This window comes from Podarcis vaucheri (assembly GCF_965113315.1).
Source record: "Podarcis vaucheri genome assembly, chromosome: 2".
Classification (NCBI taxonomy): Eukaryota; Metazoa; Chordata; class Lepidosauria; order Squamata; family Lacertidae; genus Podarcis; species Podarcis vaucheri.
Genome location: NC_138760.1, coordinates 31,720,555 through 31,864,733, shown reverse-complemented (window position 1 = coordinate 31,864,733; position 144,179 = coordinate 31,720,555).

Here is a 144,179-nt window from a genome sequence, read left to right as displayed (position 1 = left end):
CTAGAGTTTTGTATGTTCCAGAGCTGAGCTGCAACTTAATCAGCGTGTCCACTTTGGACAAGAAAGGTTTCCAGGTCACATTTGGAAATGGAGAATGTAAAGTGACTAGAAATGGCAAAGTGTTTGCTCAAGCAAAGCTAATAAATGGTGTATATGAGCTTGATCTTTCAGAGAACCAGTCTGCAAAAGTGGCACATTCCAGCCAGAAGGATGAAGCAGATCTGGACCTATGGCACAGAAGGCTAGGACACAGGGACGCCAGCGTCATTCTGGATCTACAGAAAAGAAACCTTGTAAGAGGTTTGCAGGTAAAGCAGAGCAACAAAGCTCCAGCAAAGTGCATAAGCTGTATTACTGAGAAGGCTATAAAACCTTCATTTCCACGTTGTGCAGAACAAAGAAGCGACAAAGTGCTTGACATCGTGCACACTGACATATGTGGACCCATGAATGTTCCCTCACTGGGAAAGAATAGATATATTTTAATATTTCTGGATGATTTTTCAAGATTTTGTGTTGTATATTTCCTCAAAGAGAAGAGTGAAACAGTGGAGAAGCTCCAGGAATACATTGCCATGGTCAAGAACAAATTCCAGAGAGCTCCAGCTGTGTTAATGAGCGACAATGGAGGTGAGTACTGCTCAAATGAAATGCAGGCTCTCCTGGCCAGAGAAGGAATTGCACATGTAAGCACAATTCCTTACACACCACAGCAGAATGCCATAGCTGAGAGAAAGTTTAGGTCCATTATGGACATGACAAGGTGCATGCTAAAGGATGCACGTTTGCCACAAAAGCTGTGGGCCGAAGGAGTGTATACGTCGGTCTATTTGCAGAATAGACTGCCAACTAAAGGAGCAGAGCGCACACCATTTGAACTTTGGCATGGGAAAGCTCCCAATCTGTCACACATACGTGTGTTTGGAAGTCCGTGTTACTTCCACGTGCCCAAGGAACACAGACACAAGCTTGACTCCAGGGCAAAAGCAGGTATCCTTGTGGGATATGCTTCTGGAGGCAAAGGATACAGAATTATGGACTTACAAACTGGTAAGACAAATGCATACCATGCGGTTTATTTTGATGAATATGGAAAAGTAGACACTAAGAACACTGTTGTGGATTCTTCAGATGAGTCAGAAAGGACTCAAGAGTTTGTATATTTCCCTTTTGAGACCCCACAAAGTAATTATCTGCCTTCGAGTGTTACAGCGGCCCCTACAGGCGACGCACCAGAAGACGCACAGGACCAGAACCCTGGCGGCACCAGAGACGAAGATGAGGACTCAGATGGGGACATGCCTGCATTGGAGGAGGATGAGGAAGCTGATGCGGTCGCAGAACCAGAGGTCAGGATCTCATCCAGAACCAACAAAGGTGTCCCACCAGTACGGTTGTCCTACTTTGCAGGGTCGGTGTTTCCACAGGAACCTTCCACTTGGGAAGAGATACAGGAGATGCCAGCTGCAGAAGCCAGTCTCTGGAGGAAGGCCGCGTAGGAGGAGATGGATGCACTGCATCAGAACAAGACCTGGACACTCACTGAGCTGCCTCCGGTAAGTAGGCCATTGGCAGTAAATGGGTTTTCAAGGTTAAGAAGGGGTCAGAAGGAGAAGTGCAGCGCTACAAAGCTAGACTTGTAGCACAGGGATTTTCACAGCATTTTGGTGAAGACTATGATGAAGTTTTTGCACCAACTGTGAGGTACAGCAGTGTAAGAATGCTTTTAAGCATTGCAGCCTCCAAGAAAATGAGGGTGAAACACATAGACATTGCTACCGCTTTTCTACATGGGCAGATTTCAGAGGAAATTTACATGAAGCAGCCCAAAGGTTTTGTAAAACCACATGAGGCACATCTAGTGTGCAAACTGCAGAAAGGACTTTATGGACTTAAACAGGCTGCCAGAGCCTGGAACCAGAAGTTGCATAAAATGCTGACGCAACTTGGGTACAAGCAAGGTGACGCTGACAAGTGCTTGTACAGTAAGTCAAATAATGGACAATTCTCATATATCTTAGCATTTGTTGACGACCTGATTATTGCCACAGCAAGTGAGAAAGACTATACACAGATAGTAAAACACCTTAGCAAAGAGGTGGAGGTCAAGGAGCTAGGAGATGTCCAGTACTACCTCGGGATCCAGGTGGAAAGAGAAGAGGACGGTTCATTTCTTCTTAGCCAAAGACAGAAGATCCACGAGCTAATTGAGCACATGCAGATGCAAGACGCACATCCAGTTGCTATACCGATGGCTACTGACTTCCTGAAGAATCAGCAGGATTCGAAGCAGTTGCCAGACAACAATGACTACAGGTCGGCGATTGGTAAACTTTTGTATTTAGTTACCACATGTAGACCTGACTTAGCTAATGCTGTGGGGATTCTTAGCAGAAAAGTGAATTCTCCCACTGAGCATGATTGGGCAGGTGTAAAGAGGGTGGTGCAATATTTGAAGGGTACCATGAATTGTAAATTAAGGTTACCAGCCGTCAGAGACCCTAAGTTGGTTGGGTATACTGATGCGGATTGGGCCGGGGATAATGCTGACTATAAATCAACAAGTGGTCATGTTTTTATGTTTGGGAATGGACCTGTTGCATGGGGCAGTTATAAACAGAGCTGTGTAGCATTATCTTCCACAGAATCAGAATACGTTGCAGCAACAGAAGCCTGCAGAGAGATCACCTGGCTTGATCAACTCATAAAGGACTTTGGGTTGGTGAGAAAAGGGCCTGTCAGCTTGCTAGAGGACAATCAAAGTTGCCTGAAGCTGACGCAGAGTGAGAAGTTCCTGGCCAGAACAAAACACATTGGGGTTAAATACCACTACATACGCCAGATGATCCAGGATGGACTTGTGGAACTATCCTACTGCAGCACCCAAGAGATGACTGCTGACATCCTGACGAAACCCCTACCAAGAGAGAGTTTCCAGAATCTACGTGTCAAGCTGGGACTCTGGGTGGTTGAATAAAGTTGTTTATGTTTTGTATATGTTGTATTGCCTGAGAAGGGGTATGTGGGATGTAAACACAGGAGCAGTCAATGACAACATTCCTAGAGTGTACATGTTACAACATGGGGAGGGATGTCTGTCCAGCAAGCAGGTAAACTTCCTGGGGACGGACTTCCTCCGCATGTGACCAGAGGTGGGTGTGGCCTCACCTGTGCATGTAATGACAAAAGCACAGGGCAGGCAGCCATCTCTCTCTCTCTGCCATCACCTTTCGAAGAAGCAGGATGCCCTCTTGGCTCTCAGCCAAGAGAGGAGAGGGCTATCTTCCTATAAGATAGATTCTAAGTGTATTTTACCTTTTTAAGCCTGTCTGCCGTCTGGGATCATATTGTGAACAGATCGTGAGTAAACTCTTTTATACTTTTATAAAGACTGTGTTTGTTTTTTTTTAAAAATTTTATTGTGTTTTCACATTTTATATAGACAGACAAATACAAAAAGAGAGAGAAAAAAAGGAGAAGAAAACAGAAAACATGCAAAGTTTCAAAAAGACTTATTTTCCTAACCCTGGTCTCAGACTTCCCCCCACCCCCTCCCTTGCATCCCTATTCCCAAAGTTGTGTCCGCAAATTGGCATTTCTCTTCTTAACCATCTCAATAATAGTCCTTTTATAAAGAAAAACAATTATTCTAAGTTGGACCCCAGTTCCCTTCCATCGATTTCCCATTTTGTCTTAAATATAAGTCATAATGACTAAATCCCATTGTCTTGAGTGTTGTTATAATTACGTCCTTCCCTCCCTCCCATCCCCGATTTGCGTCCCTTCCCAATAAATGTCCAATATGTCAGTTCTTAGCCTGGGTTCCTCACGTCCGAGGCTCTCAAGTCTCTCACAGTCCCTCTCCGCCGGTCTTGTTGGTAATCCTTTATGTCGGTCATCAAATTTCGAAAGAGATCTATCACAATCCGCCCATAGTCTCTTCCCATAGATATGTTTAAATACAACTGCTGAAGAGTTTCCACCAAACATGGATCTTTCAAATCATGGTCAAAGTCAGAGTCAGTGTGGAGGCCCCAATTATATTTCTTTATTTTAAATTCTTGCATTCCATAGGTTTTCAGGGCCTCCACTTTCGTCTTCTGAGTCTTTCGTAGATTTGTAGTAGATTTAATCCAGTAGTCTCCTTGCTTGTATTCCGCAGATGTCAGATTCTGGTTAGTATTTTCCGATTTTACTTTCTCTTTCTCTTGTTTTGTCTTTTCCTCTTCTTTAGTTATCATTTCAAGTTCAGCTGTGGATTCTTTCTCATTCAAGTCCTCATTACAATCAGCAGAACTGTTTGTTTCAGGGATCAAGGTCATCAATTGTTTACTCATTTCCGAAGTATGTTCTTGTAAAGTTCCCACCAGATAGAACATCCTTTCGATTTCCACCAGTATCTTTCCATCCACAGCCATTGTAATTCCACAGAATTCCCCCTAGAGGGAATCTAGTTACTTAGTGTCCTTTTCTCCAACAATCCTCTATCTTATTTTTATTACTTTGTTTCCAACAATTTAAGTTCAATTGTAATCCAGAGGGATCTTAGGTAACAATTTTTTCCCCCACTATAGACTGTATATTTGACAGCTTTGACAGCTGTCAAACTCTGTGCTTTTTACACAAGCTTCAAAACAGGACGCTCCCGGGCCCGGGAGGGAGGGTAGTTTACAGCAAAAACAAAAACCTCCAAAACTCCACTCTCCTGCACAAGATTACTTTTTTGCCCAATCTTGGAAGTTTCTGTCCTTTTAAACTCACCCTTTACAGGGTAGACTCTCCAGCTTAGCTCTTACGTCGTTGCTTTAGATCGTCTGCAGGGGGGGGGTGCGGACTTCCTTTTTGCACACCCCCCGGTCGTCTCAAATTCAATAGGAAAATTCTTAAAGTCCAGTTCCAATTTACTCACGGGTTATTCTTTTCAGCCGAATTTCAAGGAAGGAAGTCAGCGCTCTCCAGTCATGGCTCGCGGCTTCACTCAGCAGAGGTAGCGATGGACTCTCAGCGCCACGCCGCCCCCCGTATCCTCTCCGCAGCCTTTAAAAAGGCTCTTCGTGGATCAGGGGGGGCGCTTTAGGCGCCCACCGAGTCTTCAGTCCGCAGGCATCCGCGCCTGCGGTTTTAAGGGTCCCCGTGTCGCCGGCACGGCAAAGACCCGTCCTCCGCCAAGCCGATTCCCTCCGGAGCTCAGAGGGAATCCGCCATTTTCGGATCGCGCCAACCCCGGAAGTCTATAAACTCTGCTGATATTTTGGGAACTTGTTAGCACAAGTTGGATAAGGATATAATTAGTCAATATATCCTCTCCTGCACCCCAGAACATTCCCACAACAGAGGGACATAGTTCAGAAGGCAGAAGTTGGGAAATAATGGGTGGGGAACAGCTAGGAGAAGAAACACTGGAAGGGAGGGAGTTAACAGTTTCACTGTCTCTGGAAAGCACTCGTCTGTTCTCCCCAAGGTCAAGAAGAGCTGAGAAAGTGGCAGAACAGAATGCACAGAGGGTAGAAGCTCAGGTTACAAGACGTAGAAGTAACGTGGATTAATAGGGTTGTAAGGGGGTGGAATTCTTATTTGGGAGCATTGCCCTTCCTAGGAGATGGGTTCTTTGTTCTCTTGCTGTGATCATCAAAGTTTCTGGTAAGAAGACACCTTTTCCTTTGTTCTGCTTATCTGCTGCCACGGGGGGGGGGGGAGGAAGCCAATTCCCCAAAGTCTGACAAGTGGTAGCTGTGCCAATTCTTCTGACCCTGCTAATTAGTCTGGGCATCATTGGGGTGGTACCGTGTAAACATGTGGATTGTGTGCAACAAGGAGTCCAATTATTCTGCACTAAGTTGCCCCAAGTTATTACATCCCAAAGTGACCCTCAACTAATGCACTGAATTTGAGTGTGTTGCTCCCTGCAAAAAAAAAAAAAAGGAGTTCAGTATGAACCAGAATATATAAATATGAACAGTGGTTCTTTGATGCTGTTTTCTTGTCCCCTGTGAGGGGAAGGAAAGCCGCCCAGGTCTGTGTTTTGCATGCCATTGTAGATCTGGGATTTGGTGTGGGAGGTGGGAACCTGACTCTTTATGAGGGGGAGTTATGGCATTAGGAAAGTGCATAGCCTCCAACACTTCAACTGCAAAATCCGGGACACCAACTTCTCAGATACCATCTTCCCATGAGAGAACGGCAGCCATTTTGGATGCTGTGCTCTCCTGCGCTTTTGTGAAGCACTTTTTTGAGCACGGTACCCCAAACCACACATTTTGGGGTGCTGTGTTGGGGGGAAATCATGGTGCAAAACATAGGAGCTAACTCCTAGGGGCCATGGGGGCTTTGGCCCACACAATGAAATATTGTGAGTAGTTTGCATCATTTCTGCAAGGATGAATATATATATTCTAGAAATAGAGGAGCTGGAACTCACCACAAATGGCTCCCTTGTTCCCTTACAATGTCAATGGCGTCCCACCTGAGAGGTGCCAGAACTGACTTCTAGTGAGTTACAGCTAAAAAAAGCCCCCCCTATATTTCACTGTGATTATGTTACTGTTTTATTATTCTTGCTTTGTTCTTTTATTGCTTTGCTGTTTTCCTTGCTTGATTTTTAAATTATTCTCTGCTTCGAGAATTCAAAAAGCAAATCATACATTTTCTAAAAGAATAAAGAAATGCTTAACTGTTAAAACCACATGCAGATAGAAGCGCACATGCATTTTTTCACCCATCGAAAGATCTTGTGAAGTCTTGATGGATGCTATAGCTGCAGAGAAAGAGAAGTGTGTTTGTGTATGGGGCGGGGGGGGGAGCATAGAAAGTTTCACGCTAGTAAATTATCAGGAAGCCTGACACTCTGCAGAGAAGAGATTTCCATATACAGTGGTACCTCGGGTTAAGAACTTAATTCGTTCTGGAGGTCCATTCTTTTTTCTTTACTTTTTAAATCAATTTTTAAAATTGATTTTCCACATTTATCACAAAATGACATAACAAAGAAACACAAAACACACATCCAAGAAAAATACATCACAATACAATAAAATTAAACACAAAAAGAAATTATTTCTTCTAATACCTAATTGTCATAACATTGATAACTGACTTCCTCGAATCCTCTCTAACTGAATTTCATTATATCACATTTATAACAGTTCTCCAAGTTCATATTTCTAATAATATTAACTCTTTTCACTGGAGGTCCGTTCTTAACCTGAAACTGTTCTTAAACTGAGGCAACACTTTAGCTAATGGGGCCTCCCACTGCCGCCACGCGATTTCTGTTCTCATCCTGAAGCAAAGTTCTTAACCCGAGGTACTATTTCTGGGTTAGCGGAGTCTGTAACCTGAAGCATCTGTAACCCGAGGTACCACTGTATATAGATTTAAAGCATCTCCAAAGAGAAGTTGACATAAGCTGCAGGGAATGTTCCTCAGCCTCTAAGGTCTATCTCCAAATGACGTGCCTACAAAACACGATTTTCAAAGAACCTTTCCAACAGGCCAGAGAAGGTCTAGAGGCCCTCAGATCATTCAAGAAGTCCCCAGGGTAGCTCAGTCAGTAGAGCATGAGACTTTTAATCTCAAGGTCATGAGTTTGAGCCCCACATTGGGCAAAATATTCCTGCCCTGCAGGGAGTTGGAATAGATGATCCTCGTGGTCCCTTTCAACTCTACAATTCTATTATTCGATTACACAATTTCTATAAGGCATGTGTGATACGATTCCACACTAAATTGTGTTGGGAAGAGTGGCAAAAACCGAACTCTTAGCACAATGATGACCTCTAGTGGACGTAGAGAGCTAGCTGTATCACAAGGGCAGCCGGAAGGGCAGTTGCAAGAAGGCCTCCTCCTCGCTCCTCCCCTTGTGGGTTTGGAGAAACCATAAGAGCAGTACTTGTGACTTTAGCTAGCAAAGAGAGGGCACTCTGTTCCCAGCGGCACTTGACGTGCTGCAGGCACCACCAGCGGACGGTCCCCCATCTCAGAGTGATTGATTTTGGCACGAGAGTGGAAGGATGTCTATTTGTAACTTGCCGTTAGAGACAGTGCCAAGCAGCTATCAAGTTTAGCAGCAAGCAGAAGTCTAAAGCATGCATGGCGGCACAGCTGTAACTGCAGTTAACTCTTAACATTCCCTGCTGGTGGTGAAGAAATCAACCGGTAAAGGGACAAAGCATCTCAACCACGTCGTTCGAAGAATTGTACAGTGGTACCTCTGTTTATGTACTTAATTTGTTCCAGAGGGCTGTTCTTAACCTGAAGCACCACTTTAGCTAATGGGGCCTCCTGCTTCTGCCGTGCTGCCGGGGCACGATTTCTGTTCTCATCCTGAAGCAAAGGTCTTAACTCGAGGTACTATTTCTGGGTTAGCGGAGTCTGTAACCTGAAGCGTATGTAACCTGAAGTGTATGTAACCCGAGGTACCACTGTACATCCCTCCCTCACCCCTGACTCTTAGAGCTCACAGTTCTCTTGTCCCACTTTTTCTTTTGCCTGGTCCATAATTTCTAGGCACACATCGGAGAGGTTTTTCTTTCATCCCACCGCTTTCCCTGGAAAAAACCCACTACAGTGGTACCTCGGGTTACATACGCTTCAGGTTACATACACTTCAGGTTACAGACTCCACTAACTCAGAAATATTACCTCGGGTTAAGAACTTTGCTTCAGGATGAGAACAGAAATCGTGCTCCGGCGGCACGGCAGCAGCAGGAGGCGCCATTAGCTAAAGTTTTGCTTCAGGTTAAGAACAGTTTCAGGTTAAGTACGGACCTCCAGAATGAATTAAGTATGTAACCAGAGGTACCACTGTATTCGCTGCTGAATCAGAACAAACGGGTTTTCTCAGGGGAATTGGTGGGATAAAAGAAAAACCACTCAGACCTGTGCCTACAATTCACGGGGACAAACAGAAGTGCGGATGGGCTCTTGAGTTGCAATCCAGCACAAGCAAATCTGGAATGAAGCCTCATTGAACTCAGTAGAGGATTCTGACACATAGGATCAGGCTGTTTCTTGGAAACACCATTGCTGTATAACCCAGGTGACAGCACTATGAAAAAGCAGCTGGCCAACATGTACATTTCTGATGGCTTTTGGACTTGTTGGGGCACATTCTGCCTGCAGCACGGGGGATCCATTAGGAGGGTCCGCCCTTGGAGACTGGTGGATTCTGATGGGTTCCTGAATGCTCCGGGGGATTTTCATGGAGATAGAGATGGCGATCTCGTCAAGGGTCTTGCCTCGCTGTGGAATGGCAATGTGCAAAGGGCTGTAGTGTGGTGTAGTGGTTAAGAGTGGTAGTCTCATAATCTGGGGAACCGGGTTCGCGTCTCCGCTCCTCCACATGCAGCTGCTGGGTGACCTTGGGCTAGTCACACTTCTCTGAAGTCTCTCAGCCCCACTCACCTCACAGAATGTTTGTTGTGGGGGAGGAAGGGAAAGGAGATTGTTAGCCGCTTTGAGACTCCTTAGGGTAGTGATAAAGCGGGATATCAAATCCAAACTCCTCCTCCTCCTCCTCCCCCTCCCCCTCCTCCTCCCCCTCCTCCTCCTCCTCCTCCTCCTCCTCCTCCTCCTCCTCTTCCTCTTCTTCTTCTTCTTCTTCTTCTTCTTCTTCTTCTTCTTCTTCTTCTTCTTCCTTAGACACAATTGCCCCTGAGTATCCTCTCTAATGCTATTTAACAGCTCTAGGAAGACTTCAGGATTTGGAGCCGATGACATAAAATACACTGATGACACCCAACTCTATTTCTCTATGAGGTGGGGCCATGCAGGCATAAACTGAGCTTGAAATAGGTCTGTGAAATAGGTCAGTTGCCTGCTCTGGATAGGGTTACGCTGTCTCTTAGACTATGGGTGCTCCTGGATCCAGCCCTAGTGGATTGAGTAGCTAGGAGTGCCTTCTGCCAGATGAGGCCGGTGCGATAGCTATGGTTCTTTCTGGGTCGGAATATCTTAGCTACAGTAGTCCAGGCATTGGTAACCTCCAGACTGGATTACTGCAATGCACTTGATGTGGGGCTTCACTTTAGACTGGTCTGGAAGCTGCAGCTAGTGCAAAATGTTGTTCCAAGGCTGCTGAAGGAGGGTGAAATATGAAGAGGGCATAACCCATTGTTTTCCAAATTTGGGTCTCCAGCTGCTTTCGGACTACAATTCCCATCATCCCTGACCACTGGTCTGGCTAGCTAGGGATGATGGGATTTGTAGTCCAAAAACAGCTGGAGACCCAACTTTGGGAAACACTGGCATAACCCTTGTGTTGAAAGAGCTGACCTGGCTACTGATATGCTACTGGGTCAAGGTTAAAGTCTTGCAATTACCACATAAATCCCTGGGCAACTTTGGGCTGGGCTACCTCTGGGAACACCTTGACTTAGTATACCATTTCTGGAAACTTTGATTCTCAGGACAGACAAGCTCTTAGTAGTGCTGCACACTCCGAAGTTTTGTCTTACATACACTAAAACAAACCCTTTAGCGTGGTGCTGCCTGCGCCTTGGAATGCGTTCCCAATGAACACCAGTCCGTTATCTACAGTACTAGGGTGGTATTAGACTAAATTTTATTCAGAGTTGATGCACTGAAATCATAGAATCATAGAATCATAGAATCCTAGAGTTGGAAGAGACCACAAGGGCCATCGAGTCCAACCCCCTGCCAAGCAGGAAACACCATCAGAGCACTCCTGACATATGGTTGTCAAGCCTCTGCTTAAAGACCTCCAAAGTAGGAGACTCCACCACACTCCTTGGCAGCAAATTCCACTGTCGAACAGCTCTTACTGTCAGGAAGTTCTTCCTAATGTTTAGGTGGAATCTTCTTTCTTGTAGTTTGGATCCATTGCTCCGTGTCCGCTTCTCCGGAGCAGCAGAAAACAACCTTTCTCCCTCCTCTATATGACATCCTTTTATATATTTGAACATGGCTATCATATCACCCCTTAACCTCCTCTTCTCCAGGCTAAACATGCCCAGCTCCCTTAGCCGTTCCTCATAAGGCATCGTTTCCAGGCCTTTGACCATTTTGGTTGCCCTCCTCTGGACACGTTCCAGTTTGTCAGTGTCCTTCTTGAATTGTGGTGCCCAGAACTGGACACAGTACTCCAGGTGTGGTCTGACCAGAGCAGAATACAGTGGCACTATTACTTCCCTTGATCTAGATGCTATACTCCTATTGATGCAGCCCAGAATTGCATTGGCTTTTTTAGCTGCCGCATCACACTGTTGGCTCATGTCAAGTTTGTGGTCAACCAAGACTCCTAGATCCTTTTCACATGTACTGCTCTCAAGCCAGGTGTCCCCCATCTTGTATTTGTGCCTCTCATTTTTTTTGCCCAAGTGCAATACTTTACATTTCTCCCTGTTAAAATTCATCTTGTTTGTTTTTGCCCAGTTCTCTAATCTGTCAAGGTCGTTTTGAAGTGTGATCCTGTCCTCTGGGGTGTTAGCCACCCCTCCCAGTTTGGTGTCATCTGCAAATTTGATCAGGATGCCCTTGAGTCCATCATCCAAGTCGTTGATAAAGATGTTGAATAAGACCGGGCCCAAGACAGAACCCTGTGGCACCCCACTAGTCACTCTTCTCCAGGATGAAGAGGAACCATTGATGAGCACCCTTTGGGTTCGGTCAGTCAGCCAGTTACAAATCCACTGAGTGGTAGCAGAGTCAAGACCGCATTTTACCAGCTTCTTTACAAGAATATCATGGGGCACCTTGTCAAATGCCTTGCTGAAATCAAGGTAGGCTACATCCACTGCGTTCCCTTCATCTACCAGGCTTGTAATTCTGTCATAAAACGAGATCAGGTTAGTCTGACATGACCTATTTTTCAGAAATCCATGCTGACTATTGGTGATCACAGCATTCCTTTCTAGGTGCTCACAGACTGTTTGCTTAATGATCTGCTCCAGAATCTTCCCTGGTATTGATGTCAGACTGACTGGGCGGTAATTATTTGGGTCCTCTCTTTCCCCCTTTTTGAAAATAGGGACAACATTTGCCCTCCTCCAGTCTGCCGGGACTTCGCCTGTTCTCCAGGAATTCTCAAAGATGACTGCCAGTGGTTCTGAGATCACATCTGCCAGTTCTTTTAATACTCTTGAATGCAGTTCATCTGGCCCTGGAGACTTGAATACATCTAAACTAGCCAAATATTCTTGTACTATCTCCTTAGTTATTCTGGGCTGTGTTTCCTTTGCTGAATCATTTGCTCCAAATTCTTCAGGTCGGGCATTGTTTTCTTTATCGGAGAAGACTGAGGCAAAGAAGGCATTGAGGAGTTCAGCCCTTTCTGTGTCCCCTGTTTGCATTTCACCATCTTCTCCTCTGAGTGACCCCACTGTTTCTTTGTTCTTCCTTTTGCTACGAACATACCCATAAAAGCCTTTTTTGTTGCTTTTAACCTCTCTAGCAAGCCTGAGTTCATTCTGTGCTTTAGCTTTTCTGACTTTGTGTCTACACGTGCTGGCTATTTGTTTGAATTCCTCTTTGGTGGTTTCCCCCCTTTTCCATTTTTTGTACACATCCTTTTTTAATCTTAATTCAGTTAAAAGTTCTTTAGATAGCCACCCTGGCTTCTTTAGGCACCTTCCATGTTTCCGTCTCATTGGTATTGCCTGACGTTGTGCTTTTACTATCTCCCTCTTAACAAACTCCCAGCCATCATGAACTCCCTTTCCTTTTAGTATTGTTGTCCATGGGATCTCACCCAGCACTTCCCTAAGTTTTATGAAGTCGGCTTTCTTAAAGTCAAGAAATTGAGTCCTAGTATGCTTGGCTGCTCCTTTCCTCTGTATAGTAAACTTCAGAAGAGCATGATCACTCGCGCCTAATGATCCTTCCACTTCTACCCCACTAACCAGGTCATCAACATTGGTTAGGACCAGATCTAAAATGGCTGTTCCTCTTGTTGCTTCTCCCACTTTCTGGACAATGAAGTTGTCTGCAAGGCCAGTGAGGAATCTGTCTAAATTAGGGCAGTTAATTTCAATGGGTCTACTCTGAGTAAAACTTAGTTTAATACCACATTTAGCAATTAGATGCCTGCTTAAAACTTGTCCGTTTACCAGGCTTTCCCTGATAAGTGATTCAGCTATGTTGATCCATTAATCTCATCTACTGATTTTTGAAGGATTCTTGCTTTATGAATGTAATTTTATTATTGATTTTATGCTGTTCACTGCTATGATGTTATTTCTTAATGTTGACAGCATAGATTTTTTTGTTTTGTGAATAAATAAACACAGAAAAAAATAGTCCCGTTGTTCTGTTAATCTTCGTGGAAGCTGCACATTCATGCCAGGATAACCATAGTTGTACTAAATAAAAAAAATTGTCCATTAGCACCTTAAAGACCAACTAAGTTTGTTCTGGGTACAAGCTTTCATGTGCACAGAGCTCAATAGGAAGAACTGCAGGTTTTACCTTCCATGAAATGAATGGAATAGCAGAGTGCAACCAAGTGACTTGTCCCAACACTTCCTTCCCCTGTTGGGTCAGCTTAATGTAGTGTTCATAGGAGACTTTGAAAAGTGGTCTGAATGGTAGGTGTTAAAAGTAACCCTCCATGGATTATCTTTTTTTTTTCTTTTTTGCAGACTAATGTGTTTTTCTTCCACTGGGCATAATTTAATAAGCGTGAATGCAGAAGGAATCCAATTTCATACAGGGGAGATGATTGCTATAAGCGTGCAGGCAAACATGCCCGCCCCTTCGCCAGCATTCACTTCCCCTGCTGCCATTTAATAAAAGACAGGGAAGACAACCAAAGTGCGGGATGAAGCAAGGAAATCAAATTAGCAGAGACTTCAAAAATACACAAGGAAGGGGGGGGGGAAAGCCCACCGAGGATCTGGGAAACGCCACAAATAACAGCAGCTCAAAAATACAGTAGTTGATCTGCTAAATGGCGAGGGAGAAAGGGAATTCAATTACCGAGCCAAATTCCCCAAGAGCAATTGACTCCCTGGGTGGATGGAAGCTGCAGCTGGTGTGTCTTGAAGAAGCTGACGTGAACTCACTCGTGTAGGAAGGCAGTCAAGGAGGTGCGCTTGCTGCTAATCACATTTGAGGTTGTTCCAGTTTGGCATAATATAATATAGGCCTTTCCTTTGCAAACAGAGTGGCTGGCTTTTCTCCTCCCTTGGGGAGCACGAAGGGCATCTTCAAACAGGGGGCTTCCCTGCACACACACACAAAGTCCAATGGCTTATAAATGAATTGTTGTTTGAAGGGGATTGTGTTGCTTTTATTGTGTGTTTAATCAAATCAATTAGACCCAAGTCCGTCCAAGATTTCTTCTTCTTTTAAATAGTTTGTATTCAAGATTTTCTTGGATTACAAAATTGGATTGTGTTGTCTCTATTTTCCTGCCGTGGAATCTTTTGTACAGATTAGTTGCATTTGATGTGAGACATTAATACTGTATATGGTTTAAGGTTGGGGGGAAGAGAGTTGGGGAGAGACAGTGGGGGGAGAAGGTGGGTGGGGTGGTAAACTTACTTTCTTTTTTTTAATTAGAGTATGTGTGAGGTTTTTGTGTCAGCTTCATTTGAGTAGGTTCTCTTTATTCAAGTTTAGAAATCCTGGACGGACTGACCTGGGGTGGAATCTAGACACACACACACACACACACACACACACACACACACACACACTGTGAAAATGCTTTTTTAAAAACAGTCTTGAAAAATATATTGAATTTGCCATAAGCTCAGCATCGCCATCTAGTGTCACATTTGTATAATGCACTTAAAACACACTTAAAATGTTGTATTTGCAGCTGTATACCTGAGACCCAGGGTGGCGCTGTGGGTTAAACCACAGAGCCTAGGACTTGCCGATCAGAAGGTCGGTGGTTTGAATTCCCGAAATGGGGTGAGCTCCCATTGCTCCTGCCAACCTAGCAGTTCGAAAGCATGTCAAAGTGCAAGTTGATAAATAGGTACGGGAAGGTAAATGGCGTTTCCGTGCACTGCTCTGGTTCACCAGAAGCGGCTTAGTCATGCTGGCCACATGACCTGGAAGCTGTACGCCGGCTCCCTCGGCCAATAAAGTGAGATGAGCGCCGCAACCCCAGAGTTAGTCACGACTGGACCTAATGGTCAGGGGTCCCTTTATCCTTTACCTTTACCTGAGACCCAAGTGCCAGCATCACTTGGGTAGGTCCAGGGTTTGTAAACTTACATAAATAAGATGGGGGTGGGGGTGGGAAAGCAGGAGTGGATGATAGAGGGAAGGAGAAACATTGATTCCACCCCTGCCCTTGTCATGCCTCCAGCATCAGAACCCTCAGCACACCTTTAGGCTATTTCACAGGCAATCCATACCTGATTCGTATTACTTTGTTCTTCTTCATTAGGGTTCTTTAGATTTTCCAAGCCCATATGTATGTATGAGAGGGTAGGTCATGGTGTGAGGCCTATATCTGCTTTCTAGATGGTGTGTACAGTTCCTCTATGAGTACAAACGGCAAGCACATAGCTTCATTTGTGTCAATCAGAGCCCTGGTTTTTCAGGGCTTCCAATGGAGCACTGCAAGCTTTCCTATTTTCCAGGGACAGTCTCAGATTTACAGAAGCCGTCCTGGTTTCTGATTGGATCCTGGATGTCCTGCTTTTCCTTAGGGTGTCCCTATTTCCATTGGAGAAACAATGGAGGGTATGGATGTCCCTATCTTCACTGGAGTAATGTTGGAGGGTATGGATTGATGCGATCCCCTGAGCCAAGGAGATAAGTAGAACCTTTAGAATATAAGTAACTATACAGTAGTACCTCAGGTTAAGAACTTAATTCGTCCTGGAGGTCTGTTCTTAACCTGAAACTGTTCTTAACCTGAAGCAAAACTTTAGCTAATGGGGCCTCCTGCTGCCGCCACGCCGCCAGAGCACGATTTCTGTTCTCATCTTGAAGCAAAGTTCTTAATCCGAGATAATATTTCTGGGTTAGCGGAGTCTGTAACCTGAAGCGTCCGTAACCTGAAGTGTATGTAACCCGAGGTACCACTGTACAACCTTTATTATGGAATAGGACGTCCTGTTTTCATTGGAGAAATGTTGGGTGTTATGCACAAGGTGTACATGCAAACAGTTTGCTCAAACACAAGGCACTGTGCACATAAGCTAGTGAAAACAGGTTGGGCATGCTCTGAACCTGTTTCCCTCCCTACATAAGTTCACTCTACACACTTGGCACAATTGTAGGGGGCTTTTAGCACACCAGAATCTCCTCATTCCAAAACCAGATTTGAAGCCAGTAGCCAGAATTCTATGCATTCTATGCATTCTATTCCACAAGAGTTAGCTCCATGGTTGGTTGAGTTCCAAGCAAGAGTGCAACCCAAGGTGATTCAGACGAACCTGCCTTATACCAAGGTCAGATTATTTGCCCATCATTGCATTTTAAAAATTCTGCAAGTTGCCCTGAGATCTGTGGATTATTGGTGGGCTAAAAACACTCTGAAATAAGTAAGAGTAACAATTTAAAAAATCTGGAGCGCCACGAGTTCTCCACTCCTTATCTACACCCGGTTTCAAAATGGCTCTCTTTCTCATTCTTTCCCAGATGAACAGCATTCTCAAGAACCAGAAGCAGCACGAGTCAGAGGCTCGAAGGCACATTTCAGCATCGTGTATGACTTTTCTTCCAGTGGCCTATGAACCTGGCTTCCTTAACCCATGTCCCTTCACTTCCCTATTCCTGTGTGAATATTCTGAGTCTGGTAGTGCTTTATCTGTGCGCCATCACGTATGCGTTTAAGGGACTGAGCCCAGGTTCCCCCACTCGATGCGGCGTACAACAGAGCCTCCAATCCTTTCGTCCGAGAAGAAGCATTAGAAGGAATTAGATTGAGATGAGTTTTGCCTGTCTCCCAGCCCTTCCTCGCTTATAGGGAATGATTGACAAGGGCTATCATTCTCTGGGAGGGTGACAGGCAGCTGTAATATCCTCCGCTTTCACCTCCTCTGGCTGGAATAGCCTGGCTCTCAGCCACTTCGAAATGAGAAAATAAATGTATTTACAACTCTATACCACATTCCTTAAAGCCAGGACCAACTGCATAACACTTAACCCACAAGCTTATAGAATCAAGTGTGTGCAGTAAAAACACTCAAGAGTTTATCCTTATTGCAATAAAGGGCAGGGAGGAGGGATGTTTGAAGAACTCAGCAGCAAACACCCAGGCTGATAGCCACAATGAAGGACTTTGCTTTCCGTCTACAATGCGGCAGAGTGACCGTAGGGCATCCTAGGGCTCCCACCACCCTGGCCAGGTCAATTTCCTCTATTTTCCCAAAGCTCCTTCCTCATCCCTAGTGCTCCCAGCCTACTGCTGGTTACATTTGCCATCTCAACACCCACATTTCCCTCTCTTTCCAAATCTCATCTACATTTACTGCTGCCCCCCACCATTTCCCCCACTCCTGCTGTATATGGAAAAGCAACTCCCTCTCTCAGAAACCACCCCCTCTCTCCACGACCTTTTCCTCTCTTGCTCCCTCCATGCACTTGACCTCTCCAAAACACCACTCCCCCCACTTGGCACTATGGCTACGTTCTCTTATGGACATTTCTCCTTCCTTTCCTTTACCCTTCCCCTGAAAATCACTGGTGTTGGTCTTCATTTCCAGTGCTGCCATTTCATACCCTCCAACATTTTTCTGATAGGGATGTCCTATTCTATCATCAGCATCATCAGGATCATTTTACTATTTATACCCTAACCATCTGACTGGGTTGCCCAGCCACTCTGGGCAGCTTAAGGTAAAAGGTAAAGGGACCCCTGACCATTAGGTCCAGTCGTGACCGACTCTGGGGTTGTGGCGCTCATCTCGCTTTATTGGCCGAGGGAGCCAGCATACAGCTTCCAGGTCATGTGGCCAGCATGACTAAGCCGCTTCTGGTGAACCAGAGCAGCGCACAGAAATGCCATTTACCTTCCCGCCGGAGCGGTACCTATTTACCTACTTGCACTTTGACGTGCTTTCGAACTGCTAGGTTGGCAGGAGCTGGGACCGAGCAATGGGAACTCACCCCGTCGCAGGAATTTGAACTGCCGACCTTCTGATTGGCAAGTCCTAGGCTCTGTGGTTTAACCCTCAGGGCCACCCACGTCCCCCGGGCAGCTTACAACATATATAAAAACATAATAAAACGTTAATTGTTATTTTTTTAAAACTTCCCTTTACGGGACTGCCTTCAGATGTCTCCTAAAGGTTGTATGGTTCCTTATCTCCTTGGCTCGGTGGGGGCGGGGGGGTCGCATAACTCTATACCTCCAACTTTATTTAATGGAAATAGGGATGTCCTAAGGAAAAGCGGGTTTGCCATTTCCAGCCCCAAGCCACCTCTTCCTCCTTCCCACTCCTTCTCAGCCTTTGCAATTCATTCTGAACACCTCTGGTTCTCTTCACCTGCCTGTGTTGGTGTTTTGTACTTTCAACATTGAACTTAATGGTTGGCTCACCTTCTGTTCCTCTGGCAACATCTCCACTGTGCACCTTGGTGATTTTAACTTTCATGTTGGTAATCTCACTGACCCAGCTGCGTATCACATGCTCTTCCTAACCTTCTCCTTTGATCTCAGTTTTTGGACCATCTCCCCTTTGGACAAGTGCTCTTGATCTCACTCTCGCTAAGAACTGCTCTGCCTCTGACCCTTTGCTAGGAAACTCCCTCTCTGTGACCATCACTTTTATCTCAGCACGTAAACTCTGCCTCCTCGCCAACATCCACCAGTGACATGAATGGGGGACATCATAGGGACATAGGAAAGTGCCCTGGACCAAGGTAGACCACTTGTCCATCTAGCTCTGTATTGTTTAGAAGTCATTTCCCGCTCTACCTGGAGATACCAGGAATTGAACAGGAACTCTTTAGTAAAACAGTACGTGTGCTCTACCAGTGAGATATGGCTCTTCCATGCCCTGCATTAGTAATGACCTTGCCTCTTCTGTGTGCATCAGTCTACCAGCACCACTGCCACCTTTATGTAAGTTTGCTGGGCCTTGCTAGGATGTAGGTGAAACATTCAACATCCCAAGAACCTTCATTTCCTCCCCCCCCTTTTCCTTTTCAAAAGCAAGTTTCTGTTCTTTAGAGCAGCAGAGAAAGTCTTGAAGCACTTCCAGGCAATGCTTAATACAGTGGTACCTCGGGTTACATACGCTTCAGGTTACAGACTCCGCTAACCCAGAAATAGTACCTCAGGTTAAGAACTTTGCTTCAGGATGAGAACAGAAATTGTGCAGCAGTGGCACAGCGGCAGCAGGAGGCTCCATTAGCTAAAGTGGTGCTTCAGGTTAAGAACAGTTTCAGGTTAAGAACAGACCTCCAGAACGAATTAAGTTCTTAACCCGAGGTACCACTGTAGTGAAATCTCAAATGAAGGTGGTGCAGCAAGTAGGAGGGCTAATCCTGGTTTCCGGGGTCAACAGCAGAACTTCATAGCCCTCCATGGTGCCTCTTTCCCCTGCCCATAAGTGGCAGAAGCAAAATAAGTTATGTGGAACAAGCAAATCTATCCCAATTTTCTGAATTTTCCCAGTTTGTACAGGTTGCAGAATCCAGCTTTTCTTGGCACAGAATGGAGTTTACCTTGGCACTGCATGGTGCTTTTTTTCTTAAGGAAGGCACAGCACTCACAGACCCGACCCTTAATAGAGCTGCTTGGCTATGCTAGGCTGGGATTTCTGGACCACAGAAAAGACCCTTGTGGGGGAAGAGACTGCCAGCTGGAAGACTTGGTCTGCTGCTGTTGGATTCATCCCCAACGCAGCTCTGGCTGCCTTTTAAGCACATTAACTGTACAGAATCTGTTTCGCCTTTTGAGATTAGTTAAAACGTGCAGCCTTGTTGTGACAGAGTCCCCTTTTGTCTAGTCCAAGCTGTCTTGATTTCCCAGCGCACAGCTCTGTCCACCTGGACTCAGTTCTTCATAGCAGATTCACCATGCTCAGAATCTTCCTACAACTAAACCTACTTACCTGGCCCAGTTATTAGGCATGTGGGGTATGTGTGTGTGGATAGATAGATAGATAGATAGATAGATGATAGATAGATAGATAGATAGAGGAATATGTTTTGCTTGCTGTCAGTTAAACTCCTGTATTATGTCATGTTTGAATAAGTTCAGATTGCTTTGATCAGAGCTCAGATAGGGGGCATGGGGTGTGTTTGTGATTCTTTCCCCCTTCTGCTCTTTATAAATAATTTGGCAACATAAATAATGTCCTCGCTGATTATCTGTGGAGTCCTCCTCCCCCTTCGTCTGCCAAAGCAGCAAATTCCCCAGTGTTTTCCTTTAAAGAACCCAGGAAGGCAGCTACAAAGGATGACAGCTGGCACGGGACCCATCCTACCTGTTTGCTGAGAGTGAACATATATCTCAGAAGATCAGCAACAGAATACAGGGTGTTTATCTGTCGTCATGTCTTGTTCCAATCCCTGGCTCAGCTGAATGCATTGGAGTGGTGTTGAAATCGATCCAATAGCCGCACCATCTGCTCTTGTGATTGTAAACATGTGTGTACAAAGCGGCTGTCACTTAAGCTAATTCTGGGAAGTGATGGCAGATCTTTTGGATGCCCCCTTCACGTTGTTTTCCCCCCTATAACCCAGGGGAAGCAAAAGACCCCCTAACCTCTCCTAGAATTTGGCAACCCTCACAGACAATGACAAATTGGTTGCTTGCTTGAGTTTTGATTCCGCTTTGTCCCCAGAAGGCTTCAGATGGGTTATGGCACTAAACATCAGAAGAAAGCTAAGTTTTTGAATTATTGTTTTTTTAATGTACAGTCGTACCTTGGATCTCAAACGCCTTGGCTCCCAAACAAATTGGCTCCCAAATGATCGAAACCCAGAAGTGAGTGTTCCAGTTTTTGGAACGATTTTCAGGAGCCAAGCATCCGGTGCGGCTTCCGTGGCTTCTGGTTGGCTGCAGAAGCTTCCTGCAGCCAATCAGAAGCTGTGCTTTGGTTTCTGAATATTTTGGAAGTCGAACGGACTTCCAAAATGGATTCCATTCGACTTCCAATGTACGGCTGTATTTATTATTTATCTTCAACATAAAATGAAGTTATTCCAGCAACGGTCTCTTCTCCTCAAGGGAGCTGGAAGTCCTGTCTCTACATTAGAGTCAGATGGTATTGGGGAGAAGATATCACTTCCGTATGTTCCAGGCTCCCTTCATTCCTCCTCATCTCCTTCCTCATCTCCCTCAAGAGTATGGCAACCTGGGGTGGAACCTCAAGACTTGAGGAGGTGGGCTAATGAAAGGCATCTTGCTTAAGAACCTTCCCTTCCCCATACCTGGAGCTAGCACTGTAGTTTGCCAGTTTCATGTGTCAGGATTGCACCAAGCCCATCGAGTATTACACAACACATGCTTTTGCCCACTTCTCCATTAAGAAGGGGAAACTGACCCCTGGGACAACCAAGAAAGGGAGTGGAGAAGAGGAGAACCCAGCACGACAACCTGAGACCATGGAGAAGGAGTAAGCCTCTGTTCTTCACTGAAAATTAGTTGGATATTGTGACAGCAGCATATCCATCAGTTTCAGCCTTTTCCCTGCTGGGTGCTCTTTGGATGTTGTTGGACTCCAACTCCCATCATCCTCAGCTAGCATGGCCCATGGCCAGGTATGGTGGCAGTTGTAGTCCTGGAGGGCACCAGCATGTTCTCTTTGTTCCCTTCTAAAAGTTATAAAAATGTGTTTGGAATTACTGGCCATAGATAGACAGATGCCTTCATTCCCAGGGGCTTTGTGCACAGCCTACATTGACAGCAAAGAATTTGCCCAGATGCAATAAGAAAATAGAGGGAGGGAAAGCAACAATTGAGAAATTCTCTTTCTAAACCCTCCACAATGGGAAATTACGTTTTTGAGCAAAGCCTGCAGAACTGGTGTTTTCCCCAAGGATGAAAGAGACATGATGGCAAAGAAGCATGATTAGATTCCCTGGAACAGTCAAAGAAACTTTCCTCTCGCAGTCCTAGAGACAGGAGGAAACAACTAATCATCTCCATTATTCCTTCGATCAAGGGAAGGCAGCAACACACAGGGAGCAGCTAATCTGTTTCATCCATCTGATAAACTTCACTCTGGCAGATGACACCATAAGTTCATATTCTTTTAGAGCAGGTTTCCTGTGTGAGGTTTCCTTGCCTCAGGAAAAGGACCCTGTCAGTGGTGCAGTCAGGTAATTTCAGTCTCTGGATTTAATGGTCTCACGGTGATCCCTAGTGTGGTGCAGTGGTTAAGAGCGGTAGTCTCGTGATCTGGCGAACCAGGTTCGCGTCTCCGCTCCTCCACATGCAGCTGCTGGGTGACCTTGGGCTAGTCACACTTCTCTGAAGTCTCTCAGCCCCACTCACATCACAGAGTGTTTGTTGTAGGGGAGGAAGGGAAAGGAGAATGTTAGCCGCTTTGAGACTCCTTAGGGTATGGATATCAAATCCAAGCTCCTCCTCCTCCTCCTCCTCCTCCTCCTCCTCCTCTTCTTCTTCTTCCCCAATCTCTTTTGATCAGGGGTCACCAACATGGTGCCATTGTGCCCACGAGTACCTCCTATTGCACCCACAAAAGAACCCAGGAAATATCCCCTCAAAAATCCACAATACACAAGAGACAGTATGCTTTGCTTACTCAGTTCCTGGTTCAGTCTTTCCTACATTCAAGCCATCCTGCTAGGCCCCTGTGGCAACCATTTTGTGCTATGCTGTGCTCCACAGCAGCCATTTTGTCATACACCATGCCCTCACGGTGGCTATTTTGTCATAGGCCCACTGCACTTTCTCAAATGTGCTCACTTGCCCAGAGAGCTTGGCAAGTCTTGCTCTGATGGTAATGCACATTACCTTACTTGTTCCAGAATGTGATGAGGCAGCACTGTTGTGCATGGGGAGCCTCCTACTGATTCTGTTGAGCCTTGGGCATCTGCCCTGAAGTCCTGCCCTACTTATGAAAAGACCCATGCCTGCGAGTTTTAGGTTGCATCCATAAGCCATTTCCCTGAAATTTCCCCAACTGTTAATTTCTGCATAGCTTTCACATGGTCTAAGAACCACTTTGGGAAAACTAATGGAATATAGTGCATGTTTAATGCTCATTTCCATGTTATTTGGTTCCAGAAAAAAAAATCCCCTAAGCTTGGAAAACCGTGGGAGTAACATGATGAAATTTCCTGCTGTTTTCATTGGGAAATTGTGGGTGAACAGAAGCATTCATGTGCAGAAAGAGTTTGTCCAGCTGTGTCATACCATGCCCAGTGTATAAATGAAACTGAGCATGACGCACAGGTATATCGGACAAAAAGCCACAGTTCCATTAGAAAACAGGACAGAAGCACTAGCATGATAAGCAGAAGAATGAATGCAATGTTCGCCATGTCTGAATGCACCCTTAGGTCCACATTGCTATGTGGCCCTTTGCACAGGAAATGTCTTCAACAGGAGGCCTAGGTGGTGGCATATGATGTGGTTCTGCAGGGCCGTCTTTACCTGGGGGTGCGGGGCACCCGGGCGCCGAATTCTGGGAGGTGCCAGGCACCCGTCGCTGAAGCCGCCTAAGCTCTTAACTATCTACTTCAGGGATGTCCAACCAGTCGACCAGGATCGATAGGTCGATCACTGGGTGGTTGTGGTCGATCGTGGTCGATCGCTGGGTCATTTCCGTTCTCTTTTGCAGAAGAGTTGCAGACTCCCTAGTGGTGTCTTTCATTTCTGCATGATCGCAAAAACGAAATACCCCCCATGTTAGCAGTTTTCACTGTTCCCCTCCTTAAAAGCTCAACAACTTAGACTTGCTGTGATGTTAACATATGAGAGTGCTGGAGGTGAAATAGTTAAATAGGTTACCCAATCAGAATCCAGGGGGGTGGAGTCAGAGGGACTATAAAACCAGCTCTGGGAGGGGCGAAGAGGGGAGTTCATTGGGAGTTGGGCGATTGGTTGGAGTGGGAGTGCATTGGGATAGAGTCTGTGGGTAGCATGAGTTAGTGTAGCGAAATAAGCTGAGTCAGGAACAGTTAGGAGCTAGGAAGACAAGTAAATATCTGAGAGGTGGTTTTAGTGAGTGAGAGCAGGTAGTGGAAGTTATAGGTCTGGATAGGCACCCCAGGATTGTAATTGACCGATACCATTTATGAAACCACATGCTTGTTAAACTGCAATAAACAGAGGTTTATGTTCCAATTTAACCCTGACTGGACTCAGTATTGTACCAGGTAGGGCCTGGGTGGTGGCAGCGAGAAATAAAGTGGTGGTACAGGGATCAATAGATGGTGAAACGTCCGGGGACCCTGTGTGATCGCCACACTTGTTCCCCCCCATAAAAGCTCAACAACTTTTACCTCCCCCCCAAAAAAAAATTGGGGGTGCTGGGTGGATCTTTGCACCCTGATGGTGCATATGCTGAAGATGGCCCTGTGGCCCTGTGCCCTGGCTTCTGAAGAATGCCTTGTCTCAAAACATTGCTTTTTGGCTGGAGTACAGAATCAGATGTGGCGAATGCTCCTGTGCGGAAGCTCCCTTAGGCTCAGAAATGACATTAATTAAAACCATTAATTATCTAGTTGAGCAGCATCCAAAGAACACAGAAGAACCCACCAATGGGCTGATGGAATGAAACCTCCGTCCTCTTTAGGCATTCCTTTCTCCACATGATTAATGTGAAGGAGAAAGCAGGAACGAATGTGCTCACTCTTTTCTCTTTCCATCACCCTCCGTGAATTGGAGGGCAACTCTCCGTAGCAGGGAGCCTCGTCTACTCACGCAGGCTCCCTGGGTATTCCGAAACTCTGGAAAATCAGGGGGCTGGAATAGCAGTCCAGAGGCGACTCAGCAGAAGAACAACAAAGGTCGAAGGCAGGAGATACACAGGGTGGGCGAGAGGAGGCGAAGGAATCCTGGTTTAATAGAAAGGCCCTGTTTTATATAGCTTGTGACTCTTTAAGAGTGAGCAAAAACCTCAGAAACAGCAAGTGCCCATTTCTTTAACTGGCCTGGAGCTCCATTGTTTCCAATCTCCTTCGTTAACTATGGTCTAGTTACAGCTAGACCGGCACACAGCTTCACACCCCAGTGCTATTTCATTCCTTCCTTCGCAAAGCTCTCTAAGCACTATTTCCCCTCCTTTCGCTGTATTTTGATGATCCACAAATGTGCTTGCACTGGGAGCAACGGTGTAGAAAATATGATGATTCCTGCATCTGTGTGGATTGGGGGCATCAGAGTAGAAAGTATTTCTTTGTTTCAATCTCTTCTCTGCCCTACACACCAGCAGGAAAGAGAAATCCCTACCACACTCCTTTTTTATTATTGTAGTGGGGATTGATCGTGATATTAAGGTGGTGAAGAGAATCAAGCTTTCCTAAGCTGTCCTTATTCTGGCCGGTGCGAAAATTCACAATTAATGGAGGATCTGATACATTTCATACATTTCCTTGTGAGAGTCAACTTTAATTAGAGACTTGTCAAGGTGTGGGGTGGGCAGACTGCACTGGGTGGGGTGAGGTGGTGCTGAAATGGCAGGTGATATTTCATTGGCTTAATTTACTTGCTCTAGCTCAGTCAGTTTAACAGTGGAAAGGAGTCCCATCTTCCATTAGCATCGCCACCACTGCATCAAATCAAAGTGGCTGCAGATTCTTGTGTTACACACATCACCATGTGAAATATATTTCATTGAATTTGTTCCTTCTGCAGCGGATCTGGATATTCTTTTTCTTTTTTAAAAAATGTCAGAGCTTGAGACATATTCCAAATTGTTACCGTTCTTCCGTTTTAATTGTCTGTTAAATTGGGAAGCAAGGTATGAGCAGGTCTGTGTGTAATCTCTCTCTCTCTCTCTCTCTCTCTCTCTCTCTCTCTCTCTCTCTCTCTCACACACACACACACACACACACACACACCTGCCCAAACAACCATGAACTATATAACACACTGGGATGAAGCAAATTTTATGAAATAAATAATAAATAAATTTGTGTAAATTCTGACTGCAGTAACCGCCCACTGCCTCCGGCACCCCCCCACTGCCCAGCTGGCTGTTGCTGCCCTGCCCCTGATGGTCACTGGTTTCAACTAGCGTATCCATGGCAGCCTGGGGGGGGGCGAGGCAAAAGGGAGTGGACCGGGAGTGAGCAGTCTTCACTCTGGTCCACCCCAACAGATAAAAGAGGGCCGGCGCTGATGCCAGCAGTGCAATCAGCCCCAGAGTATCACCCACTCAGCCCTCCTTGTACAGTGGTACCTCGGGTTAAGAACTTAATTTGTTCTGGAGGTCTGTTCTTAACCTGAAACTGTTCTTAACCTGAAGCACCACTTTAGCTAATGGGGCCTCCTGCTGCCGCCGCGCTGCTGCTGCATGATTTCTATTCTCATCCTGGAGCAAAGTTCTTAACCCGAGGTACTATTTCTGGGTTAGCGGAGTCTGTAACCTGAAACATCTGTAACTCGTGGTACCACTGTAATTGTATCTTTTCTTTTAAGCTAACCGTTTATTCCTAGGTCCATGGGTGTTCCTATGGTCAGACGATGGCTCCTGTTTTTCAGAGCCGGGAACGAATTTCCTTTGCTCTGCAGGTTTTGCCTTCCCTGTAGCAATTGTCACAACTTTGGTGGTTTTAGGCCTCGGGCAGAATCCTTTAGTCCAATACTCAGTGAGGGGGTGAAGTGGCGACTCACCCCTTCTGCGGCAGCGATATCAGGGTTACCTGTTAAAGGAGTCTTGTGGGGAGTCTCTGAACAAGAGCACACAGTGATGGGTCATAGAACTCACCTCAGCTACCTGAATAAGGGGGGCAGCTGCGTAAACACATGTTTTGCAGTGTCCCCTAATTCCTGACTGACCCTGTCTAGCCTCATACCCCAGCAGGGGTCTGAGAGGGATACACACCCAATGCCTAAGCCAAGGTTTCCTACATCTGAAATTCAGTAAAGTTGTGGCCATTTTAATCCCATAGGGGATGTCATGTGTTTTCTTTATCTGGGGTCTGGCTCCTGGAGGGGGTGGAACTGTGCCTGGGCATGCAATCTTATACTTACTTGCTTGAGAGGAATTGGACTTACTTCTGATTAGACAAGAATAGAATTGCATTTCAAGGCTACAGTCCTTGACATCTTTACTGGATGCAAGTCCACGTGAACTCAGAGGGACTGTGTTCAGGGTTGCTCTATTCAGCAATACATTCAGTCTGCAGCTTTCAATATCTTACATATTCCATTCTGGTTCTCCTCGTCAAGGAACTAGGCCACTGAAGTCAAATCCCCAGCTTGCTTGCTGGAATTCTTATCCAGATACTTCTTCCAGACTCCTAAGATATATCAGCAGGGACACACACTTTAAAGAATATCTTTGCATCCATAAAGACCAGGCTCTGATTCCCTCTCCCCCGTCAACGTGAAAGTGGAGATTATCAGGAAGCCAGATCCTTGCCAAGAATCCTTGCATTCTGCGTCATATCTGCACTTCCTCAGACCACACAGCCAGGGTTGCCGAATGTCAAGGAGGAGGAAGAGGAGAAATTGCCTGGCCTGGCTCTGTGCCTTGAACAGAATCCTGACCTGCAGAAAACAGAAGAGAAAGCTTTTCACAGCATGAAGATAAGCTGGAGAGGAGGTCAGTGAGAGAACATGAAGCACCAGTATGTTTCCGAGCACAATTCAAAGTGTTGGTGCTGACCTTTAAAGCCCTAAACGGCCTCCTGAAGGAGCGTCTCCACCTCCATCGTTCTGCCCGGACACTGAGGTCCAGTGCCGAGGGCCTTCTGGTGGTTCCCTCACTGCGAGAAGCCAAGTTACAGGGAACCAGGCAGAGGGCCTTCTCAGTAGTGGCACCCGCCCTGTGGAACGCCCTCCCATCAGATGTGAAGGAAATAAGCAGCTATCTTATCTTTAAAAGACATCTGAAGGCAGCCCTGTTTAGGGAAGCTTTTAATGTTTAATAGGTTATTGTATTTTAATATTCTGTTGGAAGCCGCCCAGAGTGGCTGGGGAAACCCAGCCAGATGGGCAGGGTATTAATAATAATTAATAATAATAATAATTGGTAAGACCACATGGTAAGACCAGATCTGCCCCAAACACAGCAGTGAGGGGCCTTTTTGAATCCCTTAACATGAAATGTATTCCTGAAGTGCTTTTCCCAATTCATTTCTGGACTCAGTTGGGAGTAGAATCAATTCAAAGGCTGGCGTTGACCTTTCAAATGTTCCAAGGTGTTTGAAGGATCACCTCCTCTTATATGCATCTCAATAACATTTAGATCACCGTTACAGGATCTAGTGTGTTTCCCTGCTGAGGTAGAATGGATAGTTACACTTGAGAAAGGTCCATAGCTCAGCCTCCTCCCCCCTCCCTTTGGTTTATAAAATTTGTGTTTATGTGAGCTGCTAGAGTTGTCACCCCACACTTTAGTCCCCTCTCTAGCCTCTAATAGTTAAATATTTTAATACAGGGGCTGAGTGGACAGTGTAGTCAGCAGTGGGTGGTAGAGTTGGGCATCTGGGCTCACCTGTCCTCTGGTTGGCTGCATTGTTGCTGCTTACCAGCAGGTAGAGGGAGAAGGGTGGGGTGATGGTGAGGCTGGTACAGAGCAAATGCATCAGTCCAGCCAATGTGGTTCTCCTGCTGATGGGTTTGCACCACATCAGCCTTGCTGCCACCTTGCCCCTCCCACTTCCCCTGCCCCGGTAAGCAGCGGTGATGCAAGCAACCCGAGGACGGGTGAGTGCTGCCACCCCATCATGCCATCCGCTGCTGAGCATAGGTGCATCTTATCCCTAGTGCACCTACTTGTCTTCTTCTTTGGTGATCACTTGTAGCCGAGTAAGATTGTCTTCCATGAATATGGTCTTAACAGCGTGTCCATAGGTGACTGGGAAGGTCACTGATGGAGCCACACATCCTTCCACAGAGGAGACATAGGTTTCTGGGTGGGAGCTGATCGTGGTGAGGGTTCGCCAAGCGTGCCTTCCTCTTAGCTCATTTCTCCCTTTTGTCCTGAGTTTGGGATTCTTCAAAGTCTATGATACCTTTTGTAGAGGCTGTTCTCCAACTGGAGCGCTCGCAGGCCAGTGTTTCACAGTTGGTGGTGTTTATACTACATTTTTTAAGATTTGCCTTGAGAGAGTCTTTAAACCTCTTTTGTTGTCCACCAGCATTACGCTTTCCATTCTTAAATTGGGAATAGAGTACGTAATTGCTTTGGAAGACAGCAATCAGGTATCCGAACAACATGACCAGTCCAACAAGTTGATGTTGAAGAATCATTGCTTCGACACTGGTGATCTTTGCTTCTTCAAGTACGCTGGCATTAGTTCACCTGTCTTTCAAAGTGATATGTAAAAATTTCCGGAGACATTTCAAGAGCCTTTCGGAGAATATTTCAAGGATCTGGAGATGGCATTTACAAGTGGTCCATGTTTCACAAGCATACTGTAAAGTTGGTAGTACAATAGCTTTGTAAACAAGCATTTTGGTTTCCCTGTAAATGCATGGGCACAAATACTGAAGCACTAGGTAGTATGCAGCCTGTCATTTTATCATTTATAGCAGGCATTCCCAAACTCGGCCTTCCAGATGTTTTGGGACTACAACTCCCATCATCCCTAGCTAACAGGACCAGTGGTCAGGGATGATGGGAATTGTAGTCTCAAAACATCTGGAGGAGCCGAGTTTGTGGGTGCCTGCTTTACAGCAGCAGAGGTTCATTAGGAACTTTTGATCGAAAACTATAGGATAACTACATTTCCCCTGAGCATATCTTTAATCCAAAGAACAAATTGCCATCTTGGCTTTTAAATCAGCGAAGCACAGACTGCTACAGAGTAACACAGAGTCAAGGTGTAATTATTTTCTGCGTAAAGCCACTTTAGGAACCTGATGGGTGAAGGATGGAGGGTTAGATGTTTGTGAAAGAGAAGAAAGGTTTGTGTCCTCCAGTTGTGAGAGTAATAATGTTAATGAGTTTCCAGCTTCATCTGTGAAAATGTTGGATGATATGATATAGTACCAACTCACGGCATTTTCCCTTTAAAGGGGGATTTTTGTGTGTATGTATCAAATCCCCAAATTGCTTTTAGAATGATTTTAGAGAGTGGTGTCTGTGGGTTGGTGTAAATTGGTGGAGGCGCCTTCTGAATGACAAACCCTAAGGGAAAATATTGGGTGGGTGCATGGACAATGTGCATATGTCTCATTGGATTGCAGCCTAGGCTTTGAACTCTACGTAATCCACTTACTTTACAACAAAGCTGAAATTAGATTTTGATTAGCTGGATTTTAGGAGAAATCAATTCAAAATGATTGAATTGATTGAGCTGACAAGCTGAATGAGCTCACACAGCCCTGCCCAGTCAAACAAATGAACAAGCAGAATGAGGCCAATTTGGAGTGCGGAAAACATGAAAATTGTGCAGACATCAAGCCTCAAAATGTCTGATTATCCAGATCCCCTGTACGCCATGAAGATAACTCTATATTGGTTCTGAACGTTTGATCATCCAAACATTTTAAACACCCCTCTGGCCTTGGGATGAATATCAGAACTGTGTTACACAGATAGTAGATGAAATCAATATTTACACTGAGGACAATGTTGTATGTTCTATGGACGCTCACATTGGGAACCAATTGTTACACTTAGCATGCCAGTTTTTGGCATGCAGGACTGTTATTTTGTCCCGTCTCTCCAAGCCTTCAGATCCAAACCATGAACAAGGGTGGGCGAACAACATTTCGCTGTGGGAGCCAGGACAGAGAGACAGCTGCAGCGCCGCCCTAATAGACAAATAATGTATGCCACTAAGCAGTAATTACTTGAAAGGCAAAGTTGGCCAGGTCACCGGTGGAAAACAGAAGAAATGAAAACGTTGGGAGGCAAGCAAACAATAACTCCAATCAAACCTCTAATGAATGGCAATGACACAATTACATGCAGGCAACACCAAGTCCCAACAGCTGCCTAATTAAAACTGGACTCAAACAAGGCAGGGAAAATAACTTCATTTGGATTCTATTTGCCTTGGTAATTCGGAGCTGGGTTCTGCTCTTCCCTTCCCCATATGGGGCTGAGTGTTTATAAAAACTTAATTAAGTTGGAAGGGAGAGATTGATATGAGTCTTTGTCTTAATGGACTCTCTTCCCATGGGATATTAAGGAACTGTGAGCGTGCTGCAGGACATAATGGAATTGGGGAGGGAGGTGGGAAAAGGAGAGGCAAGAGCCACCTCTGATTGCGTTGGAGATAGATGGCTGATAGGTTTGGGGGCTTGTATGATTTCTTTTCTTTCTTTATTTTTTAAGAAGAAAAAAAAAATAACCAAATCTCAAAATTGGACTCCAGAAGCTATTTATAAGCTGTCAAGAGAGGCCAGCATTTCACTATCAAATTTATATCAAATGCATTTCTAACTTCCTCCTAAAGTGGCAGAGAAACAGGGGGCAGAGATCAGCTGTGACGCAAAATGCAGTCAGGGGCGTGAGGCTGGGGAGAAGGCTATGAATATCTGACGGCTGTGATTTGCAAGGAGGAACCAGACTCAGAGCTGGTGTGTTCGGGAGGCAGCAAGCAGTGGGGTGGCCCCGGAAGGAGAACGGAGCAGACCAAAGCTGAGTTAAGAGAACCAGGAGTAAAGGAAATAATTCAAGATATAACAGCCCTGCAGAGTTTAGCTGTTATAATTAATAAGATTTTCTCATCCTGGTTATTCACCCCTCCCCCCTCATTTCTCACTATTATGAAAGCTACTAGAACCATCAGAACATTATTATTATTTTTTGGCCACTGTGAGGATCAAAGTGGTTCTGTCTAATATTTTTGATAGTTGCTTCAAGAAACCAGCTATGAATGACATTGTATGTGGGTTTGGTGCTGTGGAGATGCCATCCCCATTCTATATAAAAGTGGTGGTGCTGATTTTCTCCAAGGTGTAGCAGTAGGGATTTCTAGTTGAGCCATACTATCCAATATTATTTTTATGCTCAGTGATAAAGCTGGGGGGGGGGGCATTTAAAAAATGGCTATGATTGCTTTTTTCCTTTTTGGTACTAGAATTACAAACAGGCTTATTAAGGAAAATTGAAAGTTTCGTGATATCTTCTGACATTGTACATGCTATTATAATTATGTTATTAATCTGTAACATGGATGCATTTGTTTGGTTTTCAAGCGCTATGGCCTTTGGCTAATGCAATGAATTAATCTACAATGCAATTTGCAGCCAGGACTAAGCATAGTGTTGGCACAGATGGGAGTGTGTGGCTTACCTTGCTACCTGAAAAAGGCTGTTGGAACTAGCTGGAGAAAGGCTAAATGAGAGGCTTTCTTCCCTTTCTGTGGGTGAAAAGGTGAGGCAGTGTGGAGGGCTGGCCTGGTGCGAGTACTCCAGCAGGAGGCACCTGATGGTCTCCATTAGTGCATTTGCACTGCGCTGACCTCAATGGCACATCACCCTCCTTTCTGTCTGCCTTTAAGCAGCAGCAACATTACCAGCCAGAGGTCAGGTGGGCAATGGCACTCCAACAAACCACAGTGGTACTTCAGGTTAAGAACTTAATTCGTTCTGGAGGTCTGTTCTTAACCTGAAGCTGTTCTTAACCTGAAGCACCACTTTAGCTAATGGGGCATCCCACTGCCGCTGCACCGCTGTTGTGCGATTTCTGTTCTCATCCTGAAGCAAAGTTCTTAACCCGAAGTACTATTTCTGGGTTAGTGGAGTCTGTAACCCGAAGCATCTGTAACCCGATGTACCACTGTACCTGCTACTGCCAACACTCCCTCAAATAGAGGACTATCCTCTATAAAGCATGGCCACTCAGCTGGTGGTTCCTAGGGATGGGGGAGGAATGTCAATTTTGGTTCTCCAAGTTTGTCATTTTTCCAATCTTAAATTCGTTTCTCCATCTTTCTGCAGCAACCCACATGTTTGTTTGTTCTTTTAAAAACCCTGATGAAAATCCTCCAACATTTTAGTGTTAATTTCTCCTAATACCAGACTCCCCCCCCCCCAGCTGGAACTCAGTTTCGGTACCACTCAGGCGAGCACTATTGCCATTAAAAGAGAACAAGGGAGCTTTTTCATGGTGAGTTCTGGCATTTCTTTTTCTAGAAAAACAATGCTGCTTAATGCACACTTTTCTATGCAGTTTACACACATTCCCCCCCAAACAATTTCCCTTAATATAATGCATATTTATGGGTTTTAAAAAAACCAAACAAACTAATATGTGTACTTCTACACGCACTTTATTCTAATAAATGCATTTCTGTACACATCATTTGGCTGAAGGACCGCATTGCAAAATTTGGAGAAATGTGAATTTTGAAGGTTGGCTGTGTTTTCGTTTTCACAGTTTCATAAACTGTGAATTAGGTATGTTTACCATTATATGTCAACTGAGTTGAATTGTTCCCCTTTCCCTAGTGACTTCTGCTGATGCTACCTAAGGAAATGCCTTTGTCTTTCCTCAGTTTCCTTCAATTGAGACGTAAGTAGTTGTGGCACACTCTCCCTTTCCCCCAAAAGGAGTCCTAGATAGGTGGGAAATTTCAGAATCCTAAATTAATCAGGACAGAGCCTGGGACAGCCAAATGTCACATCCGCCAGAAGATAGAGCCTTCATTTCCCCCTGGGAGCTGGGCAGCTAGCAGGTCGCTTCTGCCTGAATGACCGACACAGCATCAAATATGTTACTTGATGAAATATTAACCAACCTTCACAGAACTCCCCTCCATGCATGGCCTGTTTGTTTCTGCTTTGAAAAGCTAATGGGACTCCGTATGCTCACATTGGCTCTCTGAGGATTTGCTTCTCAGCTAGGCCAAAGCGTTAAAACTTCTATTCTGTGTGAGCAATGGAACAGAGAAGACGGAAAATCCTCTCGCATGCCACTTGCGAAGAGTGAACCCACTGCCTCCCAGCCTGGACTAAATCTTTTGCTCAAGGCTCCCACCAGCTTTTGGGAAAGCTATTTCCACACTCGGTTTCACAATACAAGAGAATAAACCAACAGAGGAGAAGCCTGGCTAGCTTTGTATTCCCGGAGTCTGATCATCCAGGTGTATTGGCTGAAGATGTAGCTGTGTGGGCTCAGCCACAAGGCACCACAAGGAGAAAGGTAGTATTGAAAAGAGCCTTTATTGCTTCTAAGATGCTATAAGTCCTGCTTGCAGGCTTTCCATGGACATCTTGTAGCACCCTGCTCGTGGTTAACGCTTAGCTGGAATGAAATATTCAACGCAACAATAGAAAAATTAAAATAATAATTTATTTGTCAGACAAATAAATGAGAGACACAGTGGTATATGGTTACCAAAGCTCTGCCCACTCCAGCCCTGATGGCGAGCACTTATATTTCCTCAGCCCAGCCCCCTTGCTCCTCCTTTGGCTGCCTCTGTCCAATCAGCCTGGTTGAAATTCCTATTGGCTGTTTGCTAGAACCAATCATAAAAGATACACCCATTTCCTACTACCTTTTATGGGAGACAAAGAGCTATATTTCCTTCTATCCATAAATGGCAGACAAGTAGCCATATATCTTATATTTGCCTCGACCAGGCACCTTAATTACCAGATAACCTTTGGCCCTATTGCCCCTCCACTCCAAAACAAATGGCTAAAACAGATGGCTCATGGTTTTAAATTCTATCTTAAACAGAGATCTTGGGTTCACCTTCTCACACACCATCAATGGAATAAGAATCTAACATAAGAATCTAACATTTCTTACTTTCTAAATCCTTTGCATAATTACATTAAGGCAATATATTTCATACATAACATAGATAGATTTTTAGAAGAAAAGGCCTTTGCAAAGTAGAAAGGAAACAGCTTCAAAAAGAAACCTCTTCAGTTTACAACCCCTCATTCCCAGCCAGCTGCTGTTCCTATTAGCTCTTGCCCTTTAACCTTATGAAAATATGGCTCGAGTCTAATGGGAGGCACCTGGTATTATTTTCTAATAAACAATAAATCTTACTATTTACCAACTCTTAATTAGTGTTTTTGCAGCTTGATTGTATTCTGTAGTTTGTAGGGTCAATGTAACCTTTGCTCCCAGCCTGTATTTCCCTTTTACAACTTTGAGAAATGTGCCTCCTGCTATAAATCAGGGGGGCCCTTGTCCAGCAGAGCAAGAAGATAAACAACTGCCAAAGTACTTAGCCAGCTGTTTTATGCCTGGCATGAAACATACAAACATTTACAAATATATCTTTTAAGCTCATTTTAAAATACAGGCCTTGATCAGATGCCTCAATCTCACTCGGTAGAGTGTGAAACTCTTGATCTCAGGGTTGTGGTTCAAGCCCCATGTTGGGCAAAAGAGTCCTGCATTGCAGGGGGCTGGACTAGGTGACCCGCATGGGAATGACTCTTCTTATCTCTGTGGCTGCCATTGCCTGAGTGAAACAGATCCTGTTAGACAGTTGAATGCGCATGCACACTCAGTCCACCCCCCCCCTCTGCCCCAGGCCCTGGCAACCTACGCTATGCCACTGACTGTGAGACCAGGATTCTGAACTACATGGTCTCTGGCCTGATCTAGCAGGGCTCTTGTTTTGTTCAAAGCCCTGGATGCAAGGTGTGCCAGCCACACAAGTTCAGGATCTGAACTTCAGGGTCTTCCAGAAGCCTGAGAAATTTTGCTGCGGTCTGGGATCCACAGGGAAAGCTGAACTCCAACTTACCCTAACTGTTACAGCTTAAGCCTTTAGCCTTGACAAATATACTCCTAGCAAACCCTAAGTAACGTATTGTCTGTAGCTATGCACCTTCTCTTATCTGTACTATTTATTTATTGCATTTATTTACTATACTTCTACAGCTAACCAGCTCCCTTCCTTTGGTGTTCTTTCTCTTGTCAGGGTTAGGATTTGACTCCGTGTTTCAGTTTCTAGCCTCTTCAGTAGCTGGGGGAGGGGGGCATTATTATATTATTATAAAGCCTGCAATGGCTCAGGACCGAAATACCTCAAGGACTGCCTCTTCCCATATGAAGCTACCCGGACCCTGAGATCACCTTCTGAGGCCCTTCTTCATGTGCCGCCTCCTCGAGAGGTCCGGAGGGTGGCAACACAAGAAAGGGCCTTCTCTGCAGTGGCTCCCCGTCTGTGGAATGCTCTCCCCAGGGAAGTTCGCCTGGTGCCTTCACTATACATCTTTAGGCGCCAGGCAAAAACATTCCTCTTCAACCAGGCCTTTGCCTGACCTGACATCCTATACCCTTTTTAAAATGCTGCCTCTTTTCACGGGAGGGATCTGTTTTTTGTTTTGATTTTATGTAAGTGATTTTTAATGTAAACCGCCCTGAGACCTTTGGGTATAGGGCAGTATAGAATACACACACAGAGAGAGAGAGAGAGAGAGAGAGAGAGAGAGAGAGAGAGAGTCATACCTTAGATTACAGACGCTTCAGGTTGTGTGTTTTCGGGTTGCTCGCCGCGCCAAACCCGGAAGTACTGGAATGGGTTACTTCCGGGTTTTGACAATTGTGCATGCACAGAAGCACCAAATTGCGACCTGCGTGTACGCAGACGCAGTGCTGCGGGTTGCGAAAGCTGCGGGTTGCGAACGTGCCTCCCGCACGGATCACGTTCGCAACCCAAGTGTCCACTGTAATTTGAAATGGGGTTCAAAGTATTAATTTCCTGATCCCAGTGGTCCTGATCCATGCCCTCCTCTTCCTGCCACAACAGCTATTTAGAAAAGGAAAAAACCTAAATACACTACACACAAACACAAATGTAACGTCTTGTCTAATTTGGCTCATATGCCACACAGAATTGATCTCTACAGAGTTCTATTGACAGCCGGGCAGCCATGAGTTCCCCTTCCAATTCGCCCCCCCCCCGCCAAATCTAATGTGTACGCTGTATACAATTTTCTGCTTTGCACCTGTGTTTTACATGTTGGCTTTCCTCAAACCACTTGTTCCAAGATATCTCTCTGCTAATGTTTTGCTTTTTTAATTTAAAGAAAAGTAATTTTACATAATCGAAACTTGAGAGATGGATTTCTTTCCATTTTGGGGTGACATTTTTAGTTTCCAGTTACAGTGTTGTGAAACATTACTTTCATGTTTTGCGGGTGGGGAACATTTCAATAATAATAATAATAATAATAATAATAATAATAATAATAATAATAATAATAATAATAATAATATTGTTATACTGAAAGTGTCCAGTTATACTGAAAGAAAGAAATCACACGGAAACAACATGTTCCCCCCACCCTGAAGATACTGTTTTAACTCAGGAATGGCATAGGAAAGTGTGACTTATAACATCTCCCTGGAAAGTCCTGGTTTCTCTCAAGATCTCAGGAGCCACCAGTGTTTCTCAAAGCCTGCCTGATTTCCCTTCCCTTCCCTTCCCATGGCACGTATCTTTGATGAATTTTAAACTTCGTTTTTAAATTTACATGAGCTTCACAATTCATTTCCATGAAATAAAGGCTTTCATTTGCAGCACCTCTACAAAAAAAAAATGCCTCCACTTTTAACCCTTCCTGGGAGAAGCCAGTGTGGTGTAGTAGTTAAGAGCAATAGACTCGTAATATGGTGAACCGGGTTTGCTTCCCTGCTCCTCCACATGCAGCTGCTGGGTAACCTTGGGCTAGTCACACTTCTCTGAAGTCTCTCAGCCTCACTCACCTCACAGAGTGTTTGTTTTGGGGGAGGAAGGGAAAAGGAGATTGTTAGTTGCGTTGAGACTCCTTAGGGTAGTGATAAAGCGGGATATCAAATCCAAACTCCTCCTCCTCCTCCTCTTCTTCTTCCTTGTGCTGCTTAAAATGATCACAACCCCTTGCAATGACCCAGCCAGTGAAGGTCAAAAGGTTTTCTATACAAAGGTAGGAATTGTGCTGCCTTCTGTCAGTGTTACTGCCAGGGTGGGGAACCTGAGACCCTCCAGATATTTGCTGGACTACAACTCCCATCATCCCCGACCATGGATCATGCTTACTGGGGCTGATGGGAGTTGGAGGGCCACAAATGTCCCCCTTCATTGCATTATTGCAATGCCGACTCCAGCTTGCAGGGGAAGGGAATCTCAGATGAGGAGCCACCTCACTAAGTAAGCCAACTCTTCTGACACGCTTGTTCCTATAAACACATCAGGCAGGTTTTCAGGTTTCACAAAGCTGCACATTTTCGACAAAAAGAAGAACTCTGTGAAGCATGGAAATGGGTGTCATCCCCCCCTCCCCAAAAAACCCATTTATTATTCTGATAAAATATCCTGCCACCAGAGTTGTCATGAAATGTCACCCCTTTCGCAAATTACAATGACAGGAAGCTTTTGACCAAAATAAATAAATAAATGGAACTGTTATTCTGTTTTGACATTTCTGTGCAGTTCCTGAAATCTATGTATTTAAAAAAATGGTTGAGTTACTGCAGACTGCTGGCAGCAAAGGGGGGGGGGAGAGACCCAGTGGGGGAGGTGGTAAATCATTAGATTTTCTTTAAAAATTGTTCCGGCGACATAAGAGCCTCATCAATTTCTGCCAGCGTGTTGTTAAACGGCAAATTCTAACCCACGTCCATTTAGAAGTCTCACACATGCACTTAGATGACAATTAATCACTGAGTCAATCATTCTTAGCTATTAGATGTGATTTTTAGGTGGCTTCCATGGATCTTAACCAACAGCAAGGATGGCCTCCTTGCTAAAGGAGAAGACTTCTGAAAGGAAAACACTCCCTGAAGCTGCTTCTCCCCCCCCCCACCCTTCAACCACGGCTGTCTCATGTACTAAGACGACCTTCGCAGCTGTGCATATAGATGAGTACACATCGCTTTTACAAAGGGGTGGTCCATCCCATTTCACCGCCTGAGGCAAAATGGGAAGGTGCTCCCACCTCCCGCTGCCACACCCCACTGTCAAAGCCTCAGTTGCTGGCGTCGTGTGCTGGCAGCTTCCAGTGAGATCTCATGAGAGTTCCATGATAACTCACAAGATCTCATTGGAACTTACCGAGGCTACAGCTGCCCTTGAACATGGGGATGCCACTCTGCATGACTCCGCCTCCCAAGATGGCTGCTGCAGAGCTCCTTGTGGGCAGGTGGACTCTGCTTTTATAGCCCAGGTGCCTGTGCTAAGATATTTCCCTGAGAACTATGAATGAAGGGTGGTATACATTGTCAGGAGCTCAGCCTACACTTAAGTAGGACCCTGGCAGAGACACATGCCCGACTGGCATGTTCCCTCCCTCCTGGTCAATCATTCGGGAGCTTCAAAAGCTTTCTTCTGCCCGAACATCACAGCAACCGATGCCAACAGACATCGGCACACTTAGGGATCCACAGAGTCTTCGCAACTTGCGCGTAACAGACCTCAGCAACTCAGCATTTTGGCTAATCTACTTTATTTACATATAAACACACATGGAGCACTGCAACATGGCTCCCTCTCTCTCTAGCATCAGACAGCAAAGAGAAAGAACAAAGTCCCACTTCACGGAACACAGTAACACAAACACCCTGTCTCCGTCACTTCCCACTCTGTGGAGTCAAAACAAATACCGCCATGTGATAGACAAAAATCCCATGACTGCAATCACGGAGCAGGAATTCTAACATACATACCCTCCAAAATTTTATTAGTTATACCCTTGCCATCTGATTGGGTTGTCCAAGCCACTCTGGGGGGCTTCCAACTTATAAAACAACAACATTAAAAACATTAAACATTAAAAAACCTCCCTGTACAGGGCTGTCTTTAGATATCTTCTAAGGGTTGTATAGTTACTTATCTCCTTGGCTTGCATAACTCCATCCCCTCTGATGAAAACAGGGATGTCCTAAGGAAAAGTGGGACATTCCAGGATCAAATCAGAAACCAGGCCGGCTTCTGTAAATCTGGAACTGTCCCTGGAAAATAGGGACACTTGGAGGGTCTAATACAAAAATTTAATCATCATCATCATCATCCACAATCCATCATATCAAGATTCTGATTCTTGCTCAAGACTAAGCATGTCTCAGTCTTCTGGCGTTGTCCTCGAATCTCAGCCTGCCAACTAGGCTGGCATGGAGCTCCTTCACAATCGGAAATTTCTATAGTTGCAGCATTTCAAGTGAAAGGTGGGAGCTGAGTGGGTGGTGTCTGCAGCCTTTGAACTGCAGTCAGTGCTCTCTTGAAGAAAGCAGCCCTATTTGGGCCAGGCCAATAATGAGAATGTGCAGATTTGACACAGCAGTAGGATAGACTCATTTCAAAGCAAACCTGCCAGGATCTTGCTGCATATCCTTGACTGTAATTGTATTATAGATGGGGACAAATTTATTCAGTTTACGTTTTAATGTGAATCTACCCAGTTTCACACTTTGTAAACCAATATGTGAACACAGCTATCCTTAGAAATTTGCAGTTCTCTGAATTTTGCATTTTTAAGTACAGTTTGCCTTAGTGTGCATTTTTGTACATGTCTTGAGGGACGCGGGTGGGTTAAACCACTGTGTCTCTTGGGCTTGCTAATCGAAAGGTCAGCGGTTCGAATTCCCCATGATGGGGTGAGCTCCCGTTGTTCGGTCCCAGCTCCTGACAACCTAGCAGTTTGAAAGCACACAGTGCAAGTAGAAAAATAGATACCCCTCCAGTGGGAAGGTAAACGGTGTTTCCGTGCGCTGCTCTGGTTTCGCGGGATACGGCTTAGTCATGCTGGCCACATGACCCGGAAAAACTGTCTGCGGAAGCGGACAAATGCAGGCTCCCTCGGTCTTTAAAGCGAGATGAGTGCCGCAACCCCAGAGTCATTTGCGACTGGACTTAATTGTCAGGGGTCCCTTTACCTTTACTTATCTTGGTGTTACAGAGTTCAGAGAGGAGCAGATCTGAATGGTGGCTGTGTTTCAATTCTTCATCTACTACCACGGGAAATAGGTGGCCAGTTATGAGTCTTTTCAGAAGCCCGAAATAGCTGGCCTTATGAGGTCATCATGATAATGTTACTTTTTATCTAAAATATAAGTTTCTAAGCCCCAGGGGTTTAAATCAGAACTTGGAATCACAGCAGCAACAAATCTTAAAGAATTAAAAAGACTGCAGATGAAAAGACCTCAAAATGTATTATGTTTATGTTCTAATTACATTGTGTTTTATACCATCTCATCATTTTTAGTGGCCTGAATAATAACTTCTGAGCATTTTGTGCTGCAACATACTGAATAATGGTAATAAAATGGTAAGGATTATGTTTTAAAGGAAGAGCTGAACAGAGGAGGAAATACTTTTTTTGAGCTTAAGAGGGAGGAAAGATTCCACCAAGACTTGCAATAGCAGCACAACAATAGAAGGGAGGGAGGGAGAGAAATGCGACAGAACCGCAGGCGAAGTAAATTGCTTTTTTTCGCATAATGTGTTTCTTATTCTTCCAGGTGGTTCCGATGCTCAAGTCCCAACTGAATGAGTTTCAATTGTCTGAGTCTCTATACTGATGGAAGGTCAACAAGGAGCGGGGAAGGAACAATAGTGAGTTGTGAGGGGTGAAAAAGACTGATGGTTGTTTTTTTCTCTGATGCAGGGCACCCGACAATTCTATGATTCTATGATAATAGCCATAACCTCGTTGCCAGATGGGTGACTGCGCACCATTGACTTGCACCAGCGGTGACTAAAAACGTAGCAGGAAACTCCTCGGTGGAGAAAACGTGGGCCAGGTGTTGGGAGAAAAGCCATACCCTAGAGAGGTCTGCTGTATTCTAAACCTACAACTCTGGAGAACTTTTGCAACTCCCAAAACTCTGTTTCTGCATGGTCAATTGTGCAGTTTGGTGGTTTTAGATTCAGGACTTACCAGGTGGTAGACATCTAAGTTTTTTCTCAGAACAGACCCATTGAAATGAATGAACACAGCCAAGTTAGGTCCATTAATTTCATTTGGTCTACTCTGAGTAAAAGCATAATTGAATACCACCCACCATCTTTTTCTGGTACTCTGTGTTACTTGACATACTTTGACCTGTGGTAAGCCATCTCTGTTGCATTTGTGTTTGCTCCTCCTGGACTTAAGAGCACGAGAAGACGCATGCTGGATCAGTCCAGTGGCCCATTTGGTTAACCATCCTGTTCTTACAGCAGCCAGCCAAGTCCACAGGCAAGACCTGAGAGCTGCAGGACTCTCCCCTCTTGTGGTCTCCAGCAACTGGCATTCAGACATACTGCCTCCAACTGTAGAGGCAGATCAAAGCCATCTAAATTGTCATTGCCGCCTCTTCTGCCTCTAAGTCCTGCATATAGTCCTGTTGCTTCTGCCTAATGTAGGTCAGCACAGCCCATTTCGCAAGGCGCGATACAGACATATGTACCCCCCAACAGTGCTCCAAACTCTCTTGTTCTCTGTGCCTCACTGTCCTCCTGCCTCCAATTAAAAAGTGAATATGGTGATGAGCAAAGTACCTCCTAGAAACCATGTGGTAAAATGAGAACACCTCTTTAAATTTCAAAAGAGGATTGATTGCTCGGTGGAATTACACTGAGTGGAAGTTCCCAAAGGTGGCCAAGGATCTACTTAATTTGATAAGGATAGATCTGTTGCGATTGATTGGTTTCTGTATGCAAAGGTCACTATTCAGAGGTAAGCACAACCCCCCGTTTAAACTCTCAGATCCAAATTAGTAAATCAAACATGAACTTTTTATTGTGAAGAATAAAACTTAATAACGTCCACCTTCTGGTTAAATCAAATTCAAACGAACCTTCAGGTTTGGTCTGATTTTGTCTTAGGCCCAATTCAGACATGACAGGTTTTCTTCTCAAAGGGTGGGGAAGTTGCCACCCTCCAGATGTTGTTTAAACTGTTAGAATTCCTGATCTATGATTGTAGTCATAGGATTGTTGTCTTTCATATGACGGTATATGTTTTGACTCCACAGAGTGGGACGTGATGGAGACAGGGTGTTTGTGTTACTGTGTTCCAAGAAGTGGGACTATTGTCCTTCGTTCTTTTCCTCTTTGCTGTCTGATGCTAGAGAGAGAGGGAGCCATGGTGCAGTGCTCTCTCTGTGTTTATATGTAAATAAAGTAGATTAGCCAAAATGCTGAGTTGCTGAGGTCTGTTACGCGCAAGTTGCGAAGACTCTGCGGATCCCTAAGTGTGCCAGTGTCTGTTGGCATCATTCGCTGTGATGTTAGGGCTGAAGAAAGCTTATGAAGCTCCCGAATGATCGACCAAGAGGGAGAGAACATGCCATTTGGGCATGTGTCTCTGCCAGGGTCCTACTCGAGTGTAGGCTGAACTCCTGACTCCATCTCCTCTCAGCTCCAGTTAACATAGCCAATGGTCATGGGTGAAGGGGTCTTAAATCATCTGGAGAACCACAGGTTCCTCACCACTTTCCCACACAGAAAACATTCCAATCTAGTATAGAAAGCACCCAAACAGAAAGATGTCCCCAAATTTCTTTCCCATTGACTTCCACCAAGGAATGTGCCCTTCTGATAGGTCTTTTCCTGCATACTGAACAGAACTGTATGCAACACTTTTTGCACCTTCCCCCATGACATTCTTCAGAGTGTGTGATGACGTTCTTTCCTTGTTAGGCAGATCACTGGTTAGCAACGTAGGAAGCTGCCTTATACTGAGTGAGATCCATTGGTCCATCTGGCTCGATACTGACCGCACTCACCAGCAGCTGTTCTCAAGGATTTCAGGTAGAGCCATCTAGAGTTGCTGGGATCTTCTGAATGCGAAGAGGATGAGACCCACTTTTTCCTTCCACTCTTCAACAAGCAGACAAACTCTACAATGCCCCACCCATCCCTCAGATCACAAAGATCTTTCCAACACCACATTAACTGAAGAGAATGCAAAAAGCAGTATCCAGGGAACAGTGGACCAGGTTGGGAATTTGCTTTGCTTTTTGGATTTTCCCAGGATTGTGAAAATCTAAATTCATTCTAAAAGTGGGGTGGTGGTGAGGGTTCTGATAGAGCGCAATGTCATGCATATGAAGCCCAGAAATGTTGAGATATATGTTGGGCCTCAAACACACCACAAAGCCCAATTTGGACAAGCTCTTGGAAACATTTTCACTCCTCCTGTGAACTAGATGCTCCTGAACCACTGATTGCTTTCTCTGAGGTACCAGTTTAAAAGATACTCTGTCAGCTTTTCAACAGCAGTCTGGTTCAATCCTGGTTCAAGTGTAGCCCATACCCATAGGTGCCATGGCAGTTTCGGGGTCCCCAATGTATTTTTTTGAGATGGCTAGGCCCCAAACATTTGGCTCCACCCCAAGCTCCTTGCAATATTGCACACACAACATTAGGCTGTCGTGCAACATCGCGTTGGGCACCTTTGAAAATCTGAAGAAGCTGGGGCCTCTGCCCATACCTTTATAGAGACCTGATGTGCCCCGACTCCCCAGTGCCTAACAAATCCTCCTGATTCCACCATCTCATCCATGAACTGAGACTCGTCAGCTGTGCCTGCTTAGCTGGCCCCACACATAGAACTGGCAGTATTCCAGAGAAAGTATTCTACCTTGAAAGTTTCTAACTTTCAGTCTCTTACCTAGCAGTGGTGACACACTACAGTGGTACCCCGGGTTACATACGCTTCAGGTTTCAGACTCCACTAACCCAGAAATATTACCTCAGGTTAAGAACTTTGCTTCAGGATGAGAACAGAAATCGTGCTCCGGTGGCGCGGCGGCAGTGGGAGGCCCCATTAGCTAAAGTGGTGCTTCATGTTAAGAACAGACCTCCAGAACGAATTACGTTCTTAACCCGAGGTACCACTGTAATATAAATGTGGCTTCCAGGACAACACAGCTACATCTTCCCCACATCATTGGTGCTGACATGCGCCACAAGTGCCACAAGTGCTGATCTCTCCCCAGCATTACCTACCAAGGCTCTCTAGCAAATTGCTATTTATGTTGCAATTGTATTGGAGCAACATTCGCTGCCTCAGTGCAATGGAAGCTTCTTCTTCTGCTGGATCGTTCATGGGTAGATTGTAACCCTGTAAGGGTACATTGAGGTTTATTGGCACTGTGGTTCAGAGTGCTCAGAAGCCATTTTGTGTGTGTAAGGAAGTCCACAAAGCTAAGTGCTGAGTGTGGTCACAGTGTTTTGCTGGAACTCCATTATGTTGCTATTCTGCACTTATTTTTTACTGCTGGCCCATTAGCAAGATAAGCCACAACACCCCTTTTCTATACTACACAGCACTTTTATGAAGAGGGTGAAAGCTGTTGCTTATATCAGCAGGCACAAGACTGTAGAAAGGGGAGTAAGAAGGTATCGTTTTCTGTTCCACTCACATGCAACCCTGTTTCTATTCCACCATAGTTTATCTTCTGCCCAAAACTTTGTTATTTGTCTCACTGCAGCAAAATTATGTATCTTACGTAGTTTACGTAGTTCATTAAGGTAAAGGTAAAGGAGCCCTGGACTGTTAAGTCCAGTCAAAGGTGACTATGGGGTGCAACGCTCATCTCACTTTTCAGGCTGAGGGACCCAGCGTTTATCCACAGACAACTTTCCAGGTCATGTGGCCAGTATGACTAAACCGCTTCTGGTGCAGTGGAACACCATGACGTAAACCAGAGTGCATGAAAATGCCGTTTACCTTCCCATGGTACCTATTTATCTACTTGCACTGGTGTGCTTTCAAACTGTTAGGTTGGCAGAAGCTGGGACAGAGCAACAGGAGTTCACCCCATTAGGTGGATTCGAACTGCTGACTTTCCGATCGGCAAGCCCAAGAAGCTCAGTGGTTTAGACCACAGCACCACCCATGTCCTGTGTAGTTCATTACATAAATTACATGGTCATTATGTTATTCAACCCCATTTGTGTCAATGCAAAGGAAGTGCAATGCAAACAGGTACAGTGGTACCTTGGGTTAAGAACTTGGGTTAAGAACTTAATTCGTTCCGGAGGTCCGTTCTTAACCTGAAACTGTCCTTAACCTGAAGCACCACTTTAGTTAATGGGGCCTCCCGCTGCTGCTGCACCGCCGCATGCACAGCATGATTTCTGTTCTTATCCTGAAGCAAAGTTCTTAACCCGAGGTACTATTTTTGGGTTAGCGGAGTCTGTAACCTGAAGCGTCTGTAACCTGAGGTACCACTGTACAAGGAAATAATCAATTACAGATAATTTGTGGACTGAAAGCAAAAACTACAGCGAATACCAATTGCATTCACTGGATCAATTTCTTTTCTAGACATGGGACAAATAAGCAAACATCAGGAATTTCTGCTCCTGTTTACCTTTTCATCAGCATTCTCTGACATTCCTCAATGTAGAGGAGAATCTTTCACGTCCCACCAATTTGGGAATAGCAGTTTTTAAGCGTCCCTTATATTAACACCCGTGGGAAAAGTTGGGAAGGCATAAGAATGTCTAGTAGGGGCAGGACATGGTGCCAAGTCTACTGCCTGAAACTATTCAAGGGAAGGTCAAAGGCAAGGCAGAAAGTAGAGCCAGCAATTTGACCCTACAGCAACCAAGAATGCCGCAAAATCTGCAAAGTGTCCTGTCCAGCCTTTATGTGGATAAATGATTTAGACAGTTGTATTAAAATGCAAATTCCTGTCTTGCTTCCCAGTTTATCATCTGACTCGTTATACAATTTGCCAGTTATAGAAGAAAAATTACCATAATGGGCCCCCAGGGAACAGTTATAGAAAGGATACCAAACATTACTTATCTTCCCATTCTGCTACAATTATCTCCCACTTTTGTTCTTTACTTGTTCACTTTCCCCCCTTGGAATTTTCTTTTTCTTTTTTTAAAGCATCAATAGGATCCACACAGTTAGGTACAAATGAAGTGGTAGGCATAGTTAATCCCCCCCTTGCCTTCAGTAAAGTGTATTTCATCATTGCACACAAATCCTTTTTCTCCCACTCAAACCATTCCTTTGAGACAGCCATTCTAATTGTTTGGAAACACCAGGACTTAGGAGATTGGGTCCTCTTTGAAGGAGCCATCAGGAAAAAGAAAATGCAACAACTTTAATGTTGCGACTTCAAAAATGTAGACTGGAAAGAGCTGAGGACATTGTGTAGTGTGGCAAGAACTCTTCAGTGCGGTGCTATGCAAAGGGATTAAAGAATTCTTTCTTTCCTTTCCAGCTCCATGGGAGTAATTTAACTCTGGCCCTATGAACCCTCGAGGAGAACAATTTCCTTGTTATCCAGAAGCTTTTTGGTCAGCTCAGTGGTTTTGAAAAAGGTGCCACTGGAAAGCAATTTTTTAAAAATAAAATACGGTAAGGGATTCCCGCAAACCACTCCTTTCTTTTCCAAAATACTGGCTTTCATTTCACCAACCTTCATTTTAAGGTTTTGGTTTTTTTTTGCTCGGATGTAAATCTCATCGAGTTTGTGGCTGTCACCCAATTAAAGAAGAATCCTTTTAATGTCTACTCAGAAGGAAGTCGCACTGAACTTAGTGGGGCCTACTCCCTGGTAATTGGGTATAGGATTTCAGCGCTCAGCGGCAACTTTACTGCACACTGTGGGCTTACTTCTGAGTAAGCATGCATAGGATTGCACTCTTAGCTGATTTGAATGTTAAAGTAATTAGTTTACAGTACAGTTTTTGGAGGAAGCTTTCTCCCTTCTTTCTTTCTTGTATGATGGCATGCCTTTTCTAAGATACTGATGCATGCATGCTCAATGGCCACAAAATCAAAAGAGGCTTTCCTTCCTATGCAGCAGAGAAAGGAGCATTCATGCTTGAATTCAGGTCCTAGATATCTATGTGCATGTTTGCCCTGTAGAGTTGCCAGATGGTGTAAGGGCACATTTGATGGACATGGTTATCTCAAATGAGCAGCATCATACAATGTTGAAAATAACATGGAGTCATGTTTATATAAATAAAGGAAGATCCGTGATGTTGTGTGGAAGGGACAGCCAACATTGTGCCCTGCAGATGTTGTTGGACTACAGTTCTGATTATCCCTGACCTTTGACCATGCCGGCTGGGTCTGATGAGAGTTTTACTCCAACATCTGGAAGGCACTGAGTTGCTACCCATGTTGCATGGGATTGCGATGCTCAGGCTAGTATAGTGGTTGTAGCAACAGAAACCTATTTCCATGGGACCTAGAAGTGAAGGCACATTGTTTTGTGACTCACTGATATATTTCAGCTTTGTCAGTGGATTGTGTCTGCTCTCAAGGAGCAAGACAGGGGGTGTAGGAAAGGTATCTGGAAGATGAGTAGTTAATAGAGCCAATATGCTTTTGGAACTGTCCATGCTGAGCACAGCAGAGAGACAGAAGCATATCTCTGAAGACTTATACATATCAATACGGGGGAGCTTTGGTAAGAATGGTATTGAAGCTATTTGGTCATGTTTAAGCTTCCAGCAGGGGCAATGCAATACAATCTACTTGGCATGATTTTCAGAACATTTTGATTCATGATTCACATGCACATCTCTTTATTTCTCCCCAGTACTGGTTCTCCAGGGCCTTTGGGGAGGGGCCTTTCCCACCCTCTTCTCTCTAGGATCCTAATGTTGGGAGATTCCATTCCACCTTCTGTTACAGACGTGGGATTGTAGCATGTCACATGTCTGCTTACATTCCTGCACAGGCTGTTGGGTCTCTTGAGCGGAACTTCCGCTCTGTGTACAGCTTTTGTTTTGAGAGTCTCTCCGAGAAGACGGCAAGGAGAGACGACATGTTTCTTTGTTCTGAATTATGTAAAATAAATCCGTAGTTTTAGTATGTATCCACAGCCTCAGCCTCTTCTGTTGTGCAGTTTACACTGCTACGTATAGTGTGCTCAAGGCAGCTTGAGCCGCTGATTTTCATCTGAGCCAGACGAAATCTCCGCAGCATGAGGGCTGAGCGGGAGATGATCCAGCTGGGGGCTTGCCAGCTGGCCTTTCGACCCCCGGATGCCGACACCTAAATGGGAGATACCACAGAATGAACCTGGGTTTTATTTGCAAAGCATGAGCTCTACCACTGAGCTAGCTGCAGCCACATACACCACCCCAGACACAGTTCACATATCAATTTCAAAGTGAAGAATTCAAGGAAGAAATTGGGACTCCATGTACGAATTATTTAGAAAGAGGTGGCTAACTATGTTGTGGCCCCCACTGACCACATTCATTCTTACCCAGCCCTCTTGGGGCCACAGGTCAGTGGTGGTTGCGGCCACCCCACACTCTCACACCTGCTCTTACATGCTGCTTCTTCATAGCCAAGTAAGATTGTCTTCCATAAACATGGTTTTAACAATCAGTCCGTAAGTGACTGTGGAAGCCAGTTCTGGATCCACACGTCCTTCCACAGTGGTGACATGGGAGTTGATCACGGTGTGGATTTGCCAGGTGTGCCTTCCTCTTAGCTCATTTCTCCCTTTCGTCCTGAGTATCTTCAAAGCCTTTGGTAGAGGCTGTTCTTCAACTGCAGCGCTCGCAGGCCAGTGTTTCCCAGTTGTCAGTGTTTATACTACATTTTTAAAGATTTGCCTTGAGACAGTCTTTAAACCTCTTTTGTTGACCACCAGCATTACGCTTTCCATTTTTAAGTTTGGAATAGAGTAGTTGCTTTGGAAGCCGATCATCAGGCATCTGCACAACATGACCACTCCAACGAAGTTGATGTTGAAGAATCATTGCTTTGACACTGGTGTCACCAGTGTCTTACATGCACACGCACTTACATGACACACACAAACACACACACACACACACACACACACACACACACACACACACACACTTCTTCCCAGCTGAACTGGAGTTATCATTCCTCTCCACACATCAGATGAACATTCTGATTCCTTGGTGGGGACAATTGGTGTCGCCTCAAAGGGATCAGTCTAACCCACACTTTAAAGCTTCCCACCCACATTAACATTCTATCTACTTTATTCCCTTCTTGCCACTCCTGCCAAAATTTGTGAGGCCTAGGAAGAGGTAGAAAAAATGTACTCCTGGAGGCCTAATCCTCCTGACCCCACCTTGGAGTTAACAACCCCTGGTTTATCAGGAAATGCGACGACTGAACACAGAGTGCTAGAGGAAAGGCATTCAGACTATACTGAATCAAGACCCATTGCCCTTCTCAAAAGTGGGCTACCACAGTATACAATTCAATAGGGCTCCCTATAGGAGTGAGCTGACACAGTTCAGTGGCCTGAACCATAAAGAAGTTCAGACTGCACTTTCTCAGTGGGACCCTCTGACCTTTAAAACCTATAAATCTCCAAAATGTTCTTCTTTCAGAACCTGGGCACTCTGTTGACATTAGAAACGCCCTTTCCGCCTAACCACCCACCGCCCACTCGTGTTACACTGTGAGAGCCGCTGATTCAATGCCAAGGATTTATAACCGGGAGCCAACGCAATAAATCTGCTTTCAATTGCCCGTTACTCCGGGTCATTTCTTCCCAGCTGCACAGAGTGTGATACGATATCCCCGGAAGCGGGCTGTGACTGCAGAATGGCTTCTAATCGTGTTATCTATGCAGCAGGCGCCATGTACTGTAATGTAATCATAACACTGGCACAAATTAATCCTCCCAGATTACCCCCAAGAAGGGAGGTAAATCCTGGTAACCCCATTTCACAGACGTGGAAGCTATGCTGACTTGCCTGAGGGCAAACAGCATGTCAGGGAGGCCCCCTCCCCACCCCTCCGTAGGTATCACTTACCCAATTTTTCCGTGTTGAACAGCGCGTTTCAGCCGAACATTTTCTGCAGGCCAATAAGATCCCAGCTAGTTGTGGCTTTTGAACCCAATTTTACAGCAGATTAGCTGCACCGTGAAGTGTCTGCCAAACCAGGCTTTATGGAGGGATGGTGCAGGTAGTTCCAGGAAAATGGGGCAGAGACACTTCTTTTCTCGTTGCTAATTGATTCGAGGTAAATCTCATAGCATTCATTCCTCACACAACCTTGCAATTATGGAGTGATTTTCACACTCACCTCAAAGCAGCTGTTATAATCCCTGGCCATTGGACAGGCTGGCTGGGGCTGATGAGAGTCCAACAATATCTGGACGGCTATGGGATACTCCATCCCTATTTAGAGTGCATTTATGGCTTACTTGTGATGAATATCTCAGCCGGTAGAGCAGGAGAGCCTTAATCCCAGGGGTGTGGGTTTGAGTGCCATGTTGGGTGAATGATCCCTGCTGCATTGCAGGGAGTTGGACTAGATGAGGCATCCCCAAACTTGGCCCTCCAGCTGTTTTGGGACTACAGTTCCCATCATCCCTGACCACTGGTCCTGTTAGCTAGGGATGATGGGAGTTGTAGTCCCAAAATAGCTGGAGGGCCGAGTTTGGGGATGCCTGGACTAGTTGATCCTCGTGACCCAACTATATGATTCTATGAATTCCAAATTGTATGCACCCAAAATCTCTGACGGGTGAAAACTTCCAGGGGCACAGCCTTACATGAGTTTGGCTAACTTTGGTAGGAGGTCGCTAGGGGCTTCTTTGCGTCTTGTAATCTTTTTGCTACTCCCTGGAAAAGACCCTGATGTTGGGAAAGATGGAGGGCACAAGGAGAAGGGGACGACAGAGGACGAGATGGTTGGACAGTGTTCTCGAAGCTACGAACATGAGTTTGACCAAACTGCGGGAGGCAGTGGAAGACAGGAGTGCCTGGCATGCTCTGATCCATGGGGCCACGAAGAGTCGGATACGACTAAACGACTAAACAACAACAATCTTTTTGCTGTTTTACGGATGTACAGGTTGAGCATAAGTAGAGGCACAGCTTAAATATTCCAGCAGGCACCCAGGTCCACTGCTCCCACATCAGGCAAGAACACAGGCAACACCCTATGATGCTACCAGAGCCTCAAATTCAACTCTCTGCCTCAAAACTGCAGCCTTCTCCTCTTTTTCGTTTTATACACAGATTGCTTGATGATATCATTTCCAGCCAAGAGATGGGGGAAAGCAAGCTCCAATTCCCAAATGGCTTTCTCCTTCCAGAAGAGTCTCCAAACTATGGTCTAACAATTTGTTCCCATGGCGACATATCACCTGTACTTGGTTAACTACTTAGTTTCTATGGCAACATATATTACCTATATTTGTCTAACAATAGAATGTGCCCGCCAGACTTATCCAACCAGTTTGATCACTTAAGCAGTCTTCCTCTTGTTCTGATCCCAAGCTTGCAACCATGGTCAAAAAAATCTGTGGAAGGGACGCTGAAGGTCATTTAATCTGCTCTCAGCCATACTGTATCCACTATATAACATCCTCGTTCTGTCTTCTTCCATTTCTTTTTCCTGTTTGTTCTTCCTTTATTTATTTATTTGTTGTTGTTTATTTCTGTCATCCAGCTAGGACTGCAAAGAGAAAAATGGCTGAGTCCTAACATTTCTAAAAGGTTATTCTAAATAAAGCATAATGAAGTTGAGAACAACGCCGCTGAAGAGCACCGACCGCAACATGTCAGGATCACAAATCTGAATGCTGACGCAGAAGCTACCTCTGATTCCCTCATTTAGTCACATCAACTCTGCTGGGTCAATCTCATTAAGATATTTTAATTAAGAGCCCTTAATTATATGTTTTTAATATTGACCTGAACTCTGATTCAATAAAGACTTCAAGTGGCTTAGATGAATAAGGTAGAGAGAGAATAGATTGGAAGAAGGAGTAGGCAGGGTAAAGCCTGTGTTGTGATTTAGGTTGCCCATATCCTTTACACCCCCTCATTGCTGCCTGGAGGGTACTTACTCCTGGACTGCTCTTTCAGGGGCAAAATCCAGGAAGAAAAGCCTGGACTGACCAGACACAGCCCACACTCCTTGTACTGTCTCCATGCATTAAATAAAGTAAGAATGGTGTTGGCTTTGGTACATCTGTATTGTAATATAATATGTGAAAACCAATAAGGAAGGAAGGAAGGAAGGAAGGAAGGAAGGAAGGAAGGAAGGAAGGAAGGAAGGAAGGAAGAATTTCAAGTGCCAAATTCTACAGGTTGTAGCCCAGTTGGAATTCTGCATGCCAGATCCACCTTGCAACAAATATCGGCTTCTTCTTTTGCAGCGCAGCAGCCCCCTTGCCTTCCTTATATTGCAACCCAACTTTCAAGAAGCCAGAATTCAAGACTTCAGAATCCAACATGATGCAAGGGGACTGCCATGCTGCAAAGAGAGCCAGTGTGGTGTAGTGGTTAAGAGAGGTAGTCTCGTAATCTGGGGAACCGGGTTCGCGTCTCCGCTCCTCCACATGCAGCTGCTGGGTGACCTTGGGCCAGTCACACTTCTCTGAAGTCTCTCAGCCCCACTCACCTCACAGAGTGTTTGTTGTGGGGGAGGAAGGGAAAGGAGAATGTTAGCCGCTTTGAGACTCCTTAAAGGGAGTGAAAGGTGGGATATCAAATCCAAACTCTTCTTCTTCAAAGTGCAGAATACCCTGTGTGCAATAGGTTCCGATCCTCAGCAGGAAGTCCCACCACCTTAATAGGGTTTGCTCAATATACATCTGTGCTGAGGTCAGTGTGAATGTGAGTTGATTGGTGCATGTGCACAAACCACGGGGTAGAAAATGTCTCCCTCTTGGCCGTGCTGCTGAGAGGGGATTTTGCACACTGCCTGCTGATGTCTGCCAATACCAATTGATCACTGGAATGTCAAACACTACACTGTCAAAATGTGTACTCCTGGAGCAGAGAACATGTACTTCGACTGGCCAATGTGCACACTAACTGATTGAAATTTTCCATTTGCACAATGATTCTTACATACTAGGTTGGGGGCCTTGACGGAGGGCAGGAGTAGCCACTCCACAACCCACCAAGGGACATGGAATTTGTTGTGTATTGTGCTGGCCTACCTGCCAGCAGCCTACTTGCCCAATTGGCCAATTGCAGGCAGGCTGACAGACTTGGCTGTGCCCAAGGGCAGATTGGACTGAGGCAGCAGGCTTCACTCTGGTCCTCCCTTTGGGTATTTAAATGCAACCTGCTTCCAGCTCCTTCTCCAGCTGCATAATATTATTTGGAGACTGTGTGTGCCGAGCAGATGATGTGTGAAGTTCTCTGTCGATGCTGCCCATTTCTGTACATCCTCCACACCTTCATATAACCATGCCCAGTTGTCAGTGTTGATGCACGTTATCCATTCATAGTTCATTGGCAGAGCTTTAAATGCAAACAGTCCCAGTTTTGATTCCTGGCATCTCTAGGGAAGACCCCTGCCTGAAATCCTGGTCTGAATTAGTAGATTCCTATGATCCTGTTCAACTTGTATGAACACAAGATAGATACATACAAAGAAGCTGAACACATCTAGGGACACCTTGCTCTGGATGCTTTTATTTGGGTCTATCTCAGGGTTCACTCACCAATCCATTGATAGATGCCAGCACAACTCTTGGCTTATGCCATGGCATTTGTTAGAACATTCAGGCATTAGGAAGTGAAAAAAAGAACAATTAATTGAATTAAATGGGTTCATCATTGTAGTATCAAAAATCGATCTCACAGCAGACAAACACTGCCCTGCCCTTTATATATTTCTGCTTTTCAGATTACTTCATTTACAGAATGGCATCCAGACTGCTCTGCCCAAATGAAAGCATCAATGAGAGAGCTGACTCACGGGGCCTTAATTACGTTGGACTTTTTCCAACGCAAGCTTTATAAACTGATAGCTTCTTCTGCCCTTAAGCATTGTCCTCTGCAGTTAGTTGATAGTGTTTCTCAGTTATTTCTCTTAACGCTTTATGCTTCGGGGAAAGAGGGAGCAACGGCGCAATGGCCAGATATTGACTTAGATGAGTCAATATCTTTAATATAGAGAGTAGGAGTTTTCCAGCTACAGGTTTCTCAGGACTCTGTAGTGGCAGGTGCAGTTATGAGATCTAAGCAACACTCCCCCACCTGCCTGGCTCTCCTCCCATGGCCTTTAAAATGTACATTTTGCAGAAGGGGGTCACAAGAGGTAGGGTTCAGATAAAGGAAAATAAGAAGATGTGGTTGAGACAATAAGGAGCAGAGGTGATGGGTTCAGGGGGAATTTCAGCAGCAGATGTTGAGGGTGCTGTGAGCCAGGCTCTTCTGTTTGCAGCTGCTCTGATATCAACCATGAGTCAGTGTTGTCTGCCCAGGAGGTCTCAGAACCTCATCGGAAATAGAAGTGGAAAAAATAGATCCACTGTGAGGAGGATGGAGAGTGAGCAGATCCAGAACAGTTGAGCTGAGCAACTAAATTGGTCCACTCATCCACAGGACTCCACTGGTGGAGACACAGTCAACAGTTTGTGCCCATGAAACAAAATTCAGGATTCCAAAACAGAATGTTAGAATAGAATAGAATAGAATCATAGAGTTGGAAGAGACCACAAGGGCCACCGAGTCCAACCCCCTGCCAAGCAGGAAACACCATCAGAGCACTCCTGACATATGGTTGTCAAGCCTCTGCTTAAAGACCTCCAAAGTAGGAGACTCCACCACACTCCTTGGCAGCAAATTCCACTGTTGAACAGCTCTTACTGTCAGGAAGTTCTTCCTAATGTTTAGGTGGAATCTTCTTTCTTGTAGTTTGGATCCATTGCTCTGTGTCCGCTTCTCCGGAGCAGCAGAAAACAACTTTTCTCCCTCCTCTATGTGACATCCTTTTATATATTTGAACATAGCTATCATATCACCCCTTAACCTCCTCATCTCCAGGCTAAACATGCCCAGCTCCCTTAGCCGTTCCTCATAAGGCATCGTTTCCAGGCCTTTGACCATTTTGGTTGCCCTCCTCTGGACATGTTCCAGTTTGTCAGTGTCCTTCTTGAATTGTGGTGCCCAGAACTGGACACAGTACTCCAGGTGAGGTCTGACCAGAGCAGAATACAGTGGCACTATTACTTCCCTTGATCTAGATGCTATACTCCTATTGATGCAGCCCAGAATTGCATTGGCTTTTTTAGCTGCCGCATCACACTGTTGGCTCATGTCAAGTTTGTGGTCAACCAAGACTCCTAGATCCTTTTCACATGTACTGCTCTCAAGCCAGGTGTCACCCATCTTGTATCTGTGCCTCTCATTTTTTTTGCCCAAGTGCAATACTTTACATTTCTCCCTGTTAAAATTCATCTTGTTTGTTTTTGCCCAGTTCTCTAATCTGTCAAGGTCGTTTTGAAGTGTGATCCTGTCCTCTGGGGTGTTACTCTTTTACATTCAATTTGCTTGAGGGATAGGACTTTATGAGACACTGCTTGGGAACATACACGGACTCAGTTGGGCATTGCTAGTTGAACACCTGCCTTCTCAGTAATCTCTCCCAGATCCTGTGATCCTCTGACCCTATAGTCTTGCTATAGGAACCTGTGCTGCCTGCTACCTCATATTGGGGGGGGGGCAAAGGTTCAGGACTTGGGAGTCTCTGGTTGTCAGGAGTGCGTGCAGGAGCTAGGCCCTGTGACTGGTAGGGCCTCGCAGGACTGGGGCCTTCATGAGTTTGGCCTGGAAGGGCAAGGCGCGGCCGCACAGGTGAGGCTTGACAGGAGACTCGTAGCACCTGGTGGCAAGGGCCGGGAGGGGTATATAAGACCAGCATTTCCCTCTGGCTCTTTGCCATAGCAACATGCTACCCACCTAGCTGTGCTTAGGCTTCCTGACTCCTGGTATCATGACTCTTGGACCCTTAGCTTCCTGACTCCTGGTTTCCTGACCCTTGAACTCTTGGCTTTCTGACCCCTGGACTGCTGATCCCGGACTGCCGGTGGACTTCCCGACCTCTATCCTGGTCCCAACGTACTAAGCCGGGACTGCCTGTAACCTGGATCGTGACACTGGTCCTCTGTATATTCTCAGAATCATAGAATTGCAGAGTTGGAAGGGACCCCAAGTGCCATCTAATCCCTGCAATGCAGGAATCCCTGACATCCAACCTCTGCTTAAAAACCTCCAAGGAAGGAAGAGTCCACAATCCCCTGAGGGAGACTGTTCCACTGTCAAACAGCTCTTACTGTCAGAAAGTTTTTCCTGATGTTTAGTCAGAATCCCCTTTCTTGTAACTTTGGTTCGAGTCCATCGTTGGACTCCATCAGCCCACATCAGCATGGCCAATGGTCAGGGGTGATGGGTGTTGTAGTTCAACAGCATCAGGAGGGCCAAAGATTCTCCAGCCCTACATTAGCTGCAACTTTCTATCTGCTTCTTGCTGCTGATTGGCTTCTACCGAAGGTCAATCTCCCTCTGGCCTTGCTCTGGTGCTCTGTGTGCTGATGACCTGGCTGGAACAAGGCAGGTCATTGCGAGCCATAACCATAGTTGCATGAAGTGCTCTCCCTGTGATGAGTGTGGACTCCTATGACTCCATTGAAATGTGCGCCACAGATAGCTGGATCAGATCATGAATATGCAATGTTCTCCTTGAGAACCATAAAGCAAAGCAGCCACACACCACTCTTCCCAAAGTACTTGACCTGCAGTTGCTATTATGCAGACAGAATGAGGACAGCGTTTGTGCTGCCTTTATATGCATTTCCAAAACTGGACAGCAAATTAGCCTGCCTTCCACCCCATCACCACCAGGATTGTCAAGATTTTCCCCACCCCACCCCTTCAGAACTCTAGAGACCCAAAGGCACAACTTCTGTTTGACAAAGTACCCTAGCCGTAGAGCACTCTGCAGAGAAACTAATTTTTCGTAGTACAGATCTGGGGACTCTAATCATTATCCTGGTGGGTTCAGTGAATCCATAAAGGTGATAGACTGAGAAAGTGAGGGAGTGACTCAAGCAATTCTCCTTCAATTTCTTTATGGTCAGTGGTGCCAAAGCTATGTGGCTTGCTTCAGTCCAAGGAAGGCTGGGCTATGAAAGGTTAGCATGAACTTAAACATGCCCTTGTAAGAAACTTTACTGGTATGGTGACAACATCCCTTTAGGTTTGCTCCTATACTAGAACTGTGTTTTGTGCAAAGTCTTCTGTTTATATGGATTTGTCTGTCACACATGACTACATAATAGGCAAGAAAGTGACACATTACCCAAGCCAGGGCTTGGCAGAGACACACTGTAAATTAGACTTGCTGAGATTCGGGGTGGGGTGGAAATTCACTTTGTGTGGATCCACCTAATTTGCCCTTCCCAAAACCATATGTGAACTGAAATGCAGCTATCCTTCATTCTTCAAATTTCAACCAAATAATGCATACTCAGTGTATACAATGCATGCATTCATGAGTGTAACATTAAGAAACGCATAGTATTAGGGGAATGTCCACTAAAATGTGTTAGGCAGCATTGCATGCAAAATGTACGCTAACATATAAAATGAGTATATGAGAAATGCACACAGATAATGCTGACAATTTTTGTGATGGCTTCTTAAAATTTTTATTGCAAACTGATTTGGAAATGTGGCGAATTGAACTTAAGATTGGAAAAATGAGAAACCAAGAGAAATGGAAAGTGATGAATTCCTTAAATTAAAAGTACCTGTGACAACATGCTTGACCTCTCCTGGCAGATGGTGGGTAGCAAATAGTGCCACAGTGTGCAAAGGCTGCCCATCTATTCCAATGTGGGCACCTCACTGTTGCCGAACCGCAGCCCAGGACATAAGCATCCTCTGGCTGGCCAGAATACTATATTGTGGCTACTATTATGTGGTTTCACTCCTTCAGCACTTTTGGGAAACAGACACTCATTCCTGCACCACCAATGGGCCAATATAACTTTTGAACGTTCAGGAGCGGCACTTGCTTAGCCCTGGAATCTCAGTCTCAACAAATCCCAAAGCCATTGCAATCCAATCTGACAGAAGGAATAGAGTTTAGAGCCAGCCAGCCAGCCTGCCCAATCTAGCCTTGAATAAATGTGGCCCCATCCTGATGACAAAACAACAAACCTTCTTCTCCACCTCCCAGCCACCAAATATGCCACCATAGACCCTACTGTGCACATATTAGGATTAGTACATGATATCACTGTTTTAACCTTTTGGTTTTTGTCCATTTTCAGCCAGCGCAGTCATGTCTGGATGCTGCAACAGGGATACTGGCACATGTTCTGGTATTCCGGTATTGCTGTATGGTCTCCTTTTGAGCCTGCTATCAGCTTACCTAGCTGAAAGCCATCCCCTTCCCCAAAGGGAGTTAAGGCAACAGACTGAAGCAACAGCACCTCACATTCATGGGTTCCCCCTGCCTTTGCTGGGTCTTATATCTTGTAGTCTGATCATCCAAACCAATAGCCTAACAACTTGCCTAGAACATTTGCAGGCTTTTAATAATGATTTGCTCGTTTGCTGAGTTGCTTCTGTTATTCTGTAAGAAATGTAGAATCATCTTGTGATAGCTTGTAAGTCCTACGTTTTGCCAACCCTGTCCTACAAACCACACTTAAGTGCAGCTCATCTACGCAAGCTTTGGTTTGTACACCAGTGCGGTGCTGAATTGGGACATAGCTGAAAGCTCAGTTGTTCTGTTTCTCAGCATCATTACAAGCTGCAAGGACTTGGGTAAGTGGCAGCCCTAGCTCTGCCTCTCTATAATTTACTGCAAGGCTATAGTCCATCAGGGGCAGAAAATCATCTTTATCTGTTTAGCAACACGTTCATTAAATAAACACCTTCCTGGCAGCAAGCAATTTCCTCAAGCGTTTCTGTGAAAAATGCCCTCAACCAGATTATGATGGGACATTTTTCACTGGCAGCATCCAGTGGGAAAGACAGAGCTGGAACTGAAACTCGTTCATCTAGCTTAGCCCAAATGCGATTTCGGATGCTTGGTATATCACAGACCATCGTCGGAGAGACAGCGTGGGTCAGTAGGCCCCAAATCTGATTTACCTTGTTTATTATTTTGTCTGCTTCAAAGTCTGAACCGTTCTTTACTGGGTGTGTGATTTGCTGTCTGTTCCATTTGTTTTTGCCCAGTTCCAAAGGGCTCAGAAGTAGCCTCACTCGCCTGCTTTGGTTTGCAAATGTTGGTTAGACTTTCAGAGCCTCGGTCAAGTCTGCCAGATTTATATCTGATACCCTTGAAAACATAGACAGCTACATTATGTCTGGACATTGGTCTAATCAAGGGTAGCCCCATGTTGGCTGGGGCTGATGGGAACTGTGGTAAGAATTTGCTTCTATACCACCTTTCTCTCAACAAGGTGAGACACCACCTTTTAAATAAAACATGAAACCAAGGAAATAAATCAAGTTCAGTATCCCATAAACCCAGTGTTTATTGTAGTTATTGCAATAGGGCAGAACCCAGCTTAATGTGGTTGTTCAGCAATTTTGTTGGGTTTCAAAAAAACAGCAACACAATTTTTGGTATTCCTATAAAAAAACTACTTTGTGGATGTCAGGAATGTAATTTTTTGAAATATGGCAACTGGTAACTTCACCCCCACAATTACCTTTGGGTTCCCCTAAGTGCCCAGGCCATTTGGGTCTCAAATGTCCTACTTTATCACTGTTTCCTTAACAACCAGGCCTTCAGCAGGATTGTTGACATTCTTGTCCCTATCTCACTTCCCTTTGTCCCTGAACCATCCCAGGAAGCTTAAAGGAGATGCTTGGATTCACACTCTGATGTTAACTACAACAAAATCCTTAATGACAATTTGTGCCACTTTCAGGGTTAGATAGAGTTTCTTATTTATGGCCTAGAGAGCACAGGGGTTATAAAATGTAGGTGCACAGGAGCAATACATAAAAACTATTCCATGATGTATTCTGTCTTTCTAAAGGTTAAATGCCATTAATATTTGAAACATAATTAAATCAAAATATACACCCTGGATCTCTGATTCTCATATCAGAAATACAGTTTGAAACATCTGGAGGCCCCAGGTTGTCAAAGGCTGGTACAAATAACATGTTATTACTGTTTATAAAACTCACAGGTCACTTTTTATACTAACTAGGCTTAAAACTGTACATAAAACCAATTCAAGGGAGCAATTAAAAACAAATAGCACAGCAAAAGCTCAAACAGCTGTAATTACCCAGTGCTGAATAAATATTGCCCAATGTTCTCTTCTTTGAAATGTGAACATCTCTTTCAGAGAGGCTGGATTTTTTCAGCGAAGTCTGATTGCATTCTTTGTCAAGTGGAAATGGCTGCTCTTTTCAGCTGCTAGGGATACCTTTTTGTAAGACAGTTCCGAGACAGAGCTGCAGGTTCTTCATCAGCTCATGTGATGTTTCAAATTCTCACATGAGAATTCTCAAAGACTGTGCTCTTGTTTAAAGCTTTTGTGTCCTCCTTTCCTTTCTGCTGAGCTCACGCTGTAAATTTACACAAGTTTGCGAAAGGTGCTAAACCTCTGCATCAAACCAAATCGTTTCAGGAGAGATTCGATTTCTCACCTTCTCAGAGCACTTTTCTGAAAACTGTTTTGAAAATCCATGGGATGCACTTGTGGGACTGAGCCACGGTAACATGATAAATGAGCCTATCTGGGGAGTCTTTTTGGGCTGGGGTGAACTGTTTGGATTCTGCAATGTGCATGTCTGTTGGATGATTTAAAACTGGACACCTGTGGTTGTCAGTGGCAGGAGGGAGGCTGCATTCACAATCATTTTTCTCTCATACCTTTGCTTTACTTTGTGTTCATTTGGCCACCTGTTATGAAGATACTATTCTGTGGGATATCTTTGTGCAACCAATGTGTCTCTTGTGGAGCTCATGGCTATAGAAGGTGGAGGAGAAGGTGGAAGAGGCACTGCCTATGCACCCCCAACCCCACACAGAGGAGCTGCCATGGTTGTAGTGCCCTTTGAGGTCTCCATAGTTAACAATGACTTCCATAAATAATGTAATGTGAAGTTATTAAGCCAAAAAAGTTTCTGCGCTGGAGATGTGATGTATGCATTGCTGAGACATAGCATAGTTTCTCAGTCAATGGTTGCTGAATATAGGTGTAGACAGCAAGCCAAGGGAAAGAGGGCCACTTTTGTGATCATAGAATCATGATCTGGCAACAGATAATTTTAGACCCTCCAAGTGTCCCTATTTTCCAGGGACAGTCTGGATTTACAAAAGCCATCCTTGTTTCTGAGTTGATCCCAGAATGTCCCCAGAGAAATGTTGGAGTGTATGGAGTTATGTGACCCCTGAGCCAAGGAGACAAGTAACTATACAACCTTCAGAAGACATCAGAAGGCAGCCCTGTATAGGGAATTTTTTTAAAAATAAAATAAAATGTTTTATAATGTTTTTATATAGGTTAGAAGCCACCCAGAGTGGCTGGGGCAACCCAGTCAGATGGATGGGGTAAAATTTCATTATTATTATTGAATAGGGTGTTCCTTTTTTCATTGGAGAAATGTTGGAGGATATGTAATTTAACTGCTGAGTCGAATGCAACAATTCAAACTAACACAGAGAAACATTTTGCAGGAGTGCACATGTACACCCAAGATGAAAACGGGCCTTGGGACCTACAGTTGGTGGAAATGAGCTTGCGAATGGGTGAGTCGTTTTATTTATTCACATTTATTTATTGCATTTGTATCCTGCCGTGTGTTGTATGTGATTCCCACCTCCTCATTTTATCCTCACAACAACTCTGTGGGGTAAGTTAGGCTGAGAAAAAGTGACTGGCCCAAGGTCACCCAGTGAGCTTCATGGCCAAGTAGGGAATTGAACCCTGACCTCCCAGGTCCCGGTGCAACACCCCAACCACAACATCACACAATTTTGTCAACCTGGAAGAGTCTGATGTGAGGAACATCTGCCAGGTCCACAGGGGACCGTCACAATGCCTGACGTGCAACATTTTTGCCTGCAAACTAGTTTGAACAGTGGCAAGCTGAAGCAGGCAATGTTTGTCCTGGTGTAGTTGTCCTCACAGTTAACCCCAAAACTATTGTGATTCTCAGATGCCAACACTGTAGACAATGCAGATTGCAGAGCACATGCTAGAGATCCACAAGTCTCAGATTTACACAGACCCCCCCCCCCAACAAAGCAAAACAGAATGAACTAGATTGAGAGCTACACAAGAGGAGGAGGAGGAGGAAGGTAACGAGAGGTCTGGAGGGTGTCAATGCAAGAAAGGGCCTTTTCTGTGTGGCTCCCCATTTGTGGAATGCTTTCCCCAGGGCACCTGGAGATATGTAACAAGACCTTTGACTGATGGCCTTTACAATGAGTTTGTGGGATGGAGTGTTATTGGTTTGTTTTTGTTTTGTTATGTATTCTGTGTTCTCATTTTGTGTCTTTCTCCTGTGAACCGCCTTGTGATCTTCAGATGAAGGGTGGCATACAAATTAAATTAATAATAATAACAACTGATCAAGCCATGTCAGATTACAAGGCAGCCTTCCTGATACTCTCTTCATCCGCACCAATTATAACACTGGAGTCAAACATTATAAAATTCCACTTCATTAGAGCTCCAAGGCAGATACATAATGTTAATCACAAGAACCTTGGTATTCTATAGGAGTCTGAGCCTGGAAGCAGGGATATAAAAAAAAATGAAAATGAAAAAGCGCCTCACTTTCAAATGCTTTCATTCTACTTTGAGGTTAATAGAAGGCTAATTTGAAAGCATTCGGTTAATGAGAAAGCTAAAAATACACCTCCCCACGAAGACCTTCCCTCTTGGCATCTGTCATGGCAGCAGCAGCTGTGAGGCATTTGTGAGAGAATGCACCATGATGCTCTTTGGAGGGGTAAATGATGATAAATTTTATGGAGGGTGGGAGCAAAGCAGCTGTTCCTCATCTCCATTGCGAAGGGCCTCACATGCTGGGACTGGGAAGGGCCCATTAGCGAGTTAACTGCTGCCATAAGGTTGCTAGACAGCACGCAGATGACTCAGGGTATCTGTACACAAATAGGGCAAATAGTTTTGGATGAAGCTCATTCTCAAAGTTCAAGCTAAGTTCCAGAGATGCGTCAGGCAAATGGGGCTGCTGCTTGTATTCCTTCCATCCTTGGGTTGACAGTCCGCGATGGGTCATGGGCAGCAATCTGAGGTGAACCAGGAGGCAGGATCTGGAAGGAGCAAAAGGAAGAGCAAAAACAAGCTGCAGGTAAGCATAGCTTCTCATTGCTTGGAAGAAGCCCTGGAGAGGAGGAGAAATAGATGGCTGTGGGGAAGCAGGGACTTTCTGCATTGGCAAGTGATTTCATGGAGTAAGACCAGGCTTCCTCAATTTCGGCCCTCCAGATATTTTGAGACTACAATTCCCATCATCCCTGACCGCTGGTCCTGCTATCTAGGGATCATGGGAGTTGTAGGCCAAAAACATCTGGAGGGCCGAGGTTGAGGAAGCCTGAGTAAGACCTACAGGGAATGAGCTGCTGTGCTCATTAGGCCCGACACTCCGCCTGTGAAGATCATGTTTTTGCTAATAAAGAAACAAAATAAAAAAAATCCTTCAAGTAGCACCTTAGAGACCAACCTTGTTCCATTCCTGGCATCTCCAGGTAGGACTGGGAGAGTCCCCTTGTCTGAAACCATGAAGAGCCACAGACAGTCAGTGTAGACAATACTGAGCAAGATGGACCAGTGCTCTGACTCCTATGTTCCTCTCTTTCACCAGCCCCCTCTCCTCATCAGAGACACATGAGCCAACTTTAGTTAGTTGCTGCCTATTTGCAGGAAGTGCATAAGCAGCCATGTTGGATATCGGAACAAAATGTCAGCCTTATTGTCACCCTCCCTCCGGCTCTCTCCACATCTCTCCACCTCACCTTACCCAAGGCAGCCTGGTGCTGTGAGAAGATAATAGTATATTTTGTTTTGAGTCTACAGTCCAGAATGAGAGATGTAGCCAAACAACGATCTGAGATAGCAGGGCTACCCAGTTGCCAGGATATTCAGGATTCTAGGGCAGTCTGGGAGAGTGATTTACTATTTCCTTTTTGTGTGCTGACCTGCTTCTTGCTGCCCACCTGCCTGCTGCGTTCATTGCAATAACACACCATCAATATATCTTTTTTCCCTCCCCACCAGCCTTTTACTCCCCACCCCCCACGCCCCACCATCCTTGGCATGTGCATGTCATTTATAATATACTCCAGTCGAGGGAATACACTGTTTTATGGTACATAACTTTGTAATGTGAAACTAATGTTCTGTGGACAGTTACGCTGCTGTGCTGGAAACTCTGGGATACAACAATGAGGAAGCACCATTTCCCTGAGATGCTGCCTGACAGGTGATTTGATGTACACAGCTGCTGCTGCTTTTGGCTCAGGTGCAAAAAGATGGGAGCAAAGAACGCAAGGTCCAACTTATTGAGCCCAACCATTGTCCTCTTACTGATTTTTGCCTCTCATAAGGAAGGACTTCTAGTAACCCTGGACCTTTGAAAGAAGGCATAGTGGAAATCCTTGTACTTTCACAGATACGGCTATCATTATTCTCCATTATTCCCTTTAATGGGACATTATTCTCTTCTAACAGCCTGATCATAAGAGCAGCTGCATGGAGACAGTGATTTCTGAAATCAGAAGCGCAGGTCTGGCACTGCGGTCAGTTTGCACCCCACATCCCGCTTTGCACATGAGCCACGATCTGCCCCTAGTCCAAGGGATGGGGCAGATTTTGCAGAACTATCTATCCAACACATGCAATTTAGGAACTGAGAGCCGCTAGTGAAAAGCCACTTTTGCTGCAGAAAGCAACTACTGTATTCTGTCTCCATCTCCGCTGGGAAGCTCTACTGGTTATATTTATGATGGTTGTAAGCCACCGTGAGTGTAGGAGGAGGCAGATTTTTTGAAAATCGATTAAATACAGACAAGATGGTGATCGAGAAGTAGCAAAGATTTGCTCACACATTCACTAGTTTTAAAACTATTTTCAAAAGACATAGTCATGCAAGAGTGGATAAGGCTCATAACCTGTGAATCCCTTGCAGATAGATGCTGCTGACTTGATCATAATATCTAACCATCCTCCAAGAGGGTTGCGTTTTGTAGGAGAAATACACTTCAGCACTCCAAGACAACAGACAACAGTTTGGAGAACAGCATCACCCATGTAGATTACAGCTCCTCCATAAGTGGTCTAAACCACCAAGCCTCTTGAGCTTGCTGATCGGAAGGTTGGCAGTTTGAATCCGCATGATGGGGTGAACTCCCGTTGCTCTGTCCCAGCTCCTGCCAACCTAGCAGCTCAAAAGCACACCAGTGCAAGTAGATAAATAGGTACCGCTGTGGTGGGAAGGGAAATAGAGTTTCCATGCTTCCTCTGGCTTCCGTCACAGTGTCTCATTGTGCCAGAAGCAGTTTAGTCATGCTGGCCACATGACCTGGAAAGCTGTCTGTGGACAAACGCTGGCTCCCTCGGCCTGAAAGCAAGATGAGCTCCACACCCCATAGTCGTCTTTGACTGGATGGAGTCCTTTACCTTACCATACCTCCATAAGGCAGCAACGTATTTCTTTTAACTGAAAAAGGAAAACAACTTCTCTTTGCAGGTGCAATGCAGAAACCTCGCTGCTCACCCTTCCTATCTGCAGTCTGAAGGCTTCCCTTACTTTTTTCACACAGCTCCTGCATCCCTCCCTTTCCGGTTGTTAAGAGACCATAGATCTCCATCACTTTCCACCAGCAGCCTGAGCGATGGATGGTGCAGATTTGACCACAGCCGTGCGGTCCTGCACTAAATCAGAGAAGCTGCTTTGAATTCCTGTCAAATGGTCCTTTGAAATGTCTGCGGCCTCCTCGGCAAAGCTGACTTTTCACACGTTTGACTTTATTTCCCACCCCCCTTTTTTTCTTCCTATGGTATCTCTTCCTTTAACCCTCCTTAATCTCTTCCTCTGATCTTCCTCTAATTTATCTGGTATTCAGCTCCACTGGCAAATAAAAGCCACGGTGGTTTGGCTGGCTACTTCAGTCAAAGCTCAGGAGACCACTGCTATTTGTGTTCTGAGGTGCCCAGCTGAAAATCAATGGGATGTATCTGTGAATTGAAGGGACATATTGAAGAAAGGGTTCAACAGAATTGCTAAGCAATGAATACCTCTGGGAATCAGAAGGCATTTCTGAAGGCTGTGAAATTCGGCCGGTGAATTACAAGAGCCAACAGACCTAATTTCTGCAGTCACCTCTTAGATCCTTAGTATGCCTCTGAATACCAGTTGCTGAGGAACATAGAATCATAGAATTGTAGAGTTGGAAGAGACCCCTAATGTTTAGTTGGAATGCTTAGTTGCTATGTTCTTTCCTTGTCTACCTTGTTGATTTTTTTTTTGGCACATATGCACGCATGTATGAACACACATGCCCTTTCCGTCACCTTTCAGTTTTCTCATCTCTCCCATTTAATTGTATTGGATTTACTGAATTTTTAGATGTGCATTTGAAAAGCCAAATTTTTGCAGCCTTTGAACTTCTTTTATACGGAAACCTCTGGTGAAACCGACTTTCGCTTTTCTTTATTTATTATCATTTCATAAGAGAAAATGCCTGGGGTTGTGTGTGTCTGAGAAATGTGTAGTTCTGCAAATCAAACATAAATAACCCTCAAAACAGCACAACAACACACCTGAATAAAGTGGGATAGAAATGCCCAAACATCTCTTGTGCCAGTTGGAGAAGTGCAGGCAACTTGACACCTTTTCTTCTTGTAGAAATTATATATTTGTATTATATAATTTATTACATTTCTTTCCCACCTGTAGTGGGAATTGGGGTTGCTTGTGCGTAGAGGTTGCTGCTGCTCTAGGCAACGTTCCCTGGCTAAACCTTTCCCTGGCTGGACAGCCCTTTCTCCGTGGCTGTGTCAGTCGCTGGCAGAATCCGTCAGTGGGCGTTTCCTGAACTTCTTCCAACATAAAAACTCCTTGACACCAAGTGTCCGCCTACACTCCCTGCGCGGAAGTCTTCTGCGCAGAGTGGGCGTGGCCAGCAGAGGTCCTGGACTCTCCCCGCTGGTCTCTGTGGAAGAGTCCTGGAGCCCTCTCTCCGAAGTCCCTCCCTGCTCCCCTTTCTCCCAGGTGTCACTCTGATTTCCTTCCCCAAAGGAAGTGTTCTCTCTCCCTCTGCTGGTCCCTTCTCCTGCATCATTGGGGAGCCTTACCTCTACTCTTGGCTCCGATGGTAGTTCCCTGACACCACCCTTTTCTCCAAGGAGCTCAATGTGGCATACATGGTTCTCCTCCTCCTCCTCTTTTAATTCCGACAACAGTCCTATGAGGTAGGTTAGGCTGAGAGACAGTGACTGGCCCAAGGTCACCCAGTCAGCTTCATGGCTGAGTGGGGATTTGAACCCTGGTTTGCCATATCCCAGCCCTGCACTCCAATTTGGGGAGCCAAGAGGAACATTTTGGAACAGCTTTTGGCATAAGCTCAAAGGTTCAAGCACCCCAATGAATGCTAATGAATTTCCGCAGCATCCCTAAAGCGTTTTTCTCTGCGCAAAAGTAGTCTAGCTCGAACCGTGCAAAAACCGCGGCTGCTGATTGCCCAGCATTTTCAGTGCAGGGGGAAACTGCGGGTCACTTATTCATTAAATCAAGTTTAACTGAAGCATTGACCTGTGATGCAGACATGGCCTGAGCTGCAAGATGAATGGGGTTGGGCGGAAAGACTTTTGCACGTGGCTTGATAACGGCAATATATTCAATATCCTCCTGGATGCCACCCATGCAAAGGGTTAATTAACAGCAAATGTCCAAATTAGCTGTGTTAGCCAGAGCACATCAGCCTTGCAGGCTTTTTATAAATATATATATATATATATCCTGGATATGAGCAGTGTTTGATCAGAAGTGCATGCACACCAGGAAGCTGATTGCCATTAAAAGCAGAGCAGAAAAGAGCAAGAAGATTAGAGCCAAGCTGGAGGGTGGTGGGGCAGGGGAAATAGCAAAACTGAAAATAAAGACAAGAGGAGAATGTAGAGGACCAAACAATGTACATTGCAAACGTCCACACTGTAATTGGATATGCAGCTCATAGGTGTCCGCAGGCATCTTGCCAATTCAATTGATTACATCTGTGAGCACAGATGCCTTTTTATTTCACACCAATGTTCACAGCCAGTCCTGAGGTTTTTTGGGGGAGGGAGGGAGAATATAAGAAAGATGCAGGAAATAGAATTTGAGGATAGGGAGGAGGAGAGAAGATGAAGGTACTGAATGTTAAAAGGGGAAAGGGAGAGGGAGTCTTTTTTAAAAAACTGAACATGACCAGAGCAATTTCGGTTGGAAGATGTTAACATTTTATCTCTGCTATCCCTTGACCCTTCTGACTAACTTTGACAAGGGACATGAATCACCCACCAGCTCTGGGTTAAAAAACAGAAACCAACCACTTAATGGCCAGGGGGGAGCCCTGGGATGACTTCTGGTTAACAGGCACTGTGATGTTTATAATGTCCAGGAAGTGAAAGGGAGAAAGACATTGAGCTGGAGGGAAGAGGGAAGATCCACCACTGACTGCCACCGGGGATTCATTCACATGAGCCTTTAATCTCGGGTCATAAAGCAGGTTGAATGCACATCCCTGCTGCCCTAGTTCTGCTATGGCCATGACAATGATCTCAGATAATTAGCAAACACATATTGAACTAAGTGTAAAGGGACAGGGGCCCAGGAAGAGGAAGAAGTCACTTGGCTCAGACCGTCCTCTCCAACACTCTCAATTTATGGAAAAGCACAGGAGTTCCCTTCACCAGTGGGAAAAAGGCAGTCTGTTTGTTGACTTGCTCCACCATCTTGGATGAGCAATGGAATCTCTCATCCACCTCTGCTTTAATTGTTAGGAAGGGCTGGTAGTGGTTCTGCTTTGGAGAATTTCAGGGGCGCTTCCAGACAACCTGCTCGTTTGAGCACTCATCCTGATTTGTTTGCAGGGAGGCCGGATGGTGCTGGCTAACTGTTTATTTATTTACACCCCACCTTTTTCTCCAAGGAGTTCAAGCTGGCATACAAGGTTCTCCTCCTCATTTAATCCCCGCAACAAACCTGTGAGATCGGTTAGGAGGCTGAGAGGCAGTGGCTGGCCCAAGGTCACCCAGTGAGTTTCACTGCATCAGAGCAAGCATTCTTATCCCAAACCATCCACAGCATTTCCCCAATACTTTCTTTATTGCAAAAAGCCTGATCATTTGGGGGAAGTGGGTTTGCTGTGCAAAACCTCCCAATCAACTATAGTTGTGCAACCAAAGTTTTTTCTGGACTGTGAGTGAATCACCCTACAACCAAATAGCAACAGTCTGGAAGTGCCAAGGCTCTCAGCCACCCAGTTGGCTCATGTGGGTGTGAACCAGGTGCAACCATTGAGTTCTGGTCAAAGGAAGGAACTACACAGGGTGGCCAATCGGACTTCCAAGAATGAACAGAGGAAGCTGCTTCACAAAGAGTCAGATTGCTGGTCTATTCAGCACAGTATCGTCCACACTCTTGGCCAAGTGTATTCTGGTCTTTGCCGGAGGTGAGGAAATTGCTCGATGATATTGTTCCGAATGTGTGGAGCTATCTTTCTTCCCCTTTGATATAGCAGGTAGTACAAAAAAGCAATCATGGAATATACAATCTACTATTGCTGCATCTGGTAAGTACAACATCCCCACAGAAAAACAACATTGATTTCATAAGCCATTTTCAGACCTTGCTCTGTTTTTCCATTATCAAAATGCACTTCTGTGGTATGATGCCATCTTGCATTCACCATCTGCACCTTAGAATGATATATTCATGCTGAACTTAATTAAATTTATATAATCTTGTTCAAAACAACCATAAACACGGAATAAAGCAGCCCATATATTATAGCATCATATCTATATCCTAATCATGTAAATGACCTCACCTGTGGTTCTTTTGGCATATACTGTCAACAACCGTGTATTTATCTATTTTCCTAGCTTTTCTCTCTCTCTCTCCTGCTTCTGAATAATGAATATTTGAAGCAAACAAGTGGTTTGCCATTAGTTCACAAACAATCCATGGCAATCTAAAGTTTTTGAGGCTTAACAGCTTGAATACTCCTTTTCCAACATAGCTCCTTAAGGCATTGTGGTGTAGTGGTTAAGAGCGGTAGTCTCGTAATCTAGGGAACCGGGTTCGTGTCTCCGCTCCTCCACATGCAGCTGCTGGGTGACCTTGGGCTAGTCACACTTCTCTGAAGTCTCTCAGCCTCACTCACCTCACAGAGTGTATGTTGTGGTGGAGGAAGGGAAAGGCGAATGTTAGCCGCTTTGAGACTCCTTCGGGTAGGTTTGAGACTCCAAACTCTTCTTCTTCTTCTTTCTTTCGCACGCTGTCTCTGTCTCTGTCTCTGTCTCTCTCTCTCTCTCTGTGTGTGTGTGTGTTGGGGGTCCTCCCCCGTCTCTTAGCTAAGACCACAAGATGCATCTAGGCAGCCTTAATATTTTCCAGTATTCCTTACTGTGGTTTTTGGTTGTAAATGACCTACCATTCCTCCTCTGCCCCTAAAAGAAACCCCATGCAAATCAAAACTCTTACTTGTAAGTATGAAATAGATATTTATTCAAGCAAATAACGATATAGGCTCTGCAGAAGACACCATGCTCAGGAGTCAATGCAAGAGCAGGGAAAGATATTTAGAACTCGACATAAGTGATGAAGATGTCCCAACAAGTTTCCCTGCCCCTCCCACCAAGCTTTTAAAGCTGGGGCATGGGGTGCCCTCCCACCCTCCTGCCTCGCTTTGCAGCACTGGAGCCTTACCTTGCTGTGGACAAATGCATAGCAATGATATTTGATAGTTACTCAATTATATCACATTATAATTTTGTTACAACAGTTGTTCCAAATGGGCTAGATGATTTAGGAAATGGGCTAGATGATTTAGATATTGTTGGACTACAGGTCCTATCAACCTCAGTCAGCATGGGCAATAATCAGGGATGATGTGAGTTGCAGTTGAATACCTGGACAGGAACCACATTGGCAACCCCTGCCATAGTAGGACCTCATTTCACCATTTGTTGCATCTCAGCATCAAACCAACAGGCACATTTTATGCTAAGTTCTGCACCATCTTTACAGAGCAAATCCAAACTATACCCACAGATGGCACCCATTATTTGGCAAATATATAATGACACCCACACACCACAGACATTCCTTTTATTATGCATTCAGGATTTTTTGTGTGCTCCTGATGCTATCAGAGTGGTCACATGTGATTTCATTTTCAAAACTGTTTGCAAATGTTTTGGGGTGGTCACACTGCTTCATTTCCAGGATCCCATATCCCATAGCTTCCTCCTAAAATCCTGTAACTTTTTATACCACAGATTAGTCTGGTTTGTTTTTCTTCCGCTTTTGCTGAACCATAGCCCCTTCAGATAGCAAAAGTGTGGTAGGATTTCGTGGAACAAGCTTACACAGAATAAATCTAGCAATAGAACACCAGTCTAGAAGGGGCCTAAATAAATCTGTTTTAACTTGTGTTATTCATATTAATTATTTTTTTGCATTAGTCAAACCTACAAAAGAAAGGAATTGCAAGCTAAGCCAGCAAATATTATTTGCATGATAATCATTGTGCATTAGAGACATTGCCGTGATTTATGCATGGTGCTGTGCTGTTGGTTGGAGAGCTAGCCGTGCATCTTGAATTCTGTGAAATGTGCATTTGTGTACGTTAGTATAATATATCCTAACAATAAAAATCAGATTTCTTTTCTGGTTGCAGAATAATGATGTTGTATTGGGCATGTATGTTATGAGGATTTTATTCCAAATTGCCCAGCGAAAGTAACTGGGCTCTTCCAGCTGTCCTGTTTATTGAGCATTCATCTTGATTTGTTTGGAGAGAGATTAGACGATGTTGGCTATTTACTGAGCATTCTTTTGGATTCACTGGCATGGAGATTAGATGACGTTGCATCAAAGCAAGTATTATCCCACACTTCCCTTATTGCAAAAAGTCCAATCTTTTCGGGAGAAGCATTTGTCGTATGAGACCTCCCGATCAACTATCATTTTGCAACCTGAATTCACTGGAATGTGATTGAATCCCACCTGAACCGTCTGGAAATACCTGCCACCCTCTCCTCTCTTTACACTATCTCCCAGGCATGAAAAGCCCAGTGAGTTACTGATTGACAACGTAGTGAGTCATTGCTCTGCGGGATTCCTTTTGTTTCAAGGTTCTGGTTATTTCACATGCCTTATCCTGGTGCGGATTACCTGAAACCTGTAATCATGCTCACAATTGCTCTTCACCACAACAGTCTGGAATGGATATAAGCTAGCTAACTAAGTTGAACCAACAAGGGAACTGATGACTGCTGAAGTGAATCTGAAGTCCCACAATGGCTGAAAAATCCCCACATTTGAAAGGCCATGGACCAAAAATCTCTCATCAATACTCTTTGTCTTGAACTTTCATATTACACCGATCCTGGTCAGACTGCACTGGCTGACAATGTTTCTGGGCCTGATATAAAGTGCTGGTTTTGACCTATAAAGCCTTAAATGGCTTAGGACCACAATACCTCAAGGACCGCCTCTCTCCATATGAACCTACCTGGACCCTGAGCTCATCCGCTAAGGCCCTTCTTCGTGTCCTCCTCCATGAGAGGTCCAGAGGGTGGCAATACAAGAATGGAACCTTTCTGCAGTAGCTCCTGTGATAGGAATTTTATGGTCTTAGATATATGGTAATGTTCATAAGTGTACCAACCAAGCACATACATAGATCAGCACAGGAAGGCCAACTTGGAACCATTTTGATTCCTAAACTGACCAAATGTTTTCTCTGCAAGGTCAAAGTGGAAAAGCCTCCCCATTGTCTTTTCCTTCACAAATCCTGTCTTTAGGGTATGTCTGTGTTTGAGTAGGGTGTGAGCCTGTGACATGGCCCAGGAACTAAGTATTTATCACTACAAGAGAATGGCCAGGCTACCCAGGCAATCCAATTATATATATATATATATATATATATATATATATATATATATATATATATGCAGGTTTTGGTGTCTTCGGGTGTCTTCCCGTGTAAGAGTCGGGGTGTCTGTGCGACGTTTCGACGAGGTCTCACTCGTCATCTTCAGGCTGGTGCTTTCGGCTTCTTGTTACTGGAACAGAGCAGAGTCTGGTGTTTGAGTTCCTATAAATACTGTTGAGGGGTGTGGTGTATAGCCTCCAACGTTCTGGGCAGAGAGGAAGTTCCTAGATTAGTGTGCCTTTTCTTCTTTTGTTCCTTAATTACTTGAGGGATATCTTGGGTGATTTCATGAGTGATATTCTGAATATCACTGGGTGGGTCATTAAGTGTAGATTAGTTGCTAAAGCTTTCGTGTCTTGACCTCTTGAGCTTGTGAAGAGTTTTTCTGAGAAGATGGCTGTGCTGCATTTAGTTGTGCTCTGGCTTGGCTTCGTGTATAGGGGCGAGCTATGGTTTTGTGCCTTGTGCCAGCCAGATCTGTGTAGGGATTGCAGGGGGGTGCAGCATCCGGAGGTGCCACTATAGTTTGGCTACTGGATGGAGTCTGTAATATGTCTGTGGAGAGGGTCTGGGTTTGGGTCTGGTGTGGTTGATTGGTGACGGCGTTCTGTGTGCCTCTGGTTCTGGTGTCGGTTTTTGTGGGGAGGGCTAATTTCCAGATGTCTGGCAGGCGGGACGTGTCGTCACGCTTGTTCATGTTGTGAGGGTGTTTCTCTATCTCGATGGCTTCCATGATTATTCTCTTGTGGTGATGTTCCATGTTAAAGAGCAATTTGGAATCTGCAAAATTAATTTCGTGTCCTGTTTCTTTCATGTGTTGGAAAAGAGAGGAAGTTTTTTCTTCTTTTTTGACGGCATTCTTGTGTTCTGCGATACGTGCATTTATTCGTCTGTTTGTTTGTCCAATGTACGTGGCTGGGCAGACTTTGCAGGGTATTTCATAGACCCCTTGGTTTTCCAGCTGGATTTTGTCTTTTGGGTTTCTGAGGATATTGGCTATTTTTTGGTTGGTGCAGAAGGCTGTTTTGATATTGTGTTTATGGAGGATTTTGCTGATTTTGTCTGTAGTGCCCTTGATATAAGGAAGGAGGGCCATGCCATTGTTTTCTTCTGTGTCTTGGTTTTTGGGGGGTGTTTCTTTTTGGATTAGCTTCGTAACCCTGTTTTTCTGGTATCCATTGGCGATTAACACATTTGAGAGATTCTGTAACTCAGTTGTCAAGTGGTCTTTGTCAGCCAGGCGTTTGGTTCTGGAGATGAGAGTCTTGGCTACGGAGTTTATTTGTGCAGGGTGGTGGTGTGATTGTGCATGTAAGTAGCGGTTGGTGTGTGTTTTTTTCCGGTAGATAGTGTGTCCTAGGGAGCCATCAGGTTTTTTGTAGATTAGGACGTCAAGAAAGGGGAGTTGGTTGTTGTCTTCTATTTCCATAGTGAATTGTATTTTGGGGTGTAGGCTGTTGAGATGTGTGAGGAAGCTATCTAGTTTTTCTTTCCCGTGTGGCCAAATTACAAAGGTGTCGTCAACATATCTGAGCCAAAGTTTGGGTTTGTGTTCTGACTTGTCTAAAGCATTGGTTTCAAAGTGTTCCATGTACAAATTTGCGATGACCGGTGAGAGGGGTGATCCCATAGGTGCTCCTTCTATCTGTTTGTATCTTTGTCCATTGTGGATGAAGTACGTGTTGGTTAGGCAGTGGTTGGTCAGGTCCAGGATGTATTTGGGGGGGTTGTATTTGTTTTGAATGGCTGTCAAGGCTTCATTAATGGGCACTTGAGTGAAGAGAGATACAACATCGAAGCTCACAAGTAGGTCATCGGGATGTAGGTATTGTTTCTTTATTGTTTCTATGAACTGGAAGGAGTTAGTAACGTGTGAAGCGATGGATTCTGCATAGGGCTGAAGTTGCTTAGCGAGAAATTTAGCGAGATTTTGTAGAGGTGAGCCTATGGAGCTGACTATTGGTCTGAGTGGTGTTCCTTCTTTGTGTATCTTGGGGAGACCGTAGAGTTTGGGGCATCTGGATGATTTTTCTCTGGGGATGATTCTTAGCTGGATTTCTTCACTGATAGGAGAGGCTTTTATTTTGGATTTGGTGGTTTTTTCCAGATAGGTGGTGGGATCTGTTTTTATAGGTTGGTAGGTAGGGTCTTGGAGTAGATTTGATAGTTTTGCTTGGTAGTCCGATGTGTTCATCACAACAGTGGCGTTGCCTTTGTCTGCTGGGAGAATGATTATGTTGTTGTCTTTCCTCAGGTTGGTGAGTGCTTTCTGTTCTTCTTTGTGTAACTTGCTTCTGGGTGGTTTGCTGGAGCAGAGGATGTTGGTGACTTCAAGTCTGATTTTATTGGCTTCATCTGGGTCGATTTTGGTCAGGCTAGCTTCGACTCCGCATATGATGTTTTCCGTGGGGATGCGTCTCGGGGCGACTGCAAAGTTGAAACCTTTGGAGAGTACTTTGGTTTCAGTTGGGGTGAGGATCCTGTTTGATATGTTATGTACTGTTTGTTTCATGGGTTGTTGTGGAGGGTGGCTGGGCTTCTGGCGTTTCTCTAGTTTGTAGAGTTTGTTGGTGTGTCTGTCTGTCTTATGTGAGGTCTCAGTTTCAGCTCTCCAGACGGCTAGTTGTTTGCATTTGTCCCAGAGTGCAGGGTGGATTTTGTTACATAGTTTGAGGTGAAGAGTGAGCAGATCTTTGTTGGTTTGGTTTAGTAGGTATCTTTTCTTATGTATTTCGTTTCTGATTAGGAACTCAAACACCAGACTCTGCTCTGTTCCAGTAACAAGAAGCCGAAAGCACCAGCCTGAAGATGACGAGTGAGACCTCGTCGAAACGTCGCACAGACACCCCGACTCTTACACGGGAAGACACCCGAAGACACCAAAACCTGCATTCCTGTACCCGTGAAAATCTACGAAAGCAAATATCTCACCTCTACGGGGAGGAAACCTTCCAGCTGACAAGAACCTACGAGAAACTAGAAATCCGAAGAGCCACCATCTTATGTGATCTCCTGTTCCTACGCAACTGCCAAGACAACAACTTAACTCCCACATGCTTCCAACTTAAATTCCACTCTAAAACCCCAGCTACCGAAAGGATCCTGAAACGAACTGAACTATCCCTAATCAGAAACGAAATACATAAGAAAAGATACCTACTAAACCAAACCAACAAAGATCTGCTCACTCTTCACCTCAAACTATGTAACAAAATCCACCCTGCACTCTGGGACAAATGCAAACAACTAGCCGTCTGGAGAGCTGAAACTGAGACCTCACATAAGACAGACAGACACACCAACAAACTCTACAAACTAGAGAAACGCCAGAAGCCCAGCCACCCTCCACAACAACCCATGAAACAAACAGTACATAACATATCAAACAGGATCCTCACCCCAACTGAAACCAAAGTACTCTCCAAAGGTTTCAACTTTGCAGTCGCCCCGAGACGCATCCCCACGGAAAACATCATATGCGGAGTCGAAGCTAGCCTGACCAAAATCGACCCAGATGAAGCCAATAAAATCAGACTTGAAGTCACCAACATCCTCTGCTCCAGCAAACCACCCAGAAGCAAGTTACACAAAGAAGAACAGAAAGCACTCACCAACCTGAGGAAAGACAACAACATAATCATTCTCCCAGCAGACAAAGGCAACGCCACTGTTGTGATGAACACATCGGACTACCAAGCAAAACTATCAAATCTACTCCAAGACCCTACCTACCAACCTATAAAAACAGATCCCACCACCTATCTGGAAAAAACCACCAAATCCAAAATAAAAGCCTCTCCTATCAGTGAAGAAATCCAGCTAAGAATCATCCCCAGAGAAAAATCATCCAGATGCCCCAAACTCTACGGTCTCCCCAAGATACACAAAGAAGGAACACCACTCAGACCAATAGTCAGCTCCATAGGCTCACCTCTACAAAATCTCGCTAAATTTCTCGCTAAGCAACTTCAGCCCTATGCAGAATCCATCGCTTCACACGTTACTAACTCCTTCCAGTTCATAGAAACAATAAAGAAACAATACCTACATCCCGATGACCTACTTGTGAGCTTCGATGTTGTATCTCTCTTCACTCAAGTGCCCATTAATGAAGCCTTGACAGCCATTCAAAACAAATACAACCCCCCCAAATACATCCTGGACCTGACCAACCACTGCCTAACCAACACGTACTTCATCCACAATGGACAAAGATACAAACAGATAGAAGGAGCACCTATGGGATCACCCCTCTCACCGGTCATCGCAAATTTGTACATGGAACACTTTGAAACCAATGCTTTAGACAAGTCAGAACACAAACCCAAACTTTGGCTCAGATATGTTGACGACACCTTTGTAATTTGGCCACACGGGAAAGAAAAACTAGATAGCTTCCTCACACATCTCAACAGCCTACACCCCAAAATACAATTCACTATGGAAATAGAAGACAACAACCAACTCCCCTTTCTTGACGTCCTAATCTACAAAAAACCTGATGGCTCCCTAGGACACACTATCTACCGAAAAAAAACACACACCAACCGCTACTTACATGCACAATCACACCACCACCCTGCACAAATAAACTCCGTAGCCAAGACTCTCATCTCCAGAACCAAACGCCTGGCTGACAAAGACCACTTGACAACTGAGTTACAGAATCTCTCAAATGTGTTAATCGCCAATGGATACCAGAAAAACAGGGTTACGAAGCTAATCCAAAAAGAAACACCCCCCAAAAACCAAGACACAGAAGAAAACAATGGCATGGCCCTCCTTCCTTATATCAAGGGCACTACAGACAAAATCAGCAAAATCCTCCATAAACACAATATCAAAACAGCCTTCTGCACCAACCAAAAAATAGCCAATATCCTCAGAAACCCAAAAGACAAAATCCAGCTGGAAAACCAAGGGGTCTATGAAATACCCTGCAAAGTCTGCCCAGCCACGTACATTGGACAAACAAACAGACGAATAAATGCACGTATCGCAGAACACAAGAATGCCGTCAAAAAAGAAGAAAAAACTTCCTCTCTTTTCCAACACATGAAAGAAACAGGACACGAAATTAATTTTGCAGATTCCAAATTGCTCTTTAACATGGAACATCACCACAAGAGAATAATCATGGAAGCCATCGAGATAGAGAAACACCCTCACAACATGAACAAGCGTGACGACACGTCCCGCCTGCCAGACATCTGGAAATTAGCCCTCCCCACAAAAACCGACACCAGAACCAGAGGCACACAGAACGCCGTCACCAATCAACCACACCAGACCCAAACCCAGACCCTCTCCACAGACATATTACAGACTCCATCCAGTAGCCAAACTATAGTGGCACCTCCGGATGCTGCACCCCCCTGCAATCCCTACACAGATCTGGCTGGCACAAGGCACAAAACCATAGCTCGCCCCTATACACGAAGCCAAGCCAGAGCACAACTAAATGCAGCACAGCCATCTTCTCAGAAAAACTCTTCACAAGCTCAAGAGGTCAAGACACGAAAGCTTTAGCAACTAATCTACACTTAATGACCCACCCAGTGATATTCAGAATATCACTCATGAAATCACCCAAGATATCCCTCAAGTAATTAAGGAACAAAAGAAGAAAAGGCACACTAATCTAGGAACTTCCTCTCTGCCCAGAACGTTGGAGGCTATACACCACACCCCTCAACAGTATTTATAGGAACTCAAACACCAGACTCTGCTCTGTTCCAGTAACAAGAAGCCGAAAGCACCAGCCTGAAGATGACGAGTGAGACCTCGTCGAAACGTCGCACAGACACCCCGACTCTTACACGGGAAGACACCCGAAGACACCAAAACCTGCATTCCTGTACCCGTGAAAATCTACGAAAGCATATATATATATATATATATATATATATATATATATATATATATAATGTTTATTAAAGTTTCACAAACAATAAAAAGTTTCAAAAATTAAACATAAAAAACTACAAAAATTAAACATAAAAAACTACAAAAATGGAAAAATACAAGGACAAAACACATAAAAAATACACAATAAAAAACAGCTAACAAAAGAAGAAAAGGAAAGAAAAGAAAAGAAAACCAAAAAGCAAAACAGAAAATAGGTTAGTATTTTCATATCTTATACTTCATTCACTAGTTTCTTGACCTCCTCACACCTCCCTTTTTGTATTCCAGTTCAAATATTTAATTCAGCAAGTCCTTACCCTATGGCATTTATCTTCACTCAAGATATTAACCTATTATAAATATCAATTTTCCAATTGTCAATCCCTATTTACATTTTCTTAGAAATCTTTTTACCAATACCACTTATTTTCCATCAGACATCATTTTAACCTTTAACCTTCATCCCTTTAACATTCATTAATTTTACAGTATTTCTGTAGATAGTCTTTAAATTTTTTCCATTCTTCTTCCACCGACTCTTCTCCCTCATCACGAATTCTGCCAGTCATTTCTGCCCAATCCATGTAGTCCATCACTTTCATCTGCCATTCTTCCAGTGTGGGTAGATCCTGTGTCTTCCAATACTTTGCAATGAGAATTCTTGCTGCTGTTGTAGCATACATAAAAAAAAGTTCTATCCTTCTTTGGCACCCCAATCAAGTAACCTGCCAGACAGGCGATAAACAAGGACAGGAGAAAAACAACATTCAAATTTCTGTTTAGACCGCCTTTTCTGTGATGTAGGTGTGATGTATCTGAGGGGTGGTCTTAGGTTACACCCCTTCTGTGATGTATGTATGATGTTTCTGGGGTGGTCCTGATCTACAGGATGGGAATTTCAAAAGTCTTTATAAGGCTTTGCATGCCATTTCTCTGGGGCCCTCCTCTCTCCTGCGGGTGAGGGGAGCACCCTGTTGCAACAGATCAATAAAGATCAAGCTTACTAGCTGCTTTTCTTCTCAGTATTCTCTGGTTGGCCTCTGTTATTCTCTCCTACCAATAGGGAACCTATGTAAGGACTCTATATGGGCTCTTGGATACCCCATAAGGGAAAAGGGCAATTTTTGTTTACAACACTCCTCATTTGTGGAATGCTATTCCCAGGGATGCTAGCCCTCTTAAAACATATTTTAGCCATCTGATCTCACTGTACCAACTTACTTCCAGCACCCTTGGAGGCTTAACAGCTTTTAAGCATGTGGCTACAACAGATTGTTGTGAGTTAAAGTGTTGAACCAAGAAAAGGTGGGGCGAGAACCAGTCCTTAATGCAGAATTCTAGGAACAAACCCCTGAGTTTTATATTACTCAAAAGCAAATCTAGTGGAAGTAATGGGTTGTAGGGGGAATTTTTCATTTATCTCTAATAATGGGCCACTGTGAAAAGTCATGTTCTTTTATGGATTTGCAGCGAGCTTAGCGTTATCTCACAACGATCAATTACAGCGACGGTACAGTGTGTCTGTCTCAGAAGTTTGCCCCTGATGCACTTGCTGCATCAGAACCTCCAAAAATGCAAGACTTTCTCCAAATTGTATCATTTGCTGCTGAGAAAGAGTGGGTGTAAATTCAGATAGTCTCAAAACTGATACAGGCTATTTGAGAACCAATTGGATTAAGGGCAAAATGGATAGCTCACCTGGTTAGAGTGTGGTGCTGATAATGCCAAGGTTGCAGGTTCGATCCCCATAAGGGACAGCTGCATATTCCTGCACTGCAGGGGGTGGGACTAGATGATCCTCAGGGTCCCTTCCAACTCTACAATTCTATGATAATTCTGTGATGTTGGATGATTGCATAGACACACGGAGGGCTGCCCATGTCATTTACAAAAGGAGAAATGCTTGCTGCAGATAAATAATTTGGAACTTACTCCTGTTTGCATATTTTGAAATTGTTTTGCTATTTGAATCTTGTTGGGAAAGCGTAATTGCTAGAATCAGAATATTACTCATTCTCATGTGGTCTCCTTCTGGGACATATCCTTGTGATCTGTAGATTTCTAAAAACTGCTGTACTTTTCTCTTAGGGACTGGGCAGAGGAGGAATGGTGGAGACTGCCTCCCCATCCTGACCTTCCCAGGGAGGAAGAAGAAGAAAGCAGTATAGATTTACAACAGGGGTTTGAGGAAGGGAGCAGCTCAGAGGCAGATGAGGGGAAAAGTTGGGAAATCATGGGAGAGCCAGAGCAACACTCGGCTGACATGCTGTCATTAGAAAGCATTCCAGAACCACCATCTCCCAGAACCCGGTGAGCCTTAAAAGTAGGAGAGCAAAGAGCTCAAAGACAGAGGGCACATAGCAGCACCCATAGAGGAGATGATGATGATGAAGAATGAGGAAGTGGGAGAGACGGGGGATGGAGATTCACTCAGGACAATGCCATTATACAAGAGGCTAGGTTCTATAGCCTGTCTCTGTAAAGATTGTAATAAAAAAGGACGGTAAGAAACTTTTCCTTGTCTTTATGCTTTCCTGGGCAACCATCCGGGAGCCGCTGGCAGCATCATGACATTTTGGTTGCTAAACTGCATTAAAAGCAAAAGCAAATTGTATTATAATTCTGGAAGTCGCGATCTACATCTAAAATCAAGATCTTGTGTTGCAGGCCTCCCAGAGTTGTACATCGAAAAACAGTATATATATTTTTCATAGGGGAGAGAGCACAGAGAAATTCAGTGCCATCTGGCAACCATTACTAGACCCTCTTAACTTGTTCCTCTGATTCTCATTCATGTGCAAAAATTGTCTAATTCTTTTGTTTCCATTTGCCTGTTCGTTTCATTTTCCAGTTGGCTTAAAAATTCTCCACCTTTTAAAAGCAGTTATAATAATCTGGAGTGTTAATTGGATTAGTAGTTTGGTTAGGCAGGGGGTGCTAACATGGGAGATATTAAACTTGCTGTCTTATTCTCTCCTTTTTTGATGACATTGTGTGTACGTGTACGTGTGTATGAGCGTGCAAGAGAGAGACAAAAATCTCCAGTTAATATTCAATAAAATGTTAATAGTCCCCCCTACGTCCCTGTAGGATATTAAGATTACAAAGAAGGCAACATTAGGTGCTGATGCAATTCTGTTTGATGGCTTACTTCCAAAGGATGGAACACAAGTTTAATGCAGGGTCCCCAAAATAGCCTTTCCTGCAGGTAGGTAAATTGTAAATTTTGACCAGGAAAAGGAATATACGATGACATCAAGGTTATGCAGTCCTGGGCTGACAAGATGGATTATCTCCAGTGATCTGTCATTTGCCAAGATCCTATTGGATTTTCTCTTTCACTCTCACTTTCTTTCTTTTTTCCTTTTTTTATTTATTTAAGAAAACATTTTTAGAGGCCTTAATAACCATAGAAGGATGTTGTAAAGCAAGCAAAGATATATATCATTTTTATTCAGTCGTGCCTGATAAAAAGTAAGTTCGGGCAATAAATCCTACGACCTTGAGAATTTAAAAATAAAACACCATGACCATGACTTCACCGTTAAAGCAGCTCTTCTTTCAGCCCTTTATAGGGGAGTTTCCAGCCTTCCTTACGCTGCTCCTAAATCTCACTTACAACAAATGGGGAGGACGGGAAACTATGGGGAGGGGAATCTCCCCTGTGTCATTAACCATGTTGTAAAGGCTAGATCTGCTCCCACGATGGTTAGGGGTTGGAGAAAGAGAAGGCAGCAGAGCACAGGACTGTGTACAGTTTTGCAGCTTAAGTGCAAATGGGCTCTCAGAATTGTCCATCGTATTTGCGGGTGCAAATATCAACAACTTCAGATATGCAGATGACACAACCTTGATGGCAGAAAGTGGGGAGGAATTAAAGAACCTTTTAATGTGGGTGAAAGAGGAGAGCGCAAAATATGGTCTGAAGCTCAACATCAAAAAAACGAAGATCATGGCCACTGGTCCCATCACATCCTGGCAAATAGAAGGGGAAGAAATGGAGGCAGTGAGAGATTTTACTTTCTTGGGCTCCATGATCACTGCAGATGGTGACAGCAGCCACGAAATTAAAAGACGCCTGATTCTTGGGAGGAAAGCAATGACAAACCTAGACAGCATCTTAAAAAGAAGAGACATCACCTTGCCAACAAAGGTCCGTATAGTTAAAGCTATGCATTTCCCAGTAGTGATGTATGGAAGTGAGAGCTGGACCATAAAGAAGGTTGATCGCCAAAAAATTGATGCTTTCGAATTATGGTGCTGGAGGAGACTCTTGAGAGTCCCATGGACTGCAAGAAGATCAAACCTCTCCATTCTGAAGGAAATCAGCCCTGAATGCTCACTGGAAGGACAGATCCTGAAGCTGAGGCTCCAATACTTTGGCCACCTCATGAGAAGACTCCCTGGAAAAGACCCTGATGTTGGGAAAGATGGAGGGCACAAGGAGAAGGGGACGGCAGAGGATGAAATGGTTGCACAGTGTTCTTGAAGCTACCAACATGAGTTTGACCAAACTGCGGGAGGCAGTGGAAGACAGGAGTGCCTGGCGTGCTCTGGTCCATGGGGTCACGAAGAGTCAGACATGACTAAACGACTAAACAACAACCTTTACGGGTGCAAAACCTGGGGGTGGGGAGTGGAAACACTGCATTTGCTGAGCAAGAAGAGAAATTTTCCAACAGTTTCTCAAAGACAGGGCTTACCATTAACAGCGATAACAGCACAGCTTCTTTCTCCATCGCCACTCTTTTTTTTTTTTTTACAGCTTCCAACACAGCAAACAGCAGCAGCAATGGTAATGGCAGCCTCAGGACCAGCCCTACCGAACAGCATGTTGCAGTAGCCTTCCCTCAGTGCTTCTGTGGAACCAGCCCTGATCCCACATGCGCAGCTTGAGAAATGTTCGATGGAAAGGGATGAGTTAAGAATTCTTGCTGTGGAGCCCCAAAGCTTGCTTGTTCTTTTTCTTTTTTTTCTTGGTAAGCAGCTGCAGTGGTAACTTCTTTTAGTCCCACAGTTCAACGGAGGAATGAAATTGACTAGATCATGGGCAGCTCCTGGTGTAATCAATTTCACTCCTAGGACTTATAGCGCTAAGGCAGGGGTGCCAAAACCTTTTTCAAAGAGGGCCGGATTTGATGACGTGAACATGCGTGAGGGCCGACCACAGCTGTTGAGCTTTTTTTTACAATTTTACCCCAAAGTTGTTGAGTTTTTTTAGGATTTTACCCCGGGACATATACTGCCACAAGGGCCAGATTAAATCAATCGGCAGGCCAGATTAAGCCCCTGAAGTGGACTTTGGACATGCCAGCACTAAGGCTTTATGGGAATTCACATTGAAAAGCAGCCACCCACCCCTTCATATATTGATTACTTACACACACAGAGACAGGCAGACAGCTCCAAAACAGTTCCAGGCAAAGCATTATCCATTAGGTGTAACATGTAACATACCCTCCAACATTAATCTGATGAAAATAGCAACACCCTATTAAATAATAATAATAATAATAATAATAATAATAATAATAATAATAATATACTATTTATATCCTGCCCATCTGGCTGGGTTCTCCCAGTCACTCCAGGCAACTTCCAGCTTTGCTTGCTCCTTAGTTTTTCCCCGCCTTTCATTTTCTGTACTGAGCCCCAGATTGTTGTTTTTTTTAAATTCCGCCATAGCTCACTAGAAAAATTTTCTGCATTTTCTAAGTAAGAGTAAGATACATTTAAGAAAAAAATGAATGTATGAATTACTTCAAAAAAATGATGAAATCCTTCAAAATATGAAATAAAAGTAATATATTATCAGAAATTCATAAGGTATACCAAAAACTAATCTGTATAAAACTATGCCACTCAAAGCTCAGTACTGAGTTCTGTAACAGTGGCATAGCATGGGCTGACAGTGCCCAGGGCCATGCAGAGGGAGGGAAACAGAGGATGCATGTGCATTCAACTGTTTAATGGTGACTGTATCACCCAGAAAAACGCGGCCCCAGAGATAAGAAAAGAAGAGTCGTTCCCTTGTCTGGAGAGGTCACTTCCTGGTTTGCATTGAGAAACTGCAGCACCCCGGTGTTGAAATTTTGCACCCGGGGCAACCCTCCCTGTGGGCCTCCCCATGCTATGCCACTGCTCTGAGCCCTAGTCAGCTACCTAGTAGATCTAACAATAGCACTGACCATGCCTGTTTCACTGCAGGACCAAGTTCCTATTCCAATCACTCTCAGTGTTGGGGACTTCCCAAAGCTACTGCAAGAGTCCCACAGTCCCCTCTGAAGCAAAAGGACTCTGGAAAGTCATTTCCCTGAACTTTCCCCATTTGGGGGAAGGGGAGCAAAACAACAGCACATAAACATCAGCTAGGTTTTGTGCCTGTGCTCCAGAGAGTTTCTTTATTTTGCCTCCCCCCCCCCCCCGCCTTGATGCTTTTGCTATGTAATTGCTGTTGATTTAAAGATGGAGGGAGTTGCAATGGGCACACGCAGAGCAGGCGTGCTCTGGACCACAGGGAGGCGTTGATCGTCACTGCTCCCGGATCAAATTGTTTTGACAGTTTTGCCAAATTGCAGAAATGGAGGCTCCTGTTGTGTGATAGAAAAAGAAATGACAGCACCAGGGAACTGCTTGCAACTCGTTCCCTGCTATATCTACCACTAAGTGAATTTGCATCCGCTTAGTAATGAAGGCAGGCAGTCCGTCTCTCGGGGAGGATCCCTGCGCACAATAATTTTTGTCTGCAGCTTTTTTGTTGTTGCTGCAAATTGTTTGTTTCCTCGGCGAACCAAACTCACATGAAGAAACACCATTTTTGTTGTGAAATCTGCATGGCTGTCTGCAATTCCTGATGGGTTCTGGGGAAGAACAGGGAGAGCCGTTCATTGTTTGAAATTGCTGATACCTCTCCAACTGTTAGGAGATAGCAAAACAACCCCGCAAAGCCATCTTCAAACAACAGGGGAGATGCTAGAGAGGAACAGCATATCCCCAGCCCAGCTGAATCAAAGCAGCATGCTTAAATGCAATATAAATAAACCAGCTTATGCACAATTCAAGAAAATTCTAGGGAATCCTGCATAAGCAGATCATCACCTAGGCAGCCCTAAAGTAATGAAAAACCCTTCAGAAACAATATACCACGCAATATAACCCTACGGATTGCTTTGCAATCCCCAGTGAAATAAGATATACGAACAGCCAGAGAGAGGATGAAGTTTGTTGTGGAACTTTATTCACCAAAATTTCCTTATGATGCTTCAGTGGGCAAGTTTTGTTCATGCTCTAGCTCTGACTGGTAGCCATATGTGAGGCTGGAGAAAGCTTTCCTTCAGATCACCAACTCACACTTAGCTTTTGGCATTGTCCTTCAGTAAGTGGTTGCTCTAGTCATCGGGGTCACTGCTGTCCCGACAACTTTAGCAGTGCACCTGGTCTCTGCTTGAAACAGATTGTGGGCTGGGTTGTGCTGAGATTGGGGTGAGGGGCATTGACGGGTGAAGGGACTTGCCTTTCGGTTGGATGAGATGGTCTTTTGGTCCCTGTCAACTCTTTGAGCTGGTTCAAAGGAGCATCTCTGGGATACCAGTTTTGTGTGGTGCCTGCTATATTATCAAGCTACTATGTGATTTTTCTGGGACGCGGGTGGTGCTGTGGGTTAAACCACAGAGCCTAGGACTTGCTGATCAGAAGGTTGGCGTTTCGAATCCCCGTGACGGGGTGAGCTCCCGTTGCTCGGTTCTTGCTCCTACAGTTCGAAAGCACGTCAAAGTGCAAGTAGATAAATAGGAACCGCTTCGGCGGGAAGGTAAACGGCATTTCCGTGTGCTGCTCTGGTTTGCCAGAAGCGACTTAGTCATGCTGGCCACATGACCCGGAAGCTGTATGCCGGCTCCCTCGGCCAATAAAGTGAGATGAGCGCCGCAACCCCAGAGTTGGTCACGACTGGACCTATGTGATTTTACTAAGAATTTCAAATGCCCAGATTGCTCAGCTGAGAGCAGTTATGACTTCATTGGAACCTGAATGTTCTGCATGTTTGCGCTCCAGCCAGGATCAGCTTCCCACGCCCAGCCCTGCATTGTCAGTGGGAAGGAGGCGCTGGCACACACCTAAAAGGGGGTTAGTGGACTTGTGGGGTGGCCACTGTATGTTTGAACAAGCCCATATGCAGTCTGCATAGAAGTTAAGCACATGGTGGTTACATTCATGTATGTGGGTTAATTTTAAGATAGTGGATACACTCACACAGGGCTAGTCTTGCTCCCAATGATCAGCTAATGCCACCTGGATTTGTCCGTTTTTAAAAAGCACCAGAGCTGTCTTCCTGATAGATGTCCACCAAGGAGTACTGGCTTGTCCTGAACAAATGAATGAGAGGGCTTGGCCACAGTTTCAAAATGGTGGAGGGGGTCTTCCATTCCACCACATAGAAAATGACCCTTCCTTATAAACTAGGCCAGCCAACCTTTCCAAACTGTTTCCCTTTCGACAAGTGATTTTGCCTCACACAGGGAACCTTTGGTGGACAGAGTCGATGTGAGTGTGAACGAAGGAAAGGCCATGGAAATGTTAGCTTCTTCCCAATGTGAAGGGCTTATTAAACACCCCAGGTCAGGAATGACAAGACAAAATTAACCTTTTCTCTTCTCCCTGCCAATTCCCCCTCAAATGTCTTCCTCCAGTCAGTCTCACCGACCTGTTGTCAGGAGGCAGTAAAGGTCATGAGACCTTGATATTTGGCTATGATTAGGTGTTGAAGAGAACCCCACAATGGGTGATTGATGGACACCCACAGGCACCCAAGGACAACCTCTACTTGTCCATTTCACATCTAATGGAACTTAAAATGTGGCATGTCAGCCAACAGCCGGCATTTGTGGCCGATCCAAGTCACGAACAGCCACTGTAAATAACAGTAAAATAACGTGGCTGTTGACTTCACCACCCTGAGCTAAATTTCTATTACCGAACTTTTTGGCTACATGCCCAGCTGCCATAATGCGCCTTTTTGCTTCTTATTTCATTGCTGCCACTGCGGGGAAGGGTGATATGAATATGAACTGGCATGTACTAGGCTGCCATGGTCTCATGTTGACACTAGAGCATGTGATTAAAAGGGATTGATGACACCACCACAGAATTCCTTTGCCTACTTGAACTGGAATGCTGCATCTGCAAATTTACTAGGGATCTTACAAGCTGCACATTGTGGCACAGATTTTAAGTCAACTGAAGTGTGGATTCATTCAACCAACTTCACTGTTCCCACCCGCAAATCATTTCCTTTGCCAAAAACATTATTTCAGCAGCAATTTTATTTCTGTTTCCTTTCTACTGGTGAAAATCCTATCTGTGGATTGTTGTTAAAACTGAGGAATGAAGCTATCTATCATGATTTGAACTCAGATCTTCCAATTCATGCCCCTGTGCTTTAAATGTCATCAAGTATCAGAGAATCACGCCGCTGAGGCAACTCTGGTTCTCTCCCTCTGCTGCAGGGATGGGGAACCCGTGGCCCTCCAGAAGATGGTGGACTACAAGTCCTGTGATCCTTGACCATTGGCCATTGTAGCTTGGGATGATGGGAGCTGGAGTCCAACAGCATCCAGAAGGCCACAAGGTTCTCTGTCCCTGCTCTGGTAGGTGATAGATAAGTGGATCAATGGAGGAACTGGTAAGATGGGCAGCAGTCACATTCTGTCCTACTGCCTCAAAGCATTTAAAAGGACAGGCAGGATTTCTTTTGACCAAGGCCCTGGCAACTTTATCTGTAATCAATTTTCTTCTTCTTCTGACAGCAGTGCTGATGGAGTGAGCTTTCCACGATGGAGACTTCCTTTGATAGATCCAGTGTCTGATATCAGGGGGAGGGGGGAAAAAACCCAAACTCTCAGTGTTCAAACTTCTCCCTTCAACCCCTTCATCTTTCCTTTTCTTTTTTCCCCCAGACCTGCCAAACTCAGAGAAAATGTTTTAAGACAAAGCCTCATTCAAGCTTATAACTGAAGGTTGACGCCGTTGGCAGTTTTTCAAAGGAAAAACCGGGGAGGCAAGCCGCCTCAAATGAGCAAACGTTTCTGAGAACTCAAATGACAGCTCGGAAGGTGGCTTAAAAAACACACCAAACTATCAATGAACCCCGGCACCACATGTTGTTTTTGTTGTTAGAGATGGAGGGGAAATTTGTTCGGACTGCATTTTAAAGCGAAGCAACCTAATTCACTGATTGCAGACTTACATGCTGATCAACAGAGCACAGCTATTAGTTAGATTACACACTCTTAATTTTACAAGGTAGCTTTGGTTCAACACACACTTTACAGGGAAATGAGCATAGAAACAAAGGAAACTGCCTTTGAAACGGAGTCAGGGCATTGGCTCATCTAGCTCAGGTTTCCAAACTTGGGTTTCCAGCTGTTTTGGACTACAGCTCCCTAGCTAGCCGGACCAGCAGTCAAGAATGATGGCACTTGCAGTCCAAAAACAGCAGGAGACCCAAGTTTGGGAAACTGTGGTCTACACCGACTGGCAGGAGCTGTCCAGGATTTTAGGCAGGGGACTTTCCAAGCCCTACCTAAAAATGTTGTGGATTGCACCCAAGACCACCTGCATGCAAGCTAACTGCTCCACCCCTGAACCATGGCCCTTCGCTATCGAAATGCATACAGAAATGTGTGTTTTAAGTGAATAGTGCATATTTTAGGGGACTGTGCGTATGGTTTAAATGCAATTTTCTGTACATTTTTAAAAAATGGCCAAAAAACCGGGATGAACACAAGTGAAACTGTCATAAAATGGAAATAGGTCTACCCACCCACCCATCATTGTTGTGCTATTACAAATATTTATAACCCATCCTTCACCAGCCAGCATGGTGTAGTGGTTAGGAGCGGTGGACTCATAATCTGGTGAACCAGGTTCGCTTCCCCGCTCTTCCACATGCAGCTGCTGGGTGACCTTGGGCCAATCACACTTCTCTGGAGTTTCTCAGCCCCACTCACCCCACAGAGTATTTGTTGTAGGGGAGGAAGGGAAAGGAGATTGTTAGCCGCTTTGAGACTCCTTAGGGGGAGTGAAAGGCAGGATATCAAGTCCAAACTCCTCCTCCTCCTCCTCCTCCTGGGTACAGTCCATAAAAAAATATATCATATAATACACAACAACAAAGCCATCATAGCACCTCATGTTAATCATAAAGCAATAGGCAGAGGAGGCAAGCTGGTAACAAACCATCCCTACTGCTATGGCAAAAGTAACTCGATAGCTTGATAGAATCAAATCCTGACAATAACTTCTAACATGCACATTTTCATGTTGTGGAAAAGCCAATAACAGCAGAATGCTTCTAGGTCAACTCTTTGATATCATGCAGGCAGATACAAGCATCTGCATGCTCTCCACACAACTTCAAGAGGTCAAGTGGGAATCGTGAGCCTGCCTCATGCAGAGCATTTTCCTAAACATGGGTTTCTTTATGCATGCGCTAAGGAAACTCAAGGTGGAATCTAACTGTGTGTGAGCACGAAGGCAGTTCATGGAACTGACTTTTTACTCCTGTAGCCTTCTGTCCCCTTCCCCTGCCCAAGCCTCTCTTGAGGGTTGGAGGAGCTGACCAAATATCAGGGGCGGGGAGGTTTTATACAGTTTTTGAAGAATAATCTAAAACCAGGTGGAAGGATCTTGCACTGCTTGCAGAAGGTTCCCAGTTTTAGACATTTCCCCCCTCCAACTGTAGCCCCGTTTGACACAACCCACAATTATCAGTAGATCCCTCCAGCCCAAGCAATTTTCCCTTACTCAAGAAACCAACACACATAGGTGACCATTCATCTAGCAAAGTGAGTTTTGGCCCACAATATATTATGCACAAGATATCTGTTAGTCAGGAAGCTGTCACAAAATTCTGTTGTTTGTTCTGCAACAGACTAACTTCTCTGGGAGCAAAACCAAAACCTGTATATGCTGTTATGCTCTTTAATGGCCAAGACATGATGCAATCAAGAAATATAACCGTTAAGCTTTGGGTAAGAGGAACATCGGCATGTCAAGGATAAAGAGAAGCCTGATTCAGGCTTGGCATCAGATACTTTAGAGGACTCCATACTCCAAGCCCCAGCCTCTCTAGTGAGGAAGGGGGTGGTTTTGTGGCTGCCGCAGAAAAGAGGCTGGGCGGTGGAGCTGCTTATTTGACCAGTGGGTGGCAGGGATGGGTGGGCAGTCTAAGCTCACTTTTGAAGCATCCATCCAACTTCTCTAGACTTTCCACTGCAGGATTATCCAGTCACAAGTTGCTCAAGAAGTAATTATGGGGATGTTGTTTTTTGCCTGCTCTAAACTGGAACTCCAGAGAACTTCTAGGTACCACAGTGATGATTGGCAGAGACAACGTGGGTTCCAGGGGATTTGCGAAGGAAGAAACTTTGGTGCCATTGTGTAGAATGAGTGGGACTGCAGACGCAACCTAACAAGTGACTTTATTCCAAGTGTATCAACACCTTAGCAACTAAAGTATTAGGGTTCTCGTGTACAATTTGTCACCTGGTCACCATACCAAGGTTGAACATGATAGCTCTTGAATGCAAATCAGCAGCTCTACCACTAGGCTATAGGCTAAAAACACACCATATATTTAAAGCACACATCCTCACCCACCAAGAATCTTGGGGGTTGTAGCTCACCCCTCACAGAGCTGCGATTCCCAGCACCCTTACCAAACTGCACTTCCCAGACTTCTTGCTGTTTCTGCTGCTGCTGTCTGTGTACTTTAAATGTGTCAAAGGAGCGGTGAGTACGCAGCCACAGTCGTTTCCTCATTCCCCGACTCTACGCAAATATAGCTGCCAACATTCAAGAAGCCAGACAAAACAGAACCCCCCAAATCCTTGTCTGCTAAAGGCTTCCTTCCTAGTTAGTGAATCTCTCTGACACAATGTCAGATCTTTCAAAAGCAAACAAGATAACAAACATATGGGCACCATATGCTCTTTTTCTCACCCTCCACCCTCCTCTGAAAACAAAAACCACTTTGCCGAATATCCTCTGGAAATTCTCTGCTGGTTGTGGCTGGCTGCCACCATTTCCCTCCCACAATGCCCTGGAAGAAGGCAAGATGGAAGCCTTCCACAAACGTTGTGGAAGATGCAGAATGGCGGCAAAATAAAACAAGCTTCACCTGAGGATTGCTGTTTCCATATGCTCCAACATTTCTCTGATGAAAATAGGGGCATCTTAAATAATATTAATAATAATAATAATAATAGTATCCCACCCATCTGACTAGGTTGCCCCAGCCACTCTGGGCAGCTTCTCACATCTATAAAAAACATAATAAAACATCGAACATTAAAAAACTTCCCTATACAGGGCTGCCTTCAGATATCTCCTAAAGCTTGTATAGTTATTTATCTCATTGGCTTGGGAGATTCTCCGATGAAAACAGGGACATCCTAAGGAAAAGCGGGACATTCAGCGATCGCATCAGAAACCAGGATGGCTTCTGTAAATGTGGGACTGTCCCTGGAAAACAGGGGCACTTGGAGGGCCTCTGCTTGGTATACATGTCTTAAAGACACAGAGATTCTGTTGGGGTTTGTTTGTTTTTTAAAAAATGACCCTCTTTTTCCTCGCCCGCTCATCCCCCCCCCTGCTTGAGAGCTTTCTACAAACAGGATCATAGGAAGCTGGCATCTGCACTTGCCCTCAGAGAAGCAGTTTCCTTCTTGGATGGAGAGTCAAGAGACACTGGCTCCATTGATCTGGCTCCTTTTGCAGCCTTCAGGGAAGGCCCCTCAGCGGTGGTTGCATGCACAGGGCATGGCAGCCACCAAATGCTATTTTGGACAGAGCCAGTTTGCCACCTAATTACATGCAGAATGGAAATAATAAGAACTGCAGCTGCAGACAAGCCTGGCAGCATGAATAAATATCGGGGAGGAATCAACCTATCACTTTAATAAGGAAATAATTCTGTTAGCTTGAATTTTCCTGTCAGCCGCTTTTATTAAACACAGGCGCAACTATGCTATTAGCAATACGGAGTGTGCCCGATGCCAGGGAAAAGTCTTCCCTCCTGCATGTTTTGTTCAGCCGACTTGGTTAAGCAGATTAGATGCAAAGCAGAAAGGAGAGAAATAAAGCACAATGAATAGAGGGGGGAAAGAAGGGGAAGAGGAGAAAGAAATCACAATGCCGTCTAGCCCTGCCTTGCTCATAGATGAAATCCTCAGCACCTAGCACAATATATGTTTTGTTTTTCTTGCTCAAAATAATCAGAACCCAACTGATAATAATGTCCACCTACCAAGGGCCTGGCAAGGAAGGTAGTCAGCTCCTTATTTGAAGGGAATATCTCTCCGGTACTTTTTATAAGTAGCTAGTATGTTGATAATGATAATGATGATGATGATGATGATGATGATGATGATGATAATAATAATAATAATAATAATAATAATAATAATAATAATAATAATAATTTATTATTTATACTCCACCCATCTGGCTGGGCTTCCCCAGCCACCACTCTGGGCGACTTTCAACAAAATATTAAAATACAGTAATGCATCAAACATTAAAAGCTTCCCTAAACAGGGCTGCCTTCAGATGTCTTCTAAAAGTCTGGTGGTTGTTGTTCTCTTTGACATCTGGTGGGAGGGCGTTCTACAGGACCGGCACAACTACCCTCTGCCTGGTTCCCTGTAACATGGCTTCTTGCAGTGAGGGAACCGCCAGAAGGCCCTTGGCGCTGGACCTCAGTTTCCGGGTAGAACGGTGGGGGTGGAGACACTCCTTCAGAGATACTGGACCAAGGCCATTTAGGGCTTTAAAGGTCAGCACCAACACTTTGAATTGTGCTCAGAAATGTGCTGGGAGCCAATGTAGGTCTTTCAAGAGCAGTGTTATTTGGTCTCGGTGGCCGCTCCCAGTCACCAGTCTAGCTGCCACATTCTGGATTAGTTGTAGTTTCCGGGTCACCTTCAAAGGTAGTCCCACATTGAGCGCAGTGCAGTAGGCCAAGTGAGAGATAACCAAAGCATGCACCACTCTGGTGAGACAGTCCACGGACAGGTAGAGTCTCAGCCTGTGTACCAGATGGAGCTGGTAAACAGCCGCCCTGGACAAAGAACTGACCTGTGCCTTCATGGACAGCTGTGAGTCCAAAATGACTCTCAGGCTGTACACCTGGTCCTTCAGGGGGCACAGTTACTCCATTCAGGGCCAGGGAGTCCTCCACACCCACCCACCTCCTGTCCCCCAAATAATGATGCCAAAGGCTTATCTTTTCTCTTCCCTTGCTGCAGAGGCATAAGAAACATCTGCAAAATATCTCTCTAACACCAATTGCTCCACCAAGACCCTTGTCCAATCTTGACGTCCAAGCTTAGGCAACCCAGCTTGCAGTTCAGCAAAGTGATAAAAATGAGTTGCCAACTCGTGTAGATCTCATGGGTAGCCTTAGCTGCATACCATGCACAAATAATATTTTTCCCCCTCCAAGAAATCTCAATTACATACCAGCATTTGTTCCAGGCCTAAGGCTGATAGCAAATTCTCCTGCTGCTGTCCCAGGAGCTCTTTCCTAGCTTCCCAGGCATGAAAAAGGTACCAATGATGTAACACAACAAGGCAGAGCAGGAAGTCAGATAAACACAGGGGAAAGAACCAATATTTCAAGAAGATAGAGGAGGGGAAGTTATGCTTGTCACAGCACCAATAGCAACTAGGCAAAACCTGTCACAGTGGTGAATTTGCCTGCTCTGGTCAAGCTGGGACAATATAACCTATTCCTAGGAAACAGCTCTGGCAGCTGGAGAAGAAAGTGGGTGTGGTTCTTGTAATCATTAATATTTATTAAATTTGTATACCGCTCTTCAGCTGTAGACCTTAGGGCAGTTCACAACATAAAAATACAAGATAAAAAACACACAAAATGCATAATAAAAGTAAGAGCCAAAACAAACCAATAACCCCTCTACCTCTCCAGAAACACATTCCAAAGGGTATAGGATGTTAATCAACCAAAGACCTGGTTGAACAGGAACATTTTTGCCTGGAGCACCAGCCAAACCTCCCTTATACTTCCAGTAGCAGAGGATACTATAACCAGAGTTCAGCCAAAATGTCTCAGAACACATTTTTCTTATAACATTCCTAAGATTTTTCTTGTTCTCACTGCCACTTTGTTTTTATGCAGAATTTTCTTTAAATATTCTCCACACACACACCCCGCAACCCATGCCTCCATTTCCTTCCCATAATGCCCTGGAATTATGCCTCCATTTCCTTCCCATAATGCCCTGGAATGAAACTAGGTCTTGGACCTTGCAGAGGGTACAAAATGGCTGTTTGGATGCCAACGACAGTTGCTCGTACCCGCCAATGTTTTTCTGATGCCCTCCAACATTTCTCTGATGAAAAATAAAGATGTCCCCTTCAACATTTCTCCAGTGAAAATAGGGACGTCCAAAGGAAAAACAGGACATTGTGGGATCGAATCAAAAACCAAGATGGCTTCTGTAAATCTGGGTCTGCCCCTGGAAAAATAGGGACACTTGGAGGGTCTGCTGCTGCTGTCATGTGCAGAAGCAGCACAAGAGAAACAAAACCTTAGGAGGCTGTGATACTGCTAATGTTTATCTTCTAGCAGACATCCAGCCTTCGCAGTGGACACACCAGACCCACCCTTCTCTCTGCACTAATCAGTGTCTTGGCAAAATACCTCTTCTCTTTGCAGTGTCTCCGATCTGGATGGTGGCCTCACTCCAGAGGCAGGGCAGGTTTCCTTGCTATGTGCTTTTTCATAATAATGTAGTAGTACATCTTAGAGATGCACCGCTGTTGTTCAAAAGCTCAGGTAGCAGTGATAATTCAGGCTGTTCTTCACAGTGGGCCAAAAATAACTCCAAACGATGTATTTTAAAAAGCAATTTGTGCCCGCAGAGTCAGACAGAGAGCTTTTGAGCCGCAGGCAGCTCTTTGGGATGGGGGGAAAGAGAAGGATGGGTCAACCCAAACTTTGTACAGTTGTAACAACCAGGAGTCTTGTGGAACCTTAAAGACTGACAAGCATACAATGGCATAAGTTTCTATGGACCAGAGTTATCCTAAGTTGGTGTGTGTGGAGCAAGCTTCTTTTCTGCTGCTCCAGAGGGTATGACCTGAACCAATGGATTCAACTCACAAGAAAGGAGATTCTGACTAGACATTAGGAAGCACTTTCTTAAGAGCTGTTTGACAGTGTTTGACCTTGAAAAGTGTGGACTCTCCTTCATTGGAGGTTTCTAAACAGAGGTTGGATAGCCTTCTGTCAGGGATTCTTTATCCCTTCATTATACACCTTCAGGTGCCAGGCAAAAACATTCCTCTTTAACCTGGCCTTTGATTGATTGACATTCAATGCCCATTTGGACTGTGCTGGGGAACTGGTGTTGGGTTGTTCTTGTTTTTATTTTGGTTATGTATTGTGTGTTTTCAATTGTGAATTTATCCCGTGAACCACCCTGAGACCTGTGGGTATGGGGCGGTGTACAAATTTAAATACAGTGGTACCTCAGGTTAAGAACTTAATTCGTTCGGGAGGTCCATTCTTAACCTGAAACTGTTCTTAACCTGAGGTACCACTTTAGCTAATGGGGCCTCCTGCTGCCGCCACGCGATTTCTGTTCTCATCCTGAAGCAAAGTTCTTAACCTGAGGTACTATTTCTGGGTTAGCAGAGTCTGTAACCTGAAGCGTCTGTAACCTGAAGCGTCTGTAACCCGAGGCACCACTGTAATAATAGCTGTAATTCCTGCATTGCAGGGGGTTGGAGTAGATGACTCTTGGGGTCCTTTCCAACTTTAAAGTAAAGGGTAAAGGGACCCCTGACCGTTAGGTCCAGTCATGACCGACTCTGGGGTTGCGGCGCTCATCTCGCTTTATTGGCTGAGGGAGCCGGCGTGCAGCTTCCGGGTCATGTGGCCAGCATGACTAAGCCGCTTCTGGCGAACCAGAGCAGCACACGGAAATGCTGTTTACCTATCCCGCCGGAGCGGTACCTATTTATCTACTTGCACTTTGATGTGCTTTCGAACTGCTAGGTTGGCAGGAGCTGGGACCGAGCAACGGGAGCTCACCCCGTCGCAGGGATTCGAACCCAGTGGCGTAGCGTGGGTTGTCAGCACCCGGGGCAAGGCAAGTAATTTGCGCCCCCTAACCCATGGATTTGCGCCCCCTAACCCGTGGATTTGCGCCCCCTAACCCGTGGATTTGCGCCCCCTAACCAGTGGATTTGCCCTAACCCCCAGATGTTGTGCCCGGTGCGGCCGGCCCCCCCTGCACCCCCCACGCTACGCCACTGTTCGAACCGCTGACCTTCTGATCAGCAAATCCTAGGCTCTGTGGTTGAACCCACAGCGCCACCCGCGTCCCTTCCAACTTTACGATTCTGTAATTCTATTCTGAAGGTACCCAGGCAAGCAGTATGCTTTCACAGCTAACAACCCAGGCGTTTCTTAGCTGCTGCCACAGCCAACACCTCTGTTGGGGTAGAGAGAGAATCTTATTCTCATCATTCATCCTGGAAGCTGGGGGCTTTGCTCCAGGTTGACTTGGGTTCAGCAGCTGTGGGCACAAGCACATCGTCTGATCCTTTGCTCGGATGCCAACTTAATTAATCTTCTGTCTGACGCAGAAAAGGTAGTGGTCCTGGAGGAAGCCGAAAGAGATGATTGTGCTGCAGCGAAACAAAAGGAAACAGTTAGAGTGTGACAGCTGATATTAAAATGGCTACAACTCACTTCAAATCCTCAGTCTACACAGCTTCTTCTTTTAGAAATAGTGGGGTTACTTCAGGTTAAGTGTCTGATGCTACATTCCAATTGTTGATATTTAATTAGCTCTAAAATTAAAGCCTCCTCTCATTGTTGTTAGAAAGCATTTAACTTCTAATTGATTGAGATGAAACGTCTCCTGGAGATGAGGTGTCGTTTTTTTCAGGACGGGGTTGAGGATGACTAGCAAGAAGCAGTTTCAGGGGAAATTGTTGATATTTCAGGAAGGAGAGAGTTCTTGTTAAAGGGGAAAGGTACTGATTCTGGATTCGTCCCACCGCCATCAATCAGGATGGAATTCTGCAACTTCTCTCTGTAATGATACATTATAAAGCAAATGGTGTATCGTAATACAATGGGGATCTATTGTGAGGAATGTGTGTAGGTTATTGTATGTAAGTTCTCGCGTCATATATATATAGAATTGTCTATTTGTTTTAATTTCAACATGTAACTTGTCTTTCTGGGGAACCCAAGGCAACAACACAAAAACATCAAATACATCCGTGGGAGGAAAGGTTTATTTTTTCCTTTAAAAGAAACAAAAAAACACCATTAAATATGTATTGTACATATTATTGTGAAACTGCCATTCTATTCCTTAGGGAGACTCAGACACACAAAGGGATTCTGGGTGTGTAGGGAAAGGTGGGTGGTCCTTAGGACCTGGGGAAGCAGCTGAGAAACCAAAGTCCGGTTTCATGGAATATAAAGCTATCAATGCCTACTAGCTATGATGGCTGTGTACAACTCCCCCCATTATTGGAGGTGGCATGCTTCTGAATTCCAGTTTCATGGAAATCACATGTGCAGAGAGTGCTGTGCGCTTAAGTTCTGCTTGCAAGCTTTGAATGGACATGTGGTTGGCCACCATGAAAACAGGATGCTGGACTACTTAGGCCTTGGGTTTGATCCAGTGGGTCTCTTCTGATATTCTTATGCAACTGAAGATAGAGTGGATAAAGTAAAAGACTTGTGGGGAAGAAAGAGCACAGCTGGGAGAAGGAGGGAATCAAGTGTAAAACAACAAGCACAATAAAAGATAACAGAGAGGAAATTCGTGCTACGGGTAGGAGAGAAATTCTGCTTGGTTCAGATTGGTTCAGACTTCCCAGAAACAATACACAAACTGAAATGCAGCCATCCTTCAGAATTCCCACTTGAAGTTGCAGTTCTTCAGGCAAAAGTTCTCTGTGTGTGTCACACACACACACACACACACACACTTGGGGAAAGTAGGCAAAATGCACGCTTTAATAAAAATTAACATACAAGCATGCTTTATATTTGGGGTCATTACTTCTAAGCATGTGCCTATTAGGCAGAATGGCATACCTGAAATAATTAAGAGAATCATGTGCATTCATTTTAAAAAATGAATTTTGCAGAAACTGATGCAGAGGCATGAGGAGCTGAAATTAAGGTAGGAAAAAATGAGAAATGGGAAGAAACCAACACTGAGCGATGCATCAGTCCCTAGGTAGCAGAGGCAGAGAGGCTAAGGATGAGCAGAGTGAGTCACGGCTCCTTCCTACAGAGCCAGCACTGACGGACGGTGGCAAGAGCTGTTGCGAATGTTGCATAGCTACCCCCCTTTCAAGGTCATTTCCACTTTTTCTTTCCGAGGGATTTTCTTTCTTTCTTTTTGCCCCTATTTGTGTTTCTTTTGCTAATCCTGAGCATGGGGGAGTTCAAGGCTCACGGATCAATTGCGAGGAAGGGAAAGGCGTCAAGGCATGGCAGGACCATGAGCTGCTTCGCAATCAATAAGGATCAGCAGTCGATCAGCTCAAACATTAAAACTCTGTAAAGGAAACTGAAAAGCACAGCCCAGGCCAAAAGGGAAAACATCGCCTTTCAGCTAGTGATGGGTAAAATCTTCCTTTGGCTCACCTCAGTTTCTACTTCCTTTTTGGGGGATGTGGGAAGAGGCCTTCCCTTGCATGATCTGGGGAGAAATGCAAGATTTCTGAGAATTCGGAAGAGATCTTAAAAAGCAAATGGACTTAGTGACCATCCCTGACTGCTGCTATGACCTCCTACTTCCATGAATCCCCAGACCCCTTCTCCACTCCCCCAGCCCCCCACTGTGACCCTTACCTCTGTGAATTCCTGGATTTCCTTTATATTACCCCTTCCTCCAGATATACTCAATGGAAGGGAAGGGGCAGAAGCAGAGGACGACCAATTCTGCCTCTTCCTCCCACTCTTGAAGACTCTCCCTTTCTTTCTCACTGCTTCCCTCTGCCCCTAGCACTGAAGGACAACTGTCCTGGCTTTTGATAAACCCAAGTGCTTCACCTCAGAATCACAGGTGAGCACCAGGAATCTTTGCATCTCTGTGCTGCTGCTGCTTTCTGAATTTTACATTCAGGGGAAGAGTGTTTGTGAAACAAAATGTCATTGCAAAGCAGGGGAGCAACACTTTTAATTTGCATTAATTAGGCGAGGAGGGATGGATTATTGATCATGCATAAGACCCCAGCAGTAATCTGACTTTATTTATCACAATATCCCCAGCTTTGACTATTCAAAATTCATCTGCAGGTTCCCCTCCCCCTCCCCCTAATCATGGACTGGATCAGTAAATTTGTGTGTGTGTGTGTGTGTGTGTGTCCATGCCCAGTGGAGGTGGGAAGCAGAGGAGGTGGGAAGCAGAGTCCCGGCAGACTGGAGGAGGGCAAATGTTGTCCCTATTTTCAAAAAGGGGAAAAGAGAGGACCCAAATAATTACCGCCCAGTCAGTCTGACATCAATAGCAGGGAAGATTCTGGAGCAGATCATTAAGCAAACAGTCTGTGAGCACCTAGAAAGGAATGCTGTGATCACCAATAGTCAGCATGGATTTCTGAAAAATAAGTCATGTCAGACTAACCTGATCTCGTTTTTTGACAGAATTACAAGCCTGGTAGATGAAGGGAACTCAGTGTATATAGCCTACCTTGATTTCAGTAAGGCATTTGACAAGGTGCCCCATGATATTCTTGTAAAGAAGCTGGTAAAATGCGGTCTTGACTCTGCTACCACTCAGTGGATTTGTAACTGGCTGACTGACCGAACCCAAAGGGTGCTCATCAATGGTTCCTCTTCATCCTGGAGAAGAGTGACTAGTGGGGTGCCACAGGGTTCTGTCTTGGGCCCGGTCTTATTCAACATCTTTATCAACGACTTGGATGATGGACTCAAGGGCATCCTGATCAAATTTGCAGATGACACCAAACTGGGAGGGGTGGCTAACACCCCAGAGGACAGGATCACACTTCAAAACGACCTTGACAGATTAGAGAACTGGGCAAAAATAAACAAGATGAATTTTAACAGGGGGAAATGTAAAGTATTGCACTTGGGCAAAAAAAATGAGAGGCACAAATACAAGATGGGTGACACCTGGCTTGAGAGCAGTACATGTGAAAAGGATCTAGGAGTCTTGGTTGACCACAAACTTGACATGAGCCAACAGTGTGACGCGGCAGCTAAAAAAGCCAATGCAATTCTGGGCTGCATCAATAGGAGTATAGCATCTAGATCAAGGGAAGTAATAGTGCCACTGTATTCTGCTCTGGTCAGACCACACCTGGAGTACTGTGTCCAGTTCTGGGCACCACAGTTCAAGAAGGACACTGACAAACTGGAACGTGTCCAGAGGAGGGCAACCAAAATGGTCAAAGGCCTGGAAACGATGCCTTATGAGGAACGGCTAAGGGAGCTGGGCATGTTTAGCCTGGAGAAGAGGAGGTTAAGGGGTGATATGATAGCCATGTTCAAATATATAAAAGGATGTCACATAGAGGAGGGAGAAAGGTTGTTTTCTGCTGCTCCGGAGAAGCGGACACGGAGCAATGGATCCAAACTACAAGAAAGAAGATTCCACCTAAACATTAGGAAGAACTTCCTGACAGTAAGAGCTGTTCGACAGTGGAATTTGCTGCCAAGGAGTGTGGTGGAGTCTCCTACTTTGGAGGTCTTTAAGCAGAGGCTTGACAACCATATGTCAGGAGTGCTCTGATGGTGTTTCCTGCTTGGCAGGGGGTTGGACTCGATGGCCCTTGTGGTCTCTTCCAACTCTATGATTCTATGATTCTATGATTCTATGATTCTATTAAAGATTTAGCCAAAATGTTAAGCCAAATACATTCTTTTTTGGCCAGAAGCCCTTTTTCAACAATGAAGTCAGCTAGTATTTGAAGGGGGAAGCCCTTCCTTTAAGGTTTAAAGTTTGGCTTCCATCCTATGTACACCAACCTGGGAGTAGATTTCATCGAACTCAGAGGAACTTATGTCTGGGTTAGAAATGGAAAGATCTGTCAATTTTGGATCTCTCCATTTTCCACATATGCGCAGCAATTTCTGAAATCTTTTTTGAAAAACCCTCATGAAAATTCTTGCATTTTAGTGTAAATTTCTCCAAATGAACATATTTTTGTATGCCAGTCAGGGAATGGTCTGGATCTGAAGATTGGGGGATGCAGTCGCAGGCAGATCAGGTTCTCTCAGAAGAGGAGGGGAAGTATTCAGACACACACACACACACACACACACACACACACACCCGCCGCCACTTCCAGTGTTTTCAGAAGCAGAGAGACAGACAGACACACACAGAAGCTGAACAGATTAGGGAGGAGCTACCCAGCTACAAGATAATGACAAGAGATCCAGAAGGGAGGGGGCAGCTGGGAGACACATCACTTGAGAGTGTGGGGGAACCCCCCTCCCCATGGACTCGGAGGTCCGAATGTATCAGAGAACAAAGGAGGCAAAGGGGGGAAGGAGCTTCCAATTGGCACGCTCCTTGCTGCAGAAGTAGGAAGTCGGATTCAGAGTAGACAACTGCCCTCCTTGCGGACAGCTGTGTATTTTGTGGTCACAACATGAAACTGCGATAAAAGGACTATAAATCTATCAACTGCTCGTTAATTCTTATCTGTGAAGTTACCGAAGGGAGGGGAGGACTCTCGGAGCTTGACAATGCCCCTTTGTCTAACACATTTTTGGAAACCGTTTCTCCTAACATAATGTGTTGTTTGATGTTAATTTCACTAACAAATCCATCATTATGCACACTTTCCAATAATGTATGCATTTTTTGTAATCATTGTTTGGTTGAAGAACTGCATAGCAAATTTCAGATAACTGAGAATTTTGGAGGATGGCTTTGTTTTGGTTCTCACGGAGTTTCGGAAATCTTAGATTTGATCAATTCAGCTTTAAATGAGGAATGAATCAAGTATATCCCCCATCCCTAGTCTGGTACTTTTTGTAAACTGTTTTGAGTTGGCTTTTTTATTTTGTTTTGTTTTACAATAAAGTGGTATAATTTTTTTAGTTAATAAGCAAATAAATATTATGTACAGTGGTACCTCGAGTTACAAACGCCTCAGGTTACAAACGCTTCAGGTTACAAACTCCCCTAACCTGGAAGAGCTACCTCGAGTTGAGAACTTTGCTCCAGGATGAGAATGGAAATCGTGTGCCAGTGGCACAGCAGCAGCAAGAGGACCCATTAGCGAAAGCACACCTCAGGTTAAGAACAGTTTCAGGTTAAGAATGGACCTCCGGAACAAATTAAGTTTGTAACTAGAGGTACCACTGTATAGGATTGCACTGTTAGGCAACTGCTGACAAACCTCCAAGTAGGAAATAGCCAGATTTCATGGTGGATATTTTCATCAGGCAATCCAATGGATCTCTGCCAAATCTAATGGCACCTTGACAAGTGATATTAAGAATGCTGTTTTAACCTGGAACATGCATCCTGTTAAATGTTGTTAAAACATCACAGAAAGCAAAAAAAAGATCAATTTCAAAATGAAAGGTACATTCCCATCAATGTCGATTTGCATTTTTTATTTACGTACCTTGATTTACCGATTTGAGAAATTTACAAACCCTCATGAGTGTGTTTGTCAAAGCCTGTTTCAAGCACATATCTCAGATCTTTGCAGGTGGGGGCGGGGGAACAATTCAAGCAAGAATTCTTCCCGCTGCATCCTATGCTGCATTCTGGGATCTGGACCCTGGGAAAGGTGTGCTTGAAGTGTTGCTTCGGGAAGGTCGGAATAGAAGTCAAACACACCTTCAGACAGCTCCCGTTTTACACATGATAGGTAAACTGATTGGTTTGATGGAACAAGAACAGATTCGCATCAAGACTATATGCTCTTTACAGCAGGCATAACAGATCATGATTTCATAGCCCTATGTGCTGCCCGGGATGTTTTTCCACCGCCTGCATCAGAGAAAGGAGACCTCAGGCACAGGTATCAATTGTGGCCCTCCAGGCCTCTCTGTATGGCCCTTGGGACACTTACTAGGCCACACCTCATTATTAGCCACACCCCCTCTCCCTAGGTCACAATCCTCTGCAGCCATTCTATAACACAGCACTGCCAGTCCTAAGCAAGGGTCCAGTTTTCATAAAAGGTATGCCTCAAACAGAGTGCTTTTGAAACAATCCATATAGAGATTTGATATACTGCGAATGTCACATTTAGCAGAGAAGGCCACAATATCCTCCAGTCATTATCACTCTGTTGTGTGTGAGTCTAAAATTGCATCTCAACTTCCTTGCTTTTGATATTCCTCTTTGTATTCACTACAGGAACTCTTTAGACAATAGCATCCTCCGGGTGACAGAGAAAACTGATGTTTCATTCCAAATCAGATGGGTTTTGTCTCCCAACTGAACCACAAAGCACAGAGACAGTGACTTTTTTATTGCTCTCTATGGGCTCTGAATGAACCAACAGAGGCCACCTAACTCCCCTAATGGAAGAAAGCCAAGCAGGCTTAAATCTCAAGAGAAGTGAAAAAGCTGGACTAAAGCAGCAGGCCAGTTGACATTTCTTAGTACTCCCTGATACTCATGGGAAGATGGATCCTCCTCCAGCACAATAAATCATTTCCAAGTGAAAATGGAGTTGTGGGAGTGGGCAGTCAGCTAGCATCCACCTGAGGTGGAAGTGAAATTCTCAGTGGAACCATTCTCAGTGGAACTCTTGCCCTACAGAATTTCCAACATGTGATGCTACTCTCCAGGCCAAAGTCCTTCTGCAAACACAAACCAGACTCCCTTGGTACAGATGCAGAAAGGCAGTGAGGAAAGGACACATGAGTCAGAGGTAGAGTGGGGACTATGAGCATTTCATATGGTTTCAATGAAGCGGATTCCTCAATGGCCCCTTTAGTAGGCATCAGTCCATGCAATCCTCTCTTGAAAGGAGCTGTGCTTCCTTTGGATTCTAAAAGGATCTTGCTCCATTGCTAGCGGTTAATACTTTGCTGGAGGCTTCTGATCATTTTCAAAACCACAGCTCAATTTGCCACAGAGAGATCTAGTTGCAGGAAGAGCTTGTGGAGGTCAGGCAGGAAAGCAGCTTGCATCCAGAAGAGGTGTTCCTCTACCCTTTCTTAGGAAGATGTAACCAACCAGATAGGTCCCTCTACTTCCCTAGGCCTTCTTGTGCGTTCTCCTTTTTCCTTCCTGACCACTCCTTCCTGCCTGGAGCTCTGCTCTCTGACAGCCCTGGATTGTTCCGGGCCACCCCACTTGTGGCAATCTGGGACTGTCTTAACTGCACTTGAGTAACACCAAGATCCCCCCCCCCCAATCAGCTCGATTTAGTTCAGGACTCAGCTGAACCCAGTGCATAGCCCTAATATTGATGCAAATTTTAAACAATGCATTGTCTAGCATCTCAGACTCTTTACCATATTTAACCTAGAAGAGGCCCTGCAGCATTCCACCAGTACACATGAAACCCTTATTTTCCATCTTTGTATCTATATGACCTGGTTCTATACTGCATTCTTGTTGAGCTGGTGGCACTTGGCAGCTGCTGTCAGATCATGGGTTGACCTAAATTTTAGCTTTGTACAGTAGGCTACTTTCTATTGTATGCACTCACATACCCCTCTCTATCATCCATCCATCCATCCATCCATCCATCCAAGCAAGAGACATTATCAGAGTTCAAGGACAGATTATAGGCACGTGAAAACACCCAAGGAAGGTGGGAAATGGGGACAATGAAGGGCGTGGTTTTGGGAAAGGAGGTTTGTCTTGAAAAGAGGTCTGAGGGTCAGAGAGCCAAATTTGGGGCTGAAGTTCTCCACCCTCGGTTTGAAGCCACAGGAGCTGGAGGCAGATGGGAGCAAATGCACAGTTTGAGGATCACTTTCAAAAGAGACAGAAAGGCAGCCAAGAGGGGAGGACAAGGGGAGCCTTGTTACCTTAACCTTTGATGCTTAAGGTGTATATACAGTGAGGGAAAAAAGTATTTGATCCTTTTTGCTAAATTTGCCCGTTTGCCCTCTGACGAAGAAATGACCAGTCTATAATTTTAATGGTAGGTTTATTGTAGCTGTGAGAGACAGAATAACAACAGGAAAACCCCCAGAAACCCAGAAGACAAAAGCCAGAGATTGATGTGCATCAACGGGTGAAATAAGTATTTGATCCCTTTGCAAAAGATGACTTAGTACTTGGTGGCAAAACCCTTGCTGGCAATTACAGAGGTCAGATGTTCGTTGTAGGTGGCCACCAGGTTTGCACACAAATTTAGGGCAAATTTAGCAGGCAAATTAGTTGTGATTGTATTATGTTGTTGTTGTTCTGTTTTTTTTTATACTGCCTGGGTTATTCTGGAGAAGAACAGGCAACAACAACAACCAACAAACAACATGTGAGGTAGGTTAGATGAATAAATTGGTGAAATTGAGATCTGAACTCAGGTCTCCAGATTTGAAGGGCAGCACACTGGCCTCTGCACTTTCAATGATTTTTGCTTTGTTCTCTTATTTAAATAATCTCTTGCACTCCTCTCCAGCTGAAATAGGATCCCAGAGTGGGTTGCAAATCAATACAAACAAGACAGGTCTTGCCCCCAGGTTTATAAGTTAAAGACAGGACACAAAAGGAAAATGGATTTGGGGGCAGGGAGGAGCAGGAAATATGCAAACACAGGTACCAGTTCTTAAATGCTCATTGAAAAAGTTCAAGAAAAGAAAGAGCCCAAAGCTGCAGGTCTCTCCCACATGCTAGCGGAGTCACCCTCTCCCCTTTCATTTCCCTCTGCTGCTCAGCAGCTTGATGTAATGGCTGCTGCAACCTGCTGCCCAACATTTGAAGCGAAAGGGTGGCTGCCTGTTGCCACATAAGTAAAGGTAAAGGGACCCCTGACCATTAGGTCCAGTCGTGACTGACTCTGGGGTTGCGGCGCTCATCTCACTTTATTGGCCGAGGGAGGCAGCGTACAGCTTCCGGGTCATGTGGCCAGCATGACTAAGCTGCTTCTGGCAAACCAGAGCAGTGCACAGAAACACCATTTACCTTCCCGCTGCAGCGGTACCTATTTATCTACTTGCACTTGACGTGCTTTTGAACTGCTAGGTTGGCAGGAGCAGGGACCGAGCAACGGGAGCTCACCCCGTTGTGGGGATTCGAACTGCCGACCTTCTGATCGGCAAGTCCTAGGCTCTGTGGTTTAACCCACAGCACCAATGCATAGAGCAATGATGTCCTCCTCAACCACTCAATGGGAAATGTTCCAAGCTGAAGATAAAGAAAATAGATGGGCTTATGGGCTAATAGTCCCTGGCAGAAGAAGGGAAACGTTAGTCAATAATCGAGGAGCTATTTCCCCAGCCTTAAGCTATGAAACCAAAGCATCATGAGCTACAATGGAACAGCCTGGGCAATAAGCATGGAGGGGAAAGGATTGAGCATCCCTAGCTGTTCTTTGCCCCTCTGGATTGAAAATCACTCACTGTAAAGTTAATATCACAGCCAGCTGAGAAGAGGAAATTGAGTGAGAGCCAGCAAATTGGAATGCCTTTGAGAAACTGAGGGTGGGGTAGAGAGGAGAGGGAAATGAGCAATGATGAGGTCCAGGTCATGTCTCACATACTGCATGGTGCTTGCCCCAGATAATCAAGTGCCCTTACCTTTATTAGCACCAATAAGGATAACAGTCCCTTTCTCTGGTTACTTAGCTGATCATCACCAACACGGCTGGAGTAAAGTTTTTAGAGCATAGCGGTACTGACTGCTCAGACAGTTAAATAGTGCATGGCTGGAAGAGCTAAAGAAGGCACCTTGAATTGGAAAACTTCCTTTACACCATGCAAGGTGTACACAGCAGCAGAAGGCTATTTTAAAAGAAAGAAGATGAAAACATGTATTGGATGAAACCTAAGAGTTCTCCATAATTTTACTACTGAACTCTGGACACATCCAAAATCCAAAAGCAAATTCTAAGGCTGGTCCATCAGAATCCATCACTATTCTGGAAAGGCTTATTTTTGGGGCCTCACCAGAGTTGCATGAACCCCCAATGTAATAAGGTCACTGGTTCAGACAATAGAAACCGAGCAAATGGTACAGACTGGTGCACCTTCTCTGTGATCATTGCAGAGCTCCATACAGTGATCATAAGTAGGAAATCAGGGCCTACACACCTAGAATTTTGCAAGCACGGGTTGCAATTTGGAATGTGCCCTTTTCACAGGACTGTCCACAGAGCGCAAAGGCAGGAACGACTGACCAGATGATGGAGAAGGCACCATCCAAAGGAGTGTCAGCAGAGCCACTGAATGGTATGAATGACCAAATAAGACCAGAAATAATTACACATATCCTTCTGGGGGTGTCTGGCAATAGCAAGGCCAAGAAGGAGATCTCAGAAAATGGTATATCTTGGACAGCAGCTATTGACATGACCAGATAATGGTCATATTCCAGAGATGGGGAAGCTCAGTCCCCTCAGCCCTCTCTATCTGGTCCTCAGGACTCTCTCAGGCTCATCATTAGACCCCCTTGAGTGTTTTTGCCTGGCTGGAATGTGTCCTGGAACTTTGATCATGCTTTTTGCTTGTCTAGAGGCAGGTCAGAAAGGGGTGTGCAACTTTGTGTAGGAACTAGTCTACCGTACAAAAGTAAAATTCACCTTAGTTGCTCTTCCCACTTTTGCCTCTGACCATGGCCTCAAGTGCATTTTTACAATGGAACTGTAAAATTCCCTTGTCCCATCCACCAATGAAATGTGGTCCCCAAAAGGTTGCCCAAATGGGAATGTGACCCACAATATGAAAAAGCATCCCAACCACTGCCTTCCTAAACTTAGATCTCAAGGTTGTGTTTGACATCTCAAGGTCCTTGTTGGAACTGACATTGCCCTCCTTTATTCCCTTCTTTGCCTGAAGGTCTTAACATGCAAAGGCTCTAGTAGCACACAAATCCCTAGTCCTGGGTTCCTGATTCAAGGTCCGAAGTCCCTGTTGATGCTGCTCCCAAGCAGGCTGTTTCTATGAGCTGATGTTTTTCACACAAACCATGGCCAATTGGCCATGTACCCTGAGGTGCACTAAACTACAGAGTAGTGACCAATTCACTGTGCTTCTCAGTAAAATACTAAGATCAGATTCCTGGCATGGATTCTTCATCCAGGGCATAAGCCTTTTCTGATTGGCCGGACATACTAACTGATTGTCAGCTGCCTGTCAAACTGAGTGATTGACAGCTCAGCATGGTCCAGCAGTGAATGGCCATGCCATTGGCATTTGACACTGGCAGAAAGGTTCTTTTTCATGTAATTTCTAAAAGCAGATTGTTTAGTTAGCAGCACCTTAGGAAATGTGGCAAAATGACAGAATGCATTATCAAGAAGCAGACTCATCTGAGCCTTCCCAAATTGCCGAAGTTTGGGGTTGTGACCGAGCAGCCGTGGTGGAAATGACTTCTGCCCACAGTAGCCTCCTGCTCACTCCAGGCATCTTCAGCATCTAGATTGCTATAAATGAGGCAGCTTCAATTGCTCTGGTTAAATTATGCATTAGCTTTTTAAGCAGCAGTTTAAACTTAGAGTGAGATGGATTTTATCAGTGCCTGATGCCCACCTCAGGCTGTAAAATTTCATCTCTGATAGATCAGATGGGTAATATTTCCCCTCTTTGTTGAGGAGCAGAAATTCACCATTCTGACAAGACACAGAAGAGAACCAGGCATATGGTTTAACTTGCAGCCCCAACCTCCCTGATTCTTCTGATGAAATCTACCTTTGCTGCTAGTCTAGTACCTTATTCCTCCAATGCTCCGAAGATGTCAAATTGCTGTTCCGCAATCTCTGATACCTTAGCTAATCTCGTGGGTCTCTTGTGAGAATATGAGTTGCTATTTCAGTACAACTGTGATGGGTTTCCTACCCAGAATTCTTGGGGGAAATCCTCCATATCAGATACTAAAATGCTTAGTCTTGTTGGTATGAAATCTAAATTGGAACCCTATTCACCAAAGACAATAGCTTTGGGTCACCAAGATTTATACCAGAATGAGAAAGACCGTTCTTTAAAAATGTACTCCATGCAGGGAGACCTAATTGTTGAGAATTTTCTCCTTCCTTAAGCAGTGAGACATTCCAGGGATGGTGCAGCCAGTTTTGGTTTTCTATTGGATGAGAGAGAGTAAGCACTAGAGACTTGTAGTGTTTTTGGAATATTAGCTTCATTTACAAATATGCATGTGGAACGTTAAGTGGAGGAAAACAGCCAGACCTCTTGCAAGGCAGCAAATCTGTTACCCCAAATGAGATCCTCAAAAAAGAAGAAGCCATACATTACCAAGGTATTTAGCTTCCAGCCAACTAAGAGTGCGTCCTCTCTCTCTCTCTCTCTCTCTCTCTCTCACACACACACACACACACACACACCTGTCCCTTCTACTTAGCCAAATGGGAGTGTCACCTTTTTTCAACTGCTAGTGCTGGGCTGCTAATTCTCAACAGAGATGTGTTGGACTAATTGGTGGGGGCTGAATTTATAGAGGGGAGAGAACCTGCCTTCCATATTTTCCACTTTGAGTTTAATCCTCAGAACAATGTTATGTTCAAGTAAACAAAAATGGCAGCCACCAGCGCAGAGCAGAACTAATTAGGCTTGTGCCCCTCATTCTTAAAATTTGCCTCACCTTTGAAAGTGACCTCATCCACACACCCCTTTTCTGAAACCTACAAAGAGGGCTATTTTTGCTCAGCCATAAGCTGTCTCCATCAAGACACTCAATAGATCTCCAGAGATAAGGACACAGTCTTCCAAACGTCTGTTTACAATGTACAGAACTCCTTCTTAGGAGTCAGAACTTCCCCTTAACACAGGAATTTTCCATTAAGTTCTATCTGGGAGAGGGGAGAGAGAGAGAGAGAGAGAGAGAGAGAAAGAGAGAGAGAGAGAGAGAGCTTGTTCTGGGAGAATGCAGGGGTATGCATACCCCTAAACATTTTGTCCATTTATTGTATTTATTTTCCCCGATTTAAACTATAAAATGGTGATTTTCTTGAGTCAAAATGAGAGTACCCCTAAACGTGCGTGTGCATGCGTGCGTGCGTCCCATGGTTCCGCCAGATGTGTTCAATGGTTGTGAGATCTCCCCTTCTTCTCAACATACCAGCAGCTTCATAATTTCACTGCCTTCATCTCCATTTAACAGAACCTGCTAGAGCAACATTAAAAGGGCTGTGTAGCCAGCTGCCTTTGCAGAAGGCACAGCGCAGCAGAATCTTGCTGCCTTCATGCAGACAGCCCAGCTTTTCATCCAAGAATCACTGCACTACAGTTAAGCACATCCATAAACATAAATGGTGGTAAATTTTTATGGTCAAAGGCCATTTTCCCAGCCCTCAAGGTAAAACCTATATCTGAATCACAAGGAGAGAAGATTTAGAAGACCTGTCACGAATGATACAGGGACCTGCCAGGAATAACAGCAGACAAGAAGACCTGTCTCTGAGAGGAGCTATCCCAGGTATTAATTTCTAGAGAGGCTTAACTTGCGTGGAGAGCTTGCAATGCACAAGGTGTCAGGGACAAAACACTTCCAGGGGTCTTAATGCCAAGTGAAATGGATCTCAGAGCTAAAGATTTCAAGAGGCCCCGGTCTGCTCCAAAAGGTTTTCCCCCAATAAGTACCAGATGTAACGTGTGACCTGGGCACTTAATATCATTTCTGGAGAAGTTCAGCCTGATGCTGAGCATTTAATTTCTCCCATGAATCAACTGGTTTCCCCGAGGGTGGACATAAAGCTGCTACCAATCACAACCTTTTCCCTCCCTCTTTTGGCATCCAAATTGTTCCATCAGGACAAAATTAGCACGGGGGAAAAAATTGTTGCATGGAACTCAAGATCTGACAAATTACCTGCATTTGCAATTGTCAGATTCAATCGTGAATCATCTCAAAGGATTGCAAATCGTGGTAAAATCAAGTTAGTTTTGCCATTAGAGAGAGTTTGGGTATAAATCGCAGAAAAGGAACCAACGCTTTATGACAGCATTTGAATTTGTTATTGAAATTGTAATGGTGGCACTTACGAAGTTCTTTTCATATGACTGCAAAGCAAACTGACGATGTCAAAGTTTATGCTGGCGGGTGGGGGGGCCCTCTGTGGCTGCAAATTAGAGATCAAAGTCGTTTCTAAAGATATCTTCATCTCTTGAAATCCACTGCCATCGGGCACAGCCAAAAGCAGAGCAGATAATCAAATGTGGGTTAATTTAACAAGAGCAGTGAGGCTTGTCTAAATTTAGCCTGTCTGCAGTATTTGCTGGCCAGGTAGTTCAGAAGAGCACATGCAGGAAACTTCAGGGTGATCAATTCCTAGGGATGTTAAGGATTTGTAGCACAGTTCTGACCACTCAGAAGTAAGTCCCATTGAGTTCAATAGGCAATCATTGCAGCGTCCATCTCGATAAGTTCCTAGTTAAAATATGTTGTGAAATTGTACCATCCTGCTCCTAACTGGTCTGTAGGAATCAGCAAAACCCACTAATACGGATTCGATTTGTTACTGTGGGAAACAGGATGCTGATCTAGACAGGGGCATGGTTCAGTGCTAGAGTATCTGCACTGCATATTGAAGGGTCCAGGTTTCATCCTTGGCAACTCCATGTAGGGCAGGAGAGACCCCTGCCTGAAACCCTGGGACAGCCACAGTGAGTCAGTAGACAATTCAGTTTAGGCTACTGGTCTAGAATGGACCAATTGCCTGACTTCCTATGTTCATATGTTGGTCTGATGCAGCAGGGATCTTCATCTATCCACATGTATAATTACTAACAATGCAATCCTATGCATGCAAATAAGTACATTTGAGTTCAGCTCCGTGCACCAGTACACTGGTTCTTACACAGCACAGTTGCAGTTCTGCGGTATTCCGCGTCAGAACACAGGAACCTTATATTATACCAAATCAGATGACAGATCCAGCTAGTACAGTGTTGTGTCTACAACGACTGCCAGCAGCTCTCCCAAGATTGAACCTGGGGCTTTTTCATATGCAAGGCATGTGCTCTGACCCTGAGCTATGGTCCTTCTAATCAACCACATGTTGATTAAGCACATCTCCATTTTCACTAGGCTGGAGAGCTCAAATGCTACACATTGCAGGCTTTGTTTTGCCCTGAGCTAATGGGATTTTAAACTCAGTCAGCTATAGCATCTTTGGACAATTTTGTATCTATTGGAAATATTAGTATATGCCTCTGCTGCTGTGTGGACTATTGAGACCGGACAACGGGAACTCTTCAGAATTCTTAACCCTCCCCCCAAAAGGGAAAAATAATGGCTTGGAATGATGCTCATTATTTTTAAAAGTCCCCAGAGCGTGGGAAGACAGACTTCAGGCTTGTAGGAGTGTACTTTGTGTTTTACTAGAGCCATGAGATCCAGGTGCAAAAAGACATTCACTTAGAAAGAAAGAACATTGTTCCTCTGAGCAGCACAGGGATTTGTCTGGAGTACCAGAACAGAGCTGAATCAGCAATTCTTCAACACAAAAATTCATTTCTGGTGACTCCACAATTTCTTCATCTCCTCAGTCTAATTGTGAGGGGAGAACCGTTTTGTCATATTGTTTAACAATTAGGAATCATAAACTCCTTGCTGCAGATCAAGCAGAGAGCTGCAAGTAGATCCCATTCTACTTCTGGGTCAGCTCTCGCCCTGACCTAGCCACTGTGATCCACGCAACAGTCACCTCCAGACTGGATTATTGTAACTCGCTCTACGTGGGGCTGCCCTTGAGACTGACCCAGAAACTCCAGCGGGTGCAGAATGCCGCAGCGAGACTCCTTATAGGGTCCTCACTGCGAGAGCACAATCACCTGGTGCTATACCAGCTGCACTGGCTCCTGGTGGGGTACAGGATCAGGTTTAAGGTGCTGGTTTTAACCTTTAAAGCCCCATACGGCCTAGGACCCTCGTACCTACGGGACCGCCTCTCCCGGTATGTCCCACAGAGGAACTTACAGTCTTCAAACAAAAACATCCTGAAGGTCCCAGGCCACAGAGAGGTTAGGCTGGCCTCAACTAGAGCCAGGGCTTTTTCGGCTGTGGCTCCAATCTGGTGGAAGAGTCACAAGAGAACTAGGGCCCTGCGGGATTTGACATCTTTCCGCAGGGCCTGCAAGACAGAACTGTTCCACCAGGCCTTTGGTCAGGGCACAGCCTGACTCCCTCCTTTGGCAAACTTCACAGAACTTTAGCCCAATGGTTGCCATCAATTTGAGTTGAATTAATTTTATAATGAAATGATTTTAGAATGTTGTACTATTTTATTGTTGTTAGCCGCCTTGAGCCCGGCTTCGGCTGGGGAGGACAGGATATAAATAAAATTTATTATTATTATTATTATTATTATTATTATTATTATTATTCTGCCTTCTGCCAACTTCAGCCCCAGGGGCTCAGGTTGAACCTTGAAGATCATCTGTTGACCGCCAATATCAGCTTTGCTTTATACTGGAACCCTTCAGTGACTTGGGCACATGTGTCAAACCTAAGAGTCTTTTGGAGGACCACATCTACCCCCACTTGGGGTGGGAGACAAGGAGCAGACTATGGACTCCCTCCCTCCCTCACTGCTTGGCTTAATTTTTCACTGGTAGAGTTCTGTGGCTGAGGCTGGAGAAGAGCACAGCATTGATTTCAGCACCAGGGACAGCTACTAATATAAGAGTCTAGTTGCCTCCTAAGCCACAGGGCAGACATGTAACAATCAGCAGTGCTCTTCGTGTATGCCAGTGAGGATACCTGCAAAATAACTACTGTTGAGATTGACAGAGCTTCAGTGTTCTCTTCTAACCAGTGTATCACTAGGGTTGAAATGCTGAAATTGATTCATTGGTTAGTTATTAAAAGCTTATTGAATGACTAAATAGTTGCCCACAATTAATTAGGTAAGCCTATTTTTAATATAGGCTTTAATATAGGTTTAAAGACACACTCAAGGCAGATCTAAAAAAAAAAAAAATACAGTATAAGCATGGATAATTGGGAAACACTGGCCTGTAAGCACTCCAGTTGGAGAATATCTTCTACCAAAGGTATTATTGACTTTGAAGAAGCACGAACTCAGGACCAGGGCTGTCTTAAGCATATGCGGCACTGGGGTGCAAAGATCTGCCTGGTGCCCCCCCCCAGGTTGCCTAGTCTCAGGCATGCAGGAGGGCGGAGTTGGCCAGCTGCTACAGCATCTCACTGGCTTTGGTCGCCCCCAAACTCGCGGCACAGAGCTACCCACAGCAGAAGACCCCACCATGGCGCTCCGACTGATGGGCAGGCTCTTCCCTGGACTCAACTCTCAGGCCCCAGACTCTCAGCCTGGCGCCCCTGAGAGCCCTGCACCCCTTGGGCCTATGGGTAAGATGGCCTTACTCAGGACGAAAAGGAGAAACATGCTTAGAGAATGACACATTTGTCAAATCCTCACTATGATCAACTCCCACCTGGAAACCTATGTGTGGATCCAGAATTAGCCTCCACAGTCACTTACAAATACACTGTTAAGAACATGTTCATGGAAGATAATCTTACTTGGCTACGAGTTATCGCCAAAGAAGAATTTTTAATATAAGAATGAATATAAAAATTGCAGATTGCATGACAGCTGTCTTTGCAAAAGAGGCATTCCCTCTCTCACACACAGCTAGGAGCACCTCTTCTTAGATGCTGACTGCTATTTTGATGCCTGCATGCAAGGGGTTGTGCTGGATGACCTCTGGGATCCCTTCCAACGCTATGATTCTACGATCGCCAGAAAAAGTATGCATTCTAAACTATTGTTTTGTTCATATCTGAACGCCTGCAGATTTAATTGAATAAGTTATTGTTCAACCGATTAAAGCTCATGCAATTGATCAACTTTCTTTAAGCAGGTGACAATCCAATTCATTGTTGCAGTCATTCCAAGAACACGGGGACTGTCAGGAAGGTAAAAATCCAAAAATGCTAATGGAAAAAGCAACAGCAGGGGCCAGCAGAGAAAGGTTTAATATTTGTTTGATGTACTCTAGGTATAATCGAGATAGGGAGCCCATTGAAAACTCCTCCAGCCTTGGCTAAGAGACACTTAGGAGCTGTCTTAAGCAGCAGGCACAAATGAGTCTGTCTCGCTGCTAATGAGGACATCAAATGCCCCATTAAGTTCTGCAAAGCAGCTAGCTGCAATGGTAGAAGAGCTGCTCATAGACAGGGTATATGAGCTCTTCTTGGAGCTCCTGGCTTTTGGGGGTGAGGCACATGCCCCTTCTCCAGAGGCCATGGCTGCAGTCCTAGCTTCACTGACACAGCTGGGAGCAAGCTATTGAATTCATTAGGGTTTACTTCTGAGTAGTCATGGCTAGGATTGTTCTGTAAATCTGACTGATGCATTTGAACAGGTTCTTTTTTATCAATAGGCAGTGAAGCCTGAAATAGCAAGAATGCTGCAGTGGTGCAAATATTCACTATTGCTTTCCCCTCCTTCAATTTATGGGTCACGTTCAGAAGTATCACAAGACAACCCAGGACCTGAGGGGATAATCCAGTCTCTAAAGGTCATATAGCAACTGGGCACAACCTGCTTGGAATATCCCAGGCCCCACCAGTAGCCCACATGACAGTTTAGCAGAATTATGGGAACTGTCTCACTGGCCCAGTTGGAACTCATACAGGGGGAATGAAAGCCCATGGGACATAAAGGAGTTGTTAACACATGCATGCTTATTACAGGGTGGGTGGGTTTTCGGAGAAGCACAGCTCAGTGGCAGAGCACAATCTCTGCATGCAGCAGCTCCCACCTTTGACCTCTGGAATCCCCAGTTAAAAGAACCAGATAGCAAAAGATGGGGATGTCTTCTGATGGAAACCCAGGAAAGGTGTTGCCTGGCAATGATGTGATCCCAGTAAATTTGCGAGCACAATTCAAAGTGTTGGTGCCGACCTTTAAAACCCTAAATGGCCTCAGCCCAGTATACCTGAAGGAGCGTCTCCACCCCCATCGTTCAGCCGGGATGCTGAGGTCCGGTCCGAGGGCCTTCTGGAAGTTCCCTCACTGCAAAAAGTGAGGTTACAGAGAACCAGGCAGAGGACCTTCTCGGTAGTGGCACCCAACCTGTGGAATGCCCTCCCATCAGATGTCAAGGAAAGAAACAACTTTACTATTTTAAGTTAAAGGTAAAGGGATCCCTAAACGTTAGGTCCAGTTGTGGACGACTCTGGGGTTGTGGCATTCATCTCGCTTTATTGGCCGAGGGAGCCGGCGTACAGCTTCCGGGTCATGTGGCCAGCATGACTAAGCCGCTTCTGGCAAACCAGAGCAACGCACGGAAACGCCGTTTACCTTCCCACCAGAGCAGTACCTATTTATCTACTTGCACTTTGACGTGCCCTGTTTAGGGAAGTTTATAATGTTTGATGTTTTATCATGTTTTTAATATTCTGTTGGGAGCTGCCCAGAGTGGCGTGGGGTATATATGTATGTATGTATAAATAAATAAATAAATAAATAAATAAATGTTGTTGTTGCTGCTGCTGCTGCTGAACCGAAGCCCTTACCTGGTATAAGGCAGCTTCTTATGTATCTGTGGGCTATGGTTTCCCACATTTCGGAGCATTTCATTAAAGCAGAAGCTGGTGAAGAAGCAGCAGCAAGTGTAGTCATGTCCCGAGGCAAAGATTATCTCCAATTCCATAGGTGAAATATTGGGTTTCTTTGTTGTTGCTTTTGTGCAAGGTGGAATGCCTACCAGGAAACAATAGTGCTGGCTAAGGAGGGTGTAGTCTTCATACAAGGTGCTTTGCAATTAGAGGGAAACAAAGGCATGAAGAAAAGAAAAGAAAAGGGGCAGTGTTTTTGTTTTTAAAAAAGCATATTCTCAGAAAACATTTCCCCTCGGCACATCATGTGATGCTTTTCCTTCCCCTCCCAAGTGGACGCTTCTGCCCTGAAGTGTACAATGCAATTAGCACAAGCTTCAAGTTGAATGTTTCAAATGGGCCTTCTCATCCATTTGTAATACATTACATCGCATCTCGCAGCTCCCTTTTTAGAAACAAACTCATAAAACCTTTTAAATGCACAAGTGAAATTAGCTTTAATTTGAAGCTTAGTCTTAATAGAGCAAGCATTCAGTTGGTTCCTTTTAGGGGCAGAAGCGAAATTTCCCAGAATCCAATGAGAAGCCATTGAAACAGGAGATGGTCCTTAGAAATGACATGATCAGGTGCAACAAGAGGGATTGGCTCTCAGAGCCAAATCTTTCCCCTTAGATTTACCAACTGCCCAGCCAGAGGCAAAAGAGATTCATGAAGCAAGAGACATACCTTTCATTGGATGTGGGACTTGCAAGAAGCCAACTACACCGTTATGGATTCAGTCTGAAATAGGTTGCTAAATCTCTTTTTCGCTCTCTCTGCGCACAGTGCAGACATTTTAGCTCTCCCACAGGCAGACTGAATGGCGCTCTCTACTCAAAGCATGTCATGGAAGGCTCGCTTAAATAGATACTAGAGGGTATCAACAGGTTTCCAAAATTGGATTTTCTGAAACAAGAATCTGTCATTAAACAATAATCTTGTTTCATTGGACAAAACGAAGATGAGACCTTGGCCAAAAAGAGCATGAGAAGAGCTCAGCTGGATCAACTCAGATGAACCATTTTGCTAGCATCCTGAATCCCACATTGGCTAATCTGTTGCCTCTAGGAAGTTGCCCATGACTAGTACCTACTGTGGGAGCTGGGATCAGAGATATAGCAAGCGGAGCTACCAAGTTCTGGAGAAGGATACTAAACAGCAAGCCAAACACTAACAGGAAGCTGTGGACTCATCAAAGGTCCAAAGGCAATGGAGAGATTTATATCCTCTCTGCCAGCTCTGCCTCTTCCTGATCATCTGCTGGGTCATTGTTTGAAGTTGGAATTGCCTCCTCCATAGTAGACCTTTCCTCCCAAGGAGACCACAGGCAATTGAGCCTTCTGGAAGCCAACCACATGGCCTTCTACAGCAACTCGGACCTCCCTCTCCTCAATGCCTAATATATTGTTGTGCATTTGGAGGAGGGAATAGGCTGTATGCCTGAGTCCCTTCTAATTCCTGGATCCAGAAAGGATCTGATTGCTGGAATAGCCAGGCCAGCTTCTTTGGTGAGTTAATGGCCCCATGAAGTATGGGTTGTTAGAGTAACAAAGGAAGTGGCTTTGTGCCAGAGGACAAATGGGTAGGCTCTTCTCCCTCACCTGGCTGTTGCTGAGAAGGACAAAGGGCCAGAGGTGTGTGAGAGAGCTGAGCTAGAAGCAGCTCTCTGCAGGCAGAAGTCTGAGACATGCTTGATTTCTGCTTGAGTCCAAGGCTGTGGCTATGGGAGAAGCAAGACCCTCTTGGGGTATTAATGCTGTGAATCCCTCCATCATAGGCTCTAGTTCAGGGGTCAGCAAACTTTTTCAGCAGGGGGCCGGTCCACTGTCCCTCAGACCTTGTGGGGGGGGCGACTATATTTTGCAGGGGGGGAATGAACGAATTCCTATGCCCCACAAATAACCCAGAGATGCATTTTAAATAAAAGCACACATTCTACTCATGTAAAAACATGCTGATTCCTGGACCGTCCGTGGGCCGGATTTAGAAGGCAATTGGGGCGGATCCAGTTTGCCTACCCATGCTCTAGTTGTATTTGTGTGTAAATAAAAGAAAGACACCGCAGTCTCCACTGTCCCTCATTCCAAGAAAACCAAATTCTGAGTTCAGAACTGCTGGAATCTCATGCCGCTGGGAAATTGGGGCAACAATACATATTTTAAAGGCCTCTAAGCCTTTGGCCATCACATCTTTGACACTGAATTCCCATATTTATGTGTTGTGTGAAATCACACACTTTTTTGCTCTGGTCTGTTCAGAATCTATGACCAATCAATTTCACTGGATGGGATTGGGTTGGATCCAACAAAATCACTGCATGGGTGGAACAAATTCTGCTTGCCTAGTGGAACTTGCCCTTCCTCCCATCAGAGGAAATTTGGTGTGGGCTTGCAGAAGTCACAGGGGAGAGGAAAGGGAGAGGAAGTTCTATTGCACAAGTGAAACTTGTTCATTCACACGGTAAATTTTCTGGATGCAATCTTCTGAGTTAAAATGTTGGTTTCTCTGCAATGCATATGAACGCAAGATTCAACATCTGTAAAATACAAAATTAAAAAAGAATATTCATTTGAATCCAGATTATGTATCTGCGAGCCCTCCAAGATAGAATATCAGCCTCATTATCTCTTGGCTTCATCCCTCAGTCTCTTAGAAAGAAATTGCTCTCCTGTCTGATGAATAACATTTCATCTTAGAGCCGAATTCATAAAAAACATGGTGTTTTTTTAAAAAACTAACAGGTAATAGATTTGTCCCCCACTGTGTAGCATTGTTCACTGCATTGATTGTCCATGAGGATTAAACAAAAGCTTGACAAATAAACTGTCAAGGCTGGCCACAGTTAAATTGTGAGATTCCAGCTACAGCTATCTTTATAGAAGTTGGTTGTCTTTATAGAAGTATTTTCTCTCTTTTTTCTATATAATACCACTTCTGGCAACAATTAGTGCATTTTAGTACTCCATTCAGTTCTGCTATCTAATTTGGCTTCTTATAAAGAGAGGGGGGTGGTGAAGTTATAACTTGCATGTTTGGTAAATTCTGTTTTATATCTTTCTCACAGCCAAATGCAGCTGAGCTAATGATACTTTTGCTTTCAGCTCCAGTCCTCCTCCACAAAGGCCAGTTTCCAGGGACATCCCAGGCAAAAATCTTCCCAGTTATGAGTAACCACGCCTTCAAAAACCACACCTGTCCCACGATGCCCTATGTAACCATAGGAATGAAGAAGCTGCCTGAAACTGAGTCAGACCATTGGCTGATATAGCTCAGCATGGTCTGCAGTTACTGGCAGTAGCTCTCCATGATTTCAGATAGAGACTCCCAACCCTATCTTGATGTACTGGGGCTTGAACCTGGGACTTTTCTGCATGCAAAACAGAAGCTCTACCACTGAGCTACAGCCCTTCTTTTCTCAAAACCAGCCTTCAGAATCTGATAGATGAGTGCCCATGAATGATCAGGGTTCCAGCTCACACTCATCCCATGTGGAAACAGTCATTCTCACTTAGGGCTCATCCAGTCTTGCACTTGTTCCATGCCTAGAGATCATGGGTTCAAGTAATAACAACAACAACAACAACAGCAGCAGCAACAACAAATAATTTATACCCCGCCCATCTGGCTGGGTTTCCCCAGCCACTCTGGGCTGCTTCCATCAGAACACTAAAATACAATAACCTATTAAACATTAAAAGCTTCCCTAAACAGGGCTGCCTTCAGATGTTTTCAATAATAATAATTTATTATGATGATTTTCTGCTTGCCCCATGCTTGCTAGGCATAAGTCCAAGCAGTTTTGTTCTTCCCCCACGGCTTTTCCTGGGAAAACCTGCTCCTTAGCAATAAAGAAGAGCAAACATCAATGGACTACTACAATATGGTCTATGTGGGGCTATCTTTGAAGGTGACTCTGAAACTACAATTAATCCAGAATGCGGCTGCCAGACTGGTGACTGGGAGCAGCTGCCAGGACCATATAACACTGGTCCTAAAGGATCTACATTGGCTCCCATTATGTTTCCAAGCACAATTCCAAGTGTTGGTGCTGACTTTTAAAGCCCTAAACGGTCTCGGCTCAATATACCTGGAGGAGCATCACCCAGCCTGGACACTGAGGTCCTCCTCTGAGAGTCTTCTGGCAGTTCCCTCACTGGTCTCATGAGAGTTGGAGTCCAACAACGACCAGTGACGGTGCCACACACCACTGTGGTAAAGCATGCTGTGACTCACAGCATCAAAGAATCATAGAACTATAGAGATGGACCCTGAGGATCACCTAGTTCAATGCAGGATGATGCAGTTGTCTGTGTGAGCAGACCCGATTCCCTACATACATTCCCCACTTAGCACTATGTTGTATTCCATCTTGTGTTTTATCATAGGGTGATAAATGTAGTATAAAATAAAACCTATTAATCTAATAATCAAGTTACAAACAAATGATAAATGTTTCTTTATGAAAACCCCATTGTTAAACATTCAGTAGAAGTGGTGCAAATTGGAACTTGGAGTCAATGAAATTAATTCAAATGGTGTAATCATTTAATTTTTGCCCTATTTGAATCCATTTCTAGGTTTCAGCCTTATAGCTATGCTGCGTGGTCATAAGACTAACAAGAGGGCATAGCTAATGACTCATCTCTGTCAATGCTCCTAGCTACTGGGAACTGTGTGTGTGTGTGTGTGTAGATGCAGACCTCAGAAGATCAAATAATTTTTCTTCTCTATTCCTATTCCAAGTATTCGTGATTTCTTTTGCAATTGTTGATGCACCTCTAACTTTGCCTTTCCCATAACCTCACCTGTATAGAGAGAAAGACGTGAAACCTTTCTTTATGGATGCTAAGGTGGTAAGAGGCAGAGGTACTATAATCTACAGCTGAATGATCTTCTCTTTTTCTGCCCTTTTTAAAACAAGTTTGTGCTTGTCTCAGCACAAAAGAATCGGAGAAGAAAAGCCACTCATAAAAGCCTAAAAACATTGTATCGACTGGTGAAATCATAAAAAAATGTCTTGACCTGCTAAATGAATTAACTTGCTAAATGAATGCATTTGCATACATCTAAATAAATGAATGCATAAAGCCCAGGCCAGACACTTACCAAACCACTCATATGAACAAGATGCAAACGTGACAAAGGTGTAGATTTTGACTTGTTTGCCTTTTCAGTACTCTTAGCTGTGTGCATTATAGTTGTATGTGGAAGGGGACACTCTCAACACAGGAAAGGACTTTTTTCTATGTGGCAATGGCATTTGTAGATATTTGGACACAAACAGTTTTCCAAAATGGAATGCTGAAGATTTTTTTGGTGTCACAGAGGTAAAGTGGATAACGGGCTTGGAAAAATGTAAAAAGTCTCAAGGTTGCTTGTTTTCAGTTACAGATGGGTAGCCGTGTTGGTCTGCCATAGTCAAAATAAAAAAAATTCCTTCCTGTAGCACCTTAAAGACCAACTAAGTTAGTTCTTGGTATAAGCTTTCGTGTGCATGCACACTTCTTCAGATACTTCAGATTGCTTGTTTGTTAGCAAAAACATTGTTCCCTCTGGAGTGTAAGCCATAAAACTTCTGAAAAGTGAGTGGGTGAAGAAGAACGCCATCTAGTGAGAAGAGCTGGGGAGATAGATGAGTTGGAAAGCCCAGAAGCGAAAGGGCTGATGGGAGCTTTGCGAGAGATCTCCAAGGGGCAGGGGAAAGGGAGGAGGCCTGAACCCAGGGATGGGATATATCCAGTATCTTTTCAATCCACCCTGTCATTCCGATTCAATTTGTTACTTAGGTCTGAATCTGATCTGTTAAATCTGAAGGTCTGTTTTGCTCCTGTTGATGGGAGGGACCTGAAGAATTTGGAGCAAATGATTCAGCAAAGGAAACACAGCCCAGAATAACTAAGGAGATAGTACAAGAATACTTGGCTAGTTTAGATGTATTCAAGTCTCCAGGGCCAGATGAACTGCATCCAAGAGTATTAAAAGAACTGGCAGATGTGATCTCAGAACCACTGGCAGTCATCTTTGAGAATTCCTGGAGAACAGGCGAAGTCCCGGCAGACTGGAGGAGGGCAAATGTTGTCCCTATTTTCAAAAAGGGGAAAAGAGAGGACCCAAATAATTACCGCCCAGTCAGTCTGACATCAATAGCAGGGAAGATTCTGGAGCAGATCATTAAGCAAACAGTCTGTGAGCACCTAGAAAGGAATGCTGTGATCACCAATAGTCAGCATGGATTTCTGAAAAATAAGTCATGTCAGACTAACCTGATCTCGTTTTTTGACAGAATTACAAGCCTGGTAGATGAAGGGAACTCAGTGGATATAGCCTACCTTGATTTCAGTAAGGCATTTGACAAGGTGCCCCAAAGAAGCTGGTAAAATGCGGTCTTGACTCTGCTACCACTCAGTGGATTTGTAACTGGCTGACTGACCGAACCCAAAGGGTGCTCATCAATGGTTCCTCTTCATCCTGGAGAAGAGTGACTAGTGGGGTGCCACAGGGTTCTGTCTTGGGCCCGGTCTTATTCAACATCTTTATCAACGACTTGGATGATGGACTCAAGGGCATCCTGATCAAATTTGCAGATGACACCAAACTGGGAGGGGTGGCTAACACCCCAGAGGACAGGATCACACTTCAAAACGACCTTGACAGATTAGAGAACTGGGCAAAAATAAACAAGATGAATTTTAACAGGGGGAAATGTAAAGTATTGCACTTGGGCAAAAAAAATGAGAGGCACAAATACAAGATGGGTGACACCTGGCTTGAGAGCAGTACATGTGAAAAGGATCTAGGAGTCTTGGTTGACCACAAACTTGACATGAGCCAACAGTGTGACGCGGCAGCTAAAAAAGCCAATGCAATTCTGGGCTGCATCAATAGGAGTATAGCATCTAGATCAAGGGAAGTAATAGTGCCACTGTATTCTGCTCTGGTCAGACCACACCTGGAGTACTGTGTCCAGTTCTGGGCACCACAGTTCAAGAAGGACACTGACAAACTGGAACGTGTCCAGAGGAGGGCAACCAAAATGGTCAAAGGCCTGGAAACGATGCCTTATGAGGAACGGCTAAGGGAGCTGGGCATGTTTAGCCTGGAGAAGAGGAGGTTAAGGGGTGATATGATAGCCATGTTCAAATATATAAAAGGATGTCACATAGAGGAGGGAGAAAGGTTGTTTTCTGCTGCTCCGGAGAAGCGGACACGGAGCAATGGATCCAAACTACAAGAAAGAAGATTCCACCTAAACATTAGGAAGAACTTCCTGACAGTAAGAGCTGTTCGACAGTGGAATTTGCTGCCAAGGAGTGTGGTGGAGTCTCCTACTTTGGAGGTCTTTAAGCAGAGGCTTGACAACCATATGTCAGGAGTGCTCTGATGGTGTTTCCTGCTTGGCAGGGGGTTGGACTCGATGGCCCTTGTGGTCTCTTCCAACTCTATGATTCTATGATTCTATGATTCTATGACTTGCAGCACACACAAACCAAGCCGATGTTTTGGTAAGCAAGAAATCAACAATTAAAACTCAACGAGTCTAGCCAGAACCCAGAAGACCAAGGGTGAGTGGGAGTACATGGGTCTCCAAGGGGATATTGACTAGACTGTTTTCAGTGGTTTCCATTGTTTATAATGCCCCAATCAGGAAACCCAGCACACATATTTTGACTTGACACACAGGCTGCCTTTCTTTCCCCCTGACAATGCGTCTTCCACTCCTTGAGCATAGTTCTAAGCATTTCTAAATACACGTTTAAAAATAGCCTCTGAAGGTTGAAGACCCAGAGATAGAGTAGAAACAATCTCATTGCATAACGACAACAGCAAGGAATCGGCGTGACATTTCAGTAAATGCTACAGCCATTTGTAAGTGTTCATTTCAGCCGGTACCCCATCAATTACATGACAGCTATTTGCTTAACATCCCAGGGAGAATTCACTTGGTTTACAGATAAGCTGTTTAAGGAGGCGCTGGTATCAAGATGTAAAGTGTTATAATATGGACAATTTGTTACCACCGCAGCCGAGCGTCTGTGTCATTACAGCTTGCAGAGGTAGGGATACAGTTGGCTGTTTCTTCAACTTCCAAGCTAATGGAGAAAGTGGGGAGTGCATCGTGGGGGAAGAGGAATGATGAGAACCAGGGAAGTTGCATTGCTTGGAAAAGACCAGTGCAGTTTCAATTTGCAAAGGTTTGTTTTCAATAAAAGTTGACTAGCGTCCAGAAGTTCATTTAGGTCTGTTTCACATGGCTCATTAATAGAGAGGAGACTGTTAATGCAATGGAGAGTAGAACTAGCAGTGGTTATTAGATGAGATTGGCAAGCAGTGGGATGCATCCTTTTGCTTGTGCATTCCCTGCAGACTGAATGTTGTTGTCCCTCACAGAGGATGAATGAGGGGGTGAGTCATTGTGTAATTGTTCCATGTCTTGTACAGTTCAATGCATGGCACCCGGTGTTCACCATTATTAGCGGCAGGATACCGGGGCAGAGAGTTGATCTTGTTCTTACGACTCAGGGAAACAGAAAGCTGTTGATTTTACTCTGTCGGCTATTTGTGTTCCATAGAAGCAGCCTCCTTTTTTAAAAAACAAAACCCCCACAGCAAATACTTGATTATCACTTTCAATTTATAGATAAACGCATCAAGTATCACTGCATGGGCATTCTCTTATGATGCACGCAGGATTTGTAAATGGAATCCAACATAACAGAAACAAACAAGATGTTAATGTGACAAGAATAAAAAGGGAAGAGAGAGAATTTGGAATGTTTAACTCTACAAATTGCAGCACATATCCCTCTACTTCATGATAACATCCAGTATCTTACAATGGTGGCAAACTTTGAAAGTGGGAACTTCAAAATATGAATCTTTCTGTTCAGAAATCCACAGGCCCAGTCTATAACAGGGCTTGCCATCTCTGCCAGCCAGCCCTTTCTGACATCCAGCTCCTGTTCCCAAACAAGCCTATATATCAAACAGATGGGGTAGCCAGTAGTGACACGGGCACAGTGGGTGGTAGTCAAACAAGCTGTGCTTGGAGTAGACCCATTTAAACTAATAGCCATGGGTAAGTTGGGTCCATTAATGTCATTGGGTCATCACTGAGCTAGTTGACTTTCACCCAGTCAACAGCAGAGGCCTTGTACGATTGGTCTTTAACTGGCAACAACTAAGGAATGTTGATCAAGAAGGCCATTTCTTCCCAGAAAATTGTCCTGGATAATTGGGAAAAACCAAACCCATTCCAAGGTGGGCCAAGGTGAGTGAATGTAGTAGGTGAGGTGAAATCCTTATCCTTGGCCCTTGTGTTGATAAGACCCTTCTCTTTACAGGATGTTTTTAATACTTTGCTTAAGATGTGATCCGCCTGCTCTACCAGCCTGAGAGTTGATCAAGTCATGCTCTATCAGACCATACATTAACTGATTTCCATTCAGTATGAGCCAGAATTTAGCCATTATCAACGTATTTTCTATTATTTGGTGATTTAATTTATTAGCCGAGTCTTTAATAATAAGCCAGTAGCATCAGCTCTGATCTCATTGGAATTGTGCAGCCTGTTACAATTGCATTGACTACATAATGCCTGTCTAATAGACCTTAATTTTTCAACATTCCCAGCAAACATGCACGTAAGTAGTTCGTTCTTTTACCGTATCTCCAACATCTCACATTTCTCAAACAGTATATCTTAATTTTTTTTCCAGCCTTAAATACCACTGATATACTACTTGGTAATTATTTTATTTAAAATGAATGCACAGGCATGCCGCAGGAGTAGATGTGAAATTGTTTTTCCATTTATCTTCTGGCAGATGATTTCCCAGAAAAGCTTCCCGTTTCCTTTTAAAGTTATTCCTCAGACTTGACTACTGTTTTGTATATTTCTGATGGGAACTCTTTGGTGTTCTGTTGTGTTTTGTCACATAGCCTCTCAAATATAGTACATTTCATTCTGAATTTTTTATTACCCCATTAGGTATGGATCTTTGGTCTTAACTGAGAGTATTGAAATCGCAGCGGTGCCTCACCTCCATACGTTCAGATATATTTTGATATGATCTTATTTGATTGTCTTTTATTACTATCTCTTTTTTATAAAAAAAAACACAGTTTCAGCTCGCAGGCAATTGTTCTTTTTCATTATAAAGATAAGATGAAAAGCCAAACCTTCCGGGACCCAGGCTGCAATCCTATGGCTGTGTACCTGGGAGCAAGCACCATTAAGCTCAATGGGATTTACTTCTGAGTAGAGAAGATTGTACTGTCAGTCACTCCAATGTGGCTCTTGTCATGCACAGGCCTAGTTTCCTGGGAATATGGAAAGGAATATGTGTCTGGAGGCAGATCTAATAGAGAGCAATACAAGAGAGATGACAGAAAGCAGACAAACACTTTTGATTTCTTTGCAATTTGCTTGACTATCGGGTGAAAGGTTCTCCTTCCTTGGACATGCAAATGTGGACATGAAAATCAAAAATCACAAAAACACAGCAGGAACTGCAAACATCATGCAGTTTCTCTCAGCAGGTGCTTTTTCTGGATTTTTTTTTTATTACAATAAATAGACTTGTGTTTCATGTGGATGGGTCATCCATTATCCCAGGTAAACAAGCTCTTGTCCAGACACCTTGTCCAGAGACACTTGTCTAAGAGAAGTCTACGTTCCAATGGAGTTATTGGCTGAACTTAACCCAATGCTGCATTTTCTGACAGAAGACAGGACAGGGAAGAAGCAGAGAAATGTTCTGGGGTAAGACTCTTCCCTCTTGTTGAGAGGGGCCTAAGGTTGGGAGTGTTTGGAAAACATTCTTTAAGAAAAGGATAAAAGTTCCTGGATGCTTTAAAGAGGGTTCCAGAATTTTCTTTAGTGTGTAGGAGTGACACTCTAGGCTTGACTGGTGTCAGCTGGAGGTGCAAATAAAGAGAGGAAGTTGCAGGCTCCAATTTCCACACAAGGAAAGCACACACACGCTATCAGCAGACGTTCTGATAATAATAATAATAATAATGATAATAATAATAATAATAATAATAATAATAATAATAATAATAATAATAATATATTATTTATAACCCACTCATCTGGCTGGGTTTTCCCAGTCACTCTGGGCGGCTTCCAACAGAATATTAAAATACAATAGTGCGTCAAACATTAAAAGCTTCCCTAAACAGGGCTGCCTTCAGATGTCTTCTAAAAGTCTGGTAGTTGTTTTTCTCTTTGACATCTGGTGGGAGGGCGTTCCACAGGGCGGGTGCCACTACCGAGAAGGCCCTCTGCTTGGTTCCCTGTAGCTTTGCTTCTCGCAATGAGGGACCCGCCAGAAGGCCCTTGGCACTGGACCTCAGTATCCAGGCAGAACGATAGGGGTCGAGACACTCCTTCAGGTATACTGGACCGAGACCATTTAGGGCTTTAAAGCTCAGCACCAACACTTTGAATTGTGCTCGCAAATGTACTGGGAGCAAAGTATTGCTGCCCTGGACACAGAATTGACCTGCACCTCGATGGACAGCTGTGAGTCCAAAATGACTCCCAGGCTGCACACCTGGTCCATAAGGGGCACAGTTACCCCATTCAGGACCAGGGAATCTTCCACACCTGCCTGCCTCCTGTCCCCCCAAAACAGTACTTCTGTCTTGTCAGGATTCAACCTCAAGGTTGGAAGTAAGATAATGTGTGCTGCTGATACTATGAGTTTTGCTGTGTCAGGATTATTAATTACTGGACTGAGATTATACCATGCCAGAGAGATAAAGAAGGAATGTAAATTGCTTGTATATAATAGTAACAGAAATGCTTGTGCAACCAATCAAGCAATAAAGAAGCTCTTGACTGTGAATTTGAGTATGACTCCTGTTCTTTATTATCTGCCTCTGGGGAAAACTCTGCTACAAACAGCAAGAAGTGGTTTACCAAGGTGCCACCACACAAGCAGAAAAGTGCAAATATCAAAGCAGTATCAGCAGGAGACAGCAGGAGACATCACAAGCTGCAACTGCCCAAGTTAGACCATGTAAGGGGCTAACATGCAAATGAAGGGGAGTGAGGATGACTGAGTGGCCCTGCTTTAATGTTCTGCGTGCACACCAGGCCCTACTCCCAAACCTCTGAATGTTTGGGCAAAGTTCTCAAGGCTTTATTCATGTAGGCTACTGCAAGCCATCAGGCACAGCAATCACAAAACACTCCTGATTGTGTGGAGGAGCCTATATAAGGACAGTCAGATCCCCCTTCTAATCTTCATCCTACAAACATAGATTTATGGGTGGAGCCATTCAGACACATGGGCTGGGGCCATGAGGCATTATTCTACTCCCCTTCTATACATTAGCTCTCCACATGGAAGGCTAAAACATGAAAGGGGTGCCTGTCAGTTTCTAGTGTGAGATATATATATGCCAAATTGGTTCTGATGTGTGATAAGCCAACCTTTAGTTTATGGCAGGTGTGGGAACCTTTCTAGTCCAGGGTGGTGGTGGGGAGTATTGTTATCTCCTCAACCCCTCACAGGCAAAGTTTGACAGGTAGGCAGAGACTCCCAGCTGTCAATCACCTGGTGCCATAATGACACCAGGTGACCTTTTCTCCACAGCACTTTGAACTGAGCTTCTGAAGATTTGACAATCAGCAGCATGCCAGATCTTCAGAAGCCCAGTTCCCACTGCTGCAGAAAATAGCCTTTTTGAGGGAAGCTTCTGTAGATGTCTGCAGAAGCCCCTCTCAAAGTGTTCTTTTGCCCTTTGTGTTGAAAGAGGCTTTGCAGACACCATTGATCGGCTTTTGGCCAGGAACTGCCCTTACCTTCCCTACACCCAACATTTTTGATGACTTCAGTTATAGGGCAGGTTGGCATGACTTGCCCCTGACACATCTAATCAGGCCCGTTCCTCTCGCCTGGTTTATGGAGGTAGGGGAGAAGCAAAGGAATATGGAAGCTGAAGAGTATAAAAAAGAGTATAAAAACAAATGCCTGTTTCAGAGTCGTCCAAGATGGTGGCCGTCACTGCATCTTGGGGTAGAAAATTCTACTGTTTGTTCATGGACTGTGTGGAGGAGAACTCCTTTTTCTTTGTCCTGTATCTCCTGCTTAAATGGATGACACCAGGTTCTGACATTATGAAGGAAGGAGGAATTCCTCTCTTTAAGTGGTGGGCTCAGTGATGGACAAATTCCTATAGGCTTGGTTGGCTCATTTTTTTGTGAGTTTTCTCAGAGAATTCTTAGGGAGGGGGATCTTCATTTGATTCCCAAGAGTCCGTCCCCCCCAGCTCATCATGTTGCCAGACACGTGCATATTGTAACAGCTTCCCTGGTTCACAATGTCCTGTTCTGCCCTTTATACAATTCACCTAGGGATAGATTCCTCTACTCATTTCTTACTTTTCTATAAGGTCATCAGGTGATTTCAAAATTGGTTGCTCGCCAATGCAGACAAATTTGTTACCCGCATACACACTATATCTTTAAAGTTCATTCATGGAATATTTCTCTCCCTCAAAGAATCCTGGGCATTGTATTTTACCCCTTACCAAGTTTCAGTTCCCAGCAACCCTTAAGAAACTACTGTACCCATAATTCACTGAGAAGGGAAATATGCTGTGAATGTGCTGTGAAAATATAGGGTGTATCTTACATGCATGAGTAGTGAGAAAGTCATGGGCTACTTTTTTGATCCCAATATTGACTGCCAAAGTTTTTTGGGTTGTTTTTTGCTTCGTAAATCTAAACAATTAGGGAAAGTTTACATTTTTAGGTTTCGGTTATTTGCAGTTCTAAAAACAGATCCCTGGGATGTTAAGCCAATAGCTGTCACATAATAAATAAACTTGCTCTGGGTTTGCATAGTTTGTTTTTGTAATATATACTGCAATAGCCATTGATTGCAAGCCATACAAATCTGACTGACTGACGTTGCCCCTTGAGGAATGGGTGTTCCCAGCACCAACCATGACTGAGAGTGACTTGGAAATTCAGCTTACACACTAGGGAATAAGAGGCGATTTTAGATCTCAATAGGAACAGCAACCACAGAACATGTCAGGAATCCACTGAGATAACTCACCAAACAAAAGTCTGCTCGGATGGACAAGCGGGGGCAGTCATTTTGCCTCATTTGTGGAAGCTGAGAAGTTTCATTGAGAGTAAGGAGTTAACATTAACAAACGTCTGCTGCTGTACCTACAAAGCACTAGGCTTTGTAATTCACATCTTTATCCAAGAATCAATGAGTGTTTCATCCAGCATAAGATGATGTAACAATATAGATATAAGAACTTTAAGATATAAGAATCCCTTTTTGAATACCTCAATTTTCACTTCTTAGCCGCCTTAAAATTAAATTGCTTTTCTGGGCCTGATCTGATGTAGACAGAAGTGTGAGATATACATAGTCAGTACAGCTCCAGAGAAACTACCTGGTCTGCCACATGGGCTAGAACGTCTTCTGTAGGGATAGGAAACTGCCCCATCTTCTCTTCTCCCTTTCCCTCCTTTGTTATCTTAACTTCCATTCCCATCCCATCTTAAAAATGAGCAGGAGGTGAACAGGCAAGTTCAATGGTTGAACTACTCTGGAGACTGTCCATGGGATCTCCTTGACTATGGGGAAGCCCTCTTCAACTAGCCCCCCATCTTCGCACATTGTAACTAGAGGCTGGGATGTTATATCTACCTCCTAGGAGCCAACTGAACAAGCTATTTCTGCCCCAGCTCCCTTTTCTCTCTTCAGTAGAACTGACGCATACCACTTTTCTGCCTAAAGAAAGATGTCAGCTGCTTTGAAATTCAAGCTCACATAGAAACTGAGAGTATCGCATTCCTTCTGCCTGTCAAATGTATGGCAAGAGCTGTTGTTTTCTTTTACACCAAACTTCCCCCTCTGCTCCCTCCCCTCTGTGTATCCTAAATAAAAGTCTTCATTTTGAGATATATTATTCCAACTGATGAACTTGCAACCCAAGAGTTTCTCTCTATAAGCTGGGGGTGGGGGTTGCCTGTTGTGTTGCTGCTGTCGCAAGAATGAAGGGGGAGACCGAGAGAAGCCTTTGGGTAATGGTTGCTGGGAATGGGAAGGCACAAAGCAGGGGTGGGAAGCTTACAGTCCTTCCTATGTTGTTGGATGCTCAGCCCTCATCAATCCCCTCATCAATCCTCATCAATTATTATCATTTTGTGTGCGGGTGCGGGTGTGGGTGTGCGGGTGTGGGTGTCTGCACATATGTGTGTTGTTGTATGCAATGTTTGGGAGGAAATAAGACAGTAAATAGCAAATAACAAACTAAATATCGATGTATGTAATTTTTATTTCCTAATTATATTTAGTGGTAGTATGGCTGTATTGTTTTTTGTAACATAAAATCATTCAATAAAAATTATTTATAAAAAAACAGCCAACAAGGCCAATGGTCAGGGGTAATGGAAGCTTTAGTTCAACAACACCTGGAGGGCCAGGGATACCCTATCCTTGGTGTATAGATTTCTCCCTACCCCTAATTTTCATCCAAAGGAAGTGGCAGCAGAGAAACCCTTCTATGGGGCAAAGGAGAAGTGATGGGAGCAGAACCTGGGTCACTGTTCTTCCAAATTACTGCAAAATATAGAACTTTAGTGACTGTGCCCACAAAACCACTTTGTCAGCCTGACTGCTGACCAAGAATCTTACAAGAATTTGACAGAATCTTACATTCCAAGTTGTGGAAGACCAGACCATCTGGGTCTGGTCTTCTGGTCTTCTAAACTGTTGCCTGATTAGAGCATTTCAAGCTGGACGTGTCAAGCCTTTGTCCCTTTAGCAGTCACAAGGGGCTGGAGGCTGAGAGAGGCAGTCTGACAGTCTGAAAAGGCTCTCCACCTTTGTTGAGGCAACTTGGCTCCATTGGAGCTATCTGTGGGTTTGCAATGCCTGGCCAGCCTTGGCCCCTGCTCTATGGATCCAGCACCAGGCCAGAACACAACATCAGCTCCCAAATACAGGAAGCCGCAACTTACCTGCATTTAACTTATGTGTGTTCAGCTTTTCGCTGAAAATTATTTGGCAAAACAATTTAAATACATTAGAAAAGGGGCAGGGATCTGGGGAAAAAGATTTTGGCAAGCAATGTGTTTTGACTATGCACAATTTTGGGTTTAGGCACTGTCCCCAGAATGTAACCCCCATATAAGTTGTGAGCTTACTGCCTATATAGGTAAAGGTAAAGAGACCCTTGACCGTTAGGGTTGCGGCGCTCATCTCGCTTTACTGGCCGAGGGAGCTGACGTACAGCTTCCGGGTCATGTGGCCAGCATGGCTAAGCCGCTTCTGGCAAACCAGAGCAGCGCACGGAAACGCTGTTTACCTCCCCGCCGGAGCGATACCTAATTATCTACTTGCACTTTGTGCTTTTGAACTGCTAGGTTGGCCAGAGCGGGGACCAAGCAACAGGAGCTCACCCCATCGTGGGGATTCGAACTGCCGACCTTCTGATCGGCAAGCCCTAGGCTCTGTGGTTTTACCCCACAGTGCCACCCACTACTGCCTATATACTTTGCCTCATTTCCCCTTTCAGCCAGTATGCCATCTCTTTCCTTCCATTGACTCCACCTTGCTCAGTGTGTCACTCCCGACACTCCCAGCTACAAACAGTTTCCTTACCCAGGAACCATTTTGAAGGTACATCTGCTCCAGGAAGAAGGGTTGTCAGAATTGGGGGGAGAGCTATCTATCAGTATTCAATTTGAGTGGGCGTATCCTGCTCTTCCTCTGCCTCAGTTCCTCTCCTCTTAATCAGGAACAAGTACACCAGAGTCAGCAGAGAGCCTCCAGATTTATGACGGTGCCTCTGAAACATAATTTAGACCCCTGAAATAAACACCCCTTCCCATTTTCGGATGATTTTTCTTGACCTAGTGATGTGTGTTACTGTTCTTGCTCGCTCCCAATGCACAGCCAAGCCGTAAGTTCAGTGAAGGATTCTGTCTTTTGCCTAGGGGGTTGCTTCCCCACCCCTTTGGCAGCTGAGTTATTGCTTGGCCAATGGCGGTGGGGAAGGGGGGCTTGGGGGATACACAGAGTCCAAGATGCACAATTCATAAGCATCTCCGACAGCCAAGACATTTGCAGAGGAGAAATTAATGGCCTGCTTGGTGAACTCTGAGCTTCAGAAATCATTGAGAGCTGTGCCTGAAGAATGACTATCTTTCTTAGAGGGGATAGAGTATATAGGGGAATGGGGCAGGACATGGCACCCATGGTACCCAGAGTTGCAGGTGATGGCTTTGGTCAGATGATCCCATTTAGGGATAGAGTAACCTAAAAGGCATAAAGGACATACTGGGCATAGGAAAGTTTTGTTGCCTTGCTCCTAAATGTTCAAGAATTGGGAGGCCATCGGACAAGAGGAAATGCATTGCCAACAAAGAGGATGCAGATTTGCATAAAATGTGCATATGCTAATTTGAATGCATACTTCTGATTTAGAAAGAATGCCTAAAATTTTAAATATAAATGTGGTGGGTGATGCCAAACATTATTCAGGCACCGTGGACTTTAATCCATTGACTTCTGTGGGTCTACCCTAAGTAAAAGGTAAAGGGTAAAAGGACCCCTGAACATTAGGTCCAGTTGTGGCCGACTCTGGGGTTGCAGTGCTCATCTTGCTTTATTGGCCGAGAGCGCCGGCGTGCAGCTTCCAGGTCATGTGGCCAGCATGACTAAGCTGCTTCTGGCGAACCAGAGCAGCGCACGGAAAAACCATTTACCTTCCCGCTGGAGGAGTACCTATTTATCTACTTCCACTGACATGCTTTCAAACTGCTAGGTTGGCAGGAGCAGGGACCGAGCAACGGGAGCTCACCCCATCGTGGGGATTCGAACCATCGACCTTCTGATCGGCAAGCCCTAGGCTCTGTGGGTTAACCCACAGTGCCACCCACATCCCTCTACCCTAAGTAGGGTTCCCATATTTCAGAAAGTTGTTAAGCTTTTTCAGGGAAAGTTGTTTTTTTGGAGCAAGTCACCGAAAAAGTTGTTGCTAAAGTTGTAACATCTTCAGGACTCTTGCTGCTCTCCCTTCTTAGAATTCTTTTACATTTTAGCCAAACCTGGACCAGACAGCAGCTTTCTGTAAAGTAGGACACATGGCCGCCCTATGAATGAGGTGCAGCTCTTTCCCCACACCGGTATGCTTTGGACCAGCTCTACGGAGCATTTTAAGCATAACACTTCAGAACATCTAAAAGGTACTACAACCAGTGCCGGATTTTTGTATAGGCTAAGTAGGCTGAAGCCTAGGGCCTCTAAATCTAGGGGGCCTCGCCACCCCGCCTGCTCCCCAGCAGGCAGTCTCCCCTCTCCCAAAATTGCAAACCCAAGATTTCATGCGAGGACAGGGCAACTCAGGCCTCTGAATCTAGGGGGCCTTGCCAGCCTGCCCTCTCCCCAATGCCGCAGTCTCCCCTCTCCCAAAATTGCAAACCCAAGATTTCATGCAAGGGCAAGGCAACTCAGGCCCAGCAACTATGAGACTGAAGGAGAAGAACAACAAGACCTTCCACAAGTGACCAAGAGAGGGCACCAAGGCAGCTTCCTACCTGATCACTCAAGGGCAGCTTTATCAGTTTGGCCTTGGGGTATACATAGATGGATGGTTCTCCAAAGTTCCTGTTGAAACGCTTGCAAGCATTCCACACCACATTCCCCCCTTATTCTTATCATACGCACAAACAGTTTGGCAACGTAATCCCAAAGCAGGTTTACTTACAACAAAGACCCGCTGTGTTCGGTGGCATTATCTATTTAGCACTATCCATTTGCCTAGTGATTTATAGAGTTTCATCAGCAAACAAAGTCCAGCTATTTAAAATCTACATTTTGACTGCAGTGTAGGTGGGATGCTGGGTGGTGGGTGGGAGGGATGGAGAGAGAAAAGAGAGAGGAAGGAGGGGAGGCAACCATAACAGGAGCTGGATCCCAGAGAGCACAATCATGTATACTTAGTCTTTGTTTAAGTTAGAAGATGAGGATTAGAGTTACAGCCAAAGGCTATGCAGAAACAGCAGGTTTTGAAGAGAGGGGTGGCGCCATCGGTGTAATTATGCCCAGGATTGCCACTGTGCAATCTGAAACCTATGTTCATTTACTTTGAAGGAAGGAAGCTCCCCCTGAGTTAAATGGGTCTCACACCCAAGTAAGCGCACATAAAATTGCAGTCTCGGTGTTTGGAACACTTCGTTTCTGACGTGAATAGCTGTAGGAAGGGCCTTCTGCGGCTTAAAGGAACTTGCTCAGGCGACCACACACTGTAGACTACCATGAGGCTCTTTCACTGGTTTTTCTTGCAACCGTCTATCCTGACTCCCACCCTGGAAAACTGTGCTGCAGCGAAAGACTCAAGCGATCCCCTGTTCATGACCACAAGCGGCATACCCCTCAACTGTCCTGAGAAACTGGGACATCCCAAATTTTTTGCCTGAGAGCATGGCTGCCATTTTGGGCACCACAATCTCACTGTGAAAATTTTTTTTCCAGGGCCATGACCTGATGTCGGGCTTGCCTAGGACATGTTGGGGGGTATGATGTGGCCCCTGACCTTTCTGTTTCTCAGCCGGCATGACTTCTACAGACTGTGGAGACATCTCTGTCTTTATGTAACAGGATTTTATTGTAAGCTAGCTCTTCTGCCCCTCAAAGCAAGTCTGTAGTTCACGCATGAATCTGGGATGTACAGGCCACAAACTGTCTGAGAGTCTTGAGCTTACCTCTGCTTACCTCTGCCATATGCAATGTGCGAATACTGGCTTGCAGAGGGTTGGCCACTACTGGATCTAACTCTCCAGCTGCTCCCAATTTCCCACCCCTGTTTTACAGGTTAATGCTATTGCTGCCTCCTCCCTTCCCCTCGGTAAGATTTGTCTTTACCAGGCATAGGCAACCTTGGCCCTCCAGATGTTTTGGGACTACTGTTCCCATCATCCCCGACCACTGGTCCTGTTAGCTAGAGATCATGGGAGTTTTAGTCCCAAAACATCTGGAGGGCCGAGGTTGCCTTTGCCTGGTCTTTACCTTTGAGAAGGAGGTGGGGCAAGTGGAGACAAAGGAAGTGTGTCAAGGACCAACTGGTTGGGTGAGGAAGAGTGGTGGCAGCCACCTGCCTCAAGGGAGGGCACAGAAGACAACAACTTAGATCCCGGATCTTGGTGGTGTGACACTGAAGAGCAGTCTGCAAAAGGGACGACCTGGGAGGTGCTAGAAGCAGGGGGGGTTGAGCGATCGCTCAAGGGCGATCAAGGGGGGGGGTCAGGAGAAGAAGGGTATTCTAGGACAGGGTTAGAAGCTGAGAGTTGCAGTGTGAGTGCAGACTCAGACAGAAAAGAGTCAGAGGTTGCCCTTGCTACACATCAGCAGGACAATCCCAGTCCTGCTGGCTCACCTCCTCTCTGATACCCCGATTGAGGAGAGTCCTGCAAGTTGCTGAGCAACAGGCCAGACAGGACCAGTGGAGGAGCTCGTCCTCTCGATGCAGCCTTGGGATCCAGAGTGAAAGGTTAAAGGGGAAGGGCGGAGCTAGTGCTCAGTTTCAGCAACGTCTCAGATGGATTAAGGTGAACCAGAGGACTCTGCTGGGTTGCTGTTTTCTGCTAATAAAGAGCTGGCTGTATTCCACGCCTCCCGTGTGTGTGCGCCTGCCCTGTGGTTGACTTGGCTCCCTGACAGCTCCTTGACACAGTGGTTAGTGGGTGCTCCATGGATACAAGCAGAACACAGCTGTCAACTCCTAGGAACCGAGGCAATTTCAGTCCCCGGAATGTATTTTTTTTGAGGGGGCCGGGCCCCATTAATTTTCAGAATGTGTTTGCCTCCGCCCCCGGCTCCTCGCAACGTTGTGCCACTGCCTACCTCGGGATAAGCTGGTGCCTCTGAAGCAGAATATAGACATGGCCCTGATTCTATTTCAGAAAGAAAAGGAATTCCACCTATGTCTCCATCTGGGCTAGGAGGGCAACTCAGGTGGAGTTTAGGATTAACCCAGCTTCACACTTGTGCATGAGAGGCAGGGAGAATTATCCTTGGAGAGGCCAGGGGCGATGGAGGAGCCATTGTCGGGCAAGAGAGGTGCTGCCTCAAAGCAGTCGGCTGCTTCCGTTTGCCTTCTGCTACACTTCAAAGACACACGGAGCAACATTTTTATTTTTTATTTTTAATTTAGAGAAAGGTTTTCTTGGAAGAGATGCTTTGAATCGTGATAAGGTTGTTAATTTCACCCCCTTTTAAAATAATAATAAATAAATAAGCCCCAGGTGCCACAGTTGGCACTTAGCTTAATCAAAGAGTGTCATCCTAGTGATAATTTATGACTCTCATCCATCACGGGCTGCTCACCCCTCTCCGTGGTGTAATTTCTAATGGGCCTCTTGGGAGAGAGCAGCTCCGGTTCAAACCTAATCTCTGTGGGTGCTCCCAGAGCCATGCACAAAGGATTTAGTGGATGCTATAATACAGGTACTAGGAGGACAGGGATTAAGGAAGGGGAAGGGTCTTGGAAAGAAAATGAAAACAACAACCACTTCTTGTTTAAACTTGAAGGGATGCTGAAAATAGTACAGTCATACCTCTTGTTACGTTAGCTTCAGGTTACATCTTTTCAGGTTACATCCTGCAGCAACCCGGAAGTACCAGAAAGGGTTACTTCCAGGTTGCACCACTCGTGCATGCGCAGACACGCCAAATGATCTCACATGCATACAGAGAAGTGATGAATCATGACCCACGCACATGCAGACGCACAGACACGGGTTGCATTCTCTTCAGGTTGCAAACAGGGCTCTGGAACGGATCCTGTTCGCAACCAGAGGTACCACTGTATTGATAAACAGTATTGAAAATGAGAATTCAGAAACTGAGAAGCTGCAGTATCCTCAGGTGGCTGCCAGGGTTCCAGCACCCCAGTGGACCCAACTGATGATACCCGCTTGACACCCACCCCATTCAGCAGGGTCTGGCAGCAGCCATTTTAAGTTCCCGCAATTCTCCTTATCACTATGTGAGAAATGGAAGCCCCCTGTGGGTATCCATCAGGGGCACTGTGGGAAATTTAAATGGCAGCTCCACTGGAAATCTGCTGCTGCTGCTGCTGCCCACTGCTATCTCACCTGCCAGCAAGTAAATCCATGAGACATGGGTTCTACTGGCATAGCAGAGGATCTCTCCCCGCTACCACCACCCAAAACGTGGCTGTGGGGAGACATATTGAATCACAGCCATGGGGCCAAGATGGTGGTGAAATTAACCTCATCCCTGTGCTGTGTCCCCAACGGAAAATACTGGTGGAAACCACATTGTTTCCAAATGTCTTGTTGCCATGTGTTGCACTGGACCAAGCTCCTCACACCTCCCCTTTCCACTTAGTAAGAACCAGTGACCCCCTGTTGGAAAGCCAAGAGACTTACAGTGTCCCACCAGTGCCACCTCACTGCCACTGTTAGAGCAGGATGCGGCACTGACCTGATCCACAAGGAGTCTCCTTGAGTTCTTTTACTGTTGCCCTTCAGGTGGCGAATTTTTCCACTGTGCCTACTGTAGACAGAGAGGGGTTAGATAGGCACGTACTAGTTGTTGTGTGGCCTGTGGGGCAACTGCTGCGCTGGGAAAGGCCTGGTGCTGATGCTGCCTTCATCTCAGCATTACTTCTACCATTTCATCTCCCAAACCTTGTCCTGCCCCTTTTGGCACTGTTGAGGGCTCCTCGGTTTGGATCCATCATGCAGGCCCCTCCCTTGGCTTCCACAATGCCCCTTCCTTTCTTCCTTTACCAACAGCACCTGCTTATCACAGTCACCAGCGCTGGCCTGAGACATTTAGGGCTATTTATTGAGCATCCGTCTCAATTTGCTTGCACAAAGCTTTTGCAGTGGTTAGATAATATCCTGCCTTTATCGAGCACTTGTTCTGATGTGCGTACGACAATGAGCATTCATCTGACATTCATCCTGATTTACTTGTGGGGTATTTTTACATCTTCCTGTTATTCATTCATTTCACACTTTTCAATGTGTCTGCCCATCACTTTCCTAATTGCAAAAAGTAGATTTCGTCTTAGAGTGGATTTGTTGTGCTGGGGCAATGGAGTACTTTAATCTACTTTAATTGCGCAAACCAAATTTTCCCGGTATGCACTCGAATCTCTCCTGCAAAATAATGGCCATCTGGAGTTGCCTGAAGCCGAGGAGCCCTGGCTAAGGCATCAAAAAGTCCTGCTGCCAGACACCAGAGTTTTGCCTTCATCTAGTCCCACCACTGTGATGCCAGATGAAAGCAGGTCACTTCACCTGGCTGCGTGCCAGGTCCAGTTCTGCATACCCTCCAAGTGTCCCTGTTTTCCAGGGATAGTCCTGGATTAAAGAAGCTGTCCCAATTTCTAATTTGATTCCTTAGGAGATTCTTATTTTCATTGGAGAAACATTGGAGGCTATGGAGTTACGCAACCCAGTGGTGGAGCAAGCCGATTGGGCACCTGGGGTGGTGCCCAGGGGTGGTGCCAGCTGGGGCAGGATAATCCGCAGGGCCTCCGAGGAGTCCGCCTGCCTCCTACCACTCAGCCGCCCTACATCTGAGGGGGAGGCAGCGGGCGGACCGTTTAGGGCAGTGCAGGCTGCGGGCACTCAAGCCACCGTGTCACTCCCAGAGAGACACATGGCACGGGCATGCTGCAGACCCCACAGTGAGTGCCTCCCGGCATTTTGTCACCCCTCCAGTGGTGACACCTGGGGCAGCCCACCCCCAATGCATCCCCTTTCTCCGCCTTGATGCGACCCCCCGAGCCAAGGATATAAGTCACCATACATCCTTTAGAAGATATCTGAAGGCAGCCATGTATAGAAGAAGAAGAGGAGGAGGAGGAGGAATTTGGATTTGAAATCCCACTTTATCACTACCCTAAGGAGTCTCAAAGTGGCTAACAATCTCCTTTCCCTTCCTCCCCCCACAACAAACACTCTGTGAGGTGAGTGAGGCTGAGAGACTCTTAACCACTACACCTGACTGGCTCTCAGGGAAGTTGTATAGGGAAGCTTTTTAATGTTTGCTGTTTTGTTTTTATATATGTTGGAAGCCACCCAGGGTGGCTGGGGCAACCCAGTCAGATGAACAGGATATAAATATTATTGATGTTGTTGTTGTTGTTGAATAGGACATCTCTACTTCCGTCGGAGAAATGTTGGAGGGTAGGGTCCTGCAGTTTGCACCCTCCCCAGTGATTTCATAAAACAGCTCTCTGCCCTGGCCCCACTGAAACCCCTTGCTCTTTCCCACAACCCCATGAAAATCCAGTCAAGAATTCACCTGCAGTAGAGTCTCTTCCCTTCATCATACCAGATTCAGCTCACTCTCCCTTCACACCTCAGGCTGATCCTGGTTCTGTCTTAAAAGCAAAAGCAAAAATTGTCCATGCACTAACTCCGAGAGCTGTGTTTTGTGATATACCGCCAGGGTCACTTCAACAAGACCCCTAAAACTTATTTCATTTGGAAGCTGTCAGGGCTTTGCCAACGTGCCACTGTGCTGTTCCCAACAAAATACAGGCCCCTAATTAAGCTTCCTCTGCCAGGCTCTTCCCCAGACCCCAAAGGCGCTGCTCAGAATACAGAGCGCTTTGCAAAAAGGCGACTAATTTTGCACAATCGGCACACATGCCCACAAAAAGAGGCAAAATTTATGGCCCCGCCAAAGGAGAAATGCTGCCGAGCGGAGCTATAAAATCCAGGGATCCTAGGCCCTTCTATTACCACTGGGTGTCACAGGCAGTGACGGATGGCAAAAAACTGAGATTGCAAACCAAATCGCTTTCGCTTTGCACAAAACAAACTCGGCGGAGAGCAGCAGAGATCCGTAGGCTGCAAAGGCAGGCCACCTGGGGGCTGTATGGCGCACCTGGGCTTTGCAAGAGTCACTGTGCGCAACGGCTTTGCTAGGCAGCAACAGGCTTTTATTGGGAGAATATTCTTTTAGAAAGTGCAATTGGAAGAGATGTTTGTGAGTATCACTCTCACCTGTCAAGGCAGCCCTGGGAAGTCACATCATGGAGGATAGGGATATCTCATATGTAGTCGTTTAGTCGTTTAGTTGTGTCCGACTCTTCGTGACCCCATGGACCAGAGTACGCCAGGCACTTCTGTCTTCCACTGCCTCCCGCAGTTTGGTCAAACTCATGCTGGTAGCTTCGAGAACACTATCCAATCATCTTGTCCTCTGTCGTCCCCTTCTCCTTGTGCCCTCCATCTTTCCCAACATCAGGGTCTTTTCCAGGGAGTCTTCTCTTCTCATGAGGTGGCCAAAGTATTGAAGCCTCAGCTTCAGGATCTGTCCCTCCAGTGAGCCCTGGAGCTTTGGCATGGGAAGCTCCCCGCCTCCCCTCCCTCAATAAATTTGATAAATAACAATTTAATGAATCATAATAAATAATAGCGATTTAGTCTTATCCTAAAATATTCTACCCAGTGCTTTTCTTCTTCAAGAAAATGTTTAGGGGTACTCTCATTTTCCTACTCATATTAAAACACTGCCCCTCAATGAGGCCAAACTTAGATTCACAAAATGTTTAGGGGTATGTGTACTGCTGCTTCCCCCCAGAAAAAAGCACTGATTCTACCACATAAACACCATTGGTCTCCACAGTGCCCTCATTCCAAGAAAGCCAACCCCATGCGCTGGAACTTCTCACTGCTTAGA